The 144,179-nt window shown below is 46.4% G+C and overlaps 1 protein-coding gene across 1 annotated transcript; it reads left to right on the forward strand.

Moving 5' to 3' along the window:
- Window positions 1–27,867: 27,867 nt before the first annotated feature.
- On the forward strand, window positions 27,868–96,519 carry LOC149334065 (neprilysin-1-like). The gene is made up of 21 exons (XM_089557852.1): window positions 27,868–27,991; window positions 38,765–38,872; window positions 45,815–45,853; window positions 51,405–51,566; window positions 53,468–53,557; window positions 60,309–60,505; window positions 61,894–62,088; window positions 67,913–67,999; window positions 68,922–69,052; window positions 71,085–71,310; window positions 72,741–72,839; window positions 74,396–74,473; window positions 74,543–74,655; window positions 78,550–78,608; window positions 89,465–89,516; window positions 89,614–89,681; window positions 92,360–92,490; window positions 92,860–92,925; window positions 94,093–94,194; window positions 95,646–95,722; window positions 96,417–96,519. The coding sequence occupies exons 1-21, from the start codon at window positions 27,868–27,870 to the stop codon at window positions 96,517–96,519; spliced, it is 2,307 nt and encodes a 768-aa protein (XP_089413978.1).
- Window positions 96,520–144,179: the final 47,660 nt, after the last annotated feature.

Genomic DNA, 144,179 nt, shown 5'->3' on the forward strand with positions numbered 1-144,179 from the left:
CATGGCAGTGGTGCATTGCTTAACCGCAACTCCACTATTCCAGATGAGGTACGACGACTCCCAGGGATCGGGGAATGTGAAGTAGAGGATCACCTTCTGCATGCATATGAGAGAAGCCAACAGCCACAGAAACCAAGGGGCACAGGGGATTTTAAATTAATTTATTTATTTTGTGGTGTTGATAAATTTATAATATTACTGAATATGTTATCGCTTAAAGCTAATTCATTAGAAAAGCCGAAGAAAAAACAACCACATACCGCCGGTGGTATCCGAACCCACGACCTCAGAATTACGCGTCCGGTGCTCTACCTCTGATCTACGGCGACGGCTGTCAAACCGTCTGCTTTCGGTGGTATTTATGTTTACAAATAACCTAACCTTGGGAGTGTTCACCAGCGCCACCCACGTTCTTAAGCGGCGGACGTGGCACGTCCTGAGTTACCGCTGATGTGATGTAGAACGTCATCGAACGGTGAGGGTGGAACCTGTGTGAGAACCCTCTTATGCTTCCTAAGACATAAAGGCTGCCAGAACCGAGGCCCTCGTTAAGCAATTAAGCAGACAAAGAAAGGGGAATTAGGGAATTAGAAAAAACAACCACATGCCGCCGGTGGGATCCGACAGCCGTCGCCGTAGCTCAGAGGTAGAGCACCGGACGCGTAATTCGGAGGTCGTGGGATCGGATCCCACCGGCGGCATGTGGTTGTTCTTTCTTCTGCTTTTCTAATCAATTAGCTTTAAGCGACAACATATTCAGTAATATTATAAATTTATCAACACCGCAAAATAAATAAATTAATTTAAAATCCCCTGTGCCGCTTGGTTTCTGCGGCTGTTGGCTGCTCTCATATTTATAACGAGCCCCTCATTCCCTTTTCTTTGTCTGTTCTTCTGCATACATGGTTATTAACCCAACAATGCTATCGCGTCATGCCCTTAACGCGAAGGCTAAATATTTTCTTCTATTTTTTTACGAAACTTTTCGAGTCGTTACGTTTGGCGACCAGCTTAAGTTTTCCACTGCGATGCTTTCTGTCAAAACAACACTGTGGCCCCACGTCGATTTAGATGTGAATTCGTACTGCAGCGCTTTCATAACGGACATTATAACAGACTGCCGTTCTTTTTCCAACAACATATCTATGACGCACGTTGCGATGTTCTGTGAGTTGTTAATGGTTAGCGTATGACAGTTATAAGTGCAACCTTTAGACGTTTAAAAAAAAGGAAAGACTGACAGGGTCGCTGCCCCTATCTAACGCCAGCGAAAGGAGCTAAGAGATTTATATTTTACGACGAATTGATGCAAAGGATATGACGACTTCTTGACTTCATATTTAGACTGCGGACTGGACAGTCCGCAGATCTAAGCACGTGTCGCCATCGCATTTGACCCTCTCCTCGAGCGGCCAATTTCGAAGCAGCCGCCGCAGGTCGACTGTGCTACCTTCCTCCGCTCTTGCCACACTCTTTCACCTACATCTGTGGTAACAAATCTCCTGATCAGTTACGTAGCAGCCACCCTCTTTTTGCTCATTTCTCGAGCTCTCAAGATCCTCCTTCTACATCATCAATCCTACTTCTCCACTTTCAAGGGTATCCAACCTGCGGGCGGTTTCTGTGAAAACAACCCTCCGGTAGCGCATTCTTACATTCTCGCCACAAAACATCCGTCTTTAACCCTCTCCCTCCCGTCCCCCAACCACCTTCCGGATGCCTCTTGTGGTAGCCAGAGTCCAGTTACGCATTCCTAGGCTCTCCGAATGCCCTCCTTCCCCTGAGTGGCGGTCCCAGGTATTGGTTCTAGCCGGGGGGGGGGGAGGGGGGGGGAATAAAGAGCTTTTACGAGAAGTAGGTGTAGCATATTTGTTTTGTGTATATTACAATGACAGAGCGATTAGATGAGAAGAAGTAACAGAACGAGTGGGGCCATTATTGCGAGCAGCCATACAAACACAAGAATTGTTTTTCGAATTGAATGGCAATCAACTAAATACGCCTCACACATGACACAATTATCTCACTTAAACCAAAATGAAACGCGACAATTATACATGTGCGACATCACCAGGCTTGAAGATATTCAATAAGTAATGTTTATGCCATCCATTCCTTTCGATAACAGTGGTTGTTGTTTGTATTGTACGTGAGAGAGTACGTCCTCTACGTACGCGTTTGTTAGTTTCGTTCACAATGAAGGAACTCCGGTAAAACTTAACAACTGGTTTAATTGGCTGAATGGTAAAACAAGAAAACTTTACAGAGAGATTGGAAGCACGGCCTTTCCGTTGAGCGTCTCACAAAGCACTGTCCCTTCGATGCTGAGCCGAGTACTCCTTTCTCCCTCTTCTGCCGCCGCTCCCGCCTCTCCGATCTTGGACAGTAGAATTTCCGGACAACGGCGACGGGCAACCGCGCTGCCCGACCTCAAAGCCTGCCGCTCGGTTCAGGGACGGTCGCGGGGGGACGGCCACGGGATCCCCTTTCGGGCGCCTGCCGCCTGGTCGGCTCGCGCGCACACACTCACACACGCACATACAGGTGCGCACACACATGTACAAGGGTCCTTGACCGAGAAATCGCGTGCCGAATGGCGCCGCATCTTGTCGCCCTTTTGGTCTCCGACAGTGGTGTCTTAGTGGTGTTTATTCAAAAAACAAATCCATTAACTTAACCTCCTGAAGCGTACTTGATTACCGATTTATTTATACCGCCAAAGAGAAGTGTCCCGCAAAATCTACACATCAAGCGGGCTTTAATATTGGCTACTCATTCAGCAGCAGGTTTTGCACTTGCATGCACCTCGGAAAGGCGAATTTTAGCGACTACAGGATGGTAATGTCCCGAACAGCCTAGACTTGAAGTCGGAATGCAGGAAACTATTGAAGGAGAAACGTGAAAAGAAGGAGAAGAGGGTGTTATTAACAATATGGATTACACAGTTAAAGTGACCGTAGTTTTACTCAAATACAGAGAATGTCCAATGTAATAAGAGGCTAATGAGAATGAAAGTAGTTTACAGCACAGGATCATCCCGCCAGTAACAAAAGAGAAAGTAAAGAAAGCTTTAGGAGTAATGAAATGGCGGCAAGCAGCTGGTGAAGATCAGGTAACAGGAGAGCTCTTGAATGACTGAGGGTAGATTGTGCTACTAGAAAAACTAGCCACCCTGAGCACAATGCGTTGCTACCTTAACAGAACCGGAAGCTTGAACGAATTTGAACATCATCCTAACCTATCTGAAAGGAGACGTGAAAGACTGTAAACATTACAGACCAATGAGCGTGCTGTCCGTTGGCTATAACGTATTTACTGCCATAATAGCTACTAAAATTCAGGAAAACATTATATGAACCAAATGAGCAGGCAGGCTTTCGTAAAAGCTACTCGAAAATAGACCATATTCATTCTATCAATCAGGTGATGTAGAAATACGCAGGGTGTTACCAAACCCCGTATATAGCCTTTATAGGTTATTAGAGAGGATCTGACACAGTTGAAACTTCAGACGTCATGCAGGCATTACGGAATTGCGGCGTAGAACTTAGAAGAGCCCTGTGTAAAAATACGGGAAGATGTCTATACCGGGTACAAAGCTACTTTAGTCATCCATCAAGTCAGCGATACAATTCCAGTAAAGACGGACTTCAGACAGACAGGCACGATGTCGCCAATGGTATTCAGTCCTGTTTACAGGAGGTATTCCGAGGCCTGGATATGGAACAGTTGGGGGTAAGAGTTAATGGAGAATACCTAAGTAATCTGCGATTCTCTTATGGCATTGTCTTGCTAAGTCACTCAGGAGATGAACAACAACAAATGAAAAGGGCACAGCAGTACTGTCAGTTTTAAAGTTAAAATGCAGAAAACCAGAATAATGTTCAGAAGTCTGGGAAGGTAAGAGCAGTTTACAGTTTGTAGCGAGGTGCTAGATGTTTTAAGGAGATACGTCTAGTTATTGCAGGTAGTGTCCGCAGATCAGGATCGCAAGAGTGAAATAAATAGAAGAATAAGAATAGGGTGGAGCGCATTTCGCAGGTTCTCTGAGATCATGAAAGGCAGTGTACTAATATCCCCGAAGAGAAACGTATCTAACGGTTGTGTCTTTCCTATGGGGAAACGCAGAGGCTAACGAAAAAGGTTCAGCTTAAGTTTAGGACAGCGCAGCCAGATATGAAAAGAAAAATGATAATTGTAGTATTAAGAAACAGAAAGGAAGAGGGAACAGTGAATCAGGTATCAATGCGGGTTATAACATACTCGTCGAAATAAAGATGAAGAAATGGGCTTTGACAATGTATGTAATGAGAAGGAAGTGAAAGGAAGCGTAGTACAGTGCGGCGGAAGCTTAGGTGGGCAGGACATTGTTAATTGGAGAGACACGAGAGAAGCATTTGTCCTGCAATGGGCGCAGCTAGACAGCTGCTGAATGTGATAAATGTCATGCGAAAAGAACACGTCAAATTGCAGGGATATTTACGAAGTTCTACAGGTTCGACTAACCTCTTTACAGGAAGCATTCTAAATGGTATAACATATGTGGAAAATTACGCTGACCTCCAAGAGGACCACGACGAGAACGTACCTATGGTAGAGGGTAATTTTAAATTGGTAAATGGGTTAGTGATAGAATATGAGAGTCAGCGATGCCTTTGACGCCACAAGTGTCGAAGTTTGTTCTAGAATAGCCCGCGTCTCTTGTAGATGGCGGTCTAGGTGGCAGCGTTGTTACTTTTTAAGGCGGGAGCATTACTAGTCCCTTTAGGACAAAAGCCGGCGGCCTCTGCGAGTTAGTGTGTGTACTCGGACATGGTAGAGAAAATCCTAGCGATGGCAAGAAAAATAGGGTGACGTCATCAAGGGCCCGTATGACGCACGCTGCAAGCAGAACACCACCACTTCAGACCATTCCGTACATGTTTCTCAAAATATACTGCCACTGGCCGAACTGCAGGTGGCGCCTGTTTTTGCGAGAACAATCGTACCAAAACGGTGACGCATCCGTTTCTGGTGCAGGGTTCTGGATGGCGTCACACGATTTCTGGTCTCATGTAGCCTTCATGTGGTAGTCAATTTGGAGGTTAGCTTGCGGCAGGGATTTCAACCGACTTCTGCGGGTTGAACTCTATGTTGTCCTAGACTCTATACCCTTGACTTAAAACGTAGTTGAGGCGTCGACTGAGAGGTCCGACAGTTACTGTGCCATTGAAACGCAATTTTCACATCGAAATTGTGATGCAATCGTTCGTAGTCCAGCGTTCCGGATGGTGTAATACGATTGTGTAGTGTGTGGGTAGCTGTAACTTCAACCATTAACAGTAACGCTTTCGCATTCCCACATGTAGGCACTCTGAAGTGTCATGACGACTTTTTTTGTGCTTGTTTTCTGGCTGCATCATGATTTCTTTGTTCCTTTCCTGCAACTTTTTTTTGCGTTGTTAGCCTGCTCCCGGCCGCACGCTTTGCGATGTTCCACCTCTTTATTGCGGTGCTGTTTCTTGTCCGAATATTTTTCTTACTTATTATTACAATCTAGGCAACATGTGATGGCGCCTCTCCAATACGTTCGCCACGTGGCTTCAAGAAAAAGGGGTTGGCTAGAATAAAATTGGCGGTGGCTTAGCTTTGGTTAAGCCTTGTAGGTTGCGAAAGCAAAATCGCAGCGCCTGCAACTGAAGGAACGCAGTGCACCGCGTCTACAGGTCACGCGTGGCTACCGGCCGCCGCTGCGCGACGACTCAAAAGCGTCTTGGAACGCAGTGCGCCGCGTCTACAGGTCACGCGTGGCTACCGGCCGCCGCTGCGCGACGACTGAAAGCGTCTTGGAACGCAGTGCACCGCGTCTACAGGTCACGCGTGGCTACCGGCCGCCGCTGCGCGACGACTGAAAGCGTCTTGGAACGCAGTGCACCGCGTCTACAGGTCACGCGTGGCTACCGGCCGCCGCTGCGCGACGACTGAAAGCGTCTTGGAACGCAGTGCACCGCGTCTACAGGTCACGCGTGGCTACCGGCCGCCGCTGCGCGACGACTGAAAGCGTCTTGGAACGCAGTGCACCGCGTCTACAGGTCACGCGTGGCTACCGGCCGCCGCTGCGCGACGACTGAAAGCGTCTTGGAACGCAGTGCACCGCGTCTACAGGTCACGCGTGGCTACCGGCCGCCGCTGCGCGACGACTGAAAGCGTCTTGGAACGCAGTGCACCGCGTCTACAGGTCACGCGTGGCTACCGGCCGCCGCTGCGCGACGACTGAAAGCGTCTTGGAACGCAGTGCGCCGCGTCTACAAGTCACGCGCGGCTACCGGCCGCCGCTGCGCGACGACTCAAAGCGTCTTCGGTAATTTTTTTATATTTTGTTTTTGATGTTCTTGTGACTGAGAGAAAAAAAATTACCGACGATTACGTTACTTCCTAATGCGAAATTTGAGCGCAGCAAATAAGCTGTTTCACCTTTTCGATAGATTGAGGCAAATAAATCAAGCAATACATGTATGCGCTATCACAGAATTGTTTTTTTATTTTTCACACGTATTCCTTTAACAAAGACTCCACTAACAGTTCTTGACAGTCATGAAGGAAGCTTTGTGGTTGGAGAAATAGACTGATATATGTTCGACTTTGTACACCAATGCTTGATTCTCAAAGACGAGATCTATACAAGTGCCTCGCGAGGTTGTCACAGCCGTGGGACGCGTTACGAGCGAGAGGAACGGGATGTTCTCCCGCATAAGTGTTTGGAAATTGCTGTTTGTCTTTATGTCAACATTAAAGTCCCCCACTACTAACATCGGTGTGGATCGATGGACGGTTAATGCGAGTTGCAGGAAGTGCACGACGTCTTTCGTGAGTGCGGTAGGGGCGAAGTAGGCAGCTACTACCAGCAAGCCGTTGGGCAACTTTGCGGCGCACAGTTCGCCAACTTCATGTGACGTGCCAAACATTTCGACTGGTATTGCAGAGAGACCTGTGCGCAAGTAGATAGTGACTCCCGCCGCTCTGTTGTGGTCTCTGCGAGCACCACAGCAGTATAGGAAATCTATGATTTCGAGAGGCTCTTCGGGATCCATCCAGGTTTCAGCAAAGCAAAGTACAGAGGAATGGCGCAGAATGTGATCGTGGTGTGCGTCCTTGGCATGTGCGGCAAGGGAGCGTACGTTAAGAATGTGGTTGTGAATGATGAATCAAGTGCTGCCAGCGAATGACGCGTCCATTGGCTGTCTGCGTGTGTTACTGATGTGTGGTTAACATGTTAAGCTTCGCCTGTAAGAGTGGAACGCGACAGCGTCTTGCAACGCTGCCAGGGAGTCCACAGAACGCCATCGCCAATTCGGCTGTACGCCTTGCTGGACGGTAAATTTATTTTTTGAGGAAAGGAAATGTGTCTGTCTCGCATATCTGGGTGGACACCTGCACCTCGCCGTAAGGGAAAGAGGGAAGATGGGAGTGAACGAAGACGCCGTATTAGCTAGACGCGCCTTTGTTCATTCCAAACCATTCAGCTGGCATTACGGAGTGGCTAGCGTGCTCGTATCGCACTCCGGAGACCCTGGTTCGATTCCCCAACTCGACCAATTTCGTTCTCGGTTTTATTGATTTATGCGGTCTAACTAGAAAGGTTAATTAGGCTATTTCATATTTATATTATTGTATTTCTATCCATCGTGTTCTGTCATTAACCTGTCAATTGTTGGAACTGTCTAGGATGTTCGACACAACGTATATGAAACGAGCAACGTCTTACTGAGTGGGGAAGTGCGTGGTGGTGGTGGAGGGAACGCGGCTTCGTACTTATCTGTTTTCTTTCAGCAGCGTCTCCTTCCGCGGACGCTGTTGTCGCTGCGGCGCGCGTCTTTCTTTTCTTTTCTTCTGACCTCTTCATTCTCCTCTATATTAATTAGGCTAATTGATTAATTAAGCAATTAACTGAACTCAGTCCAACTTAGTTGCAGCATCACTATACGATCCCTTTGATTGGTTGCATGGTTACTAGCCAAAGTACAATTGGCCCCATTTGAAATTCGCGCACTGTGACGTCACGAGCATTTCGACCAATTGAAAAGCGTGAGATTGGGGGCGGAGCTGGTTACGAGGCCGACGCCGACGCCGACGCCGACGCGAAACCCAGGAACGGACGCCAAAGAGCTGCGCTCTAAAACATAATCTACAGCTGGTATGACATCGCAGCGGCAGTAGCGCCACAGGTGCGCAGCGCGGCAAACACACACCATAACTGAAGCCGGGCTCTCTGAAGGAGCGAGTTGGTCGCCCATAATCTACAGCTGGTATGACGCCACAGCGGCAGTAGCGCCACATGTGCGCGGCACGACGTACCTCCAGCCGGGCTATCTGAAGGAGCGAGTTGGTCGCCCATATCCACTCTGCTAAAGGTCAAACGTAACTGCGGCCGCGTCACGCGAAGGCTTGAAAGTGCGAGTAGTATTGCTTTCGCAATAAAAGCAAAGAAGTAGCCTCTCTTCTGCTTGACTAATGATTCGTGCCATTTGCACTCTGTAAATGGCACAATCAGAATTGACGGGCGCAGTTCTTACTGCCTTTTTCAGCGTTTGGAGAAGCCCACGGAAGAAAGCAGAAGTGCTCCCAGGCGTCAACCATATAGCCGTTTATTTTGTGAGAAATCATATCTGTTGATGAAACGCGAAACAAAAATAATTGAATGGTATGCCAAATGTCGCGCGAATGGAAATGTAACAGACGGTCAAGCGATTCACGCGGAAAGGTAAGCGTTAGCTTTGCGACCTGCTTGTGTGGCCTATAGAATTTACGAACTGAATTCACTCATGGCTGTTGTGGCCAGGCCTTCCGGGTGCACCGGAGTGAAGCCGCCAAATGGCGACAACGCTCCGCTGAATGAGCGACGAACGAGCGACGACACTGCATGAAGTGCTCGACTGGGTTGTATAGTACGCACATCGGTGAAATCTGGCATTTTGCGGAGCATGCGCCAGCGTGAGGTGTGAAGTGAGCGCCAAGCGATCATACATCCTCCTGATCTGCCAGCTCACCACCCCGCTACGCTAGTGATACTCAGCATGCGGATGAGCCACCGTCCGATGGCATCGAATGCGCGCCAAAAAACCAGTCCATCTAACACCCAAAAGTGGGCACGTCGCTGCACTACATTTGTGATACAAGCGAAACGTAAAAGGCGCCCGTGTGCTGTGTGATTTCAGTGCACGTTAAGGATACGCCCATTGGTCGAAATTATTCTGGAGTACTCCACTACGGCACTTTTTCTCCTCGTTCACTCCGACCTTGCTCCCTACCATTACTGCAGGGTCGAGGTGTCCACCTATATGTGACAGTTGCTCTAATTCCTCAAGAACGAATGTTCATTTTTTGATCACAAACTTGGGCATAAAAATACGCCCCGTGGCGTTGAATGCGAGTCAGGAGATCACGCCATTATCCTTGTCCGTGAGCTCACCATGTTCCCGAAGGCATCTGGTTGGACATGCTATCTCCTCCTCACCGCGGTGCTTCTCATATACGCCGCCATCCTCTCCGCATTACTCCCATCAACTCTTCCCCCTCGAGGCTTCGAAATGACATTGAAGACGGTGGCGGAGTAAGGTTGAAAATTCTTTTAAAAAAGTAACTGGGCAGTAAGGATGCTTGGATTTAACACCCAAGCATTAAGAGTCCCATTCGGCAGAAAAGCTGGGGTTTTGGTCACCGACGTTGTTTTGAAAAAATCCGGATCAGTAAGAGGGTCTTGACGTCGCGATCACATGACCTCACGCGGGTGAGTCAAACAACACAGAACGATCATGCAGCACAACAGTGATGACAGTACTACACAATTAATTAGTCTAAAGGGTCATGACGTCCCCCTACCACCATTGCGTAGTGCTTGTGAAGAAAGAAAAGCAATTGCGATGAAAGAAAGGTGTTCCAGCCGGTCTCAAAGCACTGCAACTTGTGTCGTCAATCGGACGCGCTGCCCCTCGATCACTGAGGAGTGCTTATTACACTTCGTTAGAGGATGGTCTTGTCTGTCTTGTTTAAAAAAAGTAAAAAGAAAACGTCATGGGAAAAAAGTACGAAGAAAGTGTTCATTTCTGAGAAGTTATATGCAAAGATCCCATGCCGCTGAAGGGATACATAAACGCTATCATGTCATACATACCCTTAAGGCGGAGCTTGTCTATCCCGCATGCACCCCAGTGCCGGCCAAGTGTTTTGAGCATCTGCCTCACATGCGGGAGCCGTGGGGTTCGATCACCAGTGTCGCGTGGTAGCCACCGGTGGTACAATCAGTACAAGCTTTCCCCTGCCTGGAGCTAGGCTTCTTTAGGGTGAGATGCTTGGGAAATGGGTCTTTGACCCCCCCTTGAGTAAAGGAGAAAACCTTTTGTCAAGGTGCTGTTTGCACAGGTGTCTTGGTCACATAAATAAAAAAATCATCATGAACCCCCCCAACTCCAGCTTTTGAGAAGATGACAATAACAGTACTGCCGAAACATTAAAGCTTCTGTCTAATAACCAAACGTTGCAGAGGGTTAGCGCTTCTCAAACGTGCCTTTTCAAAGTTTATCAGAATAAGCACAGCTACTTTAACCCATTCGTCTCTACTCTTATTGTTGTGTATGCCTTTTGAAATTTCTTGTACTAGTCGGTGTGCTCACCTTTTATATACTTGTTTAATAATACAAGTAGTGAATAAATTTCCTCCTGTATCATTTTACGTTATCGCTCCTCTCCGAACTTCTTCCTATCATTTTCCTATCCCTTTATTCTGCCCGACACAGTTTGGGTGCTCAGGTATTCGGCAGCGACTGCCGCTGCTGGCAACATCTTTTCGCTCCAATTTTCATTGTTTTATTTAATAAACCACTAAAGAACGAAAAGGCTTCTCCCAGACAAAGTACCCCTTCCCGCCAATGGCGTCGGCCGATTTTCATAAGCCTACGTTTCCGCTTTAATAGTCTAAAGCCTTTGCACATTGCATGTTTTACCCAGTTCCCTTTCTTCCTAGTAGTAGTACAAGACCTTTATTTGGCCATAATTTACAGGCCGAGCATGTCGACCGCTGGGCGACCAGAAGTCGCTGTTCTTTCTCCCCTTCAGCGCCAAGCCACTCGAGCCAGGTGGTGATGGGTAAAGAAGATGGGGGGTAGGAACCCGACTGCTGAGCAGCCGGGCAATAGAAGAGGCAATGGGCCAGGTGCGCATAGATTCAGGGGCAGTTGGGACAGGAAGGGTCCGATCGATAGCGATAGAGAAGGAGGCGAGACGGGGTGATAACTGCATTCATTTGGATGTGCCGAAGAAGGCGAGCCTCCGGCACCGTGAGTGATGGATGAGGGAGAGTGTAAAGGCGTTTGTTTAGACGGAGCTCGAGGTAGACCTCTTTTATTGTGCGGCGAAGGGTGAGTCTGCCACCATCCTCCGAGGGCTTGGGCCAGGGGATCAACAGTGCCCGGAAAAGTGTGTCGCGGGCGAGCTGATGGGCCAGCTCATTGCCGTGAATTCCTGAATGCCCAGGGACCCAGCGGAGGAAAACGAAGGAAGGCTGCATTGCGTACACCGCTCGTTCGACCTCCTGTTGGAGAGAAGGGGTTAGGGTGCGTTTCTGTACGTGGTGTATAACGGCTTGTGAGTCTGAATAGACTGTGTACTCTTGAACAGAGGGAAAGAGAGCAAATGACTGGAGGGTATGTGCAATGGCGAGGACCTCGAGGGAAAATGTATCCGGAGGGTGTAAATACGGCCCGCTGGTGTGGGTTTCAGGAGCGGGCAGGTGGGGATGGTACAGGGCGTAGCCGCAGAAACCTCGAGGAGCCTCGAAGGAGGCATCCGTGTAGGCTACACCCTGGGTATCAATGGTGCTCGCGGCCGCATGACGACGGTCGGCGTGCAGGACAGAGGACATGTTGGTCGGGAGGGGGAGGATACGAAGATTGGGAGCCGGAGTTGGAATAGGAGAGGTAAAAGGGGCGATGGGAATGGGCGAGATACCCGCTTGACTCAGTAGCCACTGCCCTGACGGGTAAGGGAAAGCTGGGCAAGCTGCGAGTCGCGATAGAGAGAGAGAGAAGAGAACGGAGAGGATGAAAGAGGCCTGTGGGAAAGATCTTAGCAGTAGAGGTAGTGAGAGGGAGGTTGAGAGTTGCCTTGTAGAGGCCCATAAGGGCAGTCTCGAGAGTGTTGAGTCTGATTGAAGGAATTGTAGGGTCCAAAGTACAAGACCTTGTTGAGGGCCAGCGCTTGGGCAACTCGGCATGCATGAGCCTCGTGGAGACCTGAGCAACGAATGACCACGCGCCGCAGGAGGTGAGTTACCGAGTGGCAGGTGGAGACAGCGTGGTGGAGGGCTTGCACGTTCTTGGCCGCATGCAAAGGAAGGCTAAGAACTTTGCATTGCGTGACGACAGGAATGGGAGAGCCAGAAAGGTGGAGAGAGACGAAGTGGTTGTGTGAGCGCTGGTATGGGGAATGGTTGAGAAGGAGAAGCTCGGATTTTTCAGGAGCAGGAGAGAGGGGAGTGGTGGTGAGAAAGGAGTCAATGAGATCTAGGCCACGTTGCAGGGTGTCCTGTACGTGACCGGGAGAGCCCGACGAACACCAGAGAGTGATTTCATCGGCGTAAAATATATGATGCAGGTCGGGAATTTCAGCTAGCTGGGAGGCGAGAGGAGCCATAGTAAGATTGAAAAGGGTAGGAGAGAAAACAGCACCTTGAGGAGTGCCACGGGTGAGGTGGTGGGGGTCGGACAGATGGGTGTCTACTCGAAAGCGAGCCACACGTTTAGAGAGGAATGAACGGATATAAGAGTAAATGCGGGGGCCACTGTCTAGGGAGTCGAGTTGGGAAAGAATGTGGCCGTGGGAAACACTGTCGAAGGCCTTGCGAACATCGACGGTCAGAAGTGCGTGAATTTGAGTGGGGGTAGGTGACAGAAAGGTGTGCTGGAGAATCAGAAACATGTCCTGTGCACAGACGCGGTGTCGGAAGCCGATGAGAGAATGGAGTAAGAACTCCCTCTCCTTGAGAAAATTATAGAGGCGAGTAAGGGCCATTTGCTCAAGTGTCTTACCAACACACGATGTCAGGGAGACTGGGCGGAGCTTAGAGAAAGAGGGAGGTTGCCCGACTTTGGAATCATAAAAATGAGGGAGGAGGTCCAGGAGCTCGGCAGGCAGCCGCTGTTCCTGGCCTCATTGTAGGTTTGAAGGAGGAATTCTTTGGTGCAGTTAGGAAGGTTGCGAAGTGTGGTACATGTAATGGCATCCTCACCGGGAGTCGAGCATGTAGCATTAGCAGCCAGAGCCGATACAAGCTCTCGGAGAGTGAAGGAGTGGTCCAGATCGGGGTTAGGTCCGCCCGAGTACATCGGGTAGGAGGGTGCCAGAGGGGGAGGGAGGTAGAGAGAGGCGAGCTGATCAAAAACATCACAGGGAGTCCCCTGAGTGAGGGCTTTCGCAAGAGTGCGAGCAAGGGCACGCTTAGTGCCAAGGAGGGATTTGAAGAGAGACCATGTGGATCGTGATTGCAGACCAGAGTCAAGACGGTCACAAAGAGCACTCCAACGAGAGTGCTCGAGTGAGGCCCAGTGGGTGATGATCTCGGCCTGCAGAGCAATGATCCGGAAGGAGAGTTGGGTGTTGTGGGGTTGGGAGCCAAAGGAGCGTTGAAGATGTTTACGGCGACGCCATAAACGGAGAATATGAGGATCTGGGTCTGGGAGTGTGTGACCAGTGCGAACGAGACGGCTACTGGACATGAGCGCTGCAGTGATGCGCGACGTCCAGTCCTCGTAGGATTGAAAGGAGCCGGAGACGAGATTAGTGCGGAAGGCGTGCCAGTCAGTGTGAATAACCGGATGACAACGAGGGATGTGGGAAAGAGAGGTGTGAATATGAACGAGAAAGTTGTCACTGAGAAGAGTTTCGGCTGTCACCTGCCAGTGAAAGGAAAGTGAACCCCGAGAGAAAGTGAGGTCAGGTGTCGTGGGGCGCTGTGAGGCAGTGCACGCTCGAGTAGGGGAGCCAGGAGTATTAAGAATTAAGAAGGGTGAGGTGACAGTGGAAGAGGCGGCCGGGTTTGAGGGTAGCCTAAGAGTGTTTGAGGGGCATTAAAGTCACCACCAAAGAGGAGATGGGAGTTAGAGGGAAAAGAGTGAAGGAACTTGCCCAGGGAGGAGAATAAAGAGGAGGTGACAGGGGGGTTGTAGAAAGACAAAAGGGTGAGTGAGACGCGGGAAGAAGTGTGGTAATAGACAACACCAACTAAATATTTAAGGAGGGTGGAGAAATGTCAAGTGGCTCCACGAGCACGTCGCTGCGTACATAAATAGACGCAAGTGGTGTGGACGTAGTGGCATGGTAGGCGGGGTAGCCTGGGACAGTGCGGGCCGTCTGAGTCTCCTGGGGAAGGAGGAAATAGGGCAGGGAGGGGCGAGTGAGGAGATACTGGTGGAGGGGTGTCTTATTATGGCACATATTTCGGTAGTTACACTGCAAAATCTCGAGGTCCTCGCCAAAAGCAATTATGATAGTGTAGAGGTAGAGGCTCGTGAGTGTACGCGTTCCTTATTTTTGGCCGGGGGCAGTGACTCATGCAGGGAGTGGAGCGTAGCAGTGAAGGATTCCAATTGCTTTGATTGTGCTTGGATGGTGGTAAGAATTTGGAGAACCGATGTTTCTAGCTGAACCAAGGGAGTGTGGTGTCCCTGTGTGGTGGATTCGACAAGATCAGCCAAAGGGGCGACCTGGGCGGTGGAGGAGGGAGTGGTGAATGTGGCAAGGTGCTCATTTAGCTTTGTAAGCTGGGAGGTAAGACAGGAGATGGTTGTCTGGAGGGTTTGGGTCAAGGCATGGATCTGCTGTTGTAGGTCGTGGGAAATGCGCTGCTGCTCTCGATGCTGGCGTTCCAGCATAGCGAGCCGGAGGTCGAACTAGCGGCTCTCCTCAGTCAGGGATCGAGAGGGTGGTGTAGGGGAAGAGAGGGACGCTGGAACCGAGGATCCTTTCACTATGGCGGCATAGGAGCCTGGTGGTGACGTGATTGGAGCTGATTGAGGTTCATGAGTAGAGGAGGAGGAGAGCATAGGTTGCACTGCCCGGCGCAAAGCTGGGCGTCGGAGGTATGTAGCTTTGGCACACTCGCGTTGGTTAGCGAGGAGGAAGGGGCAAGTGGGGTCGAGGGAGGGGTGGGTGTTTGCCTGGCAATGAACGCACCAGGGCTGGGCACATACTTGAGCGGAAGGGTTGGCGGGTAGAGCAGCAGCACAGCGACGACACTTGGCCAGAACGCTGTGCTGGGGGCATTGATGGGGGCGGTGTCCAAGAGCGAGACAACGGGTGCAGGTGGGAGGCTTAGGCTTATGGGGGGGACACCGGTAGGCAACGCGTTTAAATTATACAAAGTGGGTGATGACGGTTCCAGCGAAACTTATGAGTGCCGATTGAGTGGCGCCCATCATGCGAGCAGCAAGAATATCGGTTTTGAATGATTCGATATCATGCATGAGGTTATCAGGGATGAAGTGGCCACCGACGTTATGGATGACGCCGAGGCATGAGATGGGAAGATTAGGGGCATATGTTTTGATGGTGATAGGCTTACCATGAAGCTGAAGATGCGTGGTAGAAAGTAGGAGGTGGGCGGTGAGAGGAGAATGGGTTTTTAAAAACACAAGGCTTTGGGCTGGCTTGGTCTGAAGGGTGATCTCTGCGCTGCTCATGGCGGAGAGTTGTGCAGCGCAGGTGACTGCGGCGAGTACGTCGTAGAGAGGTAGATTGGGGGTGAGGGTCCCAGGGGGAAGCTGGATGGCAACTGTGATGAGCTCGGCGCGGGGTGGGGTTGCGGAGGCAAGCTTGCGGTTGGCACCGATGGTGCTCCAGCCGATTTCTGGGGGTGGAGTGTCGTCTACCGGGGACGCCGTAAGGTCAATGACTGAGTACTCAGCCGGAGTCTCAATCTGCGACGCGGTGCCGGGCTGCAGGTCTCGGTGTGAGTGGGACATGTGGCTGTAGTAGATGCAGCGAATCCAGCGGCGGCGACGAACGCAGCCTGCTGCGATGCGTATATGGCCCCGAATCTCTTGGCGTCCCGGCTAGTAGTGGACGCTGCGCCGACGACGAACGCTGCCGGCTGCGCCGCGGCCGTCGATCCGGTGCTCCCAGCGTTGCTCACGGCATTGAATGCGGAAGGAATGTGCTCAGTGGCGTAGGCGGCGTTGAACGTAGCCGTTTGAGAGACAGCTGTCGGCGTGGTTGGAGCAGGCCCCGCTTTGGCGGCATCGGTGGGTCTGGGCTGCAGGGGCGCGGTCAGACGCTGCATTGCGGCGGTGCAGGCGCGGCGCGTTACGGTTAGCGAGGTGCCGCGCCGCTTCACAGTTTTGGAGACGCTTGGAGGGCCAGTTCGGTAGCGGGCCGTAATGCCGATGGCTTCCACGTGCTTCGGAAGCCTTCCTGAAGCGATGGAGTGTAAATCCAGGGGTGGGCGAGGACCTGGACCAGGCCAGGGGCAGGTTAAAGCAGAGCACGGTAGGCAGCCAGCTAACTAGGGCGGCGCCACCTAGCGGAATCCTTCTTCCTATAGTTACTCTCCTCTTCAGGAAGTTGGTAAATAAGAGGCAAGCATCTTGAATTGCAGGTTAATTGCATTATTATTGCGAGTCACCTTCTTGTACAGAAAACTGCACAAGCACCGTACGTAATATTTTTATCAAACTAGTAAATATGGTCATTTCTGGTGCTAAAATAGATGGGCAAAACTTCAGTGCGTATAGAATCAGAACAAAAAAATGACGCGATTTTCATTACTGTGCTCTTAGAGAATCTCTACAGCAATAATACTTTTTAGGTTCGCTTTAACTTTTTTGTCGATGTTTGTATCATTTAGAGAGGTAAAGCAAATCCCAGTGACCTCGTTAACTTGCAAACAGATTGGGATAGGTTAAATATCTGTTGCAGTGTTTGGCAGATAGAAATAACCACTAATAAAATTGTGCAGAGTACTTTCTCTTGACTTTTCAGAATTACGTCAAGCTACGAGATTTTAAGGAGTAGTGGTAATAGCTACACATGAACACTAAAATTTTCAGGTGTTACTTCCACCCTAGATCTGATTTGGCACAACCCCACAGACTAATTCACTAGCACAGCGTTGGAAAAATCAGGACTTCCTAAACGCTGTCAAACTCTTGCCAACGCTGATGCCAAATTGCACAACCAGACTTCACTTATTCGGACATTACTACAATATTGTTCGCTATAAAGGCATCTCCATCAAGGTAATTCTATATAATTCGTACAATACAAGGTAGCGCATTTTATTGCACAGTAGTAGTTTAAGCAGCAGAGCATTTCTTCAATAAAACAATACTTAAATTTCTTGATCCTTAATATGAGGCAGGAATTCATTCGCCTATCTTTTTTCCATTCTCTTTACCACAGCAGCTAATCCCTAGCCTCCAAGCATATCATTCCAGAAGATAACACTTCGTCTTGTACTAATCAAATCAATCAAATCAATCAATTTATTTATAATTTCTTTCAATACAGAAATAAATGCAAGGATAAGAACAAAAAGCTGCTTCTCGAGCAGCTTGACAACGGTTCTTAGCCCTTGTTTTCTCTTGGCAACGGATAACAGCAGAAATAATACAAAGCTGCGATTAAAATTGTACGAAGATAAGAGCATCCAGTATACATAGAAACTGTAAACACAAAATATATAGTAAACACAAAATACATAATATACATAGTAATTCCAAACAAAAATGCTGCATATTAGTAAAAAGTAATAATACCGGTTCAATGTAACTGATAGACATGGATTCAATAAGACGAATACTAATACTTAATCACCAATATTTTGCTCACTGAAGAACATCTAACGGCGAAATTGATATATGGCTATACAGGACTAAAAACATTTCCTGCTACATTTGCAGGCATAGAAGCACAGACCACAGTTTTACCACAGACAGTGTAATGCAGCCACCATTAAAAATACGTGCACAAAAGACTGCAATAATAAAACAAGATTTCAAAACATTGACGTTACTTCCCTAAAGTGTGAGTGAACAAACACTTAAGGTGTTGTTTCGATAGTGTGTTGATGTCCCTGTTTGAATCATGATAGTTGTTAAGTAAAGTAGGCATAATGTATTGTAGTCTGTTGTGACCATGATTCGTGCGGGAAAACGGCACCAACCATACTTCTCTTGTTCTTATATTGTACGGCACCTCGGGTGGTTTTGTTAAATTGCATAATCGTAGAAAAGGCATCCGATTAAATTTCAGGGAATATTTGTATTTTAACAGGGCATTCAGCTCGTACATATGTGTCACAGGAACAACACCAAGTAAGGGGAACAGGTCACTTGTGTGAGCGTCGTATGGAACATCTGCTATGTGACGGAGAGCTCTTTTTTGTAAAAAAAGGAGTTTGTTGATGTTCGTTAGTGATGTAGTTCCCCATACAAGATTACAATAGTTTAGGTGAGGATTGAAAATAGCATTATAAAGTAGCAGCTTTATTTTGAGTGGAAGAACTTGTCTAAATCGGCAAAGTATCCCGCAAGCCCTGGCCAGACATTTAATCACACAGCCTACATGGATATCCCAGATCAAGTTCTCGTGAAAGGTGACACCGAGCGTTTTCACTTCCTTTGTTATTTCTATCTTCTCAGATCCTAAATAGAGATTAAGATTACGGTCAACAAATTTTTGTGATGGCGAGAAAATTACAGCCTTTATTTTTTTATTGTTTATTGCTAAAGAATTAATTTTGCTCCATTCTGACAATTTATTCAGGGTAATATTTCCTAATTTCTCTAGTTCCGTCGTATCGTCACATTGAATGAAAAAGCTCGTGTCATCTGCATAAATTACCAAAGAGGCTTCTGGGGATACCCGTGTTATATCATTAATGTATATATTGAAGAGTACCGGTCCGAGGACACTGCCCTGTGGTACTCCGCATGTTATGCTTCGTAATGTGGACTGCTCTTCTCCGATAGAAACGCATTGTTTTCTGTTTTCTAAATAAGATCTTAGGAGAGCAAGGACAATGCCACGAAAACCGTAGTGCTCTAATTTAGCGAAAAGAGTTTGATGATTAATTCTGTCGAAAGCCTTTGAAAAGTCAACGTAAACGCCTAATGTTATTTTTCTTTCTTCGAATCCTTTGATAATGAAATCTTTTTGGGTTAAAAGAGCCAGTTCCGTAGACATATTTTGGCGGAAACCAAACTGGCGCTCCGACAAAACATTATGCTTATTACAAAATGACATAATCCTTTTACAGATGCCTTTTTCAAATACCTTTGAGATAACTGGCAGCACCGAAGCTGGGCGGTAGTTGGAAAGCTCATTTTTGTTTCCAGATTTGTACAGGACCGTCACTTTAGCCCTCTGCATGTTCTCTGGAAAGACACCGGTGGCTAGACACACATTGAAAATATGGGCAATAACGTCTACCAGGAGGTCGACAACAAACTTAATAGGCCTGATTTCCAGCCCGTCTATATCTCGTGCTTTGCTGTTTTTGCAGGACATAAAAACTGAGTGAATTTCCTGTGGTGTAATAGGTTCAAAAAAAGCAGAGTTTGCATTAGGTGCACCTAAAAAGAGTTTTGCATTTTCATTATAGTTGCTATTTGCAAGAGTTGTGAAGTATTCGTTAAAATGAGATGCCAATTGCGTACCAGTTAATTGCTGATCGTTGATTGTGATTTTCAGACTATCATTCTGTTTTATGCCTGGTTTCAATAAATGATTTATTTCACGCCATATGAGGTCACTGCGGCCAGATGCCTCATTAAAAACATGTTCGTAGTAATCTTTCTTAGATTTCCGCAAGAACTTCGTCACTTTATTTCTGTATTTTTTAAAAGCAGAAAAGTCTGCAGGATTTCCAGTTTTCACGAAATGAAAGTACATTTCATCTTTTTCGCGTATCATTTCGAGGCACTCATCTGTGAGCCATGGCTTGCGAATTTTTTTTGAACTCTTTACTCTTTTCACATGAAAACAACTATCGTAAACATTCTTAAGAACAGTCATAAACGTGTCATATGCTAGATTTCCATCTTTGCATTCATATACAGAGGTCCAGTCTGTGCATTCCACCCGACTTCGAAAAAGATTGAGATTTTTCAGGTTAATATTTCGTGTAAGAAAAGACATTGGGGGATTGGCACAGTTTTTCAAAACACCATTTTGTTTGCAGATCAGATAAATTGGCAAATGATCACTTAGCTGTATAGCAACGACACCTGATTTGGCGCACTCCGTTGTTTTGTTTGTGATAAGCAAGTCAAGAAGACTTTCAGAACAGGAGGTGATGCGTGTGGGTTCTGTTATGACGTTACTGCAGTGAAAGGAATCTAGAAGTGTTTGAAACTCATGGGAGCTGGAAGTATCTTCAAGAAAATTTATGTTACAGTCGCCACCAATAATGAGATTCAATTGACTGGAACATGTAAAGCTTAATAACTTATCTAGAAACGTGAAAAAGAGGTCAGGTTTACCGTCCGGTGGGCGGTATATAACGGAAAAAACCGCGTTTTGGCTTTGTAGTGTTAACACTTCATAATCAGCTGTCATAGCAGAGAATTCGGAGAGCATATTGCAAGTAAGGCGGTTGGAGACAAGTTGCAGTACGCCGCCACCTCGGCGTCGGCATCTGTTTAAGTAGAAGCTGTTGAAGCCATCCATGCTAAGTACGTCTTCTTGTGAAGTGTACCAGGTTTCTGTTACCATGATGACGTCAAATTTGAAACTAAAGCTGTCAAAGAAGGCTGTCAGTTCGTCATTCTTATTTTTTGCAGACTGCGCATTGCAGTGCAAAAAACTAAGATAGCCATTTTTGTTTGGGAGTGTGACATCGCGTGTTGCGGTCATCGCGAAAATCGGTAAGATAAGCTAGCACATTTGAGGGTGGCACTTCAAGATATCTTTGCTAAGTCAGCTTCGCATGTGATTGGGACGACAGTGGAAGTTTCTGTTTTCCGCGCAAAAATCTTTCCGCCCTTCGACCAGGCAAATTTCCAGCCCATTTCCTTTTTCTTTCTGATAGTTTCTCCGAGCAGTTTTTTCAGTTGCGGGCACAAGTGCTCATTTACAAACACTGGTTGGGTGGGGGAAAATCCCAAGTCTTCAGTCGTGAACCTCGTCTTTTTTGCCTTCTCGACAACTGCATCCCGTTTTGCTCTGCGGTTGAAAGCCACAACAATGTTTTGGCCCTCAGATGGATTCCATGCACGTACGCGATGGCATGCCTCAACATCCTCCTGCGTTATTGGCTCACCAAGAGTGTCGCCAACTTTGCCAATTATATCAATCAAGTTTTCATTTTTGTTTAGTGGTATTCCCTTGATTTCTATATTTCTGTTTCTTGAATACTGGTCTTGGGCAGTGATCTTCAAAGCATTTTCTTGCACTTGTTTTTTCAGAGCTTCAATTTCTTGCATCAGTAACTTGTTAGACGCTTGTAGCTCAGAGTTTTCCCTCTTCACATCACTACACTCGGTCTTGAGGGTTTCAAACTCGTCGTTTATAAATTCCAGGCTACTTTTCAGCTCCCTAATTTCTTTCCGAAGTTCGCGCTTGAAACTTTCTATCTCGGTCCCCATACCCAAAATCGGAAACTGATTGCAAAAACGTATTTAAAAAAAAGCAAATGAAAGCAGCACCATACAACATAAAGATCAGTAGGCAGCAGTAGGCAGTGGTGGCAGAAGTAAAAACAAAAAAGAAAAAATAATACAAATCAGGTCCAACCTGTGAAATAGGTAGCCGTTAGGTTCCGCTCAGGCCACTGCCTCCGCTGCCAAATGAAGGTGATGACGGTCGGCGCTGTCTTAAATCCAGTTCAGGCTGCAGTGAAAGGTCACGTGGTCCGGGGTCGAGATAGCCAGGGCGTGGTATCTCGATGTGGTTGATAGGAAAGCAGGGGCACTTCCCGGGACAGAAGACGGCACGCAGCACTGGTGTACGTTGAACGCCTGTGAAATAGGTATCCGTTAGGTTCCACTCAGGCCACTGCCTCCGCTGCCAAATGAAGGTGATGACGGTCGGCGCTGTCTTAAATCCAGTTCAGGCTGCAGTGAAAGGTCACGTGGTCCGGGGTCGAGATAGCCAGGGCGTGGTATCTCGATGTGGTTGATAGGAAAGCAGGGGCACTTCCCGGGACAGAAGACGGCACGCAGCACTGGTGTACGTTGAACGCCTGTGAAATAGGTATCCGTTAGGTTCCACTCAGGCCACTGCCTCCGCTGCCAAATGAAGGTGATGACGGTCGGCGCTGTCTTAAATCCAGTTCAGGCTGCAGTGAAAGGTCACGTGGTCCGGGGTCGAGATAGCCAGGGCGTGGTATCTCGATGTGGTTGATAGGAAAGCAGGGGCACTTCCCGGGACAGAGGACGGCACGCAGCACTGGGGTACGTTGAACGCCTGTGAAATAGGTATCCGTTAGGTTCCACTCAGGCCACTGCCTCCGCTGCCAAATGAAGGTGATGACGGTCGGCGCTGTCTTAAATCCAGTTCAGGCTGCAGTGAAAGGTCACGTGGTCCGGGGTCGAGATAGCCAGGGCGTGGTATCTCGATGTGGTTGATAGGAAAGCAGGGGCACTTCCCGGGACAGAAGACGGCACGCAGCACTGGTGTACGTTGAACGCCTGTGAAATAGGTATCCGTTAGGTTCCACTCAGGCCACTGCCTCCGCTGCCAAATGAAGGTGATGACGGTCGGCGCTGTCTTAAATCCAGTTCAGGCTGCAGTGAAAGGTCACGTGGTCCGGGGTCGAGATAGCCAGGGCGTGGTATCTCGATGTGGTTGATAGGAAAGCAGGGGCACTTCCCGGGACAGAAGACGGCACGCAGCACTGGTGTACGTTGAACGCCTGTGCAATAGGTAGCCGTTAGGTTCCGCTCAGGCCACTGCCTCCGCTGCCTAACCACGGGCATAAAAATCAGAGAATCTTTGCCCGCATGTACAAGCACCAAAATTCCCTATTATTTTTCTCTATATTGGGGAAAATAATGCTTTAATAGCAAGCATTGCTTCCACTGGTGAACGATGATTTTTCGACCTTTTTTACTAACTGAAGTCTAATCATAGGTATCATGGCAGTCTGCTTAAATTTTGCGCTTTTTGTAGATATTGATTCTCTTTTAATTTTTTTGTTTCTCTTTGGATATTACGCTGTGTTTATTTCAAATAGAAACATGCTTAAGATACACAAAAAAATTAAGCCGCTTTAATAATGCATTGTATGTTTTTTTTTCATTCTTGTTCTCTTGAAATTGCATCGTTAGGATCTGAAAGCCAGTGCAGTTATTAAATCGTTTTGCTTTCGTTTCTCGAAATTGAGCCATCCCCTCACCCTCCCATATGAAATGCCCATACGAGCCTTTAAAGTGCCTAAATAAATTTCAAAGTGTGATTAAACAAATGCATTGATCTTACTTTAGCAAGATTAAGCAGCCACTCTGCCTTAACAAAGAACGACGAGCCAGAGAGTTTTTTTCTAATGTCACCCAAGGGCTTCAAGCAATGCAGAAAGTTGGGCGAGTTGGTAATACATGTTCAACTTAGAAATGCGCAATAAAAAGACAGGGACAAGAAGAAGAAGAAGCACGCAGGACAAACGCTTCTTCTTCTTGTCCCTGTCTTTTTATTGCGCTTTTCTAAGTTCAACAAATCACCCAAGGGGTCATTGTAATCCAAAGCCCTCAGAAATTGCAGTCTGTTGAGGAGAGAGCATACTCCATATGCTGGAGCACGAAATTAGCCAACGTGCCAGCATAAACTATTTTCGCTTTGAGCTTCATACCAATATGTTCCCCAAGTCTTCGTCTCTTAAACATTACCAGTAATCCGGGACAGCACCCAAGCGTAGTGGCCTAATCCGTTCTGTTAATGCGAAAACACTAAGATTCTTACACCGCCGACCAAGAATCTTGTAATGTTCGGATCTTGTGTATTTGCCTAGCAACAGCGAAGCCACGTTAACTTAAAGCAGAAATTAAATCAATATTCATGACTGGGAGCCGAAGCCGCGCCGACGCGAACAAATCAGCTTCACAGGCCGCTGCGCGAGAGCACTAGGCTATCGCAGCAGTTTCTTTTTCATTATTTCAGGCAAATATTGTCTAAAAGGAAAATATGAGTACGCTTATTCCACAAAACACCAGGCTGTGTAAAACGAGCTCACCATATATCCCTGCAGGCCCCCGAGAGAAGCGCATCCTCTTTCGAGCGGCACCATGGGGAGCTGGTCAAACAGGCCGAAACTCTCGCCTTCCGCGGCCCCACTAACTTGATGTACCCCACCATGACCTCCCTTTTCTGGTGCACCGATTACGTTGGAGCATAGCGGAGTTTCTCTCACCTGCAACGCCTCGCCGCTATAGCCTCGGAAGCGCTGAAGCGAAACCCTGCAGCTCGATACTTCCAGATTAAGGAAAGAATGCATAGAGAGCCTTTTCGTACAAAAATGGCCGCAAAGAAAAGCATTGCTCTTACCGTTACACTCCAGTGGTCCTTATGTTAGTGATTGGGCACTTTACATCCACAGACCGTGACGAAATCGCGCTTTCGTGCCATCAGCACAAAACCGAGTAGCAATCATGCACTGAGTGCAGTCACATTCCCTCTGCTTCTACACTGCGCGCGACACGCCACAGATGCCGAGTAATGTGAACATGCTGATGAACTGTAGCGGTCGTCCGTGGCTACGGCAGCTTGCAAGAATGATGTGGATGCTTTTTAGATATTGCGACACCAGTTCTGCGTTGCCGTCTTGGAGGTTCCCTGCCCACGCACATGGAGAGACGTGAGAGTCGTCTCATTATTCTCCAACTGAAGATAGAGAGGTTCGCGTTTCTGGCTCAAGGCCACGGGAGTGTCGATCTACCAGGCGTTTCAGGGACCACTAAATATTCGAAATAGGGTTTCTGGCTTAAAGAGAAGCTTTCTGCGCATTGTATTACCACTGTTTCCGGACGTCAGAAAACAGGCGAATCAGGTTAACTAGTAAAGTGATTAACTTAATTTTCATCGTTCACTTTTTTGATATTACCAGTAGGCACCGGAGAGGAATAAGAGATTTGTAGCTGGCAGTTATTAATAGCCATATCAGTATTTAGAACTTTCAAAACACGGTTACCCTCGCCGTTCTGGCTCCAGGCTACACCGTGCCAAGATCCATGCACTTTCGCAACGCATGCAGGCAAAGCAACGCAGCAGTGGACGTAACTACATGAATAGACTGATTTTGTTGAGCCGCAGTGAAGAGGGTAATAGCGTTTTCGAAATTCGGTAAATTGAAATGGCTATTACTAACGACCCGCAATAAATCTCTAATTGCAATCAAGTGCCTATCGGAAAAAGTTAGAAAGTGAACTATATTAAAATGTAGTCAATCAGTTTACTAGTTAACATAATTCGCGTTTTCTTGAAGTCTGCGAACACTGGGATCATAATGCCGCAAAAAGCTTTTCTTAACCTGAAAAACCGTATTGTTAAAGAAATAGTAATCACTTTATCTGAACCACGAGGTACATACGCATGACGGAGACCAAATACTGACCTGCTCGTCGACGCGCATTTTTCGTCCGTCACGGACTCACCGGTGCCTGACGCTTCTAGAGATTTTTAGCTGGCCTCAAAGTTTCGCCTTCACGCTTAGTGGAAACGAGGTCACGCGTATTTACGGACATATGAGAGAAAAAATTATCACTTGTGCCTGCTTAACACGTGCATCAAGACCAAAAGTAGGCGTAAGCCTAATTTCAAGCCTGGACTTTTTAAAGTGTCGTACTCTTTCTTAAAGGCACCTCAAATGCCTTTCACAGACAGTATCAAGCACTTGGAAACTGCCTTGAGTCCATAAATGTTCAACGCAATATTAAGAACGAAAAGTAAACAAAAAATTCATATTAGACAATGAATTGGGCATTTCGAAGCAAGGACGGTGCACTGGCATGCCCGTAAGAAGTGACATCTGTGATCAAAAGGCAGCGCTAAGAGCTTAGTGGGCAATCCATATTAAGTATGTGCCATCCGGCGCTTAAACTTTCTTACTGTGTCACCCGCAGCGTTTAGTGTTTACAGCGCACGTGCCGACAACAAAAGGTCTTTGGTGACTAGTCGAACCTTTCACTAGCCCGTGAAGCGTCTCTGGCCAATTTAGTAGCAGTGAGCGAACCCTCGCATTACAGGTGCAAACTTTACACGATGAACCCCGAAGCCCATACATTAAGTCAAAGAGAGTCTCACAGCGCCGGGCTGTACGTACAGTGGCTGAGAGTGAGCGGCGCGCCGGTGAAAAAGACACGTTCTGCGACGCACTCTAATGGTACCGCTTAACGACAGCGTTGCGCGAGGAAACGCGGCATAGTGTTCGTCGCGAAGTTGCGCGGTTCGCCCCGCCAGAGACGCATATGCGACTATGAAGGACTATAAATTGCTCATCGCCGCCTTTCAGGGCAATGGCGTCTCGTAGCAATTTCCTGTGGCTGACTGCCTTTAGGATTTGCCTGCAAGGCATTTAGATGGGAGCTATTTGCGCCGCACCTACTTGCTTGAGATTCCCGCACTGCTGGCAGAGGTGGCTTTCTTAGCTTCGGCAAAATCTGTTCTTTATACTTCTAGAATGGAGTGCACTAAGCAGCACGCGCAGCAGAGACATCACGGAGCCTGATGGAACCGGCTTGTCTCGAGATTCGGCATCTTCAAAAAGCCTGAAAGGTAAGTGATGTGTTCGATACTGCTCGCTTTCTCTGCTACCTTCAGCTGTTGATATGAAATTTCAGGGTCTGCTGCTACTTTCAGGAAGAAACCGTTACTGTGATCTGTCCTTAAATTACCTTGCCTTCACTGATGTATTCCAGTTGGAACGTTCTGACGAGCTCGCATGTTGTTGGCCAGAGAGCAGGCTACATTCAGTAACAACAATATGTCGTGCCAATTAAAAAACGGTGCTTGGAGAGACGTTGAGTAATAACCACGAAGACGCCAGCTAATACCAATTCTGCACGTACCAACTAAACTATCGTAGATTGGATGCCACACTTCTTTCATTGCACACATTGAAAGTTGTCTCACGCTCAGTAAAGGAGTGATGGCGACAGATGCACAGGAAGGCGACATGAGCAGTGCACACATGAGTTCGAGGCGTAGCAAAAAGTCTTCTACTTGAGTGCATCCGGAAACAACTATCTGCCGTTAAGCGAAATAGCAATAATAGGCCCTACTCGCGCTGTGAGAGGCCCTCCTCTGAATCGACGTTTACTTTCCTCGGCGAAAAAACGTTTAAATTTACGCGTTAACAGTACACCAACATCATCTCTGTGGCGACTTTCGCCTCAGAAGGTGGCATCGGTGTCGGAGTAGGGCGCGACAAATAGCTGCCGCTGTCCGAGTAATTTCTAGCCACGCGATGCTCAAGCAGATAAAAATGTTGGATAAATGTCGCGAACCTCGAACTCTGCTGAATTCTAAGCAGTATAAATAAATCCACGTTAAAGGTTCAGTTATAGCGAGAACCATACTTGCTGCAAAAATAAAATTGCAGACTTGGCTAGTGTTCGACATCTACCAAGGAAGCCCCGTGAAGCCTTTCAAGAACACTTCTTGAAAGAAGCGCAAGAAGCGCAAGTTCTTTTAAATTAATCGAATAAAAACGAACCTGGTGCCATTTCTTGTAAAAACATATTAGGTTGGAAGAGACTATTACATGTTCTATTTGAAAAATGGAACTTAAGTGGGATATTCTAAAAAGTTCCGCTTATATATAAGTGCAACCGACGAACTAAAAATTATGTGCAATAACGTTCCAGTTAAGAGCGGAGAGCTTTAAGTGGAACAGAAAGTTAGGCATATATGTATCTGGAGCACATGTTCCACATACGGAGAGCTTGCGTCGACCTGATTGATGGCTTCATATCTCGGCACCGCTGCAAGACAGAGACGCCAAGCGCCGCTGGAGGTGCAGCGTCCTCACAATGTATGTTTTGGGCGCTGTGAACACTCATACGAGGCTATGTTCAGCCATCACTGAACTGCACAGTAAGATCCCTTTGCGCGAAGAACATATTTCCGTGAATGCCATTGCTTGGCCGAATATGTTGTGAACAATCTCAGTGATAAAAGATGATGCTTTTTATGACATGGAACTGTAGTCTTTAAATGAACACACATCTGCTGGCATTGCATGAAGATAATATTTATGTGTGGAAGGAAATAGACTTGGGCTGAAGAATATCACCCTCAGCTCCTGAAGTACTAACCACAATGAACGGAGAGAATAACTACAGGTTCTAGATGAATAAAAATATAGATTGATTAGTATTATATTGCTTAGCGTTGTCATGGATAATTTATTTCACAAAAAATTAAGGTAAGGCTCCAAAAACATGTCATGAATCATTTGTTCTGCAGGCAACATATGTTTGAAATGTGGTTGCATCTGCCAAAATTACGGCAGCTGAAAACCAAAAAGACGATTTTTCTGCTAACTCAATTTTAGGGCTACCACGCCTATTCAATTTTCTTAATTTTTATATCGAAAAACGAATACACAAGCAGCTGTTTCAACTAATAGCCATTACTTCTGGTGAAGGGCCGGAATACAACATCGATAAAGCACGAAAGGCAGATCCTATGACCATGAGATACAAATAGACGCAAACATTTATACCGTAACTGTGCAAATTCTTTACTTTCAAATTACAATAATCATGAGTCAGCAATCGTCCAAATAGAATCGTAAATATGTTCATGAGCTGCATGAGTTTCAGAAGGAACACTCAAAGCGATGAGCTAGTAGTCCCCCCCCCCAAAAAAAAAAAAAACATCCTACATAGGTGCTTTTATATTAAACTGGATTCACGTCTATATAAAAAACTTCGAATCGTTAATTATCTTCCATGGACTATTTGTATGCCATGCAGCGCTGCCTTTTATATCACGTGCATACGGTGATCACAATCTTATAATGTGACTGGGTATCATTTAGAAGACTCATGTATGTACATACAATAACAACAGGAGGCTCTCTAGTCTTGATTTTTCTTGCCCAAAAAAAGGCAAAACAGTTCAATGGCAAGTTCGCCAACAGCTTTCTGGGATTGCCGTAAAGTGCTAAAAATAGCGTCCTTCATCTTCTGACGAATTAAAAAATTGGGCGCGAGAAAGCATTCCCTTAAAGTCACTTCGCTCTGCGGGCATAACGATCATACCGTGGTGCGGTAAGCCAAAGAAGTTTTGAACATCCGAAATCTTGTTTAAATTATCAACTGAAGCGCATTCTCGCAGTATAATTGTGTTTCGGCATAGTAGGCCACAAAAAACTGCAAAAAATGGCGTGTCACTGTGCGTGTGTGTGTGCGTGTGTGCGTGTGTGTGTGTGTGTGTGTGTGTGTGTGTGTGTGTGTGTGTGTGTGTGTGTGTGTGTGTGTGTGTGTGTGTGTGTGTGTGTGTGTGTGTGTGTGTGTGTGTGTGTGTGTGTGTGTGTGTGTGTGTGTGTGTGTGTGTGTGTGTGTGTGTGTGTGTGTGTGTGTGTGTGTGTGTGTGTGTGTGTGTGTGTGTGTGTGTGTGTGTGTGTGTGTGTGTGTGTGTGTGTGTGTGTGTGTGTGTGTGTGTGTGTGTGTGTGTGTGTGTGTGTGTGTGTGTGTGTGTGTGTGTGTGTGTGTGTGTGTGTGTGTGTGTGTGTGTGTGTGTGTGTGTGTGTGTGTGTGTGTGTGTGTGCGCGTTTTTGACGTATATCGTATTTATGCGGCGCGAGACTGCATCAGTCGCTGAGCAACATCGCTGAGCAATGCAGCCTGGAACTAAGGGTCCTCCGTGCGTGAAGTCTGGCCATATACTTGGATAAAAGGGACTCGGTCCTCCACATGTTCCCCGTTCCTCGAACAATTGTCACCTCTGATTCGCCGTTTATCGACACTCAGCACTGTAAAATTTCTGGCGGTATCTCCCGGAATACCTTGGGCGTGCAATGGCGCTCTACTAGCGGACGTGAGCAGACAAAATTTGCTTCCCCGTCTGCATATGACCCTTCCTCACGAAGAGCAAAACGGGGCTCGTTCAATACTTGTAAGGGCTGCTGGAATGATACTTTTTTATCTACATTCCAGCACAAGAGACTCATGGAAGCGGATAGCAAGCTAAATGAAAGTCGCGAAGGGCGTTTTCATTTTAGTTTTTTTTTTATTCTGGTATTTACATATTACATAGCGCAAACATGACATTTCTTATAGAGCCCTTTAGAATATACCAGGTTTTTGAGCGCAGGCGAACAAAAATTTTTATAATGACACGTTTTGAGGTATGAAGGCGTCGTCTGCGGTGCAGTAAATACCGGCGTTGGCGAAGGCCAAAAAGCAGGAAAATATTGTTAACAAGTTAGGCACTTAAATGGTTTGTGACAAGTAAATTTTTAATTGTCACAAGTACAGACCTGGTTGCAATTAGATATTTGGCTTGTTCGATTAGTTACATCACTGAAGGAGTTCTTTTGCCTGCATGCTTTTCGAAAGCGAAGGTCTTTAGCACAATGTAGCAAATATTTGATGGCCCACAGTGCCAAGAGTAACCCCGTATTCGCCATTCTAAAATCGTATATGGTTATTACTAACTGCCGGCTACAAATCTATAATCGCAATTAGGCGTCTACCTGTAATTGTTAACAAGTTATTATTAGAAATTAGGTAACAGGCTGAATATTTAATATTACTACTCTGTTTTGTAATGTGCACCAACGCAGGTATTATTGTGCCGGAGAAGCTGGCTTCATGCCTAAAAAACCTATTTTATAGCGTTCTGGTTCACTTTCGCTGAAACACACTGCATATTCAGTAGTACCTCTTTAGCGAAAGTACTACTGAACCGTCTTATCAGTGTTTTGCGATGAAAAGAAAGATAATAGAGCGTTTTAGCATCCCCGTACGGTGAACATGGTAACTAAGGCATATGCTACCATACAGCAACTGCGGCTAGGCGAGCGTGGCAACGGTAGCAACAACAATGCGTTACTGTATTTGCCGTACGGCTAACCGGCTACGCTAAAACGTTCAAGTTTTTAGGTGGTCAAACTGAGCAAAACTGCTTCGAGAAAGACAGGCATCACTACTTTGATAGAAAAGCGGGTCATCATCATCAGCCTGACTACGCTCACCGCAGGGTAAACGCCTCTCCTATGTTTCTCCAATTAACCTTGTCCTTTGCCAGTAGCGGCCGCCATATCCCCACAAACTTCTTAATCTCATCCGCCCACCTAACTTTCTGCCACCCCCTCCTACGCTTGCCTCCTCTTGGAATCCACTCCGTTACCCTTGAGGACCAGCGGTTACCTTGCTTTCGTATTACCTGCCCTGCCCAAGGGCACTCCTTGATTTCGACTTGGATGCTTTTACTCCATGTTTGTTGCCTGACCCAATCTGCCCTGCTCCTGTCTGTTAACCTTACGCCTATCATTTTCCTTCCTACTTCTTCCTTTCTCTGATCAAGCATGGTAGTTGTTGTTGTTGACATCTCGCCCATCCTGATATCCTACTTAACATCATCCATGCCCTTCTATTTCGGGACCGGGATGATAGCTCTGTGGCCCCTGGTGATGTTACGGATTAGAAGAAGGCCAAGTGGGCCGCAGCCTGAGTGACGAGCTCGCGCTAGGTACTCAGCCACTACCCACTAGAGTTCTGATCTGACTTCTGGCCTATTTTAGAAGGCACTCCGCTTCTGCAGTGAAATAGCCACCCGGCGAGCAGGCGCCATACACAACACTCGCACGCCCTTGAGTAACTGCCTTCTTTCTCACCGAGACTGCACGGCTACAGACACCGAGGTAGTAGCCATTGCCCTAGCGGTGGCGGAGGGCTAGAGAACCGGGCGGTCGCTAACAATGCTCACGGACTCTCAAACAGTCTGCCGAAATAACATGAATGTCAGGATAGGTCGTCACGTGCTCCGTATTCTCCTCGCGACGACCGACAGAATTAAAAACCAGGAAGAACAAAACGACAAGACCCCACATAAAATTGTGTGGGTACAGGGGCACACGTGTGTGGCAGGGCACCAAGAGACCGACAGGATAGCTCGAGGATACGTTACTTTCCGAGCATATGACGAGACCGCGGAACTCGCGCCAGCACCCAAGGAATACTTGGCCATACTAGAAAACTATAGAAGCAGAGTAATGCGATATCCCTCGCCGCAGAAATCTCTCAACAGAGAGGAAGCTGTCACTTAGAGACAATTACAGACAGGCGCTTACCCAAACCTACATATACTAAACAAAATGCACCCTGCGATAAACGCGGACAAATATCCCTGGTGCGATGAAAACTAACTATATATAATGTCATATGGGCCTGAAAAAACAGAGACGTGGTTCCCAAAATGTAGAACCCGAGGTCGGAGCAATGGCACGCACTGCTGCCCAGCGACGGCTGTGAAGACCATCAAGGTCTGGTACAGCGAGGTCAATGGGTGGCAGTGGCCAGCGGAAACCTGAACTGAGGCCAACCGACCATTGATCAAAGGTGGTCAACGTCGACAGAGAAGACTCCTAGGGATACAAACAAGGAGAGAACGTCTCTGATGTTGAACCAAAACCCCAGAAAAAAGCACGAGTAAAATAAAGCTTTGCCTTCCTTCCTATACGGAATACATAAGGCGGAACACAGTCATCCAACAATTCTAAATAAATACAGGAACACATATAACTCCCTTAACCTTAATGACTCCTCATTTTATAGCAATGTAGTCGTGTTTCCGCCACGGTGACGAACCAGAACCGAACCTGAACTGGAAAGTAGACCCGAATTCTCATGTTTACACTGTACCGGACGGGGCCGAACCCATATTTTGGCCATCTTGGAACGGAGCCTTAACCGGAACGATTCGAAGGAACCTTTCCGAAGTAGTTTGGGACTCGGTTCAGCCCCAGTATTTTGCAGCTCTGTATACTTTTTCTCTTTTTCTTCAGACAAAATGAGAGATGCTAGTGCGTAGGTTGACCAGCCTAAAGGTCTGCGCTAGACAAAGAGAAAACGACACCCTGTATTTCGAACAACAAAACTGATGGAATTCAGCTGTGTAGAAATAAATTAAGGGGCGCTTCTGTGATATAGAGGGCATTCACAAACTTCGTATTATTTGTTGGCAAGACGATACACCGTTGAACCAAGAAGGAGCATGCAAGAATGAAACTTGGCCGGGAGTTTACCATTTTTCTACATGTTTTCCCCCAATGGCCATGCACTTCTGCCAGCGATCAACTAGCTGCCGGAGGCCATCGCTATAGAACTCTTCCGGAGCATTTCACTACGGCGTATTTCATAGCTTGAGTCGCTTTGGGACGTTAAACCCCAATAAACCAATAAATAAATCTTCTTTTCCAGAGTTCAGGAGAAGTTCGACTTGAGCAGTAACTTCCTCGTCGTCCCGAAAATGTTTTATGCGCTGCGTGTCCTTCACATGAGGGAAGAAGAGGAAGTCACTTGGTGCGAGGTCGGGTGAATTTGGGGGATGGAGCAAAATTTTGTAGCCTAAGGTGGCCACTTGTCTCGCCGTCGCCTGTGCTGAGTGAGCCAGTACGTTGTCATGGAGCAGACGGACGCCTTTCGAGGGCTTTACTCTGTGCTTTGCCTTGATAGCTCCTCTCAACTTGGTGATATGCTCTCAATAGTATTTCCCTGTAGTAGCTTGGCCTTTGCCGGCGTAATCTGTGAGAAGAGTTCCACGGGAGTCCCAGAACACGCTCAGCTTGACCTTGCGTGATGATGGCCCAGCCTTAGCCTTTCTTTTTGGCACCGGTGAGTTTGTATGCTTCCATTGAATGCTTTGAATTTTTCTTTGTGGATTATAGTTGTGCACCCAATATTTATCAGTGGTTCTCTCTCATAGCTTCAACATTTCTGAAGCTGCTTCCTGCCGCAAGTATATTCGCATTGGAGTCAGACCCCGGAACCCAGCGCGCGGCAACCTTTGGCATGTACAGGCTGTTGTGAAGATTGCTTTGCACTGAGGGTATACTTACATTAATCTGTTTCACTATTTCTTTCAGCAGTTATCCGCCGGTCAGCGAGCACTAAAGCCTACACTTGCGCAGCAATCTGTGATTCACCATGCTGCTCTGCCCCTCAGTTCTTCGTCGTCCAGGCTTGTGTGGCTGCACTTAAAACGTCTGCACCAAGTTCCCGCACAGTCATAGGCTGGGGCATTGTCACCGTACACCACCACCAGCTCTGCATGTATCTTCGTAGCATCGTGTTCCTTCAAATACAAAAAGCGAATCACTGCACGTGCTTTGAGGTTCACGATGGATGCTGCGATTTTTTTTTCCCCTTGTGATGTTGCGCGGTACTACATAGAACACAACTTTTATGTTCTGTTAAAAGTAGAGCGACTGGCAATTACTTTTATTTCTGTCGTGTACGCCTGTTTTAAATTTATGGTGCTGATAATGAGTAATTCATGAACGCCCGTACTTTCGGCAGTTCTAACGCATGTATGCCAGATTGATGTGAAATCTTGTGTCTATTAGAGTTTATCTGCTTTACTTGTGCGTATGGTTTCAATCAAACTGTTAGCCAACTCTAACTTATAAATCACGGAGTTATAATATCTTGCTTTTCTTTGTGCCATGCGCTATACGGGACATTCCCCAACGCGTGATCTGCATTCCGGTGCATGCGCGAATAAACGGCAATACTGTTAGAACTGATAAGATAACAATTATAAACCGTCATCCCCATTGCTCATCCGGCGGAATAGATTAGTATCATTGCTTTTTAGAGCGCGTTGGACAATGGTTCGAATCTTGCTTTTTTGCTCATGGTTTTCCTCCTCTTTCTTTTTTTGACCAAGCGTTCTCATCACGAAAATTATCATTTACACCTGTCGATAAGTTTCCTTTTAGGAAGCATTTTAGGAGCTTTAGAGCTGAAATCGCCATTTAAACCACTGCCTAAATATATTTTTCAACCGTGTTTTCTTTACTGCCCTAGATTTCTTTGCGCACAAACGAAAAAATACTGTGGTAGTATGTTACATTTTAGGCTCCATTTGTAACATTTTTAATAAAATGTCCAGATTAAATAGCTTCCAAACCAGTAGGAAGGGGAAACCAAAATTGCTGCACTGCATCGTTGTGCACGCGCAGAACTCAAGATCGCGCTTTGCTGAATATCAGGTATGTGACTATAAATATTGCCGCATGCCAGCACCGCGCGGCCTCCGCGCTCAGTCCAAACGACGGCGAAGCGGCGCTTAGCTCGAAAGGCGCCCTCGGGCTAGACCTGGCTCCGGGGTTAAAAAGGATCGGCTTCTTTCTTCGGTTTTCCCTTACGCCTTCCTGCACGGCTCTCCTTCGGTCGCAACAACCTGTGAAACAGCCTTGAGCTAAAGTGTGCAAGTTCGCACGCTTTGGGAAACCGAAAAGTTTCGACTACATCACTGTGTTCAACAGGCATTTCAAGTTAAACGTTTCGTTTTAAAAGGAAAAACAAAAATAAGAAACAAATGTACTGAATACTTTTATTAGGCAGGACATACCACCCTAATCTGTTATTTAGAGGTTACTTATATTTAACGGCATTAAGTAACACTACTTGCTCAAACCGCCATCCGAAAGAGCCCCGCGATGCGGCCGTGCTATAGGCGAAGCAATTGAAAAAAGCCTCTCTACAGGAGCAACTATCGGTTCGTTTTATGAAGGTGCTATTGTCAACGAATAAGAGCGGACTACATATGTAGTACCGTTCATTCGGGGATCCTGGCGATATTATTAATAAGCTCAATTTTCCCGAACGCATACTGCGCACTATGGCTTATTGTACTGCTTGCTTCTGCAATGGAAATTACTGCGTCTGCTGGAGTATTTGACACTTTCGGCGCTACTGACCCCATTTACCTGTGTGTAAAAGAATGCGTGACCTTTATTGGGCGAACAAAATAAGAACAGATGTGGTGTAAGCGCCTGAGCATAGCGGCGAAAGTCGTCTATTTTTGTTGGCAACCACCTATGCTTCAAATAGGTGCTAAAACATGTTGTTCCTACCAAACGGACCTGTACCAACTCACCCAATATTTCACCCTTTAAAACTGAGGACTTCGCTGCCAGGTATGGAAAGGAAAGTGATAGGTTTAACGTCAACAGATACGAAGTGGGCAGAGGGAGTCAGGGAACAAACGCGGGTTAATAACATCCTAGTAGAGATCAAAAAGAAATGGGCTGGGCAGGCCATGCAATATGAAGGCAAGATAACCGATCATCGCTTAGAGTAACAGACTGGACTCGAAGAGAAGGCATGCATAGCGGGTTACGGCAGAACGTTAGGTGGGCTAATGAGATTGGGAAGTTTGCGGGTGTAAGGCGGCCGCTGCGACCACGCGACAGGGTCAACTGGAGACATCTGGGAGTGGCCTTTTGTCTTGCACTAGGCGTAATCAAGATGGTGACGGTGATGAAAATTAATTAATGCGATTGATGTTGCACCGTATGCCTTAGCACTGGTGTTCGTTCCCGGACGGCGCAGGTGCTATCACTGAGGCGTTCAAACCTTGCTAGTGGGTGGTGTGATCCAGTCCGTCAACACTCAGTGATACACCGTATCCTCGCTCCGCACTCCCGATCCAATCGAGCAACACAGTGTGACACGCAGTACCTCTGTAATCTCTCCAACCCGCCAACCGTCGTCGCTCATCCTCATTTCGTCTTCACTCTCCCCCACCACCTCTCTTCTGAAAGTAGGGAAGGAGATTTTTCTTTCTCCACCTTGCCACCTGGTAGCCGAGGTTCAGACGAAGTGACGGACGGACGAATTTTTGCGACATACAGGTTCTAATGTTCACGCAGCAAAAAGAAACATAGAAAAGGGGAATTCATATTACAACAAGAAGATAACCTCAACAGCATAAAAGCCGCCGCGGTGGCTCAGTGGCCATGGTGCTCGGCTGCTGTGTCGAAAGACGCGGGTTCGATCCCGGCCGCGGCGGTTGAATTTCTTTGGAGGAGAAATTCTAGAGGCCCGTGTACTGTGCGATGTCAGTGCACGTTAAAGAACCCCAGGTGGTCGAAATTTCCGGAGAGAGAGAGAGAAAAACTTTATCATGGCAAGTGTGTTTAGACCCCCCTTGGGTCCCTGGACCACCGCACGGTCCCACTCTACGTCGTAACGTTCATGCGGTGTTTGTCCATGACGTCGGCACCCCGAAGCACCGCAGCAAGCTGCGATGGCGGGTCCGGAGACGAGAGCACGACCTCCCAGTCCTCCCAACTTGATAAAGCGGGCTGTCCCTGCGGGGGAGGATCAGCAGGGCAGCCGAAAAGGATGTGGGAGAGTGTGGCGTGAGGGTCGCCGCACAGGGTGCATGCAGGGGAGGTGCCACAGTAGAGAGATAGGAGCTGAGGGGATGAGAGAGAGCGGGTCTGGAGGCGTCTCCAGAGGATCTGTTGGGAATGGGTAAGGGAGGGGTGTGGAGGAGGGTAAGTCCGACGGTCCAAGCGGGGCATTTGCGTGAGCTCTGCAAAGGTGTGCGCCCGCTCTCTCGAGAAACCTGGACCGAGGCCGTCCTGAGCCCGGCAAATCAAACCTCGGGCCAATTTATCGGCAGCCTCGTTTCCTGGATTCCCAGAGTGAGCCGGCACCCACTGGAGCTCTACCCTGCGTGGTAAGTTTTTGGAGGGGGTGTTCAACAACTTCCAAGCAGGGGCGTGAATCCTGCCTCTCGCGAAGTTGAACAGAGCCGTTTTGGAGTCGCTAAAGATGTAGTTTGCATTGGAATGTACAAGGGCTAGGGCGATGGCGGTTTCCTCTGCCTCCTCAGACGTACAGCCCGAGGGAAGGCGGTGTGTGAGGGGCTGTGCTAGGACTGGATTGTAACCAACTGCTACAGCTTCATGAGTTGTGCACGCGGCGTCTACCCAAATGGCGTCCTGGGCTTGTCCGTAATACTTGTGTAGGGCCTTAGCGCGAGCCATGCGGCGAGGGATGTGGTACTGGGGATGAATGTTCCGGGGAAGGGGTTTCACAACGAGGGGGGTATGAATGTGTCGAGGAATGGCTATAAGGGATGTCTGATTAGCGGGAATGTTGATGCGAAGGGAAGCGAGGATATGCCTGCCAGTTGCGCTCGCGGCAAGTCTTAGATACTGTGTCTGAAGGTGCGCGTCTACTAGTTCCTGAATGGTGTTATGCATGCCTAATTCAAGGAGCTTGGCTGTGCTAGTGCTGCGGGGTAGGTTTAAGGCTGCCTTGGTTGCTAGACGAATCATGGCGTTCACTCGCTCTGTTTCTATGCGGTTCAGCTTAAGATATGGGGTGGCGTATAAAAGTCCTCCACTACGGCGTCTCTCATAGCCTTAGTCGCTTTGGGACGTTAAACCCCATAAACCAACCAACGATCAACAGCATAACTTAAAATATTTAAGCTATCTGGCGTATTGTGCTGCATTCAGTGAAAGATGTGTTGGATTTGTGCACTGTAGAGATATTTGCATTTTCGAAACATATTTGCAAGCACCATTTCTCCTTCATCATTGGCCCGCGTCAGTCCGTTGGATTACTAAGAAACCAGGAGTAGCTAGGGTGTCGCGGTTGATCATGTAAAGTTTTCCTTGGTTCAAAGCAAACTGAAACAGCTGCAAGGATTTTCATGGGCACTCTAGCCAGCAGACTACTTAAAATGTCCCCTTTATAATTGAAACTACATGGACCTCGAATCTTGTGCAGGCCGTGCACCGAGGACACCCTGCTAGAAGTCCTGGGCTGAGACGGCTGGCCCTCCAAGACGACTGTGCTGTTTTTTGTTACCACTCTTCTCGTGGGCTTTTCGCAAGCGGCTGTGTTCGGAAACTCTTCAGGCTCAACATTCATATCAGGTATGATTACCACAGTGTGTATGGGATTGATCGCTCCTCTACAGAGCGCACAACGCAGAGATGTAGGGCATCGGAAGTCACGATTACCCGATTAACCCTTAAAAATGTAAATTTGGCAGCATATGTGTTTATCACCATTAAATAAACGATGACAATAATTGTTAACCTTAAGACAATGACGAAACCTGGGGCTGCCACAGTGCCTGCTATGTCACTAAAAACCAGGAAGGACTATCTGAATTAGCTTCAAGACATTTTTGAATAATTTTCATCGTCTCCTTTACAATCAGAAATATGGACCACTAGCAAATGTATACTCGTGTGCAAAATACGTAACCGATCTGGCCCATCTATTATCGCCCCAAGTTCCTGGCACTGACTGCCTGTAAGCCTGCAAGGATTTCCTGTAATAATTTCAGAATTCGCATTGCCCCGCGGTCACATAACTTTCTTATTGTGCTCATCAGCATGACTTTCGCCGCCGCGTATACATCAAAACCCGGCTTTTAAATATTCTACTGACCCTCATTTTTTAGACATGGACTCTTCATGACAAGGTTACACCATATATTTCGACTTCTCTATTGTTTTCGAAAGCACGCCCCACTAGAGTCTTATGCCTAAATTCTCTAGGATTCTGATCTATGATCTATTTTATCATAATTTCGCCGCATTTTAACAAAGCAGCCCCTGCCTGTACACGGTCATTAACAAACATTCTTGTTCACTAGTAAAGTAATTTCTGATGCACACTAAGGCTCGTTTTTCTGTCCACTTTATCACTGATCTTAATCAGAACGCTTCCGCCGAAATTTCATCCATTGTTGGACTCCTGCATCTCTTGACGCCAGATTAATACTGATGGTGACTAGTCATCACTTAAGAACATAAGCGTAATTTATTACTGGCACATATATTGGCTGATACAGCTAAACGTCTCAAACTGCCAGTACGAGGCAAGTCTCTCGAAAACATTCCAACCCCAGCTATGCTTATTCACATACCGTCCAAAAAACTAACACAAGTTCAGCCCTACCTGTACCTCGGGTGCATGAGCTGGAGCAAGTGGGCCTGGTCTGAACAAAAATGAATCTAGCAGCTAGTAATCTATGTCGCTTGGTTTCTTGAGAAGATCAATGTACATGGAGGTGCTTTCTTTTCGAAAATTAGCATATGAAACATACACTTGTACAACACTGCCGTATGGATTATCAAATTGAAATTTTCACCAAGGATGCTTAACACCCTTCACCATTAAAGCATAACATAATTGCAATATTAGTTCTGCAGTCATGAACAGCACAATTTTAAAAATTTAGGAACATTCCACCATACTTTTCTTTTTTTGTGACTATTGTGTCATACATGCGTTCCTTCACATATAAAGAACATGTGTTTCTTCACATGTGTGACCCAATAAAAGCCACTCGCATCCACGGAGCATGTTTGTTACCTATAATTATTATAGATGACTAAGCATCAGCAGGAACCGATGATCGCTTAAACTCCATCCACTACAGCACCGCTGCCAGATCCCATGGTTGTACCGCTCTCGTAAATCGTACTACAACCGCTAATAGGAATCACCAGAGACCTAAAAAGTCTTTTCTGCCAAGCGCGGCTGAAAATTAGATCAACTGCATTACTGCACTGTAGACACGTGGCATTATTAATTTAATAACCACGTAACGCTTTCGCGACATGTATTTACGGCGGAGCTTAAGTGTTTCCTCTAGTTTTAGTACGCTAGCAGGATGGGCCCCGCCTACCGATTTCGCCGATCTTAGTCAGAAGCCTACTTTATCATGAAAGCCTAACCTGAATACGAAACCGAAACTGAAGTGAAAGACGAAGCGTTAGCGTCCCTACTTAGAAATTGCCCGACCTACCCTTGATCATCCGCCATTTTTCCTGCTCTATTGCAACCATCCTCGCGTAAGTTAAGAGATTTCTTCACGTAAGTTCCACTAATGAACCATTAGCTATTTTTTTACGTTGACCTTGCGTTGAACTGAGATTCTGTTTTCCGGAACGGTTCACTTGCTCTTCTTCCCATCATTAACGCATGTTTTCCCACCCTACTTGATAAACCGTGTGGCGATTAGGCCTCATTGCGAAAGAGTCGAGAAACTACGGTATTAAGCCATTGTTTCAGTCAGGCAGTGATCCAGGGTAGGGAGCCTATCCCAGGATTCTTCATATGAGAACATTTGAGAAAGCTGTGTGTCTTTGCATTAATTGTTGGCATGTCTCGGAGTTAAGACTGATGCTCACTGCAAGTAGCGCCAATTGACGTTGCATTTCACATTGCACTCTTTCCTGCAAATAACTCTAACAAGGAATATTTATCTACGGGATATACGCCATGAGCCCAGCGCTGGCTGCGCCGCCTGTCGTCGCCTTGGCGAAGCAGCAACGGGTCTGCTCGCTAGCTTGCGGCTTGCTGCTGGCTTGTTGCTGCTGTCCCCTGGCCTTCTGCTTACATGTCTCCCGCAGGAATTCTAATAATTGCATGTGCCACCATACGCGAACTTTACGGAATGGATTAATAATCGGACAAGCATCTCGTTATTATCAGAAGTGGGTTTAGCCTTCAAAATCCAGATTTTCCTTCCTGCGGAATTCTGGCGCGTGGTCAATCTTGCGACGTGAATCAGAACCGAACCCTGGGCAAATATTGTGAAAAAAAGAAAATGTTCACAGGATGTGATCAATTTTCGTCTCTTCTTGCCTTGGTTTTCTTCTACACATGAACAATGCTGCGTTGTTAGACATTGTAAAAGACTGCTAAACGTGACTAAACCGTGCAGTACACTGGTGTAGGAAGCTTCATAAGTTGCTATGGGTGGCATATGGGATGTCCGTCTGCGTTTTCTGCTGCCTATTTACCTCTCTCATGCACTGGTACTTAGCATGCTGTGCTTCTGGCTTGTTCCTGCACGCTGTATTAAACGACTATTTTATTTTTACAGCATGCGGATGTCGTTTCGATTCCAATAACATAGGCTTCACTGCAATATTTGTGCACGATTCTGAAAATGTTACCTGCCGCTGCTCTGCTGCTCGAAATGTATATTTACTGAAGCACGATACTTCACAGTGTGCAAACTTTTTTTAGGATAAATTTTGGTTACAGGATACTAATAATCCTCTCAAAAGATAGCGACTCCGTTTTGTAGTTCAATGTTACTGTTTAATGTATTTTAGTGAGGTAAGAATGGCGTAAATATATGTGAGGTGTGGCATCCCGAAATCATACTTGGACTGTCAAGGATGCCGTTAGGAGAGGGATCCGGATTAAGTTAGGTTGGTTTGCTTTGGTTTATTGGCTTTAACGTCCCAAAGCGACTAAGGCTATGAGAGAGATCATCCAAGGCTCCTTAACCTGCACTTACAATGCGCACCGCGGGAATGCTTTTAGACGCCGTAGTGGAGGGCTCCGGAAATTTCGACCGCCTGGGGTTCTTTAACGTGCACTGACATCGCACAGTACACGGGCCTCTAGAATTTCGCCTCCATAGAAATTCCACCACCGCGGCCGGGATCGAACCCGCGTCCTTCGGGTCAGCAGTCGAGCGCCATAACCACTGAGCCACCGCGGCGGCTTCGGAATGCTTTTACATTCCGGTTCTGTCCTAATGAGGTCGTCCTTGTCAGAAATTGATCCCATTACTTTGGGCTCAGTGGCCATTGATGAGCGGGCGCCTTTCACGCTATACCCAGGGCTTTTTGAGCGGCGTACAATGCGTGTTCGCGTTTCAGCAGCTCTCTCCAAACCTCGTGTGGTTGAATTGGGCGTGCCGCAGGGTTCTATTTTTTCACGCTTTCTGTTTAATGTGCTGATGTCGGTGGTGAAACGTCGAAACCTCCAAGCCAAAGGCGGGTAATTTTTGCATGCTTATTGGCGCCCCTCCGAAACAGGTATGCATTAACCAAAAAAGGTATTCCTTTTTTTTTTATATATGCCGGTACGCCGTTTAAAAGGTATGCCTTTACCAGGGTTTGTTTTTTCCATATTGTGTCTTATTGCTACTGTGGCATGAAAACAAACGCTATAGCTGCTTTGCAAAGCGTTAAACGGTCGCTAAGTGTTTAGCGAAATAGAGCAAGGTCTCCGGCTAAGATTTTGTTGATGGGAAGAAGTCGAACATCCAGCCCAGCATACATACCGACCAAATTTCTAACCATGTAGACCAGCGTTCCCAATCACAACTGCTGACAGATGTTACGTCAAAATCAACCAATTATTTGCTTCAAGCAAGAAATGCGGAGTTAGAAAGGCTGCATCATATATTACGCCGACAATATTACCTCTAGCTTACCGAAGTTACCGAAGTTGGCACTTCGAAAAGTTGCCATCTAAAACTGTATATTTTAAAAGCTATACCTTAACCTGGGTTTATTTTTTCGATATTGTTTCTGATTCCTACTGTATACTATAGCATGAAAACAAACGCTATAGCTGCTTTGCAAAGTATTGGACAGTGATGCTCTTTCGTATTATGTTTAGCTCCAGTGCCATATCGCATTCTTTTAAAAACTCAATTCAGTGCTAGATCCCGAAATTCTGCAGCGTAGAAGGCGATCATTTCTCCCTCATTCCTTTTTGTTTAGTCAGCTCAGCCACCAGCGACTGACCGGATTACGGCAGTGCAACAGAATATCATTTCATCCAGCATCAGACCATTTTGTCCAAATAATCGAGGAACTGCACCTAAAGGTTCAGTTACTGCCTTCACGTGGTAATTTATTGCCAAGACATTCAAGTGCTATCAGCACCCTGGTATGCCGGTATGCATAGACGGCGCTCCGCGGTGCAAGGTTGCCGAGATTTTTGGGGCTTCATAGCACATGCAGCGTATATGCTCTCTTGGGAGCATTGAGAAACAGGTAACTGCAGTCAACTGTACTTCGCAGCCTGGCGTCGTTGCTCTTGCCATAAGCACTTAACGCATACGCGCATTGGGCTCGCCATACTGCAGCAGCGCCGAAGAGGCGGCCAATCTCGTTGAGCACCGAACTATCTCCACCTCTTACCTCTGCAGCAATAAAAATACCCTTCACTGGAAAACCCGAAGAGGAAATCTCAGCCACTAACTTGAGCCAATGCGGCCATAAAAAGCGAGCAGAATGGCCGGCAAACGCGTGCCAAGACGGGAGGGCGTGGCCAGTGCACCCCGCTGCTGTTTCCAGAACCGGCCCCAAGAAGGATTTCAGCGGCGTCCCTACAGGCAGTGCTCCCGGCGTATAGCGCAAATCGGAGCATATCGGTATAGACCAAATCAAAAATGTGCTCTGGACGGGTCGCTGACTTAATAAAATTTATTTTCGCTGCGTGCACAAAGTGCATACAGCAAGGAATAAGGAAACTGGCAGAAACAAAGTGAGGTGAATTGTATGTGAATGGATGGGACAATGACACGTAGTTTCACTAGTCAATTTCATAACAATGCAGGTCTCTTTAGTAAATACTTCTACCACATGCTCATACATTCTGCACTGTGCAATTTTAGATGTCCTAATAATTTCAGTTCTGGTATGCTGCGGCAGTTCTTGCTTCTAGCGTCTGTAATATATGCGGTTTTACCTTCGGCGGTGCTAAACAACTTAGTGAAGCCACACCTACTACACAATAAAATAACAACTACATGAATTTACAGTGACTCGCCCTAAGCTCTGCTCTCGCCGTCAACGTCGTTTCACGGGGACCAAAAACTCCAAAGTGCCGCCGCGGTGGCTCACTGATTATGGTGCTCGGCTGCTGACCCGAACCATGCGGTTTCGATCCCGGCCGCGGCGGTTGAATTTCGATGAAGGCGAAATTCTAGAGGCCCGTGTACTGTGCGATGTCAGTGCACGTCAAAGAACCCCAGGTCATCGAATTTTGCTCAGCCCTTCGCTACGGAGTCTCTCAGAGCCTGAGTCACTTTGGCATGTTAAATCCCGTAAAACAAACAAAAAATTTCTAAGTGGCTGAAGCAGCGCACCGATTGAAAGCTTCACATGAAGGTACCTGCCCTACTCAAGCAATGAAGCAGCGACAGGGTAGTAGCGAACGACTGCGAGCTTTTCTAATACGTGTTGTCGTGCAGCGGGGACACCTTATTGATTTTCGTGCATTCTGAACCCCACAGCACTCGTGTAATGAGTAGTGTATACCCTAGCTCAAACAAAATGAAAACAGGAATGTTGTACGTTTACTAAACACTTTGCTTTTGTGGCAAAGTGCTCGAATCCTACTAAAGTTAAATAATAAATTGTGACTCTGTCGATTTTATTAAGACTTCAATTGGGGCGCTAAAATCCCGAGCAAATTCCAAGATGATCTTCCAGACCAGAAAGATTTCATGTCTGTGCTCGATGGCGTTCGCACCATCGGGCTACACTTTTAATTATATTTAAAATATCCATGAAACAAACGCCGCCGCGGTGGCTCAGTGGCTATGGTGCTAGGCTGCTGACCCAAAAGACGCGGGTTCGATCCCGGCCGCGGCGGCTGGAATTTCTTTGGAGGAGAAATTCTAGAGGCCCGTGTACTGTGCGATGTCAGTGCACGTTAAAGAATCCCAGGTGGTCGAAATTTCCGGAGCCCTCCACTACGGCGTCTCTCATGCCTTAGTCGCTTTGGGACGTTAAACCCCATAAACCAACCAACCAACCAACCAACCATAAAACAAACGAGGGATTTGAAAAATTACCTAAGTGTTTTAGTGCATAAATAAATTTAGATTGCCTGTGGGCATAAGTGAAAACGTCAAATCTGGGTAGTGGCTATCGTTGAGCTTAACTTTTTCTGCATGTATAAACTTTCTAAATCTACCGATCTCTCGTGTATAGTAGTGTTTCCTCTTCACTTTAATGTTATGTCCATGTAATTTTTTACAACAGTCTCAGCCGCAAAACAGGCACTTGAATGTTGCCATTATCTTCTTGGTTTCGCAGGAACAACCATTTGCAACACGAAGGTTTGCAGAGAACGAGGTGAGAGTTTTTCTATGCGTTATAAAAAGTTTATCACAGAAAAAAACGAACTGCGTTTTGTGAATATTTATGCTTCCGTCGAAGCAACATTTCCCAAATTAGAGCTTAACTTAGCTGCGGTCGCACTTTGGAGCGTGCGGTATAATACTCGCTTTGGTCAACTATCTGTTGTTAGATTATATAGCACTATTTAGCTTCTTTAGCCACGATTTCCGTCTGTAATTTAAATAACGGCGGTGTCTGATGTACTGAAAACAGGAAGCCGATTGAATTTACTTTACCAAGATAATGCTACACATACAGTATGCTCAACAGGGGATTTTTTACGCTGTTCATTCGCTAATGTACCTACGCTGGCACATTGTCCGTTTAATAGCTGGACTGTGCTTTTCCGTCCGGTCGCCACCGTGCTAGTCAGGCGTAATATAGCTCTCCCAAGAAGAAGGTGGGGAAATAAGACTAAACGCCGTTAGAAGAAAAAATCCCACCAACGTAACTAGCCCTTTCTCATTGAACAGTGCCCGATCATTTACAATAATTTATTCATTCATTTTATTTGTTTTTCACAACATGATGTACACATTGTGAAAGGGGCCAAGAAGAAAAGCCGTTCCTTAACGGCTTGAAAAAAATCTTGCTCCCCCTGGCATTGACGGCAACGAAGCAACACAATCCAGGAACAAATTTACAGAACAAAATGTACAGAAATATACAGAAACAAACAAAATTATAACTTGGCATTTTTATGAAAGATATGGCGATAAGCTCATGGAACTGTCGAAGAATGAAGACAGTTATAATGAAACAGTGGCTAAATATCTGTATCTGTACAATCTGTCGTAAAATGAGCGTAGTGGTGACTAGAACGCGTAATTTTTCGTAACAAAGACCGAGTTTCCAATCTCAAGAGGCATCTAAGGCTGAATTTATTGCGCATTTATTATAAGATGTGCTCCGGAATTTCTGCAAATTTTATGTTCTAGTGACTACATGTGTCAACTTAATACTTGTTACATAGTTTTCAATCTCATATCATTTTTGAAAGAACTAATTTATTCCGTGGCTAAATGGCTTCTTCATGTTTATCAGTGTCACTGTATTGTTCAGCCTGTATAATATCTGGACTGATTCTATTTGAATACGATGCAATTATTCTTTTCTGCATCGTATTCAAATAGAATCGGTCCAAATATTATACGATGCAATTATTCTTTTCTGCGATGTCAGTGCACGTCAAAGAACCCCAGGTGATCGAAATTTCTGCAGCCCTCCACTACGGCGTCTCTCATAGCCTTAGTCGCTTTGGGACGGTAAACCCCAATAAACCAACCAACCATTTATTATTTTCTCTCTCTCTATGTTTCGCTTGATACGCCGCTCCCAGTGTTCTCTTTTCGCCACCACTTCAAACACAGCGATGGCCGAGTCGCGGGTTCTCTTGCGAGAAAATTGACTACGGGAGAAAAAGATAAAGCATAAAAATTAAGAAAACACGTTTTAGACTGCGTAAAACGACTATTTGAACCATAGGCGCCAAATGCGGGTAAGCTGGAGGGCTCGAGGAGAAGGGAGGGCAAATAAAAAAGAGAGGGGGTGCTAACTGCCCCCCCCCCCCGCCCCCCATCAGCAGAATGCGTAACCCATTGGTTACCAGAGATATCATTCGCGCGAAACGCAAGTTTCAAAGATTGCGCAAAATGAAAGCTGACTCAAACCACATCCGCGCATTACACGCCAGAGAATAAAAGCGTTAGTTGCGGCCACAAAAAAAAGAACTTTTAACTAAACTCGTAGTAGTTTTCTTAAATGTTCTCCTGAAAAATTTTGTCATTATCTTGACAAGAGAAAAGAAAAAAACAGATACAATTGACAGTGGGAACTGAACTGGTGGTAGAAAAATCTAACTAATATTGCAGACTACTAAATAATTTTTTTTAAAAGTACCAGTGTGCATCATTCCATAATCCTATCAAAACTATTTTCACAGACTGTGCATTCTTCAGCGTTACCAAGTGATTGGAAGGTGGACAAGGTGATGTCGATGTTTAAGGGCGGTGGCAAACTTTCTCCTGCTAATTACAGACCAATTTATTTACCGTTCTATGCAAAATCTATGAGCGCCTTATGTATTGCAATCTGGTTAATTTTCTAGGAAGCAACTCATTTTTTTTTCACCACATCAGCACGGTTTCCAGAAATCTTTTTCATTTGAGACACAGCTGACCTCTTTTACTAACGACCTCCGTGCAGCTATAGACTCGGCATCCTACATCGACTGCATATTCCAGGATTTTTACAAGACATTCGACCTTGTTACTTAGTTGGAAGCTTAGCAAATAAAACATTAAGTTCATCCTTTTAGTATGGATCGAATATTTTCTTTATCATAGCATCCAATTTGTAAATGCAAACAACTATGATTCACCTTCTGCAGTTTACTCTGGTGTACCCAAGGATCTGTGTTACGGTGTTTACTTTTCCTCATCTATATCAGCGATTTGCCTGACCAAATTAATTCTCTGAGGTTGTTTACTGATAACTGCATAATTTATAGAATAATTTCTTTTAATTGCGACTCCGCCTAATTTTATTTTTACAAGAACATTATCCGACTGGTTCAACATATGAAAAATGAGCCATTAAAATGAGCCATTGAGAAATAAATGTACAGCCATGAGAATCTCCCGCAGCACAGCTCCCGTTTCCACTAACGCTCTCGGCTACCAAATAGAAGCTATTTCACTAGAACACGCAACATCCTACAGATACTTAGGAGTTTATATAACCGATAATATGTCCTCGGAAACGGATATTATCCACATTCACAGCAATGCTAACCGCATGCTCGGTTATCTAAGGCGTAACTTCGCTCTGGCACCGTCCTTCCTAAAACCATCACTTTATAATCCCTCGGGCACCCAAAATTGAGATATGCATGCTCGGTGTAAGATCCCGGTCATAAATATATCGTTTAATCTTTCAAGTCGGTGCAAAATCGAAGCGCGAGATTCATACTTCATAACTACTCTCGTTTATCACTTGCGTCAATAATGAAATCTACTTTGAACCTTGCCCTTCTTTCATTGAGACGGAAAGTGTCTCGCTATTACTTTTGCACAAAATCTTTCGTCACCACCACCGTATTAAACTAGAGCTCCTACTCAAACCATCGTAGATCTCATCCCGTAGTGATCACCTTCCTAAAATACACGTTCCATCTCGTCGAACAAAGGCATTTTTTATTCATTTATTCCTAAGAAAAGCAACGAATGGAAACACCTGCCTACCTCAATTATAACTATTATCGGCACGTTCCTCTTCAAATCAGACATTCAAGAACATGTTTCCCAGTCATTTGTATTCCTCTCTATTCTGTTCTATCTTGTAAAAAAAATTGTTTGCTTTTATCCTAATGTGTCGTCGCACTTTTATTTTATGTTATACTCATGCATTCCACTCCCTTCAGTAATGGCCCCTGGACCCTAAAGTTCGTGAAATAAATAAATTAATTAAAAATTTAATCGGTGTTCTCACGAAACAATAGCCGAAAGGACGCACGTGACGAAGCATATTCTAGTGAAAGTTCTATCTATAGAATCAGTTTTATTCAAAGCAGCGCGTTTCAACGGCTCTTATATTTAGACGAGAAGAAAACTATGGGCCAAGTTAGTATGCCTACATGCGTTTTGAAAACATATGCTGCATAGATGTTCTCTTATTTGGAAACTATATTCCAATAATCACACTTAACTCATTGTACCACGAGACTGGCCCTCTACAAATGTTATACCTATTTTTATAAGTGTCAATTCAACAATTATGAATAACTATCAGCCTGTGTCGCTTTATTCCGGCTGCTACAAGGTTATGGAGCATGTAATTGCGAAACATAATTTTTTTAATCAAACACACTGCTTGCTGAATTACAGCATGCCGCAGCTAATTGAGACTACAAATGACCTTCAAAAAGCTATAGATGACCGTGGGCAGATTGATGTCATTTGTGTAAATTTTTGCGAAATCCTTCGACAAAGTTCCTCATAGGAAATTACTACTGAAACCGAAAAGGGCTGGCATTACAGGGGATGTTTTGAAATGAACTGAAGAATATTAAGCTAATCGTAAATAGGCGGTACGTGTTGACAGTGACCAGTCTGGCTTTTTGAATGTATATTCCGGTATGCCACAAGGTTCTGTGCTGTGGCCAGTGCTGTTTCAGGCTCACAATAATGATGTAGTTGCAGCTTTCGGACCTTCTGTAAAAACCAAACTATTTGCTAACGATCTCTTCATTTATGCACCTGCAACCTATGTGAAGATAGATTAACATTAAACAAAACCTTAAGGCTTATGCACTTTGGTACAATTAATGGTTAATGCAAATTATTCTAAAAAAATACACTTTTATCTATATATAACTGATAAGAAAAAGGCGATTGATTTTAGGTATAATATTGATGGTGCAACTTCGTTAATATTAGTAGTTTTAGGTATCTTGGGGTGCCAGTTTCTCATGATCTAACCTGGAGCAGCCATGTTGAATATGTATGTGTGGCGGCACGTAGGAAAGTTTGTTTTCTAATAGCAATGTGGGGTGGGCAGCGAAAGATATCAAACTGTTATCATACGAATCTCTGATACGGCCTTCCCTAGATATGTTTCAGTAATATACGCTCTTCACCAGAAAAAAAATATCAGCTGAAATAGAAAATATTTAAGGACAGGTGGCGTGATTCTGTTATTAGAAACGCAGGCGAACAGATTTAGTAACAGATATTAAACAGAATGTGGTCTGCAGTTACTACAAATCAGACGCAAAAAGTGGATACTCAAACCATTGTACCAAATCATTAAAGGTAGAATTAAAATGAAAAATAATATATATTTTCAACCTCTAGTTAGATTGCGCTCCTGCCCGAATCATCATAAAGCCGTTAGATGACACTTGACCTGAACTAACGTCTTCCATTCCTTATTTTCTCTCGATGCTACATAACTGTGAAACAAACTGCCCGCTTATGCCAAACAACCGTCAAGTGTTACGCCATTTATGAATGTCCTTGAAGACTACGTCTGAAAAGTAGATCCCTGTGCATGTGTATATATCTGAATGTCAGCAGTTTCTTTTATATATCGGGTAACTGGAGACTGGAGAGAATTGTCCAAAATTTTTTGTTTTCCTGTATTCTGCACTGGAAGTGCTTGATGTTTATCGTTTGGTTTTTGTTTTTTCCCTGAATGTAAGGACTTTCAGATGTTGGTTGGCAGTATTAATAAGCAATAATAAATAACGCCATGGTTGCAAAGCTAAATCAGCTATGTAACTTAGATTGGCGAAATGCAGCAACCACAGCATTAGCATAGCGTCAACGTTTTTGAAAGTTGAACAGCTTTGCGCTTAAAACGTAAACAATGCAATCACTTATCTCTCACTAAAAGAAAAGCGTTAAGAAAACTTCCGCACCAAGAAAGTAAACTTTCTTGTCTCTTGTGGAGATTTCCACCAAACAGCTTATTAATTCATTCATCCTTAATGACAACGGTTTTCCAGCAAAACTGTTAAAGAAGACCTTGAGCAAGACAGTGAGCCCTTGCGAGGACTTCTACGACTTCGTGTGCAAGGAATGGAAGAAATTTAATCCCCTTCCCAGTGACAAACCTACTCACGGGACGTTCAAGGAAGTCGCAGAGATAGTCACCAACGACTTGAGAGGTGAGAACCCTAGTATTACCAGAGGCCTTCAACAGTTTCTTGAACGCTATAGGAGAGCTTTGTGGGCTGCCAGGATTGGCCGCGTCGCAGCGTGCGGTCGCTTGGGGGCCAGCGGTGAATTCGCCTACTATTGGCAGCTATTTGACGCCCTGGCATCGTGACGAATTGACCCAGAACTTCTTCAGTTCACCCTTTGTAGTGCGTGCGAACTGTTGCGTGGGATCGCTACGCTGAATGCCGAGGGCAGTGGCGCAAAGCTTAACCGCTGCACCGGTACTCCAGGAGTGGTATGAGGACTCCCGGCGACATATGAATGTAGAGTAGAGAACTACCGCATATATGGGCATGAACTCATTAGCGGTATAGGGTCGTACCTTTAAAGCGGAGCTCAAGTCTCCCCTGTACCCACCCCCCGTTTGCTTCCTAACACTGCTTAAATATTAAAAGCGTGCCAAGTAAGTGACTCCGGCACTTCGGAGCTGCATGGAGATATGCAAAGCGCCCATGGATTGTTTGAGTGCGCAGTCGCCTTCTGTGTCTCGTTTTCCGAGAAAGCACAATGAAATATTTATTCTGCACACGTCGCGCATCTGTATGATACAATGCGCACCTAATAAATAGTTTTAAATGAATGCAAGCAGCGTGCGTTATACTCCTGCATTGCAGCGCCCCTGTGTTGGCTCCTCGTTAGCCGCTGCGCACCTAGCGGCAAAATCTGCCTTTATATCAAACATCCTTGGAAGTTTCAGCAGCACTAAGAAGGTAATGAAGGACTCTGGTATTACCGCTTTTTATTCTGTACAGCTTTCACAGCAATTTGAATTTTTATTGAACAAGCGTGGCGCAGCTATTGAAAACATTGAACTAAGTAAAGTTATGCATTTTTACAAAAGTTTTCCGGAGACAGCGATGTTGGCAGGCGTGAGTCTCGACATGAACTGTTTTGTTTCTTTGCTTACCGGCCTTCTCCTCAGGGCCGATTCCCCTCAGTTTTCGTGTTTCCTGCCTTCTCTCTATCACCTGCGCCTTCTCTATCGCGGCGCAGGAGGAGAGGAGAGGCATTGCTTGGCCAGCACAATAGCAATGCTCTAGCGCGGGCGCGTCTTCTCGGTGCAGTGCATATCTTATCTCTGCTCGCTTTTGCTGTAAAAATCTAGTACAGTGCTATCAGCAGAGTTGTCTTATTCAGCAAAGCGCCTTAGGAAATTTAGTACGGCGCGATTTTTTTTACCAAATTTCAATATTCATTGAGCTAGTCGCGGATTGGGTATCACATCACAGCTGCAGTAGAGACAGCAGTTGACCAGTGATCGCATGGGCTCAAGTTTAAGCTTTGATGTCTGCTAGTCCGGGTCGCTGTAGAGCCTAAGAAATGGACCAGCGTACAGAAGGTGATCATTGATAAAATGAGTCCAAAAAACTGCTTAAGACATGTCCTCACGCCTTGACTCTCACAATCAGAGCAGATGTCGCTTGTGTCCTCCTGCGGTAAAACGCTGTCGGAGGACAAATTCTGTGCTCGCCAAGTTGGTCACACGAGCACCCGTGGCGTAGTCTAAAAAAATTGTAAGCAAAAACTTCATTTCTTGCGTCATGATAATTTTGCTTCAGGGTTTTTTTTAAATCGGACTCAACCTAATCACATGAGCTTTAGAGGGAAAATAAAAAGGGGCTTATGACTATGCATTTTTGGTAATACCTTGTTCACCTCTCTGTCAACATAGAAAATCTTTGGCAAATTGTATTTGCCCTAAAATCTTGTCTGTGTTCCCTTACTTAACTGTCGACGGTAAATCTTTCATTTAGAAGAGTGAGTTTTTATTTCGCGGTTAGCCTGAGCATTGTCTGTCGCCGGTGGCAAAATGACCGCCGATGCTTGATACATCCAATTTCTGTTCCAGAAATTCTAACCAAGCTATCACAACGTGAAGGGAAGAAACAAAGCATCACTGACAAACTTGAAATTGCGTACAAATCTTGCGTAGCGAACGGTAAGCGGAATGAATGCACACTAGTTACTTAAAGAGGGCTATGATGTCTCGGTTGTTTCCTATTATACTCTCAAACAAAGCAGCACTTACGTATTATATGCTCCACAAGCGGTTCCATAATACATGCAAGGCACATCGCCAAGATTGTTTCTGGCCTTAGCAGTTACTGTTACATATTCGACAAAAAATTACTTTATATATCTTGCCTGAAGCGACCTAAGCTCAAAGAAATGTAACAGTAGCCACGGGGGATGAGTGATTAGGCGCTCGGCAGCTGGCCCGAGGGACGCGGGTTAAATCTCCGCCGCGGCAGTCGAATTCCGATGGAGGCGAAATTCTATCTAGAAGTCCGTGTACTGTGTGATGTCAGTGCGCTTTAAAGAACTCCAGGTGGTCGATATTTCCGGAGCCCTACTCTACGGCGTCCCTAGCAGCCTCAGTTGCTATGGGACATTAAATCCTTAAAAACCAAACCAGAAATGTAGTTGGGAAGGGTCCTGCGTCACTGGACGCGCTGTTCAGTAACAATCGGCGTGCTTATTTGAATTACTGTGTGGTAAACTTCTGCCGCCCCGGTAGAGCACTGAACTTGTGACGTAATCCGCTGCAGCTCAAAGCGATTACGTTCACTGGTGAGCCCGATCGACTGCCGTCATTTGCAATAGAAATACGAGAATTTTGTTGAGAACACAATTTTTTTTTCATATCTCTGAAGTAGCGAACACTTAGCCCTTTGCCACATAATTTCCAGAAATAAACTGGCACCTCAAGGACGCTCCTACAGATGATATTGTGACGAAGACGAAGCTGGCAGTGGCGCGGGACGGAGCGCCCGCGCTAGGCCAGCGGCCATTAAATCATCTCATAGCCATCGTTCACCACGTCTCATTCTTCGGCTGGCCGCCGCGTAACATTTGGTGTGAGGTGCTGGGGTCCCTTCATCGCCATCCTGGTCACGGAGCTTCGGTGTCCTGGGCCTGCCGTGGACTTCGGCCGTGAGTACCTGGTCAGCGCCGCACGGCCGTGCCCCAGCCCGCCCGACCTGAACCGACCTCGCCGCTCACCCCAGCCCCGTGCCCCGCCCGGACCACACTACACGACGACCCAAGACCCGACGGACCCAAGACCCGACGGACCCAAGACCCCACCGACCCAAGACCCCACTGACCTAAACGTGAAGACGCCGCCCCCTGTCCCCGCCGTTCGGTGCGTCCAGAGACCTCGCGCGCCAGCTCCTGGCACCCTACGGCGCGGATGCTTCGTGGACCGGGACTCCTTCACTCATCTTTCGATCATCTCATCCACTGTGGCGGCCAGCACTGCACCATCTTCTACATATTTTCCGATCCTCCACTCAAGACCATCGCCATTTCGCCGTCTGTTCGTCACCGATCGGGACGATCGCTCTGAGGCCCCGGGTAGTGTGACGAAGACGAAGCTGGCAGTGGCGCGGGACGGAGCGCCCGCGCTAGGCCAGCGGCCATTAAATCATCTCATAGCCATCGTTCACCACGTCTCATTCTTCGGCTGGCCGCCGCGTAACAATATTGTCAGAAATCACGTGGTCGCAGCGGAGCAACAGGAATTGGGAACCAGCGTAGCAGGCATTCCCAATTAAACCGCCCATGCTGTGCTTGCGCGCCCATCACACGCCGCTCATCTTTATTTTTCTCTTCTTCAAAGCGTGCAACTTCGTGCCGGCTGTAACCACTGGTTTCAGCGCCTATGTCGTGCGGCGTACATGCTAGGCTAGTGCAAACTCTTCTTGTGGACACTGAAAAGCTCCGACATCGAATGGCACAGCCGGCTGACTTCGTGGGTACTCATTAGAAGTAGCTCTGTTGACACGTGTTTAACGAGGATAGCTTAGCAGCGCCTCGCAAAATGAGCTAAGCGTGATCACGATTTCGAGCACGAAATACTGAGTACAGGAATTCAGTTCTATAATACAGGCTACTGAAGGGGCGGTTTGTCGGCAGTTTCTGCCAAAATGTGTTAGCAGCTGAGATAGATTCAAGGCTCGACATAATGGCAGGTTGCCATCGAAAGTGCGTGCTCGTCTGACGCAGACATGCAGCGCTGATGCATTCGTACGAGGCAGAGAACACGACTGATATCAAAACATCAAAATGGAATGTGGTCGGGAACATTCTGCAAAGGTTTTTTCTCAATCAATCAATCCTTTCCAACTACGGCGGTGGAACCAGGCAATATACGTCGTTCGCCAGTTGCTGGCTCTTGCGTCACAAACAGACCAGGTCAGAAGCAAAAATCCAAAGTAATTAATGGAAATATAGCTGGGAAATACAATAATAGATCTAAGGTTGGGTTCATGTGCCTCCAAATGATACGAAAGTTATCATGCCTGAAAGTTTGTACAACACATATTGAAAACCATGTCAAAAAGCGAAAGGAGCACCTCACATCTGTGACAACCAGAAGTACATTTAGGTGATAAAGCAGCAGTAGCAAAGAACAAAATAAGTGAATACACATTGATTTTAAACAACAGTAGACAAATGAAAATCAACAGGAATGCAAGCATCAGGTATGGTTTTGATTTGTCGGCGCCGCTATAGCGTTGATCTCATAGCTCGTCGTTGTTGGTCAGCACGAAGAGCGTAGAAATAGGTTTTCAACTCTGATTTCATTTCATTTCATTTTATTGCCTTGAAGACCCACGAAGGGTATTTTATAAGGGGTGGGTACATATATTTTGGTGAGCAAGTGTTAATACGACGAAACATGACTGGTAGCATTATTGGCAAAGTTGGATGACCACATGATCGCTGCGATGTCGTTGTCTAGGTCGTTCCAGTCTGCTGCAGTACGGGAAAAATGTTCAGCGAAAGCTCATTGCATCAAAAAAATAGTATTTGTTTTCTAAATAATTTTATCCTGCACAATAAAACACATGGACAGTTTCACCTTCAGTGCTGGAATAACGAAGGATTTGTTCTTTAGCGCAAATTGAGTTTTGCTTTTGATGTTATCTATGCCTATGCACAAAAAAGCTACCGGAATAGCGAAGAAATCAGCTTGCCTCATTGCTTATCGTGACGCTATTCTGGGTGAATATTATGAAAATGTGCCTATACTTACGGGTAGGTAAAGACCTGTGCAGCGCTAAGAAGAATTCAGCAACCAGAGGCTTAATGAACACTCATGGACGCCCACTCTAACTGTCGCCTTTTTCAAGAGCCTCGGTAGTCACTTCGCTGACGTCTGGTAACACTAGTCCCCGTGGCAAATACACCGTCCGCGTGAATGCAAGGCGGGCGAGGGGGAGTGGAAGTTGTCGGCTTTGAGACAATAAATTTTAACTGCTTAAGAAATTGGTATAATGAACGGGGACATGTGACACAGCCGTGTATTCACGTAGGTAACACCAGTCAGTGCGCGCAAGACACGGTGAGGCCCCACGCAACGAGGCAGAAGTTTTTGCACAAGCCCACTCGGTGAGGCGGAAGACAATGACGAGGGGTCCTGGCCAATAGTGGACATCATAGTTATTACTGTCGTAACGGCGGTTTTAAGAACCTTGGAAGGCAGAAAGACACAGACTAGCAACGTGGTCGGTGGCGTCGACTCGGGCGATGATATCATGAGCATAAGTGCTCACGGAATCGGCGGCGAGCAGTATGGTGTCGAAGGGCGGAGTGAGACTCGTACAAAGAGAAAATAGAAGGGCGAGTACCCAGCGGCATCATGGCGAGAAGAATTATACGGGAAAGTCTCAAATAGTCGGCAGCATCTCAATTTCAGTGATCAATGGAAATATACATAGTGAGCTTGGCTGTGAGATTGTGGTTCAGACCTTCTGTAAGGCCGTTCGTCTGAGATGGATAAGCCATGGGAAATTTCTGCAGGAGAAAGCAGCGGCCACGGTCGATGAGCATTTGACGAAGGGCGCCATGGTGGAGTAAGACGTCGTACAAGGAAGCCAGCCTTGTCACTCTCGGTTGGTGGCGAGGGCGCATGTGAAGGCGTTCCGCAGGGTACTCGTGTAATCACCGGCGACGTCGATGCACATGTTAACTGAGGCGGCGGAAATCCAAAAAGGTCTAAGCACATCCGGTGGCTGAGTGGTTAAGGCGCTCGGCTACTGAGTCGAATTCCCGGGTTTGAACCCGTCCGCGGCGGCCGCGTTTCGATGGAGGCGGAACGAAAAATGCGACCGTGCGCTGTGCGATGTCAGTGCATTTTTGAAAGATCCCCAGGTGGTCAAATTATTCCGAAGGCCTACACTACGACACTTCTTTCTTCCTTTCTTCTCTGAATCCCTCCTTTCTCGCTTTCCTTACGGCAGAGTTTGGGTGTGTACCGAGATGTGACACAGTTACTGGGCTATTTTCTATTCCCATTCCTCAAAAACCAATTTCCCAATTTGGAAGGGTTTTACGAACAACACGAGAAAATAAAGTGGCCGTGTTGCCCGTTGGTTGCAAATGTACGGAAGGCAGAACCTAGGGCTTCTTCCGGAGTTCACGGCACTCGAAAACGGCTACGTAGCATTGTAAGAAGCGACAGAAGCAATGCCTGAGAAAATGCCGGCGAACGCGGGCGTATGCGCGAGCGACACTAAGGCGATCAGCTGTGGGGCGTAATGGAGCTGTTCGACGATGACAAAGCGCTGATTTTGGGGAAGACAAGCAAGAGCTCTGCGCCATCAGGTTGCATATTGCAGCACTATAGCGTGCTCTCGTTAATTACGAAAATAGCGAGGGAACATTCAGGGTGGTCGGCGTTGAGACAGTCGATGATGAAGCATTGGGTTGGATTCATCCGACATTCATCGGCAATGAGGGAAAACTCTGTGATAGACGAGACAAGGCCGCCACAGGCATATTCTGTAGAGGAAGGAGGATGAACGGGATGACGAACAGGCAGTCTGTGCGTTTCGTGGTATCGACCATGTCTCTGGACGGCGGAAAATGTACAACCTTTAAAGAGCAGCGCCCAGCTCCCAAGCGCAGACTACAGACACACACTCTCCCCTGACCCCTTAACCTAGCCCACTATCATCCCTCCTTCCCCACTCCGGCATGCGCTGTATGCCCATAACCCTTCGCCTCTTCCCTCCACATCATTTCCCTCGTTCCGCCGGACCCTTCCCCGCGGGACCTAGAGAGCCTGAAGACCTGGGAGGACTGGGAGACCCTGCTGCGCTCGGAGGACCCGGCCGTGCAGACCATCGCCACCGGCCGGGCTGCCAGTGTTATGGACCTTAGGAACATAAACACTTGAGTGCAGTGGGGTCGTGCGGGGACCCTGAGGCGTGCCCCGAATTCCTGTGTAAATAAAGTTTTTTTTCTCTCTCTCTCCCAAGCCGACCAGTCGGGTCCTTGAAGGAAGAGAACCATTGTAAAGCTTGGCGTTTGGTAAATGAATGATCGGCCAAAAACGTAAGGGCGGAATTTCGCAAGGGACCAAACGACCGCCAGGCACTCCCGCGTTGTGATGGAATAGCTCTCCTCCGGTTAAGAAAGGAGGCGGTTTGCATGGGCAATCACGCAGTGGTAGTCGCGTTGCCACTGAGCAAAGATGGCGCTAATCCAATGGTCAATGGCATAAGTGCAAAGTTCCGTAGATGTAGATGGGTGGAAGGGCAACAAATTAGATTGGTTGGTGAGGCTTGATAAAGCGTCAGCTTGCTCTGGGCCCCAATGGAATGGAACCTCTTTCCTCAGAAGATTGGTGAGAAAGCGGGCGTCTTCCGCAAAATCACCGAGAAACCGGCGAAAATAAGAACACAGCCCGATGAAACAGCCGACATCACTGGGCGAACATAGACTGGGGAAATCATTGACGGCGCGAACTTTGTCGGGACCGGGCTTAACACCAGCAAGCATTAAACAAGTTGCCCAGGACTTCAAAAGAGTTAAGTGCTGGGCTAGTTCGTTGTCAGACTAATGAAAGGACTCTAGAGCCGAGACGTACAACATACAATAAAGTAGTCAAGACGGGCGCTTAGTCACAACTGTTTAATGAGGCGAAAGCGATCGACATTATATACCCTCCCAAAATTATAGCGCATATGCACACGTACACGGCAACCGGCAAAGGCAACCATGGGGTCTTATCATAGCGTGCGTGAAAGTAATTTCCTCTTAGCCTCACATAGATTAGCCAAACTGTCACTGACCCAGTTTGAAGGCGCATTTATAATTCAAAAGGCTTCGAAAGTTTCATGAGCTGTTTGTCGTCTGCCTCTCCCAGAATACTCACATCACGTAACCGTGGTATACAGCTGGTGCAAGCCCTGCAGTGTTCAAGAAGTCGCTGACCTTCATTATTTTTTTTATATTTCTTGCATGTTGCCTAAGTCGGTCGTTCGCGCAATGCTCCTCAGACCAATGTAGGATTTTTCGCAAGCCAAGGGAATCTCGTAGATGACATCGGTGGCACAAGCCGTCGTATAACTTGCGAAAACGAAAAGGTTGGCGGTCTGAAGAGGTATGGTCAGAGGTTTCGTAAAATGGTCCAAGAATTAAAGTCAAAAGATCGATTTTTATGACTTTAATTATAGCAATTTTTGCTTCTTAGGCTTAACCTTAATGCCATGCATTTACGACGACACTCGCAGAGACTGAAGCGAAAATAGAGTTCCTTATTTACCTCTAGAAGTAATTGTTATACGCGGGCATGTGATTCTACCCACCAAATGTCTTTGAAAGCCTCATGAATGCTAAAACGAGAGCATTACATAATCTACATCCTTAATGGTGTATCTTACATTCTCGCCCAACAGAGAATCCTGACAGGAGAAGCTTCAATCAGTTGAAAAAAATCCTAGCCAAGAATGGCTTCAAGGCCTGGCCGTTAGTCAGAAAGAACCAGAAATTATTTCACGATTTCAAAGACGTCCTCCTTAAGACAGGCATGGCGCCTCTGTTCAGCGTGTCTGTCACGAGGGACATGAAGGACTTATCATCCAACATTATCAATGTAAGTAATCCTTACCAATAACAAGAAAGCGAACGCTTATGAACAACGCCGTAAGATATACATTAACGGTAGCTTTTCTCCTAACAACGAACAGAATGTAATTTTTCGTCAAACATGATTTACAGGCGCATCATAGAGAAGGCAGTAGGATTTCACCGAAAACAGCGCGCTTACACGGGACAGAAAAAGAGGACACGACACACACAGCACTGTGTGTGCAGTACGATTTCTCCCTTGCATCCGGCAGAGGCCGCCCATCTAGTTGTGTTTCCGCACTCTACGCCATTTTCACTTCGTGTTTTGCGAAATATGGATTGCCGTATCTCACCGGCCATAGTCATTTGTTGAGAAATCATTCTTGCACTGCACCCGAGAGCAGTAGAGTTAGTAGGGCAGAATAAAGATATCAAGATTTATTTAGGCAGGCTAGTGGAAGGACTAAAGTATGCGGACGTGTAAGCCGCGGAAAAAAAACAACCTTTGGCTGAAGCTATCGCATAATTATAGAATATAAGTACTTTACTTAGTCAGTAGTTTTAATCACGAAATCATCACGGGAGGGCAGACATGGTGCTTCTACATAACTGACGGAGTAAATCTCCTGTTTTGAGTAAACTGTGCCTCCTTTTAATTTCTGTCTTTATGACGCTGGATGCAATGTGTTCATCGTTTGCAAGTTCCCTTTCTTAAGATTAGCTTCTTGGTTGCCCTAGCTATCGCAGCGCAGATGAAACATGTTTAATAATTCAGGAATTCAAATCTTTTTAGCTCGCATAAAAACAAGGGAGAACGCTATATGGACGATCCCGTACATTTGATTATCCTGAGGCAAGCACTTAGAAGTCTTGGAGGATATAACTGCTGTTTAAACACTCGCAGCGTATGTTGAATAGAGCGTCATAAGGTTTAAGCAGTGAATCTGTTTACGTGAAATCCTTCTTTTCATTGGGTGCTTGAGTGCTTGTGAAACCCAGACAATAGTGCCAGAAAAGTGTAGCAACTATTATTTGTCGCCTTATGTTAATTTTTATCGGGAAACATTAAATGACAGATGGCGTTGAGATATCGAAGGCATGCACTTTTTGTTTCATTTTTAAGTGGTACCAAATACTTATTGTTACCGTTGTGAGAAAACATCGACGATCGTTAATTTTTCACAGTATTGCGAGGAGAAAAAAGCAATAAGACGCAGGTTAATTTCATTTGATACGATAAGAAAAGGAGCGAAAACCTCAGCCTAACCCGCCTTTCGGCACCCATGAAAGCGTAAGGTGCCGACAAGCTACACAGAATGCTCGAAAAGAACGCTAATGCCGATTCTTCAGTTTTTGGACAAAGCACTGTTTCTGGACAAAAAGTGAGACATGAGTCTACGTTTCTGCTTTCAGCTTGACCAAATATCATTCCCTCTGCTGGGAAGAAACGAGCTCATAAAACCCCACAAGTCTGCCTACAGAAGAATCGTTGAAGCTTACAAGACCCTCTTGCAAACGGCCTTCATTATCATGAGACCGAAAATGAACCAACGGAAGGCCAAAGAGCTTGCCGAAGAAGTATTCGCTTTCGAAAGCGAAGTAGCCAAGGTAAGGTAGAAAAATTAGGACATCGTCGTGAAGCTGTAGCCTGTCATAATGCGATTCCGCGATATTTGCATGGGAGGCTAGGTTATGCTTCTTCAATTTTTGCATGAGTTCCTGATATGGAAAGGCAGCTGCGCTCGTGTTTAAGAAGCTAGTTCAATTAGAAAAAAAATTAAATTAGACAGGGAAATGCATTCGTGGCCTTGCAAGATGTGTTAGCGTTTTCTGGAAGCACTGGATGTCAGTGGTATATTCCACTAAGAACTCTCGGGCCATATCATTTAACAGGAAATAAATTTAAGCACTGCCTTCAAGGGTTCTGCGTAATTCATCGTGAAAGACAGAAAAGGTCCCATTCAAAGCTGTCAAAATGGTACTGCGACTGACGGTCGGAACCATGCGTACAGCACCGTTTTGAAAAATCAGGAGCACGCATAAGGTTCGGCTTAGGAGTAGACGCGATAGCGCCTTGTGCTGCTTTTTTGTCTTTTTATTCCTTTTTGTTTCTCATTTCTCAACTGTTGCGGATTCACAATCTCATTAGTGATGATGGATATCGATTGCAATCAAAATTACCGATAGTAATAACCGATTATCCATCATCAATTACTACTTAGTTTCCACTGCACGACATACTACGTCACTACATACCCATACACAAACACACCAATTGTTTCAGTACAATTAAGCGCCAAGCGTTCCAGCCAGAATGCCGGCAATTTTATTTTTCTGTATTTTGATTTCGGCAATTGCGGGATTTTTCCCGACTAAAACCGGACGACGGCCGACGCTGAGTTTTCTTTGGAACGAGGTCCTAACGCAATCGCGTAATACGTAAGCTGACAAGTACGACGCATTAGAGCAAATTTCCTAAGAAGGGTGAAGGTCTTCTTAAAAGCCTTTCTTTCAGGATAAAAAAGAAACAGAGAACGCCGTTTGCTATGATATTGTAACCAGAGCTTTTCGCTCAGACAAGTTGCGACACTTTCCATGCCGTCCATCTTCTACTTTCGCGGGTATTTATACTGCCTGTAACCTATCATTGACAGTGCTCACGAGCGCCAACGTCGCGTCCTTAACGGCGGACGTAGCACATTCTGTATTGCCGCGGGTTTCCTGTGGAGCGTGATGGAACGCAGAAGCGCTTGATGAACTCTCCTATGTTTCCAACTGCACGAAGACTGCGAGAACCAAAGCCCTCACTAAGCTGTTAAGCAGGCGAAGGTAGGGAAATCAGGGGCTTCTTGTGGCACACATATGAATTGCCCACAGTCACCGAAACCAACGAAAGGATAGGGAATGTTGCTACATTTAAGTGCGCCAGTACTAAGTCAGTTATGTCAGTTATGTAACAAGTCAGTTATTTATTATGTTGTGGTCAGTAGCACATAACCAACTAAGGCATAATGCGCCAAGTGCAAGGTTTAATGTGCCTGCTCGCTGTAGAAGTCGGATGTGGTATCGCATGAATATGAAAAACTCGCACCTTTGACGACCGGTGCCGCCGAGAATTTATTCTTAGCGATCAGGCTATTTCAGCCTTAAATTAATGAAACTTACTCGTTCACCCCAATCGCTAAAAAGTATAGATTGTTACATTAAAAAGAAAGCAATATTTTACCAAGCTGTGCCCAATCTACAAGCTTTCCAGTAAATTATAAGAATTAAGCTTCTCGCAACAACTTGTTTAACTATATTACTGAAGTTATTTTCCAAAGATCATATCTGAGTAAACGACAGAAAACTGGACATTCATATTATTCTTTTTGACATTGACGTGCGAAGGCCCTCCTCGTTTTTATAACCTAGCGCAGCGATGTTAAAAAAATTAGCGGCGGTTCAACTACGGATGAACCTGGTTAGAGAGTGAAAACTACGGCGTATCGGGCAACTATAGGTGGTCTTGCGTCTGTAACGTTGAGTCGAGGCACCCACCATGCCACCCTGGCAGGTGGCAGTTATGGCTGATCGGACGAGTTTGTTCGCCCAATTAATGCTTCCGCCTGTTGCAGCAGTGCCGCATGTCTACCACAACGTTGTCAGCGCTAACGCATGCAGCCCACATCTCTACATCACGCCACGTATCTATAAGCGTGATTCTGACGTCCACTGAACAAGGGAGCCAGTTATGCGCACTTCGTTTCCTTAAAATCATCGGACAGCAAAACGTTCTCCACGCCAGTGCCAACGAACACAATGAACGCTGACCGCCCATGGCTTCAGTTCCGCATTTCTGGCACAACGTCGTCAGTGCCAACGCATACAGCGCACAACTGTCATTACCGCCTTATATGGGCCTCTGCTCATCAAGGGATGGCAGTAAACGAGGCAGGAGACGTAGCCGCCCGCGCGCTCTCTCAGCGGGAGTTTTCTCCTCCCCCCCCCCCCCCCCCCCCCGATCAGGAACCAGGTTTTAACCTGTTCTATACCTTCAAGTAAGTTACAACCTACTATCAAGGTAGCCGTCGCCTTTACCCCCGCCCATGAAAAGGCCTCAAGAAGGCGGATGAGCGGCTCCTTCTCCGCCTTGTCACCAATACTTTGCTGTGCCCGGCAGCGCTAAAACATTTTGAACCCTCCTTTAGCGGCAGCTGCCCGCACTGTAGTGCTGTGTCTTCTGATACCTATCACATGGTGTGGGCCTGCCCCTCCAACCCGGTTATTCTCCCCATCCCCAACCCAACCCGGGAGGACCGGGAGGCGACCCTGTTCGGCTGCCACGACTTACCGGCTCAACAATCCTTAGTCGAGCGTGCCCAGGCGGCGACCACCGCCACTGGGGTCCCAGACTAGGGATCTCCACCTGGTGCTTGTAAGAATCGGTCCCTTACAGGCTGATACAAACATACCTCCTGTCCCTTCCTGATGATAGTTTTCATCACCACCACCGCCACGTAGCTTACAGCATGACCGAGGTATCCACTGTTCCAAAAAGGCAGTTATGCGTCTTTCCTTTTGCTTTCCAAGCTCCTGCACCCCCGAATTCGTAGCTTGATGCTAGACTAAGGTGTCCACTGTCCCATGGGGACAGTTATGTGCATTTCCCTTGCTTTCGAAGCTCAAGTTTTTTTAAGGTGAAAACTAGGCATTTGGCGATCGAAGCACGAGGTCCAGTAGTGAAGCTTTCGCTTCAAAACCTAGGCTGTTAGTGTGAAAAGTACTCGTCTACGGAATAATTTCGACCACCTGGAGATGTCAGTGCACGGTAAAGATTCCGAGGTGGTGGAAATTATTTCGGAGACCTCCACTACTGAACATCTTTTTTCTTGTCTTCTTTTACTCCCTCTTTTATCCCTCCCGTTACTGCGTGGTTCGGATGGCGGCCGAGGTATGTGAGACAGTTTTTGCGCTATTTCTTTTTCTGGAAGCGAATTTTCATTTCATTTTTCTCACTTGCTGCGGCAAAAAGGAAAGAGCAGGCTTGCGAGGGCAGATGACAGCCCATATAGTTAAATTCGCTTGTGTTGCTTCGGTGGATAGTAAAGCCCAATTTTCTTGAACATGGAAAGCAAACACTAAAGGAACCGCAAGTTTCGCTGCATTGCGATTGTCGCTTACTTCGTCGGCAGTGAACTACCGCATCTGCCTATGCTTTGCTTTCTCTTCTGGTGATATGGACGCGAGTGATTCAAACCAGGATAATTAAAACTCTGTAAGCCGCGTTTTCATGAATTCCGACACTGCGCATCATATTTCCTTGCGTACCGCGGAGCCAACACGCCGCTATGCACCACATCAAGTCTAACGGGACGATGACCCCTCGCCCGGTGCACGAGAGGGAGGGTTTAGCCGCCCCCGTCTTGAGTGCAGACGGCTTTGTACAGCCATCAAAGGGAGGAGAGGCGCCTCCAAACCTATTTGCTTTGATCGCCAAAGTCAAGTTGCCTTTCGCTGTCTGCCCCTGCCTTGTGCTGCCCAACGCTCCAGGAGGGATGATGACGCCATTAGCGGGCCGCGTTTCTCCAAAACGCTTTTGCAACGGCTTTCTGGGCACGGCGGGGTTTTCGCAAAACGAGCCAAGTAGTGTTGTCGTATTAACAGCGAAATGTGCACTTGCAATATGCACACCCAGAATGCCCAGCAGTTGAGCACACTGGCATGGTCAGACCGCGCGCATTATTTAGAAACGTGAAGGTAACGACATGCTTTCGTAGAAAGGAAAAAAAAGCTTTTCTTGGGCTCCGGGCGCGAAACCAGCACGCGCCGACGCAGAGCCTACGCTTGCCTGGTGCCTTAGTGCATTAGGCCTTCACCGCGATGGTGGGGAAGGTGCGCCTGACCGTTGTTATAATATACAGGTTGTTTCTCCTGATATCGTACAGAAGTTTTAAAGATACGCTTTCTGAGTTCGAAGAGGGCTTTTTTCGGCATAGCATTGTCAATTGTTAAGTGCATCCGAATGCAGCTACGGCGTGCTAACTAGTTAACTTTAGTTAACTGACTAAATAGTTAGATAAATAGGCCGCCGCGGTGGCTCAGCGGTTATGGTGCTCGGCTGCTGACCCGAAAGACGCGGGTTCGATCCCGGCCGCGGCGGCTGGAATTTCTTTGGAGGAGAAATTCTAGAGGCCCGTGTACTGTGCGATGTCAGTGCACGTTAAAGAACCCCAGGTGGTCGAAATTTCCGGAGCCCTTCACTACGGCGTCTCTCATAGCCTTAGTCGCTTTGGGACGTTAAACCCCATAAACCAAACCAGTTAGATAAATAGTTAAATAAGTCAGTTAAATCGTTAACTTTCTAACAATTGCTGTTGGGCTCCTTAATTATTGAGAGACGTCTAGCCCACCGTAAGTAATAACCATATCAGTTTTAGAATTTCTATAACGAGGTTATTGCCATCGCTGTGACCCAACAAATTCCGCCTATATCGCTTTAAAATGCATGCGCTTTAGAGAAGCTTGCAGGCAAAGTAACCTCTCCAGTGCACGTAACTCGACGAAACAGCCAAAATATTTTTGTGCCACAGCGCCGAAGGTAATCACGTTTTCGAAGTTTTAAACGCTTATGAGGATATTACTTACTGCGTGCTACACACCTGTAAATATGTGAACCCAAGAGTAATAGTTAAAAAGTTTACTGTTCAATATTAGTTAACCATCCTGGTACTTAGCAAATCTTACCTGCATTCTTAGGTAGTTTACCAGTGACAATACAATGCTGAAAAAATTGCTTCTATCACTCAAAAACTCCATTTTTAAAAATTGTGTGAAGTCTTAGGTGAAACACCCTGTACGTGAACAGCCGGCATATGCCTGATAGCAGTAGTGCTGCGAACGGCAATTGAAGTTCAATAGTTAAAAGCAAGACAGCCTCTAAACAGTCTGTACTGCGATCCTAGTTTGCCGTAGGAACAGAGAAAAGCCAACCTTCTCGCTAACAGAAGAGTTACGACACAGGACCTTATCGCGAGAAGAGAGACGTATGCGTCTCTTTGACTAAAGAAAAAAGCAAGTGAGTAGCACACTAAACATGGGGCCAGGACTGGTTTAAAGAGTGCGCCTGGCAGCTTCAATAACACTTCTGAAACATGTGTTGAAATCCAACGAAAGACCGTGTTTTGAGTGGTTTTCCTGCAGATCTCCCTGTGCACTATCCTACAGATCGTGTTCATGAATGCAATTTTAGTTGCACTGTGGCTGCTTCAACGTGGCGTCTGTGCATTAATGGACTGGCTTCAATACCCTCCCAATATGCACCGGATGAATATGCCACCCGCACAGTCAATCGGGATTCTACTAAGAACTGCAGTCGATATTCGTGTAGAATTGCGATCCTATATTTATCAGAAATAACAAATGCTATTTTCTTTGTCGCATATTTTTTCAGAGAACAGCCCCAAAGGAAGAGAGGCGAAATGCGTTGAAACATTACAAAAGGACAAGGATAAGCACACTTGAGCGAAAATTTACCGGAGTAAGTGCAGCGCACTCGGTATTTCTGCCTTCTTTAGCACTTCACTGTTAAAGAAAGTGGCGTGGATAGAAGGAAGCTAGCTAAGTTGGGAGTACGCTTGTACGCAGGCGCTTTTACTTTGCTATGTGGGAGCGTCGCAGTGAAAATAAAAGGTAATTAATGAATGTGGCATCCACGGACTTTTTTTTTACACTGGGGTAAGCTGGAATGCACTCAATTCATTACCACATTTTGTAAAAACTCAGGGTCTGCTGGTTCATGTGTTTGTTCCGTCTTATTATGTGTATAGGTGTGGCTTGCGTGTGTAGCCAAGCCTTCCATTGATTTGTTTTATTGAGATGTCACTTGCATGGGTTACGTCCACTGAGAAACCCAGTTCCGTGTTGCGCCATTGCCTGTGAAAGCGATTGTGAGCTTTGTCTATGCTTCAACAAGCTTTCACTTGTGAGTCAGAGCACACGTGGCCCTCTGTTTTGTGTTAGCTGACCATGTCTTTTGTCACTGTAACCTTGAAGCCTCCTCAATCTGCCCCATCCCTCCTACGCGAATAGTTTCCCCTTTACGCCTCTCATTTGGTATTGCACCTGTAAGGACCCGTAATCGTTACCGCGTTTAAATGGGCCGCTGGGTATCGGCTCCCTAAAATCGTGATTGCTGGCCGATAGAAACACGCCGACATTAAAAAGAGTGACGCCTCTGATGGAGCGTCACGCGAAAATGTAAAGACGGTAGGAAACTATATATTTCCTAAACTGTATATTTCGCAACGAAGAAATCAAGCACATGTAATCATTACCTGGACAGCATATGCAGGCTGTCAAGCCTCGCAGTAAGTACGGGGGTATTCACGGTAGCCAATGTAATATTTTTTTCTTTGCTTGACATATCATTCACGCCTATACTTTCCTTCATCTCTGCGCAGCTTCCGTTGCTGGAACTCTTGAACAAGGAATTCGAGCGAGTGAATATCACGCTAAAAATGAGCGAGCCAGTGACGATTTTCGCTGAGCCTTACTACGCTTCGACGACCAAGTTTCTGCACACCGTGAATCCGTAAGCACAATCTCCGACGGTCGAAAAAACAGCATGCTCCCTAATGTCAGAGGCTGTTTGAGAAAAGCTTATACTTGGCGTTGTAACGTTTCTGCTTAAACAAAAAAAAACAATGTACTTCGAATTCCCTATTAGAAATTAGGTTTGGACCGAAAAAGGTCACTATTTTGGTTTTCACGTCATCCCAAGCTGGCAGTTGAATGCGAATTATACGCACGTAAACTTTAAAATTAACCAAGTGGGGAAGCCAGAGGCATGATGCGACGAGGGCATTGGAGGATAAACGACAAAGCTTTAAGATTTGAGAAATTGCATCGCTAGCATACACGCTCCTGCAGAGCGGGAAGAATCATCTCCTCGTCATGTGGGCGTAGAGCATTTAGTTGATTTATTTGGTTAATCAAATTCACGTGGGACATCGGCACAAGACCTGGAATGGGCATCACGAAAAAGTATGTTTTGTCTAGGGTGGCGTTTGGGCGCCCATTCCATCGCTGTCATCAACACGCAGACTACATGCGTGATGCCCCGCCCTAGCCCTCAACGCAGCGTGGCAACCCTATATTTCTTAAAAGTAAATTTCCACTTCCGTTTTTGTCTGCCGGCTATCTCATTTCACTTCAGTTACACTTTTAAGCAGGGTAGCAATTTTTTCTTCAAGCTCAACTCAAAGTATTACCATTTGGACGATAATTACTGGCAAATAAATTGTTTTCCACGACAAAAATACTGAGGGGGACTTTAAACGACTTTTAACGATTCAGAATTGCTACATTCAGTCACCGAGCAAAGTGAGTTTTCATTCACCGAATAAACTGAAATTAGTGTCCTGAAATAAAAAACCAAAAAAGTCCGCAGAATTTAAAAAAATAAAAACCAAAAAGTCCAACCACTACTATACAGTACCCACTTTGAGAGATCTTTAGAACTGTACAGTTCGCAGGAAGGTTGTCCATATGCCAGGTGTTTGAGAGAAGTCTACGTAATTTTCAAAACAGGAGTTTTGAGGTAAAAATATGCCTTTTGCGGCATATGGTTGGCGGACATCAGAAAACCGGTAAATCATCTCAGCCAGTAAGCTGGTCAACTAATTTTTAGTAAATAACTTTTTAACTGTTACACTTAGGCGCCTGGTTGCAGTTAGAGATTAGTAGCCGGTCTTTAGTAAGAGCCACATCCATTTTGAATATATCGGAAGCACGATTACACTGGGCACTCTGGCCCAACAGATTTTGGCTACATCACCCCAAAGTACATGCGCATTCGAAGAGCTTGCAGGCAAGCAACCCCTTCTGTGCGATAGCTAGTCGAAATAGCCATATTTTGTTGAGCAACAGCAACGAGGGTAATCGCGTTTTCGAAATTCTAAAAACTGGTATGGCTATTACTAACGACCGGCTACAAGTCTCTAATTTCAACCAGGCTCCTCACTGCTGTGGTTAAAAAGTTACTTATTGAAAAATTAATTAACCGCCTTACTAGTCAAGATGATTCACTGGTGTTCTGGTGTCAGCTGGCCCTGTTAATACTATGCCGCAAAAGCCACATTTTTTGCTCAGTAAAGTTATTTTTGAAAATTAGTCTCTCCTGAAGCACCTGGTATATGAAATGGGACAAGAAGGTTTCACTAGTTTTCTATCCAGCCACAACCTCACCCTCTCTGCGTTGGGGTAGAGTGGTATGGTTTGATTAATGCCACGAAGCGACACATGGGCTTTAGGGACGCGGTAGTGAAGGGCGCCATACTGATTTAGACCACATGGAGTATTTTAACGTGTGCTGGATGCCCAAAGCTCACTGGTGTTTTTGAATTTTACCTCGATCGAAATGAAGCCGCCGCGGCCGGGCTGACTAAGGCACGACAATGGCATCAGCAACGAAGTGCAAAGATACTGATTTACCGCGGCTGGTGTTACTGCGCTAGATATGATATAAACGCGGGAAATAATTGCTTGCTCCCGTCACGTACGTGTCTCTTCGGTTATCGATTGCAGGATTCTATATTGAAACCCGTCTTGCCTCTTCTATGCAGGCGAACATTGTTCAACTTCATGGGCTGGAGTGAGTTTGTCTCTAGAGCCGGATACGCGTCGAAACTATTCCGCGCCGCGAAAGCAAACTACACCAAGGCCGTCTACGGCCTCTTGAGCGAACCTCCGCTATGGAAGAAGTGCATCAAGCTTCTCACAACTTCCATGAGGGAAGTCATCGGTCACCTCTACGTGCGAAAGAAGTTCAGCCCGCAGGCCAAACGAAACGTGAGTTTTCACTTTTCGACAACTCCACTCCTCCTCAGTCATCCGTGTCCTCACCAGCTCTGGACATTTCGTCCGTGCGACCTATTCCAGGTCCTGACATAGCTTTCCCCTTTCAGCGTACCCCACCTGTATATACGGGGTCGCAGTTTCTAACGGCTGTCCTCTATTTCTTTCTGTCCCCAACCGACTTAATTGAGAGCTTCTTCACCCTAACGTCGCTAACTTAAAACTTATAGCTTATAACTTGATGTTTATTTCTTCCGAAAAAAGGGGAAGCCAAGGCAAAAGATGGAAGGTCTGACTGGGCCTCGGCTCCGATGTACAGACAGCAGCACACACATTTTCTTCATATGCAACAGAGGGAGGCATAAATTAAAAGTATCTGATATTTATACATGCCTATACATGCCTAAAACAAGGTAGTAACACATAAAATGGTAGTACCTAAACCTATCACTCCACGTGAACCTCAGTCGCCTACGTCTCTACGTTCCGTTTTCATTATTTCGTTCTAACACTAGTTCTGTTCAATACGCCGTCATTTAATGATTCACCGCCTTAAAGCGTCTGATAAAGCCATTTTCATATGTTAAATCGCTTTAACAGACGCTTTTCGTGTTGTAATTTCGGCTACGATTTCATCGGCTGATGTTTGTCACGTTGATGCTTGTTAATTACTTCGTCTCTCTGCCGGTGTTAGTAACTATACTTTAGCGAAGGGCTAGTAGCTGGCGAGCCTACTGTTTTCCTACTCTAGTTGGACGGTTGGTGCCAACTAAATAGAAATAAAGCGCGCAAAAATTAGAAATACGTAACGCAATATCAACTTAATGCGGGCCCTGCCATGCTTTCGCGTTGTCTGTGGGCCAATCTCTCGTATTAGCTTGGTGTTGCCATATAGGGCGACCTTCATTCCGTGTTCCTTGTAATCGCTGGTCACCATTTCGTAGCACTAAGATGCTGTTTCCAGTGTCACTAAAAGTGCAATGAAGTGATGATCAGTTCATTTTATGGCCAAAGGGCTTTAAATTGCGCGCCATAGTTCATGCAGTTTTTATTCTGCACAACCTGAGCACAAACTTTCATAGCGTGAAAGAGCTCGTCCAGTGAAGAAGGTTTGCTGATGCCTTGCAGATAGGATGCGAAAACCTCAAAACGTTTTTCAGCACAAATTGCGACAAGTGTTCAAGCAGAGCGAGAAAACAACGTGCATGAAAGCTTCTCGTTGCTCTGCTGATTACAAATACTGAGTAACTTTCTTTTTTCATTTGGGGTTACTTCACGCTCTATTTATTTCCTGGCACTTTTCTCCAAAGCTGTCGGTGCACGGCACACAGCCCAATACGTGGACTGGCTTGTCGCCATTCCCACGCACGCCAGTATAATTTTCTACCTAATCTGTGCAATAAATGTCTTCTCTATCTCTTCAGGTTGAGAGAATGGCGTACAGCATGAAAAAAATGTTTAAAAAGAGATTGCACAGCATCAAGTGGATGGACAAAGCCACCAAAGAAAGAGCACAGAAGAAGGTACTACTTAATTTACCTACATTATTTACTACTCTAAGACGGTACAGCCTTTGTCAAAAATTTAGAGCCCCGGGGGTTTGGTTTTAAGCCCTGCAGTCAGACACCTGTAGCATTCGTGGAAGTCCTACCCGATGGAGGAGACAGGGCCAAAATATTCCTACCGTCAAGAGATTTGATCAGTAAGGATGCACTACAAACCGCACAATACGGCTCCCAAGCAAACCCTAACTCGAAATTTTAGACAAATGGTGCACCCACTTTCTTCATCTCTTTAGCGTTTGTAAAGGTCTGCTTTAGGAAACAACTGCGCTTCAAAGTAATCCTTCCTCCTTAGATATGAGCTGTGCACAGCACAACACAGGTTTAGTGGAAGACTGGTACTGCATGACAGATCAAAACTGATCGGCAATAATGACATAGGCACAACATATATACAAGGCGCATGCCATAACACTTGAGCCTTTGTTGTCCCTGTGTCATTCATGCTGCTAGTTTTCTTCCGGAGGGGCGATATTCTCTGGGGCATACAACATCGAGGTGATCGCCGTGATTAAAAGCACATCAGCTGCCAAGTTATTATGTTATGCAGGTGGGCCTGGGAGATATAGATCATTTTCGCCGATGAGTGGGTGCTCTTGAGAATGTACCATTCGCATTCGTTTAGATAAGGCTTCTTTAAGATTCCGCCGTGAAAAGATTGAAGCCTGCGGTGAATCAAACAACACAGCAGTGGTTGAGGCGCAGTGTGTTATAGGAAAAAATCAATAACAGTTGTTCTGCAGGATAATAAAGCAGCTTTACAAAATGTAAAATCTGGAGATATTAATATGGCGAATGGTACGGCAAAACAGCGCTGACGGACGGGAGGGAAAAAGATGAGACAAATACATGCGCTGAACTAACAACCATATGGTTTCGCAATAAACCATTTGGTTGTTAGTTCAGCGCATGTGTTTGTCTCATCTTCTTCTGTCCCGTCCGTCAGCGCTGTTTTGCCATACCATTCAACATGAACCAACCAGCCCGTCTCAGCCCTCACCTTGAACTAATATGGCACCTATGTTTGGTTATGACAAAGTGCACACCGGCGGATAAACACGTATTTTTTGCAATAAAACATGAAAATCAAGAGTTTATTTTTGATTTCCAACCAATTTACCGCTAAAATGAAACAAATATTCTATCTTGATTAATTTGTGCGAAGCTTACTGCTGTGGCATGCGTCGAACACCAATTTTCGGCACTCATGTAGAGCCGCTTGACTACTTTCCACTTTGAGAGGTGAGGGCGACAGTTGTGGATGTTGAATGCTTAGGATCTCAGGTCCTCCGTGAAACAACCTCATTGCTTCTTCCTGCTGTTGCCGCCTACTGTTGAGAATGAGAATCGCGCTTCCTCCCAGTTTTACCAGTGAAATGCAGTACTATATGCAAATATCTATATCTATAAGTACTATGTTAAAAATATTATCTGCCATAAATGACTGGCATGTGCACTACGGACACGAAACAGAACGCGATGTTATTTTCACATGGCTGCCTTGCTCCTTCATATAGCTGCGACAGATGAAGCCGAAGATCGGCTACCCGAAGTGGATGATGTACATCGACAACCTCGAATACCTCTACAGACATGTAAGCACATAAACCAGAGAGGTTAACACCAGGTGACAGCGCTCTAAGGGAATGGTTGCTTGCTTGCAGCTGGGTGAAGTAAAGCATCGAGACCCTTTTGTGAAAGTGTTAGACGACATCGCTGAGAACAACAATCGCAACAGGCTCCTGGAGCTGCGCAAGCCATTTGACAAGACCAAAAGGTGCGTACCAGATTGCTTACGAAATCTCCTCTGAACCAAACCAGAATCTTAGCCGTTGAAAAAAGGCTGTATAATGTAATAACTGCATCTCGGCCTTTGTACAAGTCTCAACGACACGTGTAATACTGCCACGTGCCTAGAACCGTGCGCCTCCGTGCCTAGTCAAAGCGACGACAAAGCGGCGTTTAGCTCGAGAAGCACTCTCGGGCTAGACCTGGCTCTGCGATTGAAAGCACTGACCTCATTCTTGGGTTCTGCCCCACGCCTTCCTGCACGGCTTTCCGTGACACTGATCTCGTTTGCAGACAGCGTGCCGATGCCGAGCTGGGGATGTTCATCGACCGTCTCGAAGGCGGGCACTCTGCAATTACTCGGTACCTAGCTGGTGGGCTATCATCGTTCTCCGGAGTGGAGTGCTTTATAAGAAGAACTGTCCTTCCAGTCGGTGAACCTACCAGCTCATAATACCATCTGATCTAAAGGAAGATCCCTCCTTGCCTGCCATGACGAACCTACCTCCGGCCACCTTGGTTTCAATGCACCCTATCTCGAGTATGGAAGAGTATTACTAGCCGCAGCTTACTTCAAGCGTCAAGCGTTACGACAGGACGTGCCGGCAATGCTAGCTCCAAAAAAAACCCGCACTAAAGCCTCCCGGCATGCTGCAGTGCATTGAGCCACCCCATATAACGTTCTATAAAGTCGGCATGGGCCTTCTGGGGTCATTTGCTCTGTGGCCGACCGGCCACAAGTGGATTGTCGTCGCTAAAGACTACTTGACCCGCTACCCTTGCACGAGACCCTTGCGCGAGGTACTGTGACGAAGTTGTTCACTTCTTTATGCATGACATTATTGTGCTTAGGCACGGCTCCACGTCGACCCTCATTACTGACCGAGGCAAGGCGTTTACAGCTCTGCTCCCGCGGGACATCTTAACTCTTAGCCATGCAAACCACCGAAAAACCACAGCGCATCATCCACAAACAAATGACCTAATGGAATGGCTCAACTGACCTTCGGCGGATATGATCTCGATGTACGTCGACGTTGAGCATAAAACGTGGGACGAGATCTAGCCGTACGTCACTTTCGCGTACAATGCCCTGACGCAAGAAGCCATCCAGTTTACCCCGTTCCGTGTCGTCTGTGGCAATGAAGTCCATATGACGTTCCACGCGATGATCCCATGCGGGAATGAAGCGGTCCCACCTCACGCAGGCTCCTTCGTGGAGCAAGCAGAGTAATCCCGTCAGCTGGCCCGCTTCCACATCAAGGACCAGCAATCTTCCCATGCCCGGCTCTATAACCTTCGGCACAGGGACGTGCACTACGAACCGGGCTACCAGGTGTGGGTGTGGACCCCGTGCGCAGCAAGGGATTGTGCGTTAATCTCCTTCATAGGTATTTCGGTCCGTACGAAGTCCTGTACCGCCTCAACAGCGTCAACTACAAAGTTGTTCCTGATGGAACTGTACCGTTGGCCCTTTCTACCACTGGCACTTTCTAAAGCGAACAGCTGCTTTAGGAAGGTCACCCACTCTGGAAGTTGAGTCCCGTCTCAGGCGCAGCTGCCCTGCCTCGAACAGCGAACTGTTAATAAGAGGGGCGGACGTCGTTTCAAGCGGCAATGGCTGTCGTCGTAAATTATAAGCAGTCATTGAAACGCAGCCGGAGCAAACACCCCGCGTAGCTCTGCGGCTGCCACTGGCTCATTTGCGGACGACTCGCCGACGCCGCTGCCTGCCGGATTCAAAGAGGGCGTTCCTAAACCATGCCACCTTGGGAGATGAGCGGGGAGATACAAGGACAGTGAGTGTGCTGCTCCTTTGACGCCCTGCCCGGGCCCCCAATGGAGCCGCCGCACGCTGAACGTATGCTAACGGGTGAACACCGTGCTAACAGAGACGAAAAGGAGCGGGAGCGTCGCCGCGGTGACAGTTTTTCGCTGAATTGTTCGTGTTCATCGGCAGCTTAGGCAATGAAATTTTTTCACTTAAAAATCAATGTTTCACGAGGTCTAACCGGCTCAATGAGTTTATCTGAAGCTTGTCCTTTACATAATGACCTGTGGGGAATAGACGTAGCTGTAGGCTGCAGTAATTACGGCTTGTGTCAAAGACATGCAAGATGTTTCGGGATTCAGCCGGGAAGTTAAGGAACGCAGCTTTCGCGCTAGAGTGAAATTGCCCCCCCCCCCCCCTCTCCGCTCTTAAAAAATATGTGGAAGGTATTCGTCACTTTCTCGAGCATCGAAGAGGCAAAGGTGCCGCTTAAATGCAAGTGTGATACCCGAAAACAAAATAGACTGCACGAGAAGTGATCTAGTATCTTCGACCTCTACATGGCGAAAACGCACGATAGCACCAGGTTTTCGAAGCTACCAGGGCACGTCACGCAAGACGCACTGGAGTCTTTTATGCTCCACTATCCATGCTATAGCGCATGAGCCGTCCTGTATTTTGTATTTAGGTGATACGTCCGTGAAACTAATTTTCCTTTGGTGGTGTAAAGAACGCGGAAAGAACACTACAACACTCATGCGCGCCAGGCTGCTACTTCCGATATTCGGACGGGTTGAATCGTGTCACGGCTGCCAATTTTCCATGTGCCCCTGATATGAAAATGGTGATCCGGACACGCTGTCCACGCTGGCTGCATTTTCAGGCCATCGCAATACAGCTAAAGGGCCGGACAACAAGGAGGAGTGGGGAGTGGGTTAAAGGACAGGGATCAGTGTTCCGAATCAGAATTTCAAATATTAATCGACCTTTCGGAACCGGTTGGGTTTATTCTTCAACGATGACAGCCGACAGTCCAATTTGCTACAACGAAGCGCCCTTTCCTTCCTGAAACATTCATAGAACGCACCGGACTGTACGCTGCCATCGTTGTCTCTCAAAAGTTCGCTAAAGATGATGCGCCTTTTTGCCTGCAAGCTGAATTCCGACCAGACAGGCAGTTCTGTCTAAATGAAGTGTTTATTTGTCAGGCTAGAGTTCCAGTAAGATCTACTAGTGCTCGAGATTCCTTTGGCCGCTTTTGTTTACACAGACTGACAGTGTGTGTATACACCTTCAGGATGTTCATAACACGTTAGACCCCTGCAGGCTTTCTGTGGGGCTGAAGCTCCAGCGCAAGTTTCGGTTTCCCGAATATTTCTGGTTACCTTGGAACACAAGAAACCAGCACCGTTTTGTTCAGGAGGTGCGAGACACCAAAAATATGATTGCTCAAGAATTCTAGCTGCATCTCGTAGAAGAATACAAAAAAGGGCCAGGACTGTGGTTCCATAAAAGGCTTTAAAGCTACGCGCAAGTGGACGCTTTAAAACAGGCTGATTAGTTCCCGGATGCTCTAAGCGGGATGGTTCACTGTTAAAGCTTGTCTAAAGCCTAAAGCTTATTCTTTCCTCGGCACCCCGAGTTACTAGCTTGTCTGGAGATAATAACACAGACGATAGCAGACGAAGTTTCAAAAAGGCGCCTAACAAAGAATTTCAATACTAAAATTTATGGCACATAAAAAATGACTAACAAGGTCAATTTTTGTGATCAAATTTATGGCACATCAATTTCTCAGGCAGCAGCTGGAGAATCAAGGACGCACTTTAATTTTTTTAATATAATAAAAAAAAATCTGTGCTTGCTGAACACGCCCCACACAAAGGATCTTTTAGGTTCTTGCTTTTTGCCTATTGAGGGATTCTGTGGTCAGGAGAGGGGAGTACAATCACCCCAAATCTCCCATGCCGCCCTCTCACACCGTACATCTTCCGACGCGCAAAAGTGCAGTGGCATCGATTGCAGCTGTTATACCTGTTCTATATTTTTTCGCTTGCCTCTTGCTCAATTACCTGTCTGCTCCCATGGTTTGTTTCCTCCTCTCTAACGCAGGTGGGGCCTTGGACCTGCAGTCGTTAACGCTTTTTATGGCCCCGACATCAACGAAATGAGTAAGCGAACGCATCTTTAGTGGCGCTTTGAAAGGCAGCTGATAATTCCCATTATGCATATAAAACATTCATTATTCAGCTATATATGACAAGGAGCACTGTACCGCCTCTTTCATGGCAATTTCATCTTTTTTTACAGCCAACCTCAACGTTCTTTCTTGTTTCAAAGCCCAGTTGTCCTTATAGTTAGGTATGTCGTTTCTTGGCCCTAATGATTGCTTAAAAGCACATCTTGGGTGCGCATTTCTACTTTTGTGCCAAAACTTTTTGTTTACTTTCTTGCTGCCATATTGCATCCGATTACGTGGGTAAATTTCATTCATCTTTTTTTCTTTATCACTTTAAGTGTGACTTTTTCAGACCTTCTCAAAATGGTTATTGGAAAATATGTACACATTTCCTCGACACTAGGAGCATACATTTGAACATTCTCGTCTCAGTACCTGCAAACTGATACGACTTACTTCTTCCATGAGAATGGTTTGGTCTTCATGTTTATTTCATAGCCCGACCTGTGCGCCACAAAAACTGTGACAAAGCCTTCGGCTCCTTTCGTCTTCAAAGATTCTTCTGGTCACTTTGCTTCCTAAAAGAAACTTTTTCCCCCTACATTGGACCAAGGTCGGTCTGATATGTCTTGACTGTTGTAACTTTTTAGATCAAGCCCCTTTCATCGGTATTATAGACAATGCGTCCTGTATTGACTTCGCTGACCTCTTTGAGAAATGGCGCTAAAACGAACTTCACTTCTTATTGACCTTTGATCCTGGCCGTGGTGTCTGCCTATCTGAAACACGCACAAACAAAGAAGACATACCTGGACGTCTGGCGACTCTGCCGAACCAAGCCAGGCGTAGCCTGAAATGACACTGAGGCGTGTGACACTAGAAGGTCGCTGAGTGACACACTGTCATTTTTCTTTACTCATTGCGCTCAGCTTAGATATTCTTCTTTCTGTAAATATTTTTACTCCGTAACGGTTTCCTTGCATCGTTGATAATTTAAGATAAGGTAAGAAGAAGTTTATTTAGACAGGTACAAATGTCTGGGAGAATGGCGAAAAGGCAGAGAGATGCCTGACAAAGCGCCATTCCCCCCTTCCCCCCAGCTCCCAGAAGTTGACACTTGTTAAGACAATGCAGTACGAGCACCGGCACAGCACACAGAGAAAGCTTCGAAGACAACTTTAACATCTTACTTAAAAAAGCACATTATTCAAGTAAAAAGACATTCTGGAAAAGGCAAACTTCTTTAACATGTTTCTTAAAACGGCATAAAGCGCAAGTCTAAGAAATTAAAAGACAAGCAAATATGCACAACAGAATTTAAATCATTCAAAAAAACGCTAGCAGTCTAAGTTTGCAATGACAGTAAATAATCAAGGAGAGTGTTCTTAAAAGCAATGGCTGCAGTATTCTCTTCTAGTATTTGTTTGATGAAAGAATGTTTGTTTAAGAACTCTGGGATACGATAAGATAGTATTTGGGTACCGTAATTTGTTCGCAGCTTTGTTTTTCTGCATGTATTATTTCGTAAGTTGTGAGAGTGATTTTTCTCCAGGTATTGCTTTGAGAATGCGGCATCATAGTGTTTGCTTCTTGTTTTAAAAATCCCCATAGCGTCATTTTTCTCTTCTACGTTTGGCTTCGTGTATCGGCGCGAAGTGACACTGTGTTGTTACGAATGATGTCACCACCCATATCGAGCGCACGCTAAATGCAAAGAGCTTTGCGAGAAGCGGCTTACATGTCGTAATTCTTTTCGAACCTCTGCACCTTTTCGCCCTTAATCAGTTCCTTCTCGGAACAGTTCAGGTGTCGTTCCACTTAAAACTACTACCATTCATTTGCGTATAACTGATCAAAGTCCTACGAAGGCGTTCACTCTGTTTGTATACGGTTAAGCAAGGACGTTCGATGCTCGAGCTAATAAAATAACCAAGTGTTAACTGTCACCAGCGCATACAGCCGCTGCTGCCATCTCTTAGTCGCCGGCATTAATCCGTAGTAGCTAAATGTGGTCTCTGTACCCGAAATGGGATGCGACATTTCCAGATGATTTCGCGCAGGGTATTTGAGTGCTGGGCGACCTACGCGTGCTCCCTATGCTATGCCCAGAGCATGTTCGCGGGCTATCGCCTCCCGTCAACTTGCAGCGTCAAAAAAATAGATTCAAAGCTTTTGGAGCCGTCGTTTGGCGCTTCCAATCTGATGACGACAAAGATTGCATGAAGCGGGATGCTGCGAGTGCTTGCTAGAGGTGGACACGTGATCATAGGCAAGAAAGTGCCTTGGCATGAATATGAAGAAAATAGCGTTAGACTAAACGCGCCACTCTCGCCTACGTTCAACACCCAATTCGAGGCGGTCAGGCCCTCTAGTTTGATAACGAGCCTAGCATTAGCTGCCTCAATTTGAAGGCTTTACATCCTGCCTCTTCCATCCTGCAGACATTGGGTGGTCAGTATTGCCTCATCCTTTTCCCCGTTTAAAACCCGGTCTCGAAAAGCTTTCATCGGTTAGGCACGACGGCCCATGCAGGCACGCTGCGTCACTGCAGTAAGAGTGTCTGCACATAACTCGTCACGACCAAGCAAGTAGAGGTACTAGTAGAGTAGGTACCGGGACACTCTGGTAGCGAAGGCAACCAGGCTGCCCACGCATGTGCAAGCGAGCAGGAAGACACCCACTCCAGCCCGGAGGTCTCAGTACCTTTGCCGTTATTAGATCCCAACCCATCGATCAGAAGGCTGCAGCCCGCCAAGCGTACCACCGCCGACTTAGCAAATGTACCCCAGTCAACCCAGCACCCCTACCAGCGGGGTTCCTCGAGGGGCGCGCAAGTCCTCATCCACAGGGCGCGTGCCGGAGCGTCCTACACTGCAGATATTCTTGCCGAGTGGAGAAACCACACTTACAAGAACGGACGACTGCCTGATGCGCATCATGAAGCCTCGCATTTACCGCAAGTGTCCTGTTCCACATGCGAGACTGCCGCGAGCCAGAACATCTGTCGCCTTTTGTGGGAGTGTGTCAGACTGCAGCGAATCCGCGCCCAGAACAATACCTAGGATTGGATTATGTCTATATACTCTGCTGACGCCAAGAACACGCTCCTCTTCTTGTAGGCCTTAGTTCGCGCTACCGGCTTCAAGCGCTGCTTGTGACCTCCCTCCCAAGTTCCATTCCTAATAACTAGGCCACTGAGCCATCCTACTAAAATAGTTTCAATCAGTAGAGCAAAGCACCTGCAGGGGTTGGGCACGTGATTGGGGAACGGAGTTAAGCATCGTCAGCGGGATTACGCATTCAAGCCTGCAGAAGGTATTCTTTAAAGTTCTCTCGGTATAAGATGTACAAACTTTGCTGCCAGGTATTTCTCATGGAATTACTGAAGCAAATGCACGGTCAGTAGAATAGTCCCTAGGGCCCTTTGATGCATACCATCAGTCTTTAAATTTTACTTTTGATCGTCTTCCGAGTGTCTTGGGGGAGCGCAATGCCTTTTTGTAAATACTCACAGCGTCTAGTCTAAAGTACATATTTGTACCCTGCCCTATTAAGGCGTATATCCCTGCTTTTGAAAGATGAAAGAGTGGTGCTCATGTTTGGTAAATCCCCCTTAAAACGTCGTACTTAGAACCTTAGCGGCAGCTGCGAACATTCAACATAGTTGTCTTTCACATTCCTTGGTAGTGCGAAACGTATTTCCTCTGCAGCGTTATTGGTTAAGGCGGTCGCTTGTCCTCTCGGAATTCGGTGAACACGACAGCGGATTTTTTTCAAGGGTTCTGTTAATTTATTCGTGATATAAATACCGTAACTTGCACTTAAAGTAAAAACCTGAGTTTCAGTTCTCATCGTATTTTTCACATTATTAAACAAGAAAATTTATTCCGCACATCATGTGCGTGGTTCTTCTGTACATTCTGTACATGCTACAGTACTTAGTATTTTTATGCGCATACTTGAGCAATAATGCGCTCCATTCGTTAATTTTTGATCTGTCGTTTCCTACATTTTGCTCCACAGTTATCTCACAAGATATGTAACATAATATTATCTCTAGGGAGTCTCTTTCCGGCTTGCACTGAGGTTCCATCATGTCTAGGACCCTTGGTGCTGTAAGGTGCAAAGCTAGGTCAATCGAATCGTATTCTTTGTGAAGGTAGCGTGAAAGTTCTCGCTACCGTCACTATGAAATCTTACTGCATCTCACTCTCATAGCTGTTTGTAAACATTGTAAAGTGTCTGTAAATTTCAGAAGCCGTTGAGTTGTACCCAAACTAGGCAGACGCTTCTCTAGGCATTCTAGTTATTAGTCCTCAAAGGTGGCTTGCAGGACATTACATGAGGGATGGGCGTAGCACGGCAAAGATACATTACATAAAATGGAGAACAGTGGCTGGATCGTTCAATGAAATTCCTTGATGGCGGACTTGAATAGCTGATGGCGCCCACTTGAGTCGCGAGGTCATTCCAGTTGCGGGCAGTTTTTAGGAAAAACGATTGCTGGAATGTTGTGGTATGAGCACGTTCAGGGTATATAGCGTTCGGGTTGTTATTGCGGGCGATGCTATGCGAGTGTGGGATGATTTGATTGGCTGCTGGAATATTGTGAAATAATTTAGTTGGTTTGCTTATGGGGGTTTTACGTCCCAAAGCGAGTCAGGCTATGAGGTACACCGCAGTGAAGGGCTCCGGAAATTTTGGCCACCTGGGGTTCTTTGTGAAATAAACACAGCTGCGCTGCGTTACGATGCATCACTAGTGTAAGCAACTGTAAATGTATTTTTAGTCCTCAGAGGCTCGTAGTAGTAATCAAATGACAAACCTAGCGGCACGATTCTAGACTGACGGGCTGATATTAATTAGATGAGTTTTGTGGGGATCCCCAACATATTCGAGGTCAGTATGATGCATGTCTTGTGAGTGATTTTACGAGGAGTGGGTGCTAATGCAAGTTTGCGCCGAAGGTACCCAAGGACGCTCTTTGCAGAGTTGACCTAGCTCCACAAGGAACGTTCCGCGAAGTACTTACTGCACGGTCCGTGTAGAGGGTCGTGCACTTCTAGCACGGACACACGTGCTCTGGGCATTGTATACTTCCGAACTCTCGAGCTGGCGCTGGCAGCCGAGGAACGGCAACTGGTATGTGGCTTCTTGCGCGCGCGCAATAATTTGGGCAGTACTATTGTGTCAGTCTGTGAGATAGGTGAAATAATCACTCGTTACTGCATTCAACTTAAGAAAGGAAGATCCTGCCCATTCATATCTAGAGGCGTCTGCGAAAGTTACCTTGATGGGATTCGCGTGCAGGTTTTCCTTTTGCGCTTCAACAGGCTTTAGGCGTGGAACATACGGGACGACCAGCTATTCTGCACGTCAGACAGCACGAAAGACAACTTGATGGTGGGCCGAGCTCGCACCTATTTGGCTAAGTATTAGGTCGTAAACCCCCACTCTTGTCCCGTGAAACGCTTAAGATCAGACGGCCCGTGAGATAATTGGGGCATAAGAAATAAGAAGTTCAATACGTGATATTTTTGCCCGGCTGGTCCGACAAGTTGGAGAAGACAAGGAAATGCGCCTTGAAACAGGGATGGGGGCAGTGTAGAGGACGGTACAAGCGGAAACTAGCGGCTGAGGTTTATTTGAATAGAACTTGGCGCAGCAGAATTGTGGGCTATTGCATAGCGCACCGTTTATAGACACGGCAAATTGATCGCACCTGCTAAAATGCAAATGAAGTGAATGTTAGAAGTAACAAAGATAAAAAGAAAGTTCGAAACGCCATCGATTCACCGTGTTTTTTTTTTCTAATAAATATAAGTTGCAAACCAGCTGCCGTTTACACTCATCAGCCCTAAGTCCTCTTTCATGTAACAGTAACTTTTAATCCCCAAGGAAATACGAACGTTTGCGGATAAGGTTGCAAACACGCCGCCGTTGACGTCGCTGGGCAATGTGAGTTTTCATATCTTAGGAAAAGTGTATTGCGTGTTTGTCTGTATTTCTGTTCGCCTGGTGGTTTAGCTGGTGCTTATCTTTCGGCGTCCTTTTTTTTTGCTCTATGGTTTAGTGTGCGCAAGGACCGTCATTGCCAAAAGTACGCCTGCTGCATGGTTTGCTTCCCCCTTGCAAATGAAGCTCTTACGAGGTCCGTAAACATCAAAAGCTCATGGAAGGTTAGAACAAGGGCTCTACTTACCGCATAGAGAATTAGAGCTTCAGGGGTGGCATACGCGCTGCACTATGTGACTGACATGAGTGCAAGGAAGCTGAGTTGGACCCATTCAAAGAACGCGAGCAACGCTGTATATGAGTCGTCCTGGTGCATGTTACGCTGGCCCTGTAACTGCAGCGATTTTTGGCGTCAGAGGTAGAAGTCGTCCGCTGACGGAAGCGTGACAAAGCGAACCACTGTTTGCGGGTCCGGCAATAAAGGAAAAGGAAGCTCGAAATCGACTCTCGCCGCAGCTTGACGAACTAAGGTCGGCAGGTGTGAGAGGATCAGATTGAGACGCGCCAATTTCATGCAGAGAGGTAAGCACAGTGCTATGGAACGGTAACACTAAAACTATTGGGACGGCACACCTAAAACGTACAGTCGTCCATACGCCTGTCTAGAGCGCGAGAGCGGCACGGTCTATTCTGCATTCAGGAGAATAACCGCTGCCTGTGAGGTCAAATATAGAATATAAAGATATGGGGAACTAGACACGATTAATGTGAATGCGCATACAAAATAAGGTCTTGTTTGGAGCCGGAGGCCACTCGTAAATAATACGTGTACTCTCCGCCGCGTGTCTTGACTGCTCTAGACAGATGTGCGGACGAGTGTACGTTGTCGCGTCCCAATATACTTTTCATGTTACCCTAACGCAGCGTTGTGCTTGCCGCTGTGCTTTCCGCTGAGCTCATCAGCCAACTCTGTGTGTTCTGCCGAAATAGATTTGGAAGCGTTCTTGAGAACTAGGAATAGATTCCTAGTGGCGAGAACTGAAGCCCTTCTCTAGAGTAGTGAGGTGACCGCAGCATCAACTCGCCATTTCATGTTGTCTGTGTCCTGCTTACAACTCTTGTAGACAGCGGAACATACTGCATTTTTTTTCATTCTTGCTGCCTTAGAATCGTTCTAACGTAGTCTTTGTCTTTCTGCACTGCGGGTTATGAAACATGCTCGGCAGGTAGACCACATGAGTTTAAAATTAAGAGCCGAGTAAAAATTCTTACATGCCGCTTACCAGTCACAATGCAGCTCGAGTGACTTGCCCGGTTTCGCCCGCCACCAAACTAATTGGGTATTCTTGCAGTCCATTGTTCCTTTTCTTGCGCCACCTATGTCATGTGAGATGCAGTCATATCAAAGCTACGACATGATGCTGCCGCCTCTCTCCCTCCTGTCCCTGCGGCAAAGATTCATATATAGTCGACGGTACGCTTCCATGGTAGGCTAGGTGCTACTGTCAGGTGCGCGACAGAAGATTGAGAGGTGCGAGAACAGAGGATTTGCTTGGCTCTAGAAGATATATTGCATCTTTAATCTCTTTGCTTTGGGCACGTGAAGAAAGGGATTGCGGACAACATGCCTTTAAGGCGGTCAACGCTTCAGAGGCTTCCTTATTGCAGGATATGAGTGCTTATGTGTAGATGTTTAAGGTGCTTTTCTTCAGTGTGCAATACATATGACTTGCTCGCTTGAACCTGCTCTTTTGAACATACCCAAGACCGAAGCTTTACTAGAAGGAATGGGTGACCAAACAAGGTCAGAAACAGCTGAATGCTTTCATCATTCATCGTTCCAGTCGACGTCTCTTGCTCAAGCGGCACTTAATCAGGGCCTAGTCCGGTATATGGTTGACAAAAGTGCCTGGAGTATCAGAAAGATCGCGTCAGAACTCTGGGCCGCATCCGACGGCGTCGTCCATGGCAATCCGGCTCACATTGCCTCCAAGTGACACAGAGGACAGAAAAGCCGATTCTGTGGCTTTCTGCGCATGTTTCTGTTTCCCAGCGCGTTCGGAATTTATTGCCATGAAAGCTGCACAAAAAGGAAAACACAGTACCTGCTTAGTAGAATTCACTGTATGTTTCCCTCGTTGTTGCAGTTTTTACTGTGAGCCATTTGAGCTGCCGTTCATTCAAAGCTTCCTTGTGTGTTTGCGTTTATAAATTCTAAGCTGGAAGTGTATGATAGGCGTCGCTGCTCCGCTGGCCCAATGTGAAGCTAACTGAAGCATTTTGCCGCTCATTAATGAGCCAGAGAGGTACGTGTGTAGCAAGCATTACGTGCCTTCTGAGAAGATAGCACAACAGCCAGCCTGCAGATATTCATAATTTTTAGTGTTTGTACAAATTCCTATGATTACTAAAATGCAGGACATCGGTGAGACCTCCCGTTAGCCTCAAGAAGACCCGAAATTTAAGGGCCACTCGGCTTGCTACGACTGGAATTTGTAAACTTTGTGAAATTATGCAACATGCATAAAGATGGAGTTACATTGATGAACAAAATTATTGCCAAAAGTTTGTCATTCGCGATGGCTTTATTGAAGAATAGAACCGCTGCGAGGACTGCAGCTTCATGCATTACGTGAAGAGAAAAAAAATGCTCGCGATGACTGAATTGGTAACGTGCTCTTCAGATGCCCACAAGATTCGCTATTCTATTTCGAATGCCTAACGTAATTTTATTTCCTCTCGTTTTAATTTTTATTTACAAAATATCCCACTTATTTTATACCTCTAAACATCTTTCCACCTCTCATTTTTTTCTCCAACCAATCAGGGCAGCCCAGTATTACAGGGTCATTGTAATGACAGGTCCAGCATGTCTCATGGAGACAACCTATACAAGAAATCGGTTACACAACCATGTATTATTCTCATATGATAATTTTCAGTAGGGCTGTCTCTGAACTTTTTTTAGTTTTTTCAGAAAGCCCCTTCTTGTGGATTTCCAGCTCGAGTCACATGCGAGTGCAATGTCAATATGCAGATTTCACCTTGCGCCGCAAGCCAACTATAGCTGAGGCCGACTTCCAGGCTCTTTTTCTATAAAAAAGACGTTCTTTCTTTCTACGAACGCAGTTCTCCGCATCTATTAGCCAGTGATTGTGATACTACACGTCTAAACATTTTTGTCGTCTGCTGAGGTGAAGGTATTCTTTGCTGGGTTCTTAACTAGCATTGCGTTAGTTCATTTCCAAAATCTTCCCTTGTAGTCTTCCGCTGTCTAATTATCATCGCTTATTCTTTTTTTTTTACAATTTACAGCCCACATGGGATTCAAACCTCCCTTCGTGTGGCCACACAAATTAAGGATGTTACATGAGAGTTCCGCAATACACTACACTTTATCCTTCGCTATTTTGGGCTTTTTTCTGTGTAGAGAAAGCTAGCCACCAAGCATCGAGAATGTTACCAAGCACTGTACTGAATTAATGCGACCGCACCTCTAGAAACGGTGGAAGGCAAGCCCATTGCACAGCGTTTCAATTAGGTCTTCTACTATCGTTTTCAAACGCTCATTTTCTTTTTAATTTCCCGAATGAACACTGCGGCGTCATGTACTTCCCACCGAGCCCTACTTATGTACCTCGTACCACTCCACCGAATTTTTTCTTTCAATATATTAAAGTTTTATCGCCTCTGGGAATGTTCCGTGAAACTGTATTTATTAGTGGTCCTCGTTCGCTAGTGAACCAAATGTGGGAACGATTGCGCGACGTCATGCGTTATCAAAAGGAGCCAATCGGCGACCCTGGAGGACAACAAGGCAAATTGAGTCGGCTAAAGTTTCGTAGTTAGACGAATAAGCCCTGCGCCAGATCATCAGCTATATATTCTAATAATTTCAGCTTCGTAGCCGTATAAAATATACATCTTGGCCGCATAGGACGAAAAATGTCAGAAATTCAATTTTGAAGGCCGGGAAAACTACTTTAAGCAAATAAAGCCTCTAAATCTAACAAATACAATCACCTAATTTATGGAAGAAATACAGAGAGCGGGCAAAGATCACCAATTTGCCAGAACTCAGTGAACGAAAACAGATCCGGAAGTAGCCTGCTTTCTTCCCATCAGTTGATATACTCGTTCGTATACCATCGTTAAAGACATATCAGTAGAATGTGCATTGATTTTGGCGCCATGAGCAAGAAATGGTGATGCTGTGACGATAATTTATTGCATGATTAACCATCTAAAGTTGGTGCCTCCCCTGCTAAGATTTCAATTCCCTGGTCTCTAGTTGATGACAGTAAAAAAAGAGAGGGAAATGCTTCATTCCTCTTCTGCCTTAGTCTTTCACAAATACTTGGCTCATCGACATAGTGTCCTCTGTCTTTAATTACGTTGCCTTAATTCGCAATGTTAAAGCATGCTTCAAGCAGCCGCTATTAAAACGACACTGTGGCCAGTCCATGAAATTTCTGTTCTCAGTAAAGAAAACTTTTATGGCTCTCTCTGTCTTTGCTGACGTTTATCTGGCAGGAAAAAACGCATTCTTAGCTCAGAACGAAAATTTGCAGCCAATTCGTACAAAGCTGTGACATCAAGAGCGAGAAGGACGCTGAAATTGCCGTTTAGAGGTGAATGTAATTGTAGTGTAGCCTCAGGGATCCGCGCCCGAAAAGCTTCTTGACATGCCGTGTTTTGCTTGCGAAAACGGCTGGTAGAGAGACATCTGTAGTTTATTTTTTGCGGTTTTCTTGCTTGTAAAAGTTCAATTTTCAGTGAAAATCGCCTGATTGTCATTACAATAGCATCTTTTTGTTTGTCACATGCCAACTTATTTGCATATAATGTGCTTTTAATAACGCTGTAAAATTTTGACAAGACATGTGCTTGCAGTCTTCCCGGCAGCGATTTTACAAGAGAAGTTCTACCAGCATGGCGTGCCCGAGTAAGTGTACCCACTCCGCAGTTCTCGGCGTACGGCGCTTCCTATGTAGCTGAGTCCTTGCACAATGCTTTTCTCTGCACTGTCTCTATTTCGTCAGGTCTCTGAATATCGGAGCCATCGGTAGCATCATCGGCCATGAAATGACCCACGGATTTGATGATCGTGGTAAGTATGATCAATATGCGAAAGCAGCCTTTCCGGAAAAGGCGATAGGCCCAACTTATGGACTGGGCCGGTTTTTGTTAAGTACAACATGTTAAAAGCAAACCAGGTCTATTACTTTAAACTGCTGCAGTAGGTCCATCGAAACAAACTACATATCCATCTAGCACAATATAGCAGTACATACCAGATCCGCGAGCCTAAACGAAGAGTGCCTATGATACGAACTAATTATGGTAGCCAAACGCTAACTTTTCAGTCTACTAAACTGTTAAACAGCTTTGGGATGCACATGGATTTCAACAATCCTTTTACTGTTTTTAAATGTGAATGCAGACACTTCTTGGTTAATTCAGCAATTTCATACACAACTTAATCATATGTGTTGCTACTAGAGCCTCATTACGTGTTCAATACGTCAATACGTGGTCAATACGTGTTCCGCAGTTTGCACATGGAATATGGTACTTAACGCTTACCATTGGATACAAAATTGTTTTGGTGTTCTATTTTTCTTTTCTTTTGTTCATGATGGGGAGATGGCGCGGTGGGGAGCACAAGGTACGTAAAGGGAGCGGCACGTGTTGCTTCTGCGCTATATTTTCATCATGAACGATATCTAATTCGCCCAACTTTCGGCTTTGCTTTTCTTGTGTATTGGTTTTGATGTTTGTAGTGCCGGTTTCGCACTTGATGTTTCATCTTGCCTGTGCCCTTTGTATGCAAACCTGGATATGTTTACAGAATCCGTGTTTTCTGACAGCTTTGGATCGTTTGAGACTGATGTACAGGACGGTAAAATTTTGCCTTTTAATGAATTGTTTGCATTTTTCCCTGCTACTGGCCGAAGTATTATGCCTAAGTTCTGTTCGTTGCTGCAAAAATTTGTGCAAGGGGCCAAGGCCCCGTCAGGATCTTATCCTTTAGCCTTGGCCTCCTCTTAGACACTTTCTGAGGAACAAATAAAGAAAAAGCAAAAAAAAAAAACAAAAAATGGGGAAGAGAGAAAGCCTGCTTAAGAACGATCCTAAGCAGCCCTGAAAGGCCTCTGGGAACCGCTGCATTTGTAGCGCCACTTATTGCGACACCTGAGCAATGCAACGCGTCTGTGTCTTGGAGGATTGTTTTAGAGCGAAAAGCTCGACTCCTCCCAAGCTCAGCATAAAGGCCAACTGGCTCTTACGTTTTACCTCTAACGGGAGGAGCGCCGCATGTGGCTATTACGTCATGTCATGTCACTCGCCGACGTCACACTGCGCGCTTGGCAGTCACGTCCACCGCTGCGCTGGCTACTGCTCGGCCGCTCCTCCTCGCCACTTGTGGCATGGGCTCTGTCACGGGATTCGCTATTGTGTTTGGCATCCGCCGCTGCGCCGACCGCTGCTCTAGACGCTCGCTCTTGCACTTGTGGCACGTGATTTGCTCTCGCTAATACATTTGCAGTGCTTGCTTAGAGTTTTCGCTCTGTATATCCTTGGTGAGCTGAGTTAAGCCAGATCCACTTTTTTTTTAAAGAGAACATTCGAGACTGAAATCAGTTAGAAAGCAATTTATTTAGCCACTTTGGCTTTCCATGTGATAGTTATGTGGAAAACATTTATTTTTTTCTCGTAGCTTCTGAGCTGTATTGCAGCGAAGTACGAAGCTATGAATGTGCTCCAGTGCGTGATATGCATTTTCTTCAGCTTCACCAAAAGGAACGAACTGGTTCTATAAGAAGCTTGTTTTATGGGGTTTTAACGTCCCAAAGTGACTCAGGCTATAAGAGACACCGTAGTGATGGGCTCCGGAAATTTCGACCGCCTGGGGTTCTTTAACGTGCTCTCACAGCGCACACGGCACAAGGGCCTCTAAAGTTTCCCCTCCATTGAAACTCGCCAACAAATTTCCGCGTAGGTGTGTCTGGGATCGGTCTCATATTTGTCGAAGGTTAATAGAGCATGTCCTGTTTTGTAAACTTTGACAATACATAGCTTCGTACTTAAGTTTGCGTGCCCGCAGCATTAGCATTCTCTAAGAGTCGTCTTCGCTCTGTGTGAAAGTGGGTTTCTCAGATACTACTCGCGCATCCCTCACAGCCTTAGTTGTTTAGGCACAAAAAACACCATAAATCTAAATGAGGTACTACTCACAGGGCTATCACTCTAACTCTTTGTAGCTCCCACAGTGCGTTGGTTTTCGATTTATGCGCAAAAGGAAACTTCGTGAATAAATTCAGCAGTGGTAGAGTATCGCGCTACAGGGCTTACGTGGGTGAGTTTATTCACAGTCACTTATTTATTGCAATTACAGTCCCTGCATATACTTGTTCAGCCAAATTAGCGATAACATCCTGCGATAACAAATTAGCGATAATATCCTGAACAAAATGCTACGGGAAGCGTGTTCTGAGAAATAGCATTATTGCACATCTGCCTCGTGGTCCAGTCGCGCGGAATTGTTACCAGAAAATATATCATGCACCTTCCATCATACTTCTACTTATTTCAGAAGACAGGATTGCATGTCTGCACCGAAACAACATCCTGTGGCCGCAATCGCGCCCCCGTAACTTTTGATCACAATACAACGCCTCCTTACATGTTCAGGAAGCTTCTTACGTATTGTGGTTTTTCTTTAATCTTAGGAAACACATTTTTTGCACTCAAAATGTCATGGACATGATGGTTCATTGATTGCAGGAAGCCAATACGACGAAGACGGAAGGTTACGCCAGTGGTGGAGCAAACGAACTCGCAGGCACTTCATAAAGAAAGCGAATTGCTTCGTTGAGCAGTACGGCAGCCTCACCGACCCAGAGGCGAACATGACGGTTTGTAACGTTCCGTTTTCAAACCACATGCTTAAGAACGGTTCCTTCTAGAGTCTGTGCAAAAAATACTTTGATTTTTGGAACTGGAATTTTTGGAATTTGATTCCTCTTTCAAAATCTCAACCACAGCGGTTGATTGATCATTCTACACAACACGCGCGTAAAATATGACGAGCAATTTCGTGCGGCCTGCTTGTAACTACGTAATTTTACGCACAGTCCCTGTACACAGGGTTCACATTCTTTACAAAAATGTGGCCATATTTCACCCATTACGCTCTAATCTAGGAGAACTCTTACATTTCTGAGTGTAGTATCTTTCACCTGGTGATGTTGCATTCTTTGTTTTTTTTCTCCCACTTACAACAGCTCAACGGCAAGAACACACTAGGCGAAAACATCGCCGACAATGGTGGGCTGCGGCTCGCGTATAAGGTAGGTGCGTTGAGCCCCAAATTTTGCGAAGATTTCTTGTTCATCATGCTCGAGTTCAGCAGTGAGCTAGCTTTATCTTATATTCTCAATAGTCACGTGAAGTGCAAGCGCAAAAAAAAAACACAGACGGGAAACATAGATCAAGAACACGCGACGAGCGCAGCTGTGTGTTCTTGTTCTATGTGTCCTGTCTGCGATTTTTGCGCTGTTACTTGAAGATGAATAACCAACAAGCCCAAGCTGCAGTTCTGGCTAGTCACTGATACGTCAACTGCTAAAAATGATATCTACCCTAGATGTCGTGGCGTTATCAGGAGGCGAGGTAATATTATAAGGCAATGCTTGCTCCACGTTTGCTAATCTAGCTATATCGAACCATTCATTTATTATCGGAGTTGTATCTATACTACTTCAACTACTGCAAACACATATATGAATGCTGCGCAGCTGTGAGGTTTCTTGTTTAATATGGAAAGGAATTTCTTCTTTCTCTTTTAAAACAAAAAGATTTCAGGTTGCAACACAAAAAGGAGACCAATGTAGGAGATATAAGGTTCAACAAGGTGCCAACTCGCCAAAAGCTTCTCTTTGTTGAACCGCATTTCAGGTTGCGTTTGGCGCATGAGAGCGCCTGAGAAGTAGGGTGCGCTAATAAACACAGTCACAACCACGTTCTTCGTAAGTGATTTGTAACAATCAGCGCTCGGAGCCTTGCGCGTGGAAATGATCTGGCTGGCCTAATGAAAAAATATAAGACCTCACAAAAACAGTAGCATTCAAAACGTAATACGACCTCGAGCATGATTAATGTGCATTCAAGGGCTGCTAGTTGTAGTTGTCCTGAGATGAACGGATGTATTTCAGATATCTAGAATGTTTCAGCAGCTCAGGTGTTTTCCGAAAGCAACATTCGCGTGTTCTTTCTCCTTATAAAGTGTTTCTGCTGAAGTCTGAAATCGCGACCAGCAAACAGTGATGTCCGTATCTCCCACCTAATTCTTATGTTGAACCAGACTACTCCATTGGTGGAAATACGTTGTTTCCTCAAAAATAAACCAAAGCTTCCGAATAAATTCAAACAACTTGATTTCTCAGGTCGACCGACTGGAAAGAACAGGCTATGGTTCGAAAACAGACGATGATTGCTCTTTTTTTTTCGAATTTCAGACTTATGAACACTTGCTGGAGACATCAAAAACAAAAGATATACGGCTTCCTGGCTTAGAACAGTACTCGGGGAAGCATTTATTCTTCATTGCATACGCGATGGTAAGCGTCCTACGATTACCTTGTTTCGCGAGCACTGGGACCTATTATTCGGAGAGGACTGCTTTTATGTACATGACAGATTGACACTGTGAAGCGCAAACAGCTGTTTCGCGCTTGCCAAGGACAGATAAGTTCGCGGATGGCTGGCTTTCGAGTAATGTTTAACTATATCTTTTATTTGTGGAAAAAGGAGAGAAGATACGGAGCACTTGTAGACAAAACCAATCTTAAGAACTATCCAAATACAGCATGCGATGAAGAGTGAGGAATCTGCAGCACTCTAAACATTGCGACGAATTGCAAGAAAGTTCTCTCAGCCTCAGTGTCCCTTTAATGCACGAACAGAGGCCGGAGGCTATTGCCGTTTACTGGTTTACACTGTCTTGGAATCACATCTGTCAGCAGAACGAACACATTTACAACTGTCGAAATTAACAGGCATGCTGCTGCAAATTAGTCAGGCAGGTGCGGCAATAAAGCTATCATCAAAAGCTGCTGGTGGAAAACTGTAACTTCTCCGAAAATTTCTTTTTCGACTGCTTAATGCTAATGCAATTATTTGTGGCTATTTCATATATAAGAAACTGAAATTGAGAGAATAATTAGAAAAGGTTTCTTGAGGTGAATGAAAAATGGCTTAACCTGGTTTGAACATCTATAAAAAGGAAGAAAAATGTTGAACAAAAGTGTCATTTTATTCGATGAAAAGTGTCGATGCCAATGCTAACAATTTAAGCTGCTAGTCTTAAGCAAGCCGCTCTTCGCATTTCTACGTAAAGCCATGATAACGACTAGCCTCTGCAACGCAGTCTGAAAGTCGACTTGCAAATAAAGGCAGGCCTGTTGGCGGCTTAAAAGCACTGATAATGGGCTCGTGAGAGCTTTTAGTTGTTGCAATTGCTCGAAATTTAGCGCATGTCATCTTTCCTTTCAATGCATATTGCAAGAAATATCATTATGCAACACGATACTGCGCCATTTCCTTTCCTCGAAAACCAATTTACCAATTTACCAATTTTACACAAACGAAACGCTCAATGGCGCGTGCAGAAAACTATGCGAGCAGCACCCGCGGTGGCTGAGTGGTTAGAGCGCTTGGGTGCTGGTCCGGAGTACCCGGGTTCGAACCCAACCGCAGCGGCCGCGCTTCGATGGAGGCGAAACGCAAAAGGCGCCGATGTTCTGTGCAATGTCAGTGCACATTAAGGATCCCCAGATTGTCAAAAATGTTCTGGAGCCCTCTACTACGACTACTCTTTCTTCCTTTCTTTTCTCAGTCTCTCCTTCATTCCTTCCCATACAGCGTGGTTCAGGTGTCCACCAAGATGTGAAACAGGCACTGCACCGTTGCCTGTCCCGAAAAATCAATTTATTAACAGTGCGAAGGAAGAAATAATACTTCTTAAAGGTAACTGAGAAATTAAGCGTTAACGACAGTTTACTGTTTGCAGATATGGTGTGCCCAGTCCCGCAAAGAGGCTCTTCAGCAGCTAATTGAATACGACCCTCACAGTCCAAAGAAGTACAGGTAAGGCAGGTTAAGTGACGATGCAGCCTATGGTGGCTCAGGAGTCCAGTGCTATTTCTATCACAAAGGATTATGGGCAATGAAGCCCGCTTGAAGGCGTAAAAAAAATGGCTGGTCGCATTACTGTCTTCTAAGGAAAGACTGGGAGTTTGATGCATTAATTTCGCAACTTCACGAATTTCAAATTTGTAGTGATTTGCACCGCCTTTTTTCTTTTGGTAATATAAAACTATGCGGTAAAACAAGTCAGGTAAAAGAAAACGAAAGCTCCTGTTTCTTTAGCAGTTGCGTGAACGCTTTGTACGGTAACTGTGGAACTACGCGTAAACAAACAAAACCGCGCTTCTTTTTCCAGGTGCGAGAACGTTAGGTAACTGTGGAACTGCGCGTAAACAAAGAAAAGCTTGTGTTTCTTGAACAAGTTCGCGAACGTTATGCAGGTCAGTGTAGAATTACGCGTAGATTAAGTGAATTTAGTTATTGCAGTTATTGCAGTTACAAACACACAAGACGCACTTAGAAAAGTTATTTTATAGGATGAATGAGATATCACTCAGTGCATAGGTGGCACTAGGCTGCCATGTGAGAAAACTCTGAGGTTCTGCACAAGTACTTCAAACCATAATTCCTCTATTATCTGCCCCAACTATAGCGAAGGAGTTAAAAATGTGACAGAGTAACTTTTTTTTTGCAGAGTAAACGTACCTCTGAAGAACTTCGAAACCTTCTCAAAAGTGTTCAAGTGCAAAAAGACATCTGCAATGCATCGTGGAAGCAAGAAGTGTGTCTTATGGTAGAAAAATGTCTGTGCATTGTTACGCGCTGTTCATATTGAGTTTCAATAAAGCAATGATAGAGCGTTCATCTGTGGAGACAGTAATAAAGGTCAATGACCGCAACCGGTGGTTTGTGATAGGATTTTCTTGCATCCGCTGTTCTCGTTTGGCACCCTTAAAAATTATGGCATTGTGGAACGGTCTGAACTGATTGGAGCGCGAAGCCTATGCTGACGGTGTTGAATACTGCGTGCGGATACTCTTGGTGGTTCAGTCTGTACAACAATACAGAAGACCTTTTATTGTAGACCTGAAGCCATCTTGTCGCCATCGCTGGCTCCTGGTTCTACGCGAAGAAAACAAGCTCTGTACCTCCCAAACGAAAACTAAATGCTTAGCTAATGCGAAGCCTGCCAAAACTGACCCAAATAAAGTAATAGCCGCAAGGGTATTACGGGACACAGTGGGATAATTTTAGATGTGTAAAGCCTTCCTCAACACCGATACCATACAGCAGTTAGATTGCAGGCGATAGGCTCGCGTTAGGGTACTTTCGGGCGGGAAGAAATAGAGAGCACGGGTATAGCTCTCTTACCGTTGGTAAACATCTTACCTGCGCCATCGGAGAAATTATGAAAAGGGGGAAAAGGAAAGGGGGAAAAGTTGTGCACTTAAACAGCACGCACAACATGTCTTGTGTGTAGTTGTATGGAAACTGCTTGTTATTGAAATCGCTCTCATCGAAAATAACCCTTCAGCTAGCCACACAGGCAGTAATCCCGCCGCCTGGATCTCACCTTCGGCGCACTATATTTCAGCCCCTGGCTGACTCCTAGGGTGCTTCAGGAGATCTAGGAGGGAAACCTGCATAAAACAACAAAGGGGACACAGAAAGGCAAGGCAAGACACATACGCTGACTAACAATGAAGTTGATAATTCTGGCACCTCGGTAAATACACAGAAAGCATCAAAAAGAAGAAGAAGAACGAAACAAACATCGCAAGCAGGAATCAAGCGGGAAACCTAGAATCACGCAGCTCGCGATAGGAAATCAAACTCCTTAACAAGAACGGCTATGAATGGCGAACTGACACAGCGGTATTCTACGGTCGCGATTTTTGCGAGTCGATCATTATCTAGTGGTTTCGTCACCGCACCTGCTTAGCACGTTTGTGTTCCCAAAATAGGTCTGCATTTACAGTCGCGGCAGCGAACACCTGAATGACTCTCAGATTGCATTTGTGTTCTAATAATTTCTTTTTAAGGCGCCCGGCCGTTTGGCTGACGTGTGCACGGCCACAAGACCCAGTAATCGAATACAATACAATATGTTTTAAACTTCCAGATAAAAAATAAATGACCTCTCGGGATGAAAGCTAACGGTGAGCTTGACGGGGCTCAAGAATGAGCATCACAGTGAAAAAACAGTGGAAGTTAAGAGAAGACAACAATAAAGAGAAAAAAAAACAGAAAACAATTCAGGCAATTCACAGTAATGTTACTGAAAATAAGAGTACCAAGCAATCAATTGAAACCCATTTAAACAATAGGAAAAGCGAGAGAGAAAACAACCAGCGTAATAGATCATAAATGCACAAAGTGATAACGCAGTTCTTTCTCTTCATGTCCTCAGTGTATACATATTTGTTTAGTATTGTTGGGAGGTTAGGGGTCAGTATATGAATTTATAAATAATACGGAAATAAGGAACACCGAAAGAATTAGTATTGCTCGTTCGTTATTTTCAATGTAACAGATAATTTTTTCCTATAAAACATGCAGACTATTTCAGTACTGTTTGTGGCTGTGCAGCGAACAGGACAACAATATCTTCGAGGATGGTTGAACTAACAAATACATTTACGCTTTCTTTTGTTTGGAAGTATTTCATGGAAACGCAATTTGTTTCCTGTAATAGAAGAGATTATTTAACGAAGGTGATCAACATTATTATCTCAGTTAGATGCGACGAAAAATATACATCTAATATTTTTGGGATGATCAACAAACTCAAAATCTTGGAATTCAAAAGATGTAGCGTGACTTACTTTGAGTACTTTGTTTTGGGCCTGAATTTAATTGCTTCTATTTTAATAGGAATTGGTAACAAGTACATTTACTGTTGACCAAGTAGATAGCTTAGCAAGAACTTCATAACACGTGATTGTTAAGTTGTCGATATAATGACGAAACTATTATAACGCTACTGCACGGCCCTCCAGGCGCCAGCCATTCCTTGCTCCAACTCTTGCACTAAAGTAGATACATTCTCGTCTAAACCCTCTTTCAAGACCTGCCCCACGTACTGCCCTGTTTATTTTTGCCACTTCGAAGCCTTTCATATGGCTTAACTTCCTTATCTCTCGATTAACAGTTACCACAACCCTGGCAGCCTGTCGCTTACAGTGTTGCGCCCGAAAAAGTACTCCAATTTCAAATATTCGCTTGTCAAGTCTGTGCAAGCTGGTAATCAGCTGGATAGAAGAAACACCAGCTGCACCACAAACGATCGCTAGCGGTTCGTATCTTGTGCCGAAGGCACTGTTTATTCGATTCCTCTGTCTTGTGGCCATACATTCGTAGGTCGAACCGCCAGGTGCCTTAAAAACAAATTATTACAACACAAGTACTATGTGACCGAACGGGAATCAGGCCATCTGAGCGTTCGCTGCTGCTGTTGTAAATGCACACGTGGGTTCATAAACACAAGCGTGCTGAGCTGGTGCGATTACAAAACCACTCTAGAGGTCATTGAAGTCGCGAAAATCGCGACCCTAAAAGACCACTCTGTCAGTAAACTTTCCATAGCCCTTGTGGGTAAGGAGCAGCGTTTTCTATTGTGAGATGGGTGATTCTAGTTGTCCTCCTTGATTCTTCCCTCCGACATCTATTTAAGTCTTGTTGTTTTTGATGATTTTTGTAACCTTACCGAGATATCAACTTCGCTTGTTAGGCAGCACTTGTGTCTCGTCTTACCTTCCTGTGTCCTCAGTGTGGTTTTGCGCTGTTTTCGTCCCATAGGCGTTGTGAAATAGCGCGAAATGTGTTATTTATCTCCAGGACATCGCAGAGCCCTGTTCTAATTTTCTTTTTCCCAATGTGAATTTATGTCGCCTCAATAGAACTGTCATTGAAAGTTTATAAAATAAAGTACTGTCTTTCCCAAAGTTGACTATGCAGCATGGCTTGCTTTAAAGTTGAATTGCTTTAAAGCTTTGAAGTTGGCATGAATTAAAATTTAATTTAAAGAAAGAAAGACGCAGCAGATGTGCCGCTCTTTTTGGACTCCTTAACGGCGCCGAGGCAGAAGAGATGAAGAGGGATCGTAAGCAGGTAGAATGAGGCACCCTAATAGAGGTGTGAAATTTCAAGGAATTTTTAAAGCTTAGAAAAAAATATTTTTTCTTCTCTTTCTTTAGAAAAATATTTAATTTTGGAAATAAGCTGGATAGTATATCAGTAAGCACATGTACTTTTCTACTCTGAAATAAGTAAATAATTGTATTTTTTCGCCAAAAGAAAGATGCTGCAAAGCCTTTAGAGGAAATGATGCTGGCATAGTGCTTACAAAACAATCAACTGAAACGATGAAATCATATTGACTCGTCACTGCTGGAAAGGAAAATGCTTGGTTGTGTGCCTTATCCCTTATTGAGATTCGAGTCCAGGTGCATAAGCTTTTGCAGACGCTCTTTCATCAAGCCAGTTGTAGAGCTTGGTATGCACAGTACCGAACTTCGACCAATTTCTTTCACCACATGATGCGCGGATTCGGTGTAGGCGACATGTCACTGACGTCAGCGGTCTGTTGCTACAAAGACCTCGCCGCCATGCGGGCGGCTCCATATGGTTGGCAGAATCCAAAACAGATCATTTAGATCAATTTTTACAGTGCGCAGTGAGGTTATACTGTACAGAACAATCCGTTTGGAAATTTTTGAGGATTTCCTTTCAGAAAAATAAGCAAAAACAAAAGAAACTTTTTCTCCCGATTTTTCAAGATTGTTCTTAGGCACTGCACTCTGGAGTCTGGCCCTACAACCTGGTGGAAAGCTCCTGATTCAATTCCTCAACCTATGCTTCTTTTACAATCACTGACATCGCAAAGCACAAGGGCGTCTCGTTTTATCACACTTACGTAAAAAGTGCAGCCGCCGCGTTTGGAATTTCATACTGTGTCCTCAAAAAAGTATCGAAATGCTGCCGCCATTGAGTCACTGAGGTTTATCGAGCGTGCGGATTTAATGTGTGGTATTGCCGGTGCTGTACTGTCGCCCACTTGGTTCAAGCACAAGTGAACATTAGTGTAGGAAAGAGCTTTTTGTCAGATACGCATTTGGGCAATTTGTAACAGTGCTAGAATGTACGCCATACACGGCCTCCTTGCGAAATGTGTGCACGAAACATCGCGGACTCTGCTTGCATGTCAATTATTTTTCAGCACAGTAAATGTATGCAGAAGCAACGCACGATGACTGGACGATGCATAAGCTTTTGATCTCGCTGCATCAATTGGGTCATCGTCTAGGATGCATACTCCATTGTAGTACTTCCGTGCCGCGCTGTCTATGGTTTTGATCGCGCAGAACCAACGTTCTTTAGCTGCGGAGTCTATAAGAGTGTCAGTATAAAAGCCTCTATTTGTTCGCGATTCCATACTGTGTCCTCAACTCAGCAGCGAAACGCCGTCGGCACTGAGCCACTAAGGAGTATGAAGCGCGCAGAGGCAACATTCTTCAGCTGCGGAGTCTATTAGAAAGTCAGTATTAAAGCTTCCGCCCTGCTTATGGAGCGATGATATGTGCCAATCGTATTTAAAGTGGCGTCTTCAAGCATTTTACGTGCCAATGGAAGCAAGGTTGTATGCAATTTTACATTTAATGCTCAAGACAATTACCTGCTGCAGCCTAACAACGTCAAAAATTGTTACTGAAATTCTATTCGTTTGTCCAAGGGAACAAAGTCTTGAATTATGACAAGATTAGTTGTTCGGTGTGTGTCACAAAATTTGGCATATATTCGAAAAAAAAAACTGACGCAGTGCCGAAACGACCTGGCCAGCGCGCGCCGCTATAAGACTAAAGAACGAAACCCCAGAAACGGCCTAACCTCGTGGGGGTTGCTGCTCCTCCACCTCACTCGCCAGCGCGCCACCAATGAAATGAAGGCAGCGCGGGCCGCTGAGTGTTTGAGAAGGTTTGATTAAATTCTGCTCATTTCTGAAAGAGAGGGCGTAAGCTTGAGCGTGCCAAGTGACGCCCTCTCCCCTCCACTCGTGCGTCGGTGGCAGCGCAACGCAAGAAAGAGCTGGAAGGTTCTTGAAGCCGGTCTCTGCGCCTGACCAATGGGGACGCGCGCCCGGCGCGAGAATGAGAGAAATTCTGCAGATAATACTGTGTGTATGTGTGCGCCTCTCTTTGTGCTAAGAACTAACAACAGACGCGGAGTGCACCTATATATATGAAGCGCGTTGACAGCTGTCTGTCAGTCCGAGCCGCCGTTCAAGCTACAGAAAAGCGGGCCCGCTTGATCACCGGCTCAACACCACTCGCCCAGCCTTGGTCCAACGAGGCAGCGTGCGAGAGGCTGTGGGACGGCTTTGTCGTGATCCTCTCGTCATCGTACTATCGCAGTGCCCGGTGAACTAATTGTGTTTTGTTTGTTTGCTTGTTTATTTGTTTGCCTCTCGTATGAGTGTGCTTTAGCGCAATATTACATTTGTATTGTTGTCTCTCGATTGTGTTACTTAACACGAGTTGCATTGTATCGGAAATAATTTTTTATGCGTTCGTACGAGTGACTGTGAAATCCTCTGTATCGTCTCTTGAACGTAAAAACTTTGTTTCGTTCGTGAACCTTTGGCTCCGGCCTCTTCTCCGGCTTGCGACCGGCGAAAGCTGGACACTAAACGACCACCCCTCTTGTCACTTGGTAGATCGTTTCTGGCCGAGCTTGCCACGCAGAGTCCAGCGCATATCGGTTGAGACCGAGACCGCTACCCTCACAGGCTCTAACGGTGTATGGGGGTGCACGCAATAAGTGCAAGAAAAGGTGACATATTGCTACACCGTCAGCCACTTGCTGGCGCCGCCGTGCGATGCGACAGCACGCGCTGATGTTCCTCCTCTTCCCCTGCTCGAGCGTGGGTTGGCTGAGTGTGCCTGCGGTGCCAGTCCTGGTGTGCTCTTTCTGCTAAACATCTGCCGGCTCTCGGTGACATTATTCTGGCGTACCCGTACAGGACGTTTGGTGCTTTGTAAGCGCAGAGAAGAGAGAAAGAGTCGGAAGGAGTTTACGAAGGGGTCGCGAACGAGTGTTTAGCAACAGAGCGACATCGTTAGGCCCCGCGCTGAGCGGTTAGAGGCGGTTCACCGAGCAGAGGTTATGTGATGTATTTGAATACCGTTCAGGATAAGAATGAATCTCAAAGAGATAGCTCAGTTGGTACTTCAAGTCTGAAGGAAGCTCAGCTTGTTCAGCGTTTGGACCAGAAATAGAAAGAGGTGAAAGACAAGGAACAGAGAGAGACAAGGAAAAGGAAGAGAAAGGGACAGAGAATGGCAGAGAAGTTCTCGGGTGCGAAAGAGAGAATGCCACAGAAAACAAGAAGACAGCGCGCTAGAGAAGCCGCTGTGGAAGAGAGACAAAGGAAACATGAAGAAGAAGGAAGACAACGGAAAAGGCGAGAGGAAGAGGCCGAGAAAACTTTTTAAAGATAGAAAATGATCCTTCTGAGGAAACTTGCTGAAGTTCGGCGTTTGAGGAACATCAGCGTGCCAGTATAGCTTAACCCCGCAGTTGTCGGGCGGAAGAGCGGAGAGATTGATTCTCTGGCAACCACAGAAGAGCTTGTAGCTAGCTCCACAGGCCAGAGTTGGGTTGTGAAATAGCCCGTTCTTACGGCTGAAATGAGAGAGAGTGAGGTCCACACCGGACTGTCGCTTTCTCAGGACGGTGAAATTGTAGTTACTACCGAGGCACCAGACAGTAAGGAGAAGGTCAAAAAGACGTTTCAGTCAGTGTGCATTAACGAAGTCGCCTGATGATGACGATGACGTAGATTGGACCTCCATCACAAAGTCCGAGAGTACCACGTCTGAAAGCTGCAGCGCTGACTGCCAGAAAGAGTGGTGAAATGGAAGAGAGCACGAAAGCTCCGACAATACTATAGCTGGGAAGACCACTACAAGTGAAATATAGGAACCTGTTCCCTAAGGGAACCTTGAACAGCGGTGAGGCATTTCCCGATGATGAAGGTGAAAAAAAAATTTGCCTGTGAGGATGGCGAAAGTTCAGTACGAAGAATACAGCACGGCTGCATTGAAATTGACGAGCTCAAGAAGGAATCAGAGCAAGCAAAGTTGCTAAGTACGAACAATGCGTCTCCAGCACTGTGCTCGAGGAGTCGTCAGGAAAAAGAAAACACAAAAGAAGGACTGGAAAGGAAGAGAAAATTCAGTTCAAAAGTAACAAAAAGAAACTGAAGTAGTGGCTTCATGGCAAGAACACATGTCGGATGATGCATGAGGGAATGACCCTGGCTTTTCCCAATGAAGAGCCTGGATAGAAGTAAAAAGAAAGAGAAACGAGTCGAACAGCACCACAGTAAGTGAAACCGAAGAGCGAAAGCCCTCGAGAAAATAAGAAAGAAACTGGAAAGAAAGAGAACCAAGCTGAATACAGCTGAGTCTAGTGCAAGCGAACTGAACGAACATCACAGCAAACTGAGAATGAAGCTAATACGAAAGAGCCCCGCGTTCAGTAAAGATTCAGTGTGCACAAAAACTACTCAGAGCAGCGCCGCTCGAGAAGAAGGCATGAGAAGCAGAGCCGTAATGAGCGACCTGGTGTTAAATTTGTTCGCAACAGGCACGCTAGCTACAGGAACAGAGAAAGGGCTCGAAGTATCCGGAGAAACACACAGAGGACTGCAAGTAGAAAGCGGAGCCAAAACCGTGAAAGGGAGGAAGCTTCAACAGAAGGCAGAAGAAGAGCAGAGCTCGCGATAGGAGCAATGACCAGAGTCGCATGCGTAAAAGGATCAAAAGCGTGACCGAAAGGTTGAAGGAAATACTCCTGTGCCGAGCCAACTACATACGCCGAACGTGGAAATATAGGCGCAAGCAGGCCTTGAATTTGCGTGCCCCGTCTTCAGTATTGTGTTAATGTTTTTCCGAATGGCGGCGAGTTTGAAGTGCATTGTGACCATTGTCAGGAGTGGTGTATTTGAAAGCACTGTAGCGATACAGGTATATGGAGCTTGGCATTCGCCGTTGTTTTTGTGACCGCAAGCATGTGCTGTTTTATGATTTGCGCATTTCTGCTTTGTGAATATTGTTGCACAATGTTCTTAAAGCAAGAGAAAGTGTCGCAACATTCGGCACATGTTCGAAAAAAAACGACTCCGCGTGGAAGTGATCTCGCCAGCGCGGGCTGCTAGAACAGAGAAAGAAACCCCAGAGAGCGCCTAACCTTGTGTATGTTGCTGCCCTGTTCACATCGCTCGCTGGCACGGTTTCAAAGAAATGACGTCAGCACGCGTCGCAGATGGTTCGAGAAGGTTTGAGTAAATTCTACTCACTTCCGACGGAGAGGGCGTGGACTTGAGCGCGCTAAGTGATGTCCTCTCCACTCCGCTCGTGCACCGGCAGTGGCGCAACACCAGAAAGAGTTGGAAGGTTCTCAATGCCGGTCTCTGTGCCTGACCAATGGGGGCGCATTCCCAGCGCAAGAATGTAAAGGAAATTTTACTGTTAATATTGTGTGCACGTGTGTTCCCACCTAAGGGCAATGAACGAACAGACGCGGAACACGCCTAGATCTCAAGGGCGTTGACCACTGTGAGAAAAATTCCCGACTTAAGCCCGAAACATCCTGTAACGTCCGCACAGCAAGGAGATGGTGAAGAAAGGGATTATTAGGAGGTAACGCAAAACCGTGCACGAAATAGGAACACGGCCAATACAAAAACGATTAATTTATTTAGCATGCAGCTGCACCGTTTATATCACATCGACATAATTTGTAATGTGGTTCACACACTTGTTGCAACAACGGCTGTGTCCGAAGGTACGTACATAGAAAAAAAATTGGCTGCGGTTTAGCTCTGGTTGAACCTGGTAGATTGCGAAAGCAACATCTGCGCGTAGCCATACATTGTTGCCTGAGCTACATTGCCCACAGTCTCGCTGTTTCGCGTGCTCTTGCACGACCATACTCCGCATGCGCGAGGAGCAAGTGACGTCACTGCGTACAACTGGTATGGCGGCGACCCCGGAACGCAAGCTGTGCGCCGCTACTGCGCATCGGAGAGGAGAGAGGCAATGGAGCGCACGGCAACGGCGGCGCCACCGAACCCGCTAGCTATGCGCCGCTATTGCGCATGCGCAACAGGCGAGAGCGGCCGCGGCATCTCTGATGCTGAATTCCAATGGCAGATCGGGATCAAGTTTTTCTGCTCGGTTTGGATCAATCGTATTCCAATGGTGAAATGGGAGCGCGAGTTGTATGTTCCAATGGCAGATCGGGATCAGGCGTAAATCCCGGACCGCTCCGTGGAGCACCGATACTTGATCCGCCGAAATCGGCAGATTTGACCGGAACCTCGCGTGACGTTTTCTTTTCCGCCGCGTCTGCTTCCGGTCGCGACCGGCAGCGGCCGCGGGGCGAGCCGAGACAGCCGGGCACTTTCCTGTCAACAGTGGACGGCACTGATCTTGCTTCGCGCCGTGCAGTACTGATTTTCGCTCATGGAAGTGACAGCTCCGACTCGGGCACTGAAAGCTCAGAGTCCAGCAGTGAAGATTCGTCTGAAACGGACAGTGAGTGTGAAGCTGCTGTGTACAAGCGGGCATTTGATGGAATGTTCGCCTGCCCGCCAAGAGGCCTTAAGTCGTTGGCTTCGTCGGAGACGCCGGTGGGCAGTACTCGATGGTACTCGGACGATGAGGTACCGTACAGCTCGTTGGTTCGTGTATTCATTTAGAAAAAAAGCCTTTTTGTGAGATCCCATGTTTTCCTTTAGTTCCGCAGGCACTTCCGACTGCCGCGGACTGTAGCGGACCAACTTATAGCAAGATTCGCTGCTTCACCTGCGTGTCTCTCAAGCAATCACGGCGGAGTGGCAGCGAAATCTGCGGAAACTCACGTGTTAGGTTTCATCTGGTGAGTTCACTCATGTTTACGCACTTTGTCGTGCCCTTTTCTCGCGCTGGTTAGAATACTGTGTTATTGCCTGATCGCGGAGATTGCTGTACCGTGAACGGAAGATGCGAGCGATAAGCGGGCTGCATCTCGTCGGGAATGGGTTCCTCGACGGCCATGGTCTAGCGCTCTACGGGCCGTCTGTCACCGTGATGGGGCGGCTGCGGCCTACCTGCATTCTACTCCTAAAACAGTGGCCGGTCAAGAGATTTTTCCCTACCTGGCGTCCCGTTTGCATTGCGGACGAATGCCGTTCTTTTCCATCGTTGAGTGCTTTCACGGTCGCTACATAATTGCTTGCCCATTTGATCAGCGCGTAAGCATTGTTAACGTGTATACCATTCTTGTAATGTCACCGCTGCTGTTCACAGAAACTCCATATACACCGTATTTATAGCAGCTGGGATATCAAACGTCTGAGTGTTTAATCTTGCGAATAAATAGTGAAAAGGAAAGAGCAGAATTCCATTTTGCGTTAATAAGTTGCATAGCAGAAGCATTGCATTCCAGCCGGGTATAATATTGTTTCCTGCTAATTAGTGTCGTTCAATATTCATTTACAGGTATGCGGCCAATGAAACAAGCATGAGGGAGGTGGCAAGCCGCTTCCATTTATCGGAAAGTTCAGTACATAGAATCCTGACACAGGTGGCTGACTTCATCGTAAGCCTGGGCCCAGCGGTGGTGGCGTTTCCTTCCGACATGGGAAAGCTGGCAGTGAATTTCAGAAGGTTGGTATTAACATTTAATGCAAATTTGTCCAATAGATTCTGATATATATTTGCTATAGAACGAGTTTCTGCAAGGGTCAGTGGCTTCAACATTACTTCACTTCATTCCCATCAGGTGTCCGAAATCCCTGGAGTTGTTGGATGCATAGACAGCTCTTATGTCAAGATCCAGTGTCCAGACAACAAGGTCTTCCACCTACTCAACAGGCACCATTACCTCTCATTCACCCTTCAAGCTGTTTGTGACCACAAAAGACGATTTGTGGACACCTTCATTGGATGCTCCAGCAAAATTCACGACTCTCGAATCTTCAGGCTTTCACCACTTCCGAAGAAACTTCCCAGACTGTGCAAAGACAACACTTACCACCTGCTCGGAGATGCGGCCTATTCCCTCAGGCCGTACCTTCTCACTCCCTTCAGAGACTATGGGGCATTGCCAAAGGCACACAGGGACTTACAGAAAAAATTTTCTGCAACAAGAGTGCTAATAGAGAACAGTTTTAGTAACCTAAAGAAAAGGCTCCGACAACTGATGTACCTTGAACTCCGTACTCTAGAGTGGCTCAGTAAGTTGCCTGTTGTGTACTGCGTAACTTGTGCATCAATTATGGAGACTTGGAGCCAGAAGAATCAAATGATGCTGTTACACCTGAAAACATCGAGTGGCATCGAGAGTCGTGCACCGATGACCTGGACGAGACTGCTAAAGAAGTTTTGCTGTGCTTATTGGGAGGTATTAAGAGGAACAAGGTTGTGGGAGCAGTGCTCCAAAAGCAGTAGTAGTGTACTAACAAGCACTTGAGAATCGCAGGTGTGTAAGGAGTGTAAATAAATATATATGTGCATTTTAATTGCTCTTTGCTGTTACATACAGTGCACTTTTTCTCACTTCAAACAGTAGAACTGGACTGAATACAAATGAATGAGTACAGAAGTATGCGGTGTAAGAGAGCTGTGTTTGCAGGAGAAAATTTTATTTACACATACTGACTAGAGTGGATTGCCGGGCTAGTCGGTTCTGCATGGTAAATATGCAGCGCAAGGCACACGACAAGGGACAGGAACAGTGAAAGATAGACAGGGGCGCCCGTGTGTGTCTTTTACTGTTCCTGTCCCTTGTCTTGTGCCTTGCGCTGTATATTCACCTTACACACATTGCGCACATCACAACCGCTCCAAACTTCCTGGTCTACTCATCCTCCTCGGATAAACCGAGTGCACGCTTAAACAGTTTCAATTTTTCTTTGTGCCGCTCAGCCCTTTCCTTTCTTAGCTGTTCTTTGTATTCTTTTCTTTCTTCATACCGCACCCTTCTCTGCTCTTCACGAGCAGCCTTCTGTTGTTCTTTTCTGTCTTGCAGCCGCTCCATTTCTTCAAAAAAAATCTTAAGCTCCTGTGCTCGTGCACTTGACGCTCGTGCAGTTTTGCCGCTTCCCTGGCCCTCGGAAGAACCTGCAGAGACATGAGGCGGGATGGGCTGCCAGTCCTCGAACACAGCACCACTGGGAGTGCCAGCAGTTCCACTTTCTGCTGACTGTGTTGCTGTGGGGGGTGTCTTTCTTGACATTTTTGATATTATGCCATAGCTGTCACGCAGCTCTGCTGGCTCTAAGCTGTCATCGAGCCAGCGTATTTTCTCGGTTTCATCTTCGAAAGGCACAGGCGTTGGGGAGTTGCCCGACCTGTTGTTCAGCGCTGTTGCGCTTCTTTTCCGTTTCATTACTGTTTTGTAGCGCGTTGTGCATTGCTCGGCGGTCCTGTCTACTCCAAGAGTTTCCTTTAGGTTCGCCGCAATTTTTAAAAACATTTCTTTTTTGTTCCTAAACTTCTTCATTGGCCCCACTCGTGGAAAATACTGTTCGTAATAGTCAAGCAGTAGCTTTGTTTCCCCTGCCGTCCACTCACAGCCTTGGCCTGCAAACATGAAAAACACATGACTATACTTTATGTGTGGTATATTGCAGTTGCTCCATAAAGCCAGCAATAAAATTCCAATAAGGAAGGGCGTCAGATAGGGAGACACAATCCCACCAATGCTATTCACCGCCTGTTCACAAGAGGTATTTCGAAGCCTGGAGGGGGGAGCAGTTGGGGATAACAATTAATGGAGCATACCTAAGTAATCTGCAACTCGCTGATGATATTGCAAAGTCAGTCAGGAGATGAAACTGGAAAGCATGATTAATAAGTTAGACACGCAGAGCAGAAAGGTACGTTTTAAAAATAACATGCAGAAAGCCAAAGTGATGTTCAACAGTCTCGCAATGGAGCAGCAGTTTACTATTGGTAGCGAGGTGCTGAAAGGGGTAAGGGAATAAGGTCTACTTAGGGCAGGCAGTGACCGCTGATTCGGATCATGCGAGGAAAAGAAGAATACGAATGGGGCGGAGCACATATGGCAGGTTCTCTCAGGTCATGAATGGCAGTTGACTGATATCCCTCAACAGACAAGTATACAACAGCTGTATCTTACCGGTACTCACCTAGGGGGCAGAAACATGGAGGCTAATGAAAATGCATCAATTAAATTTAAGACAACACTGCGAGCTATGGAAAGGAAAATGATGGGTGTAAAGGTAGGGAACAGGAAGAGTGGATGAGGGAACAAGCATGGGTTAATGGCATCCTAGTTGAAATCAAGTGGAAGAAGTGGGCTTCGGCAGGGCATGTAGTGCGAAGGCAGGATAACCGCTGGTCCTTAAGGGTAGCGGAGTGGATTCCAAGAGAAGGCAAGCGCAGCAAGGGGAGGCAGCAAGGTAAGTGGGTAGATGAGATTAACAAGTTTGCGGGGATACAGTGGCCGCAGCTGGCAAAGGACAGGGTTAATTGAACAGACATGGGAGAGGACTTTGCCCTGCAGTGGGCGAAGTCAGGATGATGATAATGAAGATCCATCAAGGTGCTAACTTACCACGGCTATGAGGTTTTGCGCCTTGACATTGTTCTGCAAAACAAAAGAAAAATATGTGTGAGTTATGAATGCAGATGAAATAACTATGAAGCACTAGATACACATAAACATGTGCATGTAATAAAATGCTATCCGCACAGTTCACAGCCACTTGATGTCTTCAGCAATACATTGCACTTAACTTCATTCACCACAGTTTACTGTATGTATTTATTGCTCGCAACGAGAGGATAACCTCACCTTGACTAGGTGGTGCCCCAAACTGACGGTCAGAGTCCGTGCAACAAACACCGGATAGGTCTGAAATGCAATAATGTTAGAAATCAGTCAACATGATGTTCTATTATGCAATTTCAATTTCGTAGCAGCGTTCGCGCAGATTAATGAAACGCTTCGTTACACGGCTGACAGGTGCCTCCTTACAGAACATACTGTGGTACAGCTCGCTGCGGTAACTCCAGCTTCTGCTTACCAAAATGCTGCCTCTATTATCCCTAACTTGTTCATTGAATAATTTTTTTTGCAACACACAGACAGCGGACTGCACAATACCAGCAGAACAGCGGCGCCCAACTACTGGCGCAACGCGTGAGAATGGCACATGGTTAGAAACGATCGTCGTCCTGCCTTCCCCACTAATTAGAACTGTTCAGTTCCTGAGTGATGAATGCTGATTTTAAAAGGAAACCGCCTTGCGGTCGATACACGTGACGTCTACAGAGAAAATGCCAGGCCCTTTGCCGATAAACAACTGCAGCGGCGACTCCACGTTCGCACTGCTCAGTGTTTACATCTGTGAGAGCCAGCGGAGAGACCATAAAATTAGTAAAATGAACACATACCTTGCGTTTCCGGCACTCCCGAGTACATGTTGTACACCAGTTCTCCGACTGTCGGGCTGGCATCCCAAAAGTGACTGGCGCGATCCATGATACCCGGGCGACGCGTCCAGCAGGAGCGCAAAAAACGCGCGACACACGTTCAAAAGGCGGGAAAAAAAACAAACCGCGCATGGCATGCTGGGATTATCCGGATCTTGTTCGCGAAACCGCCGCTTTGATTCTAGTACACTGTAGCGGCGCTAGCGGCGCCTTCCATTTCCGGCGGCTTGGCGCGCCCGCCGCAACGGCTCCGCGCGCCGTAGCAGACGATCAGCATCTCCCGCCGGTATGGAGTCAAAACAGCCAAAAGTGAATCGCGCACTGGCGCTCGCTCTGCTTGAAGACAGCGAGTCGGAGAGCAGCAGCAGCGCAGATTCTTCCTCTTCTGAAGAGTCCACCTCGGAAAGCGATTCAGAAAACCTCGCCTGCAAGGCGGCTTTCCAACAAATATTCAGGATTCCTGAAAAACGGCCAAAAGTTGGCGGATTCGTTGAAGACGTGGTGCACAAGTATTCACCCGAAGAGGTAAGCTATATACCGCATGAATAATTGCATGCGACCTTTTAAGCAGAATGATGTGTAACTGTTTCATGGTTCTACAAAATTACAGTTCCGGAGGCACTTCAGATTGCCACTGTCTGTGGTTTACTGGCTGATTGCCGGTTTTGCCGCCTCCGCCTTCTGCCCATCAAATACTCAGGGCGGTGTGCCAGCAAAAACAAGTGAAGTGCACATTCTGTGCTTCATTTGGTGAGTTAATTGTTCCCGTTTGCTTTGTGAATATTTTTTGCATGCTTCCAATGCACATTCAACAATGAGAGAAATCAAAGTAACGGGGATATTTCGTGCATTCGTTCATACTGCACTAACGTTGAAATTCGCGATTGTTGGTTCATGGTTGTAGGTTGTAGCGCATGACTGACAAGGACCGACCGGAGGTGCCTATACTTTTGATTATTTTTTTTATTCGTTTTTGTTACTGCGCAGGTATGCTGCTAACAAAACTTCAATGCGGGAGGTCGCAACACTTTTTGATGTTGCCGAAAGCTCTGTGCACCGGATGTTGATTAGGGTGGCGGACTACATACTAACGTTGGGACCAACTGCAATAACTTTCCCCTCCGACCTCAACAAACTGTCGCAAGACTTTGAGAAGGTCAGTGATGCTAACATTTTCCAATGATGCTGTTGTTTTCTACTTGCTTTATTTGGTTCCCGGTTTCTCCTCTCTGTCTGTCTCTCTCTCTCTCTCTCTATATGTATATATATATATATATATATATATATATATATATATATATATATATATAATCATGCAACCCTTTTTCGGCATTTTTGTGTGCGTTTGGTTGTTGCAGTCGCAACTTTTCTTATTTACTTTTTTTGCGCAGGTTTCTGGAGTTCCAGGCGTAGTCGGTTGCCTCGATGGAACGTACGTCAAAATTCAGTGCCCTAGCAACAAAGTAGCATCAACCTATTGCAACAGACACCACCAATTATCATTGACACTGCAGGCGGTCTGCGACGACAAGCGACGGTTTCTTGACACTTGCGTAGGTTGTTCAAGCAAAACACATGACTCAAGGGTTTTCCGGAAATCTTCACTCTACAAAAAGCTGCCGGCAGTATGTCAAGCGGGCAATCACCATGTTTTGGCGGATGCAGCATACCCGGTACGTCAGTACTTGCTGACACCATTCCGGGATTATGGGGGACTTTCCAAACAACACAAGGATTTTAACGCTAAATTTTCAGCAACCAGGGTTGTAATTGAAAACGCTTTCGGAATTCTCAAAAAACGATTCCGGCAATTAATTTCTCTCGAGCTTCGCACTGTCAGCTGGCTAAACAAATTTATTACGGTATGCTGCATACTCCACAACTTGTGCATCGACTCGGGAGACATACTGCCAGATGAGCCAGAAGACCTGCCCGCAGATGTTCAGTGGATGCGCGCAGCAGGGGATGCTGACAGCGAAGGAGAAACTGCTGAAGAGATGTCCTTGGGCAAGATAGGAGAACTGAAGCGCGAGCAACTGTTCCAAGAAATGATGACAGCCAGAAAGTGAAAACCGAGACAGCATTACTAACGCAAAAAGAAATTAGCCTGGACTCTTTCGAACATGAATATTACGTGCTAGGAATATTTGTGGATTTCTCGAAGGTTTTTGACCAAATTAGTCATACTACTCTCACAACTAAGCTAGAACACTACGGATTTCGCGCCAAATTCGTGAAACTTTTGCACAGTTACTTAAATAATCGACAGCAGCTAGTACAAATACACGCGTACACATCTAATTTTTCTGGTCTCGGGAGTGGCGTCCCACAAGGCAGTATTCTCGGGCCATTGCTATTCAATATCTATGTAAATGACATTGTTAACATTAACGACGACACTAAATTTATCATATGTGCCGATGACACCAGTATGTTCTTTCCAGGGCCTAGTTTGACTGCGATCGAATCTAAAGCCAATGATGTACGTACTACCGCTGTTGGCGGACTGGAGCATGGTAAACTCATTACTTATAAACGTCTCTAAAATGAAGGCAGTCTTATTCCGCCCCAAAAATGAAATTACGGCACGCTGCTTATAATACAAGGGGAACACAACAATGGCAGTTACCATATACGCGAACCAATTACGGTCGCCAGATGCTACGCTACACCTTACCAAGTGTATTAAATCGCGCCCATATCGCTCACTCGTAATCAATGTGCTCTCAAACTTCTTACCGCACTTCTGTGATTTTTATTTGTATATGTATTTTTTGCGAGTTTTCAATTTCCTAGAATTTCATAGCTATCCCTTGTCTTGTATCTAGCCTTTATCGCCTTTCTTGTATCTGGTATTCTTGTTTTGTATCTTTTGTATTGTATTTTTTGTATCTTTTATTCTTGTATTTCTCGCCTTTCTTGTACTGCTACTTGCACTGCAATTCCTGCCTTGATGTATCTTTGTTCTTCTGTGTGTTGTACATGAAGTAAGAATGTACTTGCCTTTTTTTTTCTTATCATGTCGGTTTCTGCGTCGCTCCGCCATCTGCAACGGGGTGCAGGCCCTGTCAAGCCTTTTTCAGGCTTTTTTCTTGCCCCCCCTCCCCTCAACATCACACCTGTCTAGCGGACGTTTTATGTTGAAGATAAGTTTGACTTTCAGATGTCCTAACTTGGCCCTCATGCCTTGAAAAAAATGACCTTCTGTATATAGAAGCGCAGTTATTGCAGTATTTCAATTTCTTTTGTGTAACAGCATTTTAGACCCCCATTAAAAGTTTTTCATGCGTACATAGCCGTCTTTGATTTTCAATTTGCTCAAATGCAGCAATTGACCTTTGTATCATATATGGAAACACTATTTCTTTTTACAAAAACTTTATTTTCCTTCACTACATGTCTTCATCCTGAACTCCAAGCACGCGTTTCAGCAATGCAATTTTTTCTTCACGGCGCCGCGCTCGCTCCTTGCGCACTTCTTTGAAGGCTTTTTTTTTCTCTTCCCGCTGTCGCCTTTTTTCCGCTTCTCTCTCACTCCTTTTCTGCTCCTTTTTCTCCATTAAAGTTTCCATTTGCTGGAAAAATGCTTTCACCTCTAGCATCCTAGCACTGTTGGCCCTTGGTGCAGCAGTTCTTTTTTTCTCTCTCTGTCTTTCTTCGGCTGTAGATGCGCCCGCTGCGGAGAGTGCCTCTTGGGTGCTGCTTCCTTGGATGCTTTCTGTGTCGCTTGATTTAGTTTTTTTTTTGTAGATAATTCCGCAGCTGTCTCTAATTTCTTCTCGATCTAAGCTGTCATCCATCCATGTGATTTTCGCTAGCTCATCCTCGAAAGGAACGTCGCAGGGAGAGTTTCGGGGTTTTCGGTTCTGCTGGCTGGTCGCACTTTTTCTTTTCAGGATGGTTGTGTATCGGCTGCAGCACTGTTCTCCCGTCCGAATTATGCCTAATGTTTCTGAAATCCCTTTTCCGATGGCAGCAAACATCTCTTTTTTGTTTTTTAATTTTTTCATTGCTTCGATCTGAGGGAAGTACTGTGCATAATAGTCCAGCATCAGTCCTGTCTCGCCGCTTGTCCACTGGGAACCTTGAGATGGAAAGAAAATAAGAAATGCATGCATGAAAAACTGCGAAATGTACGAGGCGTTGAAACAGGCACAAGCGGAAAAAGAGGGAATGTGTGCGACGGTTCCTGGAAGACTCTGCAGTCAGTATACGGTCACCAAGAGGGAAATAACAAACAAAACAAAAACATCCACGCCAAGCAGAGGGTGGGAGAAGGGCGCACCCTCGTCCGAAAAGCGCTCTCGGTGCACCCCGGTCAGGATCGAGATTGCGGTTTCTTTGAAAATGTCCCCGGAGCTCCCCATCTGAACCGTCCCGATCGCCCTGCAAGCGAGCGAGAAAACTCCCCCCAAGGAACAGATACCAAAAAAAAAAGTGATGTACCCCCACTTCTCGCCTGTCCTGCTTGCCATTTCTCTCTGTCACCCCTCGCAGCCACCGAGTGCCTTTCGCTACTGAACGCAAGGTCGCGAGCTCTATCCCAGCCTCGCATTCCGATGGAGGCGGTATGCAGAAACGCCTGTGGGCTGTGCGGTGTCAGCGCACGTTACAGAACCCCAGGTGGTCTAAATTAATCCGGACCCATGCACTACACGTCCGTCATAGCCTATATGTCGCTTCGAAACGGGATATTGCTCCTCCCAGTTTTTTTTTTTTTGAGTTCAATCTGTTCAGTTTCGTGAGGTCTAAAATACGCTCTTTAAATTAGATGGTAACATTTGTGCGTATATTTTCATTTACCCGAAACGAACGAATCACCTTTGTACAAACACTGCACAGAAAGAGCGCGGCTTAACCGCAAGAACCTAGAAAACAATGCAAGGTAGACAATAAAAAGCAATGAAATAAAGGAAAACCGGCACCAGGATACGCATATTTTCAAACGTTTCCTAAAAGAGCCGGAACGGCTACGAAGTACGGGCTCCAAGGGTAGTTAGGAAACGCTTTGTAGCCTTTTCTTTTCATGCGAAATAATGTGTATACTCACCGCGAGTACTGTTTCTTTGGCTTTCCCCAGCCGCTTCTGTAAAGAATTCAATACACGTGTGTATTGCGATTGCAAACAAAGAGAGTACTTGCAAACTTAATTACGTATATTGTTTTATTTATTTAAAGAAAGCCCGCCAAAGTTACCTTGACTGCCAAGCCCTCACTGCAGCTGCTTGCGTGAGCTGAAATGTACGAAGCGATTTTAATGAATCATAGTACGACTTCCTGATACAAATGATGTAGTGGACTGCATGACGGCGTGTAAACTAAACGTGAAAACATGTAATGTGCATCGCTGTTATCATAAACTCAAAGCCGTACAGTTACAGCTCTGCTCAGGAAGACTGAAAGTAGTGAACCGCGACTGTTTTGTACAATAAAGGTGTCAAAGAACTCTTACCGTGCGTGTCCGCGCTCGGATGTGCGAACATGGCTGACATCACAGCATAAACTTCAGGCGTTACCTCCATCACAAAAGGCAGCGGGAGTAGTCTTCCCCTCTTGCAGCTACGCTCGAAAAGCAGACGACGCGCACGCGGAAAGTGCGGCGCAAGGGATGACGGGTACTTCCTCGAGCAGTTCGCGAGCGCCACCTACATGATCTGGCCAGAGCAAGTGTACTCAATCGCAATTTCAGGTCACGCGCTCTCCGCCGGATTCAGGCGCTCTGTCACAGAGCGCGCAGACCGCTCCGGACCTGCGATTGGAATTCACCATGAGTCACCCGCGCAGCGACGGCGCTGGTGCGCCAGCTGTGCGCAGCCACTGCTCATCGCGCATGCGCAGTATGGCCTTTCCTCGCCTTCGCGAAATGGCTCGGTGTCTAGCGTAGTGCTGCTTTTCGCACCAAAAGACTTACACCCATGCGGGTGCATTCTTCGTGTCTGTAACTAATTCCCACGCACTCCTTAAAAATGTTGCTAAGTATGGCTGCCACACGTGTGACAATAGCCGTTACCCTCTGCAAAAATCGAAATTTTGCCACTGTTAGAGTTCCTGATGCCAGCTTTTAATACACAGGCTCTGGGTCTGTGAGCAGTTTGGCGACAGGTACAATCAAAAGAGCTCTTCCTTGAAAGAAAAAATTAGCAGAGGCTTAGCTTGGTTAAGCCCGGAAGGTTGCGAAAGCAAATTACGAAAAATTTTAGCGACTAAAGTAGTGAAAGGCGAAAGCTTGAGTGCTACACGGAACGCCGGAATTAGCTTAAAGTGTTATTGAGGTGTCCCCTGAACCACAGAGTTGGTAAGACGCCTTTGCTTTCCTCGAAATAAACGCTGTCCCCTCTCTTACTGCCTGGGATCTGAGGCGCTCCGTGGTTACTGCTGGGACCGCGCTGACGAACCGACTTCGTAGCTCAGATTTCACCTCGGTATGACGTCACGAACGCGAGCGCCTCCACGCGTCATCAAAATGGAGGCCGTCTAAAGGTCAAACGTGACTACCGCCGGGACCACGCTGAAGGCTCAAAACCTAGCGTAGTATTGCTTTCGCAATAAAAGGAACTGGAGGCCTAGCTGAAAGAAGAAGACGGCGCGCGGCACGAGCCATTCGTGAGACGCCATCGCTCAGAAAGAAGAAGCTCGAAAAAGCGGAGGTCGTCTCTGAACTCCGCAGGCACTCCGGGTCCGCGATGGACAAAAAACGCGGTAGCCGGTCATCATCCCGCTCCAACGACAGCCGACGCTCGTCCCACGAGGCACGGCGCCGCTCCAGCAGCATCAGGACGGCAGACTTGCCGGACGCAGCTACCCGCAGTAAGCCATCGCTCACCGGTGCCTCGTCGTCTCCGACCACTACTGCGGCTGATCCTGGCGCTCCTCAGAAGCGTCGGCCATCGGTTTCACGCGGAGGCTATTTTACAGGTACGTCAGCCATGCGTTTCATGAAAGGATTCGCTGAGGGTGTCTCGGGCAAGAGTTAGACCAGCTTGACGACAAAAGAAAAATGCTGCCTAAATGCGGCAAGCAGACGGGGTGACAAACTGGATGGGATATTTTTATCGCCACCCATTAGATTTTCGCAGTCGCCTAGAGGGAAATGATACGCTGCTTTCACGCATAAGCCGTGTGGAGAAGCAAGAATGCTGCGACGTGCGCACTTCTGGTTCGGCTTTTCTACTGTTTGGCGACTACGTCAATTCAGTTTCCCCAATACGGTTGTAAGCATGAAATAACAAGCCGAACTTACCCGCTCACAACATCCGAAAGTGTATATCAGAACGCTAGCCAGCAGAAGGATACGCTTAACGTAATACTGACCACGAGTAGGATACGAACTATCTCAGGTGTGCTCACAGAAGCTCCGGTTCCAGGGGACTTAGACCACTCGCCTACCGCCGCAGACTCTTGCCATGCCTATTTTCACATGTAGCTTATTGCGTGCTGCTTTGTAAATTCCCCCCGTTCTTTCTCCTGTGCATTGCTTCTGCGTCTCGAATGTTTTTGTAAAGACCATCAAGAGGTGAACGAGTGAAGGATTCAGAGAAAGCCATGCAGCATTAAATAAAAAGTACTGAACACGAGAGCTCGCAGCACACCTAAGTGTCGAAAGAAGCCGTTCACGCTGTTCAGCTGGCAGAAAAGCGGCTGATGGTTAGGGTTTGCCGTTCCCCTACCCCAAAACGAGCCAGGTTCCCCCTCTCTGAGAGGAGAATAACACACGCCGGCAGTGCCAGAAGCACACTGACCAGCTTTAAGACACAAAAAATCACTGAGCATGGATACTACACCATGAGCGGCCTTCCAAAGCGCTACTCGGTTGCCTTCCATGCTTATATCCGCTTTCGACAATTAGTGCACATACATGGTCTGTTCTGAAAGTAGTAGTACTCATTTTTTTAACCAAATTTATTCAAGAGTATAGTACAAACGACTACAATTTTTCAAGGTAGCACCCTTCCGCACCTACACGCTGCTGGCAATGAGTTTTACAGTTTTCGTACGCCTCCAGGAACGCCTGGACCGGAATGCTGTTTAACTCCCTCGTCACAGCCTGTTGAACCACCTCTACCGATCCGTGATGTTTCCCCTTGAGCGTCGATTTTATTCTCGGGAATCGCAAAAAGTCTGGCGGGGTCAAGTCGAGACTGTAGGGGGGCTGAGGCAGCGTTGCCGCCTTGTGCTGGGCAAAAACTTGGGGTCCTAATTCACATGATGAAGAAGATCCTACCGGTTGGCCTTTTCCTCCTCTGACAACACTCCGGCACCAACTTCGCGCACGCTTTCCTCATGGATAAGTTTTCTGGCACGATCTCAAAAACATCGGTTTGAGGAATTCAAGTCATCAGCAATCATTCTGATACTCATTCTATGATCCCTGTTAAGTAAATGCTTCACTCGCTACACATTTTCGTTGGTCTTGCTGGTCGAAGGGCGTCTGGAGCGGTCGTCTTCCTCCTCTTTTTTTTTTACCTTCTCGGAACAGCTTGTGCCACTCAAAAAACACCTCATCTACCCATGGAAGCGTCACTGTAGACCTCCTTAATCATATTGTGTGTCTCTTTACCCGTTTTACCAAGATTTACTCAAAATTTGATCGCGTATCGCTGATCCAGTAAACGCTCGATGATTCTGCGTGACGTGACGTTTCGACAGGGGTTCACAGTACAAGCGACCTCCTCTCTTCAACGGCCGAGAGCCGACTGCCGATTTTCCCCAGCATTCCCAATATCCCCCTTCAACGATCCTGCACGCGCAGACCACCTCTCGTCCGCCCGTTCGCCCAGGAAAAAACCAGTCCTACTACTTTCAGAACAGACCCTGTATATGTAGCCTTTATTTTAAATCCAGGCGAGACTCCAAGAAAGTCTTTCCTAATCCCCACATGAGCCTAGTACCAGACATTCAGTCGACGGGAACTTAATAAACAAACTAAAACGCTCAATAAAATTTCGGGGAACGCTACAGCTTCACCTTAAGGGTATGACGTCATAGCATTAAATGGGTATAGACACCTAACCTCATTGTGAGTGTTTTCTTCTTCGTAATGATGCGTAAGTCATTATCAAAGCGAAGGCCTTATTAGCCCCATTACGAGAAAAGCCGGCAGCGTATGTGTGTTAGTGTGTGCACTCGCGCATGATGCACAAAATCCCAGCGGTGGCTAAATAAAATTGCACTTAGGCCTGCCTAAGAGCGGGAATGGGAAAGCCTATTTCCTTTTCCTGTCTTTCTTCCTCCCCTTTTCATCCTCGAACACACGATCATCACAGAACTCGCACCAACGATCTTTGCGGGACTATCACAGCTGCTATCATCGCTATCATCACCTGTCACTATCGCTGTCATCGTTGCTGTCACCATCCCTATCACTACCTCTTACACTATGGACAGCTATCATCACTATCACAGCCACTATCTCTAGCATAAGTTTTCGATACCAGTATCTACCATTATATCTAACTATAACTATTTTTACTATTTATTTACTACGCATCGAGAGAGAGAGAGAGAGAGATAAAGAGAGGAGGAAAGGCAGCGATGTTAACCAGAAAGGTTTACGGTTGGCTACACTGCACTGGGGAAGGGAAGGGAATGAGGGGATAAAAAGGGAAGACTGAAGGAACGAGAGACAAAGTCAAAATCTAGGAAGCAAGGCAGTCTCTCGGAAAAGACAAAAACAGTGCCTTGTGAGCCTTGATGGTAGTCAGCTGTTGTGGCCACGGACCTAGGATCTTGACCTCCGTGAAAGGACGGAGATAATCGTAAAATGTTGGGCAGATGCGGTTCACAGATCACCAGAATAGGAAGCGGTCGTGTCTGAAATCCGAGACTGTCATTACATATATGCTGCGTATTAGCTGTTGCTTAATCAACTTTTGTATTTTCTTTTAATTACTATGCACTTATGAGGGAAGTCCGTGCGAACACAACTTCCCTCCACGCCACTCATGAGCCGAGAAAGTCTTTCGCCTTAATAGGGCGACATCATCAAGCAGTATAGGAAGGCACAGCAAGCCGAGCGGCGCAATTTTAGAAAATCGTATTTCTTCCATTCGTCGTATATAGCCATCAGAGGCTGACCCCTATGTTTCGCCAGTTTTCCCGACCACATTCGTACCAAAATTCTGAGAAACCGCTTGTCATACAGCCTTCTGGGTGGTGTCACTCGATTTTGCTTTGCATAAAGCTTACATGTGCTAGTCAGAGAGGACTAGCACATATAAACGCGTAATATAAACTAATTAGGCGGGGCGTCAGCCAGGTCCGGGAAACCATTGGCTAATACTGCCCCACAGGCCTGACCGATCAGCTGACGCTGAAACGGGAGCTCTGTGTGAGCCAGTTTCGCCTCCCACAGCTCATGGCTGAGCTACTGTAAACTGTGTGCTTTACGTTGCTCGGGGCGCTTCCAAACCATGTGGAGAATGTTGGTAATCTCTCCGCAGGCCGGGCATGCTTTTGTTGGGTATTGCGTGGGCCATATCTTGTTTTGTCAAGCTGGGTTTGGTAATGTGAAGGGTTGCATGTTTCTCCATGTAGTGGCTTCCTGACGAGTGAGGTCTTTCTGGGGAGGTGCGTATTCCCTGCGACTAAGTCGGCGGTGGTTTATGATTTCGCCGACTGTTATTGGAGACGAAGGTTCGGTGGTAGACTGTGGTATGGCTCGGAATGTATTACCTGGAGCTATCCTGCCAGCCACCTTAATGCCCTCTATGCCTTCGTGGGCTGGGATCCACACCATACTGTGACGGGTCTTTGTGCCAGGAGTGCGATTCTTCATGATGTGGGCAGCCGCTTGGCAGAGTTCCTTACTTAGGTGCGCCTTGCTGCCTTGTAGCGAGTCGCTCATCTTCATTCTAACTCCGCAATGTGGAGATTAGCTATCGCGCCAGAAAGAATTTTAACACCGCACTGTGGAGATTATTAGCTATTGCACTAGAAACAATTTTAACTCCGCACTGTGGACATTATCGCTTATAGGGCCTGAAAGAATTTTAACACCACACTGTGGAGATTATTAGCAATCGCGCTAGAAAGAATTTTAATCCCGCACTGTGGAGATTATCAGCTATCGCGCTAGCAAGTATTTTAACCCCGCACTGCGGAGATTATTCGCTATCGCGCTAGGAAGAATTTTAACCCCGCACTGGGGAGATTATTCGCTATCACGCTAAGAAGAATTTTAACCCCGCACTGTGGAGATTATCAGCTATCGCGCTAGAAAGAATTTTAACTCCGCACTGTGGAGATTATTAGCTATCGCGCTAGCAAGTATTTTAACCCCGCACTGCGGAGATTATTCGCTATCGCGCAAGGAAGAATTTTAACTCCACACTGTGGAGATTATTCGCTATCGCGCTAGAAAGAATTTTAACCCTGCACTGTGGAGATATTATTAGCTATCGCGCTAGCAAGTATTTTAACTCCGCTCTGTGGAGATAAGCTATCGCGTCAGAAAGAATTTTACCCCACATCGTGGAGATATTTAGCTATCGCGCCAGAAAGAATTTTAACCACGCACTGTGGAGATTAGCTACCGCGCCAAAAAGAATTTTAACACCGCACTGTGGACGTTGTTAGCTATAGGGCCTGAAAGAATTTTAACACCTCACTGCGGAGATTATAAGCTATAGCGCTAGAAAAATTTTTAACTCCGCACTTCGATTATTCGATTATTCACAGCTCTCGCGTCAGAAAGAATTTTAACACTTCACTGTGGTTATTATTAGCTATCGCGGCAGAAAGAATTTGAAGTACGCACTGTGAAGATCAGCTACCCCGCCAAAAAGAATTCTAACACCATACTGTGGAGATTATCACCTATCGCGCCAGAAAGAATTTTAATACCGCACTGTAGAGATTATCAGCTATCGCGCTAGAAAGAATTTTAACACCGCAGCGTGGAGGTTAACACCCTAGAGCTTTGATTCTGGAGCACAATCAAGTTTTCGTCCTTAGTCTAGTGAAGCCAAGTATTAAGTGGACACTTCTCATCAAGAATCTCGCATAACAGTTGGTGCTTTTTTTTCGTCTGCGCGATACCAAGAGACTCAGTGCCGTCACCTCACCGCACAACTGCATGAGACGATCTTCCCCAAGGCATCGTGGGGTCTCTCAACCATCGTGCGCACATTTGGAGACCACCCATTTTTAGGACAAGTAAAAAATAAGGGAACTCGTGAGTTCTCAGAGACTACCAACTACGCGCTATAACAAGTCGCCTACAGCTCATTCTGAGGCAATACAAAGCCGAGGGAGGGACCACACACTTGTCTGTAGTGTTATTACGTGTTTTTTCTGCCTTCGTTTAGTTAAGCACGAAAACACATTTTATGATTCCAGTAAAGAAAGCAGATAGCTTCATAGCTTCCACGAAGTTGTAAATACTTTCACTTTGGGCTGACCGCCGTAACCAACGTCATTCAAGTCCATATTTTAGATGATGTTCAGTGGTGGTTGTGAGGGTTGCGTATTTTCATTGCTTTATGAGTGCAGAGACAAGCCTTGTTGAAGTATTCTCCATGTCAAAAGGAGATGGTTGTTTCGTAGTGAACTCAAGGCAAATTTTGTTCTTTGCATGCTTGACACCTGGTTCAATTTCTACCACGACATCAGAGAGACGTTCCAGGGGGCCGGCACAGCGCCGAACATCGCTGCACAGTCTGAGTTTGTCCCAGCCACTTCATCTGCAGAGTTCCACCGAAGAGCCGAAATCCACCCGCGAGGAACAAAAATCCACCCGCGAAGAACAAAAATCCACCCGCGAAGAACAAAAATCCACCCGCGAAGAGCAAAAATCCACTCGCGAAGAGCAACGTTTCCCCCGCGGAAGACGGACTACACTGTATGACTTTGACTGGGTGAGTGTCACTCTGGTCATGTACTGCTCCTTAGCCACGCAACAGTTGGACCAAACTAGGCCAGCTTTAAAAGAACCATCCAATGCATGTGGTAGCCTGTGGATCACGGATTATCTATGGAAGACAAATATTTCTTTGCTGTAAACACATTATTACTAAGCGGTCATGCTAAAATAGTCATGTTTACTTCTCACTGAGCTGCGATCATCTAGTTATGCATCCAGGTGCTTCCTCGTCGAACCCAAAGCTTTCACAAGAACCTATGTTGGTCACTTCACCAGTCGCTCAAGCATCCCATAGGACACAACATCCTTTAATGCATTATCGTTGAAGCAGGAGAATGTCCGCTTAGTGATGTATGCCCTCATTACAGCTTTACTGGTTGAGCACTAGGCTGAGAACCTGAACAAAAAAATCCGACACCTGTTCTCGTTCTCTACACGGAGATAAGCGACACGTACGTGTGTTGCACTGCCTCCTCCTCTCCCCCCCCCCCTCCTCCGACGACGTGACACATACACTCCTCAGCGCCCACGTCATGCACCACATCTGCTTTGCAGCACTGAGTTTCTCTAAAGTATGGAAAGAGAGGCGTCACTGCCAATGCGAATTTATTCAAAAGCAATAATCCAGCGAAGCAATGCCGGGAGGATAACAGTTCGCATTAATTTTGCCTAGTATTGGGCAGAAGACGCGGTCTAAGGTGCGGAATGTTGGTAACATGGCGCTGCTGTCAAATTTGAGCCCATAAAATATTTTTCACAGGGCATTTTGCAGATTGTCGCTAACTTTATGCAAGTGAACATTCGGTGTATAGCTGGCATGGAAACCACCATAGCATTTCGTGGAGGTTTGCCTCAACGACAGGAATATGGTAACGATAAAACCGTTTTGTGCCGAACTCTAGCAAGCCTTACAGGAAGTGCCCACTTACCTGTGTCTGTGGACCTAACTATGCGGGATCAACGACCACAGCCCCTTTTTTTTCATTTGAAAAAATTGGAATATTCTTTTACGGCTCCAGGCCGCCTCAGAAATATGCATCGACAGAACGCAGACGCAGTGATATTTAGTGCTGACACAAAAGAAGACAGCAATTACCATTCATATAGCCCACCGACGGAGCAGGCTGTCAGGGCTTACAAACTGGCTGTCGATGAATACAGTTTAATCTCCTACATACACCAGCCAAACTTTATTTGTACCGATACACTTCCACACCTCAGTGCCCAACCTGTCCACACACATATGCCGACATAGAACACTGCCTTTCACTGTGCCAGTCAGCCTTCCAGACCCTGCCTATCCTTTCCTGCCACCCCCACCGTGGCCCATCTTGCTTGCCTCCGTGGACCTGAAACTGCAACACGTCCTCGCCACCTGGGCCCAGGACGTACTGAACGCCTAACATAAAGGCTGTTTTAATGAAGGTGTTACACCACCAACACCACCATATAGCTATGTGTGGAAAACGATGGCGACTGTTCTCTACCTATAGCTAAAAAATGTGGCAATATTCTGCAATTCTTGCCTCTGGTCAGTTTCCAGAGGCCACGGTGGCCTCTTGCTCCAGGCGATCAGAACGCATACCTGTTTGCGCAGTCTTGGAATACAGTGTTATCGCCAGCAACATTAGCCATCCAGAAAAAGCGAAATATTAAAAAGGATGAGGTTTTTGGACGTAGCCAGAATATCATCTCAATAAGCCGGCAGTGTCGTGGAAGTTCTTTAGTTGTTGCCGTGGCAATATAGCCAACTGTGACAACCCCTTCTGCACACAATACTTTGAATTTAAATTGGTAACATCACGTGAACATTTCCGGATAAAGTCTCATTGCTGTTATTTGCTGATAAATTGAGTCTCTGTTGTTTTTTACGAAATTATTTGTCAGTGTTAGGCTCAAAAATCCACTTACCCGAGAAATTTGGCACAGCCACGCAGACTTCCAGGCTATAAAGGAAGAATCTGTTAGTTGTCAGTCTATAACCCTGTCAAATAAAGGTCTTATAATTTTTTACTCATTTCTTGTTGAGGCTTTATGTTCTTTTTTTTTTCTTGGGGCATGCGCTGGTTGCACTAAACATTTTCAAGTTAAAAACGAGTTTTTTTACTCTAGTACTTGTAGTGGCTAGCCCCACAATTATCCGTTGTGTGTTTGTCTGTTTACGTTTTGTACGTTTGTATATTTGTCTGAAACCAGTTTTGTGGCAGGCTGCTTACCTACCCACCGAGTGGTGGGCAGGCGAACATGACAAACCTCCCCACTGTGTTAGCCGGCAGCTCAATTATTCGGGACAGGCTGGTCATGAAGGGCGACCTGGATCGCAACCGAACTCAAGCAGGCCAAAGTCACAACGATAGCAGCATCTGCCATAGAAGGACAGTGGCGCATCGCTTGACCGCTGCACCACTGTGACATGAGTGCTAGGAAGACTTCCAGGAATTCATGACTGCAGAGAATGACCAATTCCGCATATGCGGAAATTAACTCATTAACTCAGAAAGATAGTTCGTCAATCCTACTTACATCCTCTGACGGCGTTGCATTTTCACCTAATGATTGCGCTAGTGTTCTTAACAGTGTTTTTGTTGCTGCTTTTTCTGGCAATGTTTCCCTTACCAATCAGGAGTGTCCGGTCTTGGATGCTTTTCCCATGGATCCAATTCTTTTTGACACAACTGGTATCCTGAGGATAATTGAAAACCTTAAGATTTCTTCTTCCTCTGGCGTCGATAACATTAATTCGAAATTTCTGGTCAACACAAAGATGTACAGTTCAATGATCCTCACCAAACTGTTTGACCAGTCTCTGGAAACAGGCTGTAATCCCAATGACTGGAAGGTTGGGAGGGTGATTCCGCTGCATAAGTCAGGCGATAAACATTGCGCTGATAACTTTCGCCCTGTGTCGCTCACCAGCATTCCATTTAAAATCATGGAACATGTCATCTACTCTCATCTTGCCAACTTTTTAGAATCCAATTGCTCTTTCACTAACACCCAACACGGCTTCCGTAAATCGTTTTCATGCGAAACGCAACTCATATGTTTCACAAATGACTTGCATTGCATTCTAGATCGCGGGTCCCATGCTGATTCTATATTTATGGATTTTTATAAAGCATTTGACAAGGTTTCACATTAGCTTCTTTTTCTTAAACTATAGAGCCTTAACATTTATTCCACAGTGCTTGCATGGTTGCATTGTTTTCTTTCAAACCGAAGTCAGTTCGTAGCAGCAAATGACGTCAATTCAGATTCCCCTCCTGTTTGCTCTGGCGTGCCTCAGGGGTCCGTTCTTGGGTCCCTCCTCTTTCTCATTTATATAAACGACTTACCAACTAATATATCGTCTTCCATTTGTCTTTTTGCCGATGACTGTGTTATTTACCGCGAAATTAATGATGATAATGATGTATGTGTTCTTCAGTCAGATATTAACAAGGTACTGGATTGGTGTAACCTGTGAAATATGAAGCTAAACAGTACTAAATGCAAGAATTTGCCCATTTCTCGTTTAACTAATACACCCTCTACATACTGCATTAAGGGCATCACCTTGAAACTGTGTCGTCTTATAAATATCTGGGTGTTCACGTCTCTTCTAACCTGTCTTGGAAAACTCATGTTGACTACATTACAAATAACGCCAATCGCATGCTTGGATACCTTCGCAGAATTTTTTCATGTGCACCGAGTTCATTAAAACTATTCCTTTACAAAACATTGGTCCGCTCTAAATTGGAATATCCTTCATCGGTGTGGAACCCTGTGGTCGAATCTCTCATTTCTGAGTTAGAATCAGTTCAAAACCGCGGTTGTCGCTTCATACTTTCCAACTATCATCGTACTAGTAGTGTAACTGCCAGGAAAGCTAACCCTTCCCTACAGCTTCTTTCCCACCGCAGGTTAATAGCTCCATTATGTACTTTTCAGAAAATTTATCATAATCCTTGTCTGAAACAGAAGTTATTAAAGAGACCACCCTATATTTCAGCATGCATTGATCACTGTCACAAAGTTTGGATCCCTCCTTGTCATACAAGATGTTTTTCCCGATTCATTCATACCCAGAACTTGCGTCAGCTGGAATCACCTTCCGCACAATATTGCTGCAATTACTGATACTGCTGCATTTCGTAGCGCTGTTATTAATTTTATATAAGTATGTGTCTGTAACTTTGTTAATTTATTAGCTGCTGTTTTCTTTTGTGTTTTGTTTTGTGAAATGCTGCCTTTTGTTAATTCTGTTATTGATTTTATACCTGTTTGTGCTCTAACAATATTCAATTTTTCTAGCTGCTGTTTTGTTTTTTGTACTTGCATGTTATTCCCACTCCCCTCGGTAACGCCTAATGGCCTTGAGGGTAACAAATAAATAAATAAATCTGTATCACAGCAACTTCCCTCCGTGACCACTAGATCTCAACGCCGTAACTGAAGTGGAAACCGAGCTGCTAGCGCACCTAACTCCGCGTTCAGCCTAACAACCCAAATGGACCATCAATTTTCCATAATTAAATCAGTCGCAGTAGCATCATGCATATGTGGAGTCGAGCCCACTTATAATGGCAGCAGACATAACGAACGCTTGTTATCTCAGCTGTAAAGAGCAACTGTGAGCGCACCGCTTACTTATAGCGAATGAGGAGGCGCGGTAGACTCGTCCCCGAAGTTGAAAAACACAAGATTCCAGCAAACGCGGAGACCCAAGAGCATCCTTAGCCCCCGCAGCAGCGCCCTGGAAACGAAGTGACGACAAAAAAATAAAAAGGTTGAATTACTATGTTACCGCCCACCAAGCGCGGACCATTGGCATGCAAGGTCATTCACTGACTGATTGTACGCTGGATGGTCTAATCTATTCGAAGTGGAGGGGAAGAAGCGCGTAGTGCTCCAGACGGGCAGCACCGAAAGCGAAGCTAGTGCGAATGGTCGTCGATGAAGTAACAGCACTGATTTAAGACGTTAGAATTCCTTACTCGCCCAGCCGTGGTATGCCTAGCTGACCAGTAGGTTCCATCTTTCGTCCACGTGCAGGCAACGCCAGCTAGCAGACAGTGCAGCTGATACATTCCGTACGCATGTGGGCTGCGCTACTTTGGTCGCCGCAAGCGCCCAGGGACGTTAGATTCTAAAACACACTTGAGGAAATGCGCGTAGGTTTGTGGCAACGCGTCGTTGATTCTTAGCAGAGCGGATGCCGCCATTAATGAGCACGTTCATGGGAACGCAACATCGCAGAGCCGTGCTGTAACGGAGTTGTACGCAAAGCAAGAGCACTCCCCTACCGCTAGGAATCTGATTAATGCGGCCGCCCTTCCACCACCTGCCGTGGACGCTTCAACCGCGATTATTTGCTGCCCGTTCCTAAAGCAGATTGTTGGTACAAAAGTTTCGGCGTGGTTAGCATGACCTCCCTGGAGAGCTCTATAGGGTCCGCTTTGTAGAAATAGAGATGCGCCTGACGCAGTTGTTAAGAAATCAACGTCATTTTTGTCAAGCCTAATATTTGTGGTCGCAATCCGGGGAGTCCACTTACTACGAATATCGGATACAACGAACGCAATCTGCGTCACCACTAGGTGTAATATTTTTCCTCGTCAGCTGCTCTAAAACTTATACATTTTTGCGCTGCTGGTGGTGAAAAAGTTTTTATATAAAAAAAATGAATGAGAGGCTGGCCCGCGTGGCGGAGGTTTCAATCCAGGACTCCGTATAGCATGTGCTATCCTGCGCACGGGCCTGTCCGTCGTCCAACCTAGAGCTCCTGTCCAAACCTGTCCAAGCTAGAGCTCGACAGATCAGCTTCCGATAAGGAGGTAGCGGGGTGCAGTGTAGGTGGTTCCCGGGAGGCGAAGGGAAGGGGAGGGGGGGGCGGGGAGTGCGTGGTGGGCACTCTCACATGGATTGGCGTAGAGTGGGTTGGATGCTGTTTAAATGACGGCCAGTGAGAGAGGAGCTGTGAGGTGTGCTTATGCTAGAGGTTCGGAACGGAGTTTGTCTAGATCTTGTGCCACACCATGGTGTTCTCTTTATGGAGAGAGGAGTGGAATGGTAAAGGTGTTTTTCATTGTAGTCATTAGTTTTCCCGAATGTGTGAGTACGTGAGCTGCTGTGCCGGTAGTGTGTCGTTGATGTGTCATCGCCTGTCCCCTGGTGAGTGGCGTGTATGTCCTCGGGCGAGCGCATGCGTTCGCTCGTTGCCAGGAAGGAACGCATGGCTTCGAGCCCAGACGATGCGCACCATACGGAGTGTGCGGGGTTTACAGAGATTTTACTATATGCTTCGCGCGGGTGCCACAGCAGCCGCCAGAGAATGTCTACCCATGTAGGCTCACTCAAGCGCAGTTTGGAGAACTTCAAAGAGGCTCTTCTCCTCCAATCACTTGCTTCTTTTTTTTTTTTTGTAGATGTCTACTCATTCCTAACGAACAAAGCTAAGCTAGTGGGCACCTCATGCGCCGGCACGGCGTGCTCTTTGTCAATTAGGCTGGCACCGCGGGAACTGGTAACACAGTAGACGCTAGTACTGTGGGTCCGGACACCTAATGGTGCCAGCAACAACTGTGGCTTGCGCGCTCCCTTCGGCGCTTACTGTGGTTGTGGCGCGTGCATTAAGTTCTCTTTGTTTCCGCTCTTTCTACCTTCTGAACTCGACAGTGATAGCGGCTTTGTTAATACCAGACGTCAGGCCTGTACACTTGTATGCGTCGGTAGGCGTGATGACGTAAGAAAGCCAGCTGGTGGTTACATTCTTTGTCACTGACAAACCGGGCAAAAGAGCATAGAGCCAGTGAGCGCCGCCCATTGCAGACTAGTGGGTGTTTGCTGGCAGCAGATAGTGGGAATCCCGCGACAAGCAATGGTATTATTCCGCGAGGAGTCTGTGATGGGTCAATTTTGGAGTGCTACTGGGGGCAAGTGGTTCGCGTAGGGAGTCCATGGAGAGCAAGTCTTTTTTCTCGCGGTGTTCAAGAAGTGTTTCCGCCCGCTTCGCCCAGCTAGTTGCAGTGGCACGAAACACGTTAAAGAACCCTAGGTGGTCGAAATCTCCGGAGGCCTTCACTACGGCGTCTCTCATAGCCTGAGTCGCTTTGGAACGTTAAACCCCACAAACATAACCAAAACACCGGCCAATATGAAGCGCTGTAGGCTTAGCTGATCAAGATAACATCGACATCGGACCCTCAGCTACTGCCAGTGCCTATTCTACCTCAGCGCTGGGAGCTCGTTTGGCTGCGCCTCAACCAGCTCCTGCGAGCAAAGGCTTCTTTTGTCCTAGCCTTGCTTAGCGAACTCTTCCTTTAGCGCTTGCCTTCTGCACTACGCAGGGTGCTTGTTGCTGCCCACGGTTTGTCCACGGGTCAAGCTCAATGACATTTCAGACCGTCTAGCAATTTTCTGGTCCTCCGGTTTCTATCGTCGCAAGCTCCTGGCGGCCCTTCGAGCGGGCATCTGTGCCATCTACATCAAAGTGCACTCGCTTACAAAGAATTCCACACCTGCATGACCAACATCTCAACCGTCCGCCCTCCGTAATATTACGTCTGTGTCCACCTCTGTCGAGGTACTCCTTCACGACTAATTTACGCAGACGAGTGCTAATACCATTGGAGCATGTTGTGGCAGGCTTTTGCATCTTGAAGATGCCGCCTACCCCATCTTAGGAAGCGATTTTCGGCGCCACTACAACTCGCAAGTCCATGTGCACTGCGGGCGTCTCGTCTACTGGCAGGTGCACTTTGGTGAGCAAGAACTGCCGCTTCGCAAGCGTTTTGCCACCGATACTATCATCAGCACGACATCGCCATCACCTCATGAAAGACTGAACTGCTCACAGCCAAGCATGATGCCACGTATCACATCATTGCCTTCATTACCTTCGTTACCTGCGTCCCGCTCATACACGCTTGGCCCCGTCGGCTTGCCCTGCACTTCCTTAAGATCGCCAGCAGTGAGTTCATGCACTTTCCCACCCTCCGCGCAGTCCGGCTGTCGTCAACACAATAATTGCGTCCACTGCAAATGATGCCGAAAAAATCCCCAAGGGCATGGCAGCCTTGCCATGGTTACAGTGCCCGTAATGTGCCCGATTTGAACCTCTTCCCCTGACTTATATTGCGAATTTCACGGCCTCTTTTTAAGGTGCCACCATTTCCTCCACTATAGGCCTGACGGAGGTTTACTTGAAAATATCTGTGGAGCCATCTAACGTTCCCCAAAGTGTACTCGCTATACTGTTTGCCTTTTCGAATATTTCCGCCTTCCTATCAGGCTTTATGACTCCGGAAATAACTTTCTCAACACAGTGACCTGAGGTCTACCCTACTACGTCACTTATATAACGCCTAGCTCATTTTTAGCAGCGAGGCAATCCAAGATATGTAGCGCCTTCGGAAGCTCTTCTACGCCTCGTTGAACACACACCCTGATCAGTAGGCTCCTTTCCTGAATTCTGCGCGTCCTAGCTCGGTTTCTTTGGTCGCCGTATCGAGATCTACGGTATCGGACACTTCAAGCAAAATTAGTGCAATATACGATTGTCTACAGCCTGCTCCTAACCGCAGACTTTGTGAATTTCTCAGACTCGTTTTAGCGGTGTTTCATCTCAAACCGCGACGCACTGCTACAGCCATTCACAGATCCCGGAACCACCATAAAGCAAAGCTTATAACTGTAAGGTAAGCGGCCAAACTCGTCTTATCTGACTTTGGCTCTTTTACTGGCCATAAGTGCGAAGATTTCTGAAGTCGCTCTTCTTCCTATCCCAAACCTAACGCGCCAGTCCGCCTTATCATCGGTGCCTCCGACAACAACTTCGAAGCCGTTCTCCATTGTTTGATCCTTGTGGGCGGCTCATGCCATTCGCTGTCATTTTTTTCCCGGGAGACTTCATGTACTGAAAGCCGCTCCATCACCTTAGAATGAAACCAAGGTGCTTCATTCTATGCTATGCTGTAGCTAATCATGCATAGCCATCACTCCACTTCTCCTGAAGGTCAGAGAAACTGTTGTCATTGCCACTACTAAACTTGGGACTCCTACTGATACAGCAAGAGGACCACTACGGCCAATAAAAAACCCTTCGGATCATTACTTTCGATAAACGTTCAGATACCTGTCACAACTTTGAATTGCCGGCCTTGAAGAAGGTGCATGAAATGCTGCAAGGACATGTACAACCGTGTGCAGAACTAATGAGGAAAATTATTTTTTCCTTGAGTATTTAGCCGCCGCCATGATGCCGGTTACGACCGACTTCGCCGTACTTTTCGCGTCGCAACAACAGGAGAAGCAGATCTCTGGTCTTCTGAAGGACCCATGGTCACTGCATATCTGTGACAGTGACATTTACTACCTATGCCGTTCGCATTATTTGGGACGTGCGGACATTTACTCCTCAGTCTTTCCTCCCTTCATGTTCCGCCTCTTTCTTTTGTCGCTGTCCACTGCCTTTCTCATATCGAAATTTCGGCCCCGCGGCTTCACTTCATGCATGACTTTGTCTAACCAAGAAGGAAGTCGGCGCCTGGACAGCCGGCTGCCTGACTTCCCAGCAGTCCAAAATTCCAGGGCATAGTTAACTCCTTACGCATTCCTGCACCACCAGCAAAACGTTTGCAGAGGCCCACAATGAGGTATTTGGGCCCACGTCTATCGTCTACGGACATTCCTATAACCTCTAAATATTGATAGCATTCCTCGCGGCGCACATCTTTTCGCTTAATGCCACAAGCGAATTCGTCGCAGAACAACATCTAGATACGGCGTCCTATTCGTCATCACTGACTATTTCCCTTCATCTTTAGTAATATTATCGCCCGGCATGAAACCTCGAGAATCTGCATTACGGCCTACTCGCTCACTCTGTCGCCAACGGCGGAATTAAGTGGTCACACCGCTTTCTCAAGGCCTCCCTTAAAGCGCGATTCCGTACCGTTAACACAACAACATACTTGCCTGTGGGCTTCCTTTCCTTCGTGCTACATTGAGGTAAGGCCCGCACTGAGCTCCTGCAGAGGTGGTCTTTGGCTCACCGACTTGCCTGCGAATTCAACTCTACAGTCTCATCCCCATGCTTGGCCCCTACCGACTACATGATGCTTCTCCGCGTTTACCGCCATCACCTCCGGACTCCTGACCCGCGCAGATCGCACCATCCATATTCCAAACCACCAATATTTTTGTCAGCTCTGCCTTCTAAATGTTTCTTATTAGAGGTTCGGTACAAAAACCGCTGCATTTGCTCTTGTCACTCGCTTTTAAATTTTTCGCGATGGACATTCATAGACGTATCGACGGCCTGGAGTTGGCATTTACCCATGATGTTATTAGCGCTTTTCTACATTGATCCCCAACACCAGCCCTCATCACACAAGACATTTTGCCCTCCTTCCACCGTGTTTCTAAAAGCGATGGGTATCGTTCAGGTCCCCAACCCCTGAGGCGTCCATCACTGCAAGGGGTGTGTTGCTACAGCAGCAGCGGCCTCACGACGCGTGCGACGACGAGGTAGAGCTGAGCTTAACTAGAGCCTAAAGCCAGCGCCAAGCACTAGTCTTTCTCACGTTGAAGGAAATAGAGCGCTCACCAGGCAAAAACGGAATATGCACTCTCGCTGCCGTTCTTACGCAATATCTATGTTTACCGACGCCACACACTTCTCTCACATCTACCTACTACGCTATACCACTAGGCTATCTCCACACAGCAACGAGCCCTATGACGTTAGTGAACGTACCCTCGTCTTCAAAATGCAGGTGCCGTGTGTCCTCAGGATGGTCGCCGCCATAGCGCTTATTGTCGCTGTTATCGCTGCGCTGATCTTGCTCACCCTTGGGAGGTTGTACTGGAGCGGCGCGGAGACAACCACGCCGTTCCCTTTCAAAATCTGCGCGAGCGCTGACTGTGTCAAGCACGTGGCAGCCCTGACGGGGAGCGGACTCGGCACCCAGGATCCCTGCGACGACTTCAGCAGTTTCGTTTGCTCGGGGTGGAATCCCAAGTACCCGGTCATCGCCAAGTCACTCACAGAGCAGGTTCAAGATCTTTATTTTTGTTTTTTAACCAGGAGTGGTGGCGAAAGGTTTAGTTATGTAGCTCACCTTTTTTCGTTTTTCTTATAAAGCGCTAACTGTATCAGCCTAGTCAAAGTAAGAATCAGTTTATTCAACTTCTACAAATGTGGATGTTAAGAGTCGAAGCAGCAAGCGTTAAAAAATATTCACATGCCCTGAACCCATTTACTTACATGGCACTAAAATTTCACCGAAATAAAAGATGAAATACAGGAAAGAAGAAAGCACCAACTCAGTCAATACGAAAACAATTTTTAATAAAACAGAGACGCTTTGCATTTAAAATACCAGGAACAGAATTAGTCGATTTCGCCTTGACGTAAAACTACAAGAGTCTTACCACGTTAAAGTAAAAAATGACGTTTCCGAACCTTAAAGGAACAAGCAGTCCGAACTGAAATGCGCACAATATGTCGTCATGGTTGCATGCAGTACACGGGTAGCATTGTCGCTTCCTTCCAGTTCACAGTATCAGGCGTCGTTTGGATGAAAGATGACTAAAGGAAACTGCGCGGAGCACATGAGCCTCCTATCTGAAGCAATGTTAGGATTCCGTGCCCAGCTATCTACCCTGTACATATTCTTGCAGCTTAACAAGGACAAAAGCGAAGCTCATGAGGGAACAGGACCAAAACCAACATTGTGTTTAGACCTTATTAAAGCTTTCGACAACGACACCCACAAAGCGAGTTTGACAAACTTGCCAGAAATGAACCCCGGAGAAAGGACGTACAACTACATCCGATCCTTAGTCACTCACAGAACAGCAGTGATAATGGTTGGAACAATAGAGTCTGCCCCATTCACACTAGGAACCGAAGGAACACCACAGGGCTCCCTCCTACCCACCTTCCTTTTTAACCTTTCTCTCATCAAAATTCGTCCCAAACTGGCACAAATACCAGACCCACATCACACGTTCTATGCAGATGACATCACGCTTTTGGTAACCAAAGGATGTGAAGGCTCTGTAGAAGACACCCGCCAAGAAGCAGTGGACATCATTGAGGCATGCGCATGGGAATCCGGCTTCACTTGTTCAGATTAAAAGTCGGAACTCTTCGTGATAAGACATAAACAGAGAGGTAGGAGAACTACAACTTCCCCCCGCCAAGAAACGTCCATGTCAATGGAGGATCCGTAGGTAAAAGCCATGAGAATATGGGGCTGTATTTACAAACAAATGGAAAGAATATTGATACACTCGCTAAGCTGAAATGCACTGTAGAAGCCAACGGCGCAATTAATCCGCAGCATAGCTAACACAAATGAATGAGGTAAGGGAAACAGATTTATGCCAACTAGTGAACGTCTTTGCGTTAAGCACGATACTTTACGCCACTCCTTATCTTAAATTTGCGAAAGCAGAAAAAAAAACCAAATTGGGTAGCATGATAAGGCCGGTCTTTAAAGCCACCTTTGGACTTCCACTAAGTGCCTCAACCGAAAGGCTTATGAGGTTAGGAATACACAATACCTACAATGAACTGAAAGAAGCCCATTTAATAGCTCAAATGTCCTGATTAGCCAGTTACTGGCGGGAGTATTCTAACAAGGCTAGGAATTAACGTTCAACCTACGATTCAAGACGCTAAAGTAGACTTGCCCAGCGCCTATGGCGCAACGCAACTGGTCAAACCACTTCCCAAAAACACGCGCTTCATACACCATGACGGTGTACGAACAAGCACGAACCAAAGCCTTACATAATGAATACGGCCAGTCCAGTGCGCCCGAGTGATTTATATAGATGAGGCAGGATACAAGCACATGAGTGCCTCTGCAATTGTTACTGTGAACGAGAACTGCGCCCACGTCGTCTCGGCAACAATCAAATCTAAATCATCTGAAACGGCAGAAGAGGCAGCTCACTATAGCGCTTAGCCAAGAGAGCATCATTCTCAGAGACTCCAAAATAGCTATCAATAATTTCGCAAAAGAGCTAGAAACAGCTCATTTATTATCATTAACGCCACCAAATTCTCACAAAATTATTACGAACTGATATGGGTCCCTGTACATTCAGGGAATCCAGGGATTGAAGCAGCCGAGAATAAAGTTCGAGGTTTCGTCTACGGGGCCGTGGATAAATCTGGTGCCCGGAATTTCCCTAACGACTGCTTGATTCCATATCATGATCTAACTTATCATTTTAAACTAGAGAGGAAAACTTCCCTCTACGGACAAAAGCCTGACTAAAGAACTAAAGGTTACGTGGCGTCATCTACAGCGGAGATCGATATGCACACAATCACTCGAACAAAAGGTTACGTGGCGACATATACAGACAAGGTAGATATGCACCGCATTACTCCTCGCGCGCATTTATGCTAGTGTATGCAACCAGAACTGTAAACACTGCTGCCCACGAACCCCAGCTCTGACCCCAGAACACAAGTTCTGGCGGTGAAGTCGGCTGACAAAGTCGGCGTAGACTACGACTATGTACTCTCGACCATTTAACGCGACCTTTTAGCACCGAGCTCTTTCCGACGAAGCAAATGTTGTACAATCAAACAAGTAAATGGGGTGTCGTGAAGTTCCGCTCTATGGATATTGTCACGTCGTACTGACGGCAGTCCAGCTGTCAGGAAGATACCAAGAAGACTTGGAAACGAAGCTCTTTATTTGGGCTGATTGCGCTTGCAAAAGAACTGAATAACTCGGCGGCGGCGTAAGCAACAAACGTGCACGTCAGTCGTCGAACTACGAATGGCCGCCGGTCGCGGCATCGCTCAATTTAAAGCAAGCAAAGAAACTTCGAGATAACAGGTCAAGATCATCTACAGTAATCTAGAAAAACGTAGATGCAGCTCTTTATGGCTGTGATCAATCGAGATTAGTCCGGTCGCTTATCGCGTCACAAACAAAAATGATAACAGCCCTTTCCAGCGGCCTTGAGCGCGAACGAAGGGACACTACAATGGTACGTGGCATTATACCCTTCCAAAGAAGCGTCGCCTCAACGCTTCAAAAATGAAAAACTAAATACTGAAAATGTAAACATCGAGTCCATTAGCGTTCATAGTAAGGTTTAAGGTGTACGACATGTACGACTTCCGGGCGTGTGCGTCGTCGTTGAGATACTGTAGTGCCGTCGGGGATGACTTCATAGTCGAGGTCACCGATGCGACAAAGAACCCTGTACGGGCGAAAGTAGCGTCGAAGCAACTTTTCACTCAATCCACGGCGGCAAATTGGCGTCCATATCTGAACACGATCACCTGGCCTGTAATTCGTGTCTCGTCGGCGCAGATTGTATCGTCGGGCGACGGCGTGCTGCTGGTCTTTAATGCGAAGCCGCACAAGTCTTCGGGATTCCTCGGCGCGATCCAGGTAGGCGGCGACGTCGTGGTTGTCTTCGTCTGAAACGTCCGGGAGCATTGTTGTCGTGGGCTTCCTGCCGTATACAAGCTGGAATGGGGTAAACCTGGTAGTCTCCTGGACGGCAGTGTTATAGGCAAAGATCACGTACGGTAGAATGGTGTCCCACGTCTTGTGTTTGGCGTCGATGTACATGGAGAGCATGTCTGCGATAGTTTTGTTCAGAAGCTCTGTGAGTCCGTTGGTTTGCGGATGATAGGCAGTTGTCCTCCGATGGCTTGTCTGACTGTAGTTGAGAATGGCTTGCGTCAGCTCCGCTGTAAACGCCGTTCCTCTGTCTGTGATTAGCACTTCGGGGGCGCCGTGTCGCAGGAGAATTTGTTCGACAAAAAATTTAGCGACTTCTGTAGCGGTACCATTAGGCAACGCTTTTGCTTCGGCGTATTGGGCCACGATGATCCATTTGTTACCCGATGATGAAGTCGGAAAGAGGTCGAGGAGGTCCATCCCAACTGAAACGGCTTAGTTGGATGTGGTATGGGGTTCAGCAGTCCGGCTGGTCTAGTCGGAGGCGTTTTGCGTCACTGACACTCACGGCACGTTTTCACGTAATGGGAAACCGGCAGATATCCGCGGCCAATCGTACTTCCCCTGGATGCGGTGCAACGTGCGAGCAATCCGGAGATGCCCTGCAGTCGGCTCAGCATGGCATGCCTGCATAATAACTTGCCTGAGATTTTTGGGCACGACAAGAAGATGCACTGTCCTGTTGTGCGCAAAGTTCTTCTTCAGGAGGACGTTATAGTGAACGACGAAGGACGACAGTTGGCGCTTGAACCCTCGGGGAGGCGATGCGGTCTTTATTTTCAGATAAGCAACTAGGCTTTGTAACTCAGGATCCGAGCGCTGCTGCTGCGCGAAACTGCTCGCGCTTACCTGTCCTAAGAAAGCGTCGTCGTCTTCCTCTTCCGGTGCTGCGTCGACGGGGGCTTGGGAAAAGCAGACTGCGTCGGAATGCTTGCGGCCAGATTTGTAGACTACAGTTATGTCAAATTCTTGAAGACGCAAGCTCCAACGAGCAAGGCGGCCAGAGGGATCCTTCAAATTTACAATCCAGCACAGAGCATGGTGGTCGCTCACAACCTAGAATGGTCGTCCGTACAGGTAGGGTCGAAATTTGGTCGTGGCCCAAATAATGGCGAAACATTCTTTCTCTGTCGTCGAATAGTTGGCTTCGGCTTTGGACAGTTAACGACTTGCGTACGCGATAACTTTCTCCTGTTTACCATTTTTCTGAATGAGGACAGCTCCTAAGCCCAAACTGCTTGCATCTGTATGAATTTCGGTTTCGGCGTTTTCGTCAAAGTGTCCGAGCACAGGAGGGGACTGTAAGCGGCGGTTCAGCTCTTTGAAAGCTTGCACTTGCGGCGTTTCCCATTTAAAAGGCACGTCAGCCTGTGTAAGTTGTGTCAAAGGTTCAGCGATGCGCGAAAAGTTCTTGACAAATCACCGGTAATAAGCGCACAGTCCAAGGAATCTGCGTATAGATTTCTTGTCATTAGGCTGTGGCAACTCTGCGATCGCAGCAGTCTTCTGAGGTTCTGGGCTGACTCCATCCTTGCTTACGACGTGACCAACGAACAGCAGCTCCTCGTAGGCGAGGTGGCACTTCTCTGGTTTCAGTGTTAGTCCTGAAGACTTGATTGTTTTCAACACTGTCCGAAGCCTTCTAAGATGGTCTTCAAAGCTTGAGGAGAAGACAACGTCATCCAAGTAGACTAGACATATTTGCCACTTCAAGCCTGCGAGCACCTTATCCATTACTAGCTGGAAAGTTGCTGGGGCAGAGCAGAGGCCGAATGGCATCACCTTGAACTCGAAGAGTCCGTCTGGCGTAATGAACGCAGTCTTCTGGCGATCTCTTTCGTGGACTTCAATTTGCCAGTACCCGCTCTTCAGGTCCATCGATGAGAAGTACTTAGCGTTGCATAGCCAATCCAACGTGTCGTCGATGCGGGCTGAATGACGTTGTCACGAAGCATTTCCTCAACTTGCTTGCGGATAGCTTGGCGTACTAGCGGCGATACGCGGTAGGGGCTCTGTCGCAAGGGTCGGGCGTGTTTGTCTGTGACAATGCGGCGCTTGGCAAGCCGGGTTCTTCGCGCATTCGATGCTGATGAGAAGCAATCGCTGTAGTTTTGAAGAAGCCTGCGTATTTGGTCTTGTCTGCTCCGTGGTAATGCTGGGTTGATATCAAACGTTGGCTGATGGACTTGGTCAGATGGTTCTACCGGTTGGTCGGGTAGGGCAAATATGTCTCTGATGTCTGCCAGCTCGTCGAGGAAAGCGATTGTCGTTACTTTGTTTAGATGCCGGTATTCTTCGGTGAAGGTGGTTAGCAGCACCTGGGCTTGGCCATTTCGGATTTGGGCGACTCCCCTTGCGACGCCCAGTCCTCGATCAAGGAGTAACTGGGTGTTCCCCTCGACGACGCCTTAGGCAGTTTCGATGTCTCCTGTACCTATGCAGGTGACGACACTTGATCGGGGCGGCACGCTCAGTGCTTCGTCGGGGACGTTTAAGGCAACGCGATGAGTCGCTGTCGTCGCTGCAGATACGGCTTTGTCCGTGGAAAGCTTGATCAACTTGGATCGAAGGTCGATGATCGCCCGATGTTCATTCAGGAAGTCCATTCCCAAAATCACGTCTCGCGAGCCTTTCTGTAGGACCAGGAAGGTTATAGCTTACGTTTGCCCATTCACTGTAACTCTCGCAGTGCAGCGTCCTGACGGCGTAATAAGGTTACCACCTGCGGTGCGGATCAGTGGGCCATCCCAAGATGTCACGTTGTAGTGACGGTAGTCCAGCGGTCAGGGAGACACCGCGATTTCGTGGATAAAAAACGCTCCATGCCGGCCGGGCTTAAGAGCTGCGCTCTAAAAAACACCATGTTGTAGAGTTGCGGCGGAGTAGGCCCAGGTAATCTCACCGTAAGCCAGGTTCTTGGTATGTGGCCTGGTCAGCCCTTCCTTGAACACTCTCTTCTTTCGAAGTATGGAGCAAACAAGGGAGAAAACCAGCGCATGATTGGTTGGTGGCAGCACATACAGCTACCGTGGGAACATGTTTGGTCAAATGCCGAGAGCCGTTCAGCCGGTACACTAATAACCAGACTCCTGCGGAGGGAGCCAATCGAACATACTTCCGGTGGCCGTAGAACCACGAAAAACACTCGACGCAGAGTACTGAGTAGGATCGAACTACCCTTTTGGTTGACAGGGGCCACGCAACCAGACGTCTAGGAGAGGCCCCAGATCGTTTACGCCGAGGTAGGTTCTCTTGTCTCCATGGTCGGAGCCCGGTGCGTCCTGTTTGTGGTCAGGTATTCCAATAAGTAGGAGCTGCACCATTGTAACAATTTTGACATCCTCCCTGCCCTGCCCATGTAGCCCTGGAAAGGAGTCAAAGCTATTCAAAGATCACGGCTAAACCCCACTTTGTCTACTCCCGTCCAAACTCCCATAACCCATAATCTGAGAATTTCCCTTTCCGCATAGCACATCCTTACCGGCTATTTTCCAGGAGAGATCAGGGAAGCCTCCTCGGGCCCGTTCCCTCGGCTGTGGGTCGCTGCAGTTGCATGCCCCTATTGATTTTTTTCAGCGTTCGGGTGCCAAAACCCCAATTTTCTTCGGGCCGCATTTCATATTTCACAATTGCGATAACACCCGTCATACATCAGTAGTGCTGGAGGGGCTATTTTTCTAAATTTAAAAAAACCTCCACTACCTAAATCCGGTCCTGAAGGCTGCGCTTTGGGGAGTGATGAGCTGCGGTTTTGCACGATTCATGCGTGATCTGTTATAAGCCGTAAATGCGAGCTCTGTGGGCTGGGTGATTAGGTTTAGGTATATTTCGGAACGTCCGATATAAATGAATCTGTGCTGTATTTCTCGCCATGTAAGGTGGCCGATCTCCTCCATTAGGGGGCACATCAGAGGTTTCCGCTCAAGGCGAAGGATGCAAGGGAGAGAATGCTGGGTTATGTTACATAAGGTTTAATTGTTCCAAGGTGGGCTTGGGCTATGAGAGGTGGATAATAGAGCGCTTCGGATTAATTTAGATCATTCAGGTTTCTTTAACATGCACGAATCTCGGACAGCGCACATGCGATTTTTCTCTTAAACTCGACTGAAATGCGACTGGCGCAGCCGGGATTTTATTACGCGAACTTAGGCTTATAAGTAAACGCCATACCCACGAAGCCAATGCGGTGGCTCAAAGTGAGTGGGTTAAGAAAGATTCATAGAGTTAGGTGAGGGTCCGTATTTGCTACTGATTATTTTGTATATTTATTCATTTTGCCTCTTGGCCTGCAGTCAGCACCGCACCTATTAAGAAGGTCAGGAAAATACATTGTTTTTTAGTTACTAGCCATGACACCACAGTTGTTAACAATAGTAACAGAAGAAAAGCACGCTCTGCAAAATTAATTTAATAAGTAACGGCCCCATAGGCCTATATTGAGACAATTCCTTTGTTGGGCCAATGTATAGCGTCATTACCTCTGTGGTTTTCGGCTACTGAAAGCAAGCAAGTAGTGCCAGTTCCTGGGTCGCGGTCGGTAGAGAACGCCCTGGGGCGGGCGGTGCACTGGAACGGTCTTTCACCAGTTTCCTTGGTAAAAAGATTTAACAAAAAAAAGGAGTGGTCAGCGCCCAGTGGTTAGTGACTAGTGGCTACCGAACCGAATATCATAAAACAATCATTAAAACATTTTGCGCAAAACTAATGAAACTATCAACGCGTTGTTTTTGGCTTATAGCACCTGATCTTTCTTTGTGGTCTACCGCACTGTCTGGCTTCTGAGATTTTGCAGCGAACGCGACAGTCACGCCACCCACCTAATCCCCCTGAGGCTAACACTCGCGTCTTGCACTCCGTCTTGCACGCACTGCACTGCAGATGGTCATCGACTCCCTGTTGGCGCTCACTCGGCTGAGCACCAGCTCAGCGGGCGGCGACGCGTCCCTAGAAATCCGGCCCGCTGACATGATGGGACTGTGCCTAACCTCGCGTCCCGGTCACGACTCCGGCAGCCTCAGTTCCTTCAAGGACTTCCTTCGCGACGAGACCAATTTCTTCGGGGCAGGAGAGGACTCCGTCACGTACGACCGGCTTCTTGAAGCACTCGTCGTCCTCAGCACCAAGGTTGTTCATATGATCGCGTTACACACAGCAGATGCACATATCATAGGGAATGCCAAAATATGTGCACCGGTGACGTATAGTTGAAACGGAGGGGAAGGTTTTTAAGCGGAGAGCGCCTGTACGGCTAGAAAAAGAAAAGCAATGGAGGCTTTCTCTTTGTGAAGCCGATGCATTCGCTCATGGAAAGCAATTTGCTTTTTTAAGGATATGTAGGTCTCACTGTCCTTAATCGTACAGAATAAAAAACATGAAATATATGTTGCTACGTTCAATCCGAAAACGCACTTCATAACACGCAATGCATTACTTGTAAGGTTCTCCGCAATTGTTCTGGAAGCCAAATTGCGAGCACGGCAGAAGTTCATTACGGCGTCAGCCTAAAAACACACAGAAGCCCACCGACGATTTAGTTTCACTCTTTTCTGTGTACTATCAAAATTGCCGTAGTATTTTTTTGCCGGCACTGAAAATGAGAGCAA

This window comes from Amblyomma mixtum, chromosome 8 (genome assembly GCF_055824585.1).
Source record: "Amblyomma mixtum isolate Tamu chromosome 8, ASM5582458v1, whole genome shotgun sequence".
Taxonomy (NCBI): Eukaryota; Metazoa; Arthropoda; class Arachnida; order Ixodida; family Ixodidae; genus Amblyomma; species Amblyomma mixtum.

What these genes read in the sequence shown, in the direction of transcription:
- LOC149334065 (XM_089557852.1), top strand. Translation starts at nt 27,868, where the DNA reads ATGTATCTGGAGCACATGTTCCACATACGGAGAGCTTGCGTCGACCTG. An exon ending in AGGCTCAACATTCATATCAG is followed by an intron (nt 38,873 to 45,814) that starts GTATGATTACCA and finishes TTGGTTTCGCAG; the next exon opens with GAACAACCATTTGCAACACG. An exon ending in AGTCACCAACGACTTGAGAG is followed by an intron (nt 51,567 to 53,467) that starts GTGAGAACCCTA and finishes TTTCTGTTCCAG; the next exon opens with AAATTCTAACCAAGCTATCA.